The 144179-nt window shown below is 40.5% G+C and overlaps 2 protein-coding genes across 19 annotated transcripts; both read right to left on the bottom strand.

Moving 5' to 3' along the window:
* Nucleotides 1–36133: 36133 nt before the first annotated feature.
* On the bottom strand, nucleotides 36134–54389 carry TCAIM (T cell activation inhibitor, mitochondrial). 12 transcript variants are annotated; one of them, XM_051789029.1, is made up of 14 exons: nucleotides 54297–54369; nucleotides 53392–53509; nucleotides 52314–52357; nucleotides 51952–52027; nucleotides 50157–50225; nucleotides 48622–48757; nucleotides 47930–48083; nucleotides 46775–47021; nucleotides 45048–45170; nucleotides 42351–42448; nucleotides 40651–40742; nucleotides 38548–38780; nucleotides 37891–38022; nucleotides 36134–36666 (listed from the first exon to the last, which is right to left on the bottom strand). In XM_051789029.1, exons 5-14 carry the CDS (start codon nucleotides 50195–50197, stop codon nucleotides 36441–36443), a joined length of 1482 nt encoding a protein of 493 aa, XP_051644989.1. In that variant the 5' UTR covers nucleotides 50198–50225; nucleotides 51952–52027; nucleotides 52314–52357; nucleotides 53392–53509; nucleotides 54297–54369; the 3' UTR covers nucleotides 36134–36440. The 12 variants fall into 12 exon arrangements, with proteins under 12 accessions (XP_051644989.1, XP_051644991.1, XP_051644990.1 ...); XM_051789031.1 differs by having other exon boundaries at nucleotides 53392–53496; nucleotides 54297–54314; XM_051789030.1 differs by lacking the exon at nucleotides 54297–54369 and adding an exon at nucleotides 53646–53935.
* A 1765-nt stretch (nucleotides 54390–56154) lies between these two features.
* On the bottom strand, nucleotides 56155–98932 carry TOPAZ1 (testis and ovary specific TOPAZ 1). 7 transcript variants are annotated; one of them, XM_051788952.1, is made up of 21 exons: nucleotides 96875–98272; nucleotides 92796–95475; nucleotides 89002–89063; nucleotides 86519–86649; nucleotides 84565–84626; nucleotides 82657–82769; nucleotides 80340–80425; nucleotides 79482–79619; nucleotides 75230–75293; nucleotides 73944–74095; nucleotides 73631–73723; nucleotides 73233–73348; nucleotides 71733–71802; nucleotides 70553–70727; nucleotides 69033–69133; nucleotides 64963–65128; nucleotides 63980–64144; nucleotides 62737–62940; nucleotides 61534–61717; nucleotides 60082–60291; nucleotides 56155–57329 (listed from the first exon to the last, which is right to left on the bottom strand). In XM_051788952.1, the coding sequence occupies exons 1-21, from the start codon at nucleotides 98031–98033 to the stop codon at nucleotides 57254–57256; spliced, it is 6207 nt and encodes a 2068-aa protein (XP_051644912.1). In that variant the 5' UTR covers nucleotides 98034–98272; the 3' UTR covers nucleotides 56155–57253. The 7 variants fall into 7 exon arrangements, with proteins under 7 accessions (XP_051644912.1, XP_051644909.1, XP_051644911.1 ...); XM_051788949.1 differs by having other exon boundaries at nucleotides 60096–60291; XM_051788951.1 differs by having other exon boundaries at nucleotides 60096–60291; nucleotides 80340–80410.
* Between the last annotated feature and the right edge of the window lie 45247 nt (nucleotides 98933–144179).

Raw genomic sequence — 144179 nt, 5'->3', positions numbered from 1 at the left:
GCAAGCTCAGAGCTTGGCAGGGCTTCTGAACAGGAGTTGCTGAGGAGCTGGTGCCTGTCCTGAACGTGCACAGGTAATAATAAACATAGAGGTCTGAACTTCTGTTGTCATTGTTGCTGTTTTACACCCAAGGACCCAGAAAACATTTCCAACTCCAGTATTGCTATACTGCAGACATAAAAAGCCAAGACAGTGGTTTATCACTTTTAGTTCTACTCAGTCTTTTCTGGGGATTACCAAGACTAAAACTCTCCCTGAATCCCCTTCCTTCTTTATCTGTTAACAAAGAGACAAGAGACACAGCACTGCAACCTGCTTGGATCTTTACTTCCCATGCTTAAGAATTCAACTAGTAAATCAGTGTATGAAAGGAGCACTTCCAACAGGTCTACTCACAAGGAAAGGCTTCAGCAAGATCTTGATGCTCATGTAGCCTTTGGAGATTTTGTGTTAGTCAAATAGTACCAGATAAATGAAAGAGGAAGGTTTTGCTGATGGTTTTTAGCTTGCTGTTAGGGACTTATTCATTACACTCAGAGGAATATCCATCTTTTTTTTTGGCTTTCACCGCAACTGTACTCCATGGACAACTGTGCCACTTAAGTTCAGCCACTTTAGCCCTGATTTGTGCTGGTTTTTTCTCCTTTCCTCATTTTTACTCTTGCGAGCACAAACTTCTAAATTTGCCTCAGATTCCAAATTTGCCATGCCTGCTCTTGCACACTGACTCTCGCTCAACCATATATCTGTCATTGGATCCATTAGTAAGTACAGTAGTAAGCTCAACTTTCTGCATGTGTTGCTGAGCTTCCTGTATGGTATGCTGGATCTTGAGCAGGGTGGAGGGTTGGGGAGCAAAGAAGCAGTATGGGTTGTCCCCATGGTATAAATCATTGGGAACTGGCTTGCTCAGCATATTAATTCAAGCCTTTGACACCCCCTCCTCCACCCATCCATCTCCCCTACAGCAGGGTCACCTTGAGTTTAAAGATGTGCTTGTTAGAATGTGATGGGATCCAGAGAGGAACAGAGAGAGCCTCCTTTATACACATGTGCAAGTGAAATCTATAGGTTTTGTTGGTGCATCTTTACATCTCTACAGTCTTCAAGGGCTGGCTTTGGTAAGCAAGGATCTTGTACTCAAACAACTGACATTACTTTTAACCCCAGAGACATTATCAAGTTTGGGCATCAATCCTCTATTCCCAGAAAGAAGCAAACCCCTACTGTCTTGCCTTACAGCACTGAGCTCTGCAGGCTGTAATGATGCAAAGATGTAATTTTTTGATGTGCTAAAGGAAGTTGGGGTTTTTTTCCACTTCTACTGATAGAGTCTCCCAGAGCACCTTTATGCTTAAGCCTTACTCAGGCTCTCCTACTGTTTAGTATGCATCTGAGAGGAAACTAAATGACCTTTCTTTTCCTATTTTTTTCTCCCTGTGCATTCTGATTCATTCCTTCTTCTTTTCAGAAATTCTGGCTGAAAATCATCCATTTCTAACCACATAGCGGGATTTAGCATCACAAGGACTTTTAGCAACTTTACCTCCCAATGGCTGCATCTCTAAAACCGGTTTCTTTTTCCAGACTCTCAAATCTCTCTCTATTCACCATCTGTTCAGATTTCTTGTTAGACTAAGTACCTGTGTTGGCTTTAATCTTTGATGATGACAGCTCAACTATTGCCCCCAAGGATGGGCTCAAGGCCAGAAGATGCCAATGTCTGTTCTTCTCATCCTGATTTCACTCTAAACAGCTTTCAAATGCGATGCCTACCATTAAGAATGGTCTAAATCCAGGTCTAAATCACAAGAAGAGACTTTACTGACTGGATGTTGAACTTCTGTGAAAACTGATGCTGGAGTCATATTAAAGGCTCTCAAACTCACCTTCCATGAAATGTCCCATCAGATCACTTTTCTCTGTCAGGAAAAGCTTGGCAGAATCAACATGTCTTGTAAACATGCTCTACAGGTCAAGAAATGCAAGCTCTGAGCAGCTGGAGGTAGAAAGCAGGTGCCAACATTATGGGCTAATAATTGCAAATGTTTTGTTATTAGCCTCCTGTTTCCTGACACTGCTGCTGCTCTGATACCTCATTCTGCATTTATCCTCTCCGCACAGTTAACTCGGCTCAAACTCAAAAGTTCACCTTACCTTCGTTCTTGTTCGCATCCGCAAGATCCTTTTACTCAGCTGGGGGAGTGCTTTTAACAGCAAAAGGGAGAATGGCTTGTCAGCTGCTAATGCTTCCCCACAGCTGTGTAAACTCTGGGCACAGGCAGCTGTTCCCCTCCAGATCTGGCAGCAGGAGCTGGGAAGCCTGGCACCCTCAGCTATTCATTACTAGCCCCCAGTGCAGCCCCCAAACTGGGACATGAGTGTCCCCTAACAGGCTGCAGCACCCCCATGGCTGACCTTATGCTGGGAAGGGTGAAGTGCTTGTGCAGTGTGTTCAGAGAGACACTAGTATCTCCTGTCTCTTAGAATGGTTGCAAAGATCATCTACATCTTCTACATCTTAAGGTTGTCTGCATCCAAGTGCTGCCTGTCTCCTTCTGCCTCCTCCTCCTCATTCCCTGGGAAGCCTGGACTGATCATTTCTCCCACAGGGCCATGCAGTGTAATTCCCTGAGCATTGGCAAAACTGTGACCCTTGGCAAGTGGCACATGTTCCCAGATGATTATGTGTTACATGCAGCACTAAAATCCTGACTCACATTCAGGTGCTGCTCTCTCCCACAGCTGCTCTGACCAAGACAGATCAATTTCAGAGGTATAAACTGACTGCTGAGAGAGAAAAGTGGAGCTATTTTTGCATTATACTTAGCAGGAAATATGCTTGGAGCTAATCTGAACCTGAAATGTTTAGGGTGAAACCAACACTGGTCAGGGACAGTACATACAAAAGTACTGTACTCCTTTATGAGAGCGAATGAACAAGAAAGCAGCCATGCAGGGTGATAATCAAAGTTTCTGGCTCATGTGAGAATTTCTTGTGGTTATAATTTTGTCGCCTGTAGGGAAAGCTGTAAGATGGGCTCAGAGAAAGCTTTTGCTACCTTATAGGATGCCATTCCTCCAGGCTCGGGTTACAGGTAGAGGCTGTTGTGTACTCACAGGATACGCAAGAGGTTGAAGTCTCCTATCTTGACTTCCCTGCAAAATCTCTGGGAACGAGGAGTGACAGACACGTGAAGAAGCCTTTCACCTCCTCGCTGTTTCACCAGGGAGCCAAAAAGGGAGAAGCCCTTTCCTGGGCAGCTCTCCCTGGCAGTAGGAGCAAGCAGCTGCATCCTCTCCTACATGAGACCGCAATGGCATCCCTACAGTTCTTCATAAAAGTGGGCCTACAAGAACAGCCTATGACTCACATCACAGCCCAAAGCCCTTGTTGTGTGCCACTGGAAATACAGGCAGCTAACACCCTTTGGGTTTTCTCACAGAAAATGAACCCCAAGGAGCCACATCTTACTTGAGGCTATTAAATGTCCCTTTGGGACGTGCCTCTTCACTGTGCACAAGAAGGGCCCTGCGCCTGCTGGTGTAAAGCCTTCCCAGTATACCTCTGCCACAGGAGCTATAAATAGGCTGGGGGATAAGACAAAGGGAAACTTTCTGAAAATGGAGGATACCACAGGTCGTCTTGTTTGCAGGAATGAGAACTTTAAAGGTTAGGCAGGTGTTCAGGGAAATTTTGAAGCTGGTGCTGTAGGTCTTGGAGAGGGGAATGCTGTCGTTCTGGGGATCTCTTCCCTTTTTTGCTTCCCTAAAGCAGAGAGAGTGTTGTCTCTCCTTTCAAATAATACCCATGCACGTTTACGATAGTGGATGGCTGCTGGGAAGAGAAATTTGTATATCTTCTGTTTGCTTGCTGCAGAGCAGTGGAGTTGCCTTGAGCCGGGCAGCCCCTTTTGTGAACCACTGCCTAGCAGTACAGATGCTCATTTATTTGAATAAAAGCAGCCAAGGGGCTTGTGTGGTGTCCACATGCAGACTCTACCCTTCCAGGGTGTTTCACAACTACAGGCTTTTGGATGCTACTGCAACCTAGAGAAGTAAAAATAGGAAGGAGGGAGTGAGCCTCAGGAAGCCAAATCAAATGGCAGTAACAGCATCTCAGGAAGTTCACCCAAGGTGGTGGGGTGCAGGGCAGGTGAAGAAGATCAGAAGCATAGGAAACCGGGGAAACAGATGTGGCGATGCCAGGCTTTGGGGAGGGAGCTCTTGAGATGCAGGGCCAGCATTCCCATGCGTTCCCATCTGGCAGTGAAGGAAATTATGTAAAGTGGAGGGGCCACGGGCCCCCTGATTTTTTTTTTCTTCCAATTCTTTTCTCCCTTCACTTCCCATGATGCAATTAAACAGCCATTGCTGACATCATCATGTATGCATGCTGAATGCAGCCATTGTGTCTCAGCTGCAGTGCTGTACTATATATAGATTAGTTGCCAATCTCTGCTATGTATCAGCAGGGAAGACACCCAAGGAATTAAGTGAGCAGTTGCACTGTAGGACTCCTGGCTTTTGTCCCGTGGCCTCAAGACATGATGGAACTAGAAATAGTCAAAGATAAGTGATTTGGAGACCAAGCCAGGAAACTTTTGAAGGATTGATTTGGAGCAGTGGTAAGGGAGCAGTCCTCTAGGTTTTGATGCATGAAGCAGGAAGACAACCTGCCTCACGCATGTTGCTAGCTTCTTTTATGTAAAACTAAGTGGTTAGCCAGTAATTTCCCCTCACCAGTCCCTATGTCAGGTAACATTAGATAGCTGCACATCCCGCTTCTTTGCCTTTGGTAGATGAAGGAAAAGCATCCACCTGTGGTCTCGGCCTTGTGGACAATTGAAGGGACAATTGTGACTGCCCTCCCCTCTGTGGGTGGTAAATGCACCCTGCAATCCCCTGTGCAGAGGCCACATAGAGCAGCCAGTGCCTGTCCTGGCATTGTCAGTGGCATGGGAGGCTGGGCATTTGAGGAGGACCAGTGCTGTATCTGCCACCACAACATACCAGGTTCCATGCTGAGCCTGTTCAAGTGGCCTTGCCAGCACTAGGTTAGGGAAATTTGGTCTTGTGCATTTCCAATGGTAGCATTTTCTTTTGAGGCAAGACAGCTCCATCAGCTACTTCTCCCTCCCACCCAGCCCTTTGGCTGGAGGCGACAGGAGGTAGCTGAGCCAATCAAACAGCTCAACACTTCAGAAAGGGGCAAGTCCTGTTCTCTCCCTCCAGCTCCTGCTCTTTGTTGCTCATCTGTGGACACTCCAGGCAGCTGACAGCAGGGGCTGATGAGTGCTCAAATAGAGGAGGTGGTGGGACCAGGGAGCTGGGTGAGCAGGAGAGGGTCAGGGTCCTTGGAAGGTAAGCAAACCCTCCCTGTTCAGCAGTGACCTGTTAGATTGCCTCAGACAACAGACAATTTGAAGGTGTAAATTGACCCCGAAAGGAAAGCTTTGATGTTAGAGAATTTTTTCTTTCTTATTGACTTCACTCCAGGCCAAATTCCAACTAAACTGTGGCCATAGCAGCTTTCTCAGTCATTTCATGAAGTCCCATACCAAGATGATGAGACCAAGTGTTGCCACAGCCCCAGGCACTCACCTTCCTGCCCTTATGCTGCCCATGAGCCAGTCACAGTGTCTCTGTTCCTTAGAGGTGTTCAAGTCTTCACTCAGTAGATGGTATTTTTTGTTGCTCTGGCTCCTGCTAGGCATTTAAGAATAAGCCAGATAAAACTGTTTATTTCTTGTAGTTCCTATGAGAGTGGCTGTTTCTTTGGTAGCAGGCACAGAAGATGCTACCAGAGTGGTTTTGACAATCTTCAGGAATGTAGGTTCCCCAGATTCTGTGGGCCTCTGTTCCCCTGTCTGACCCACCTGTCACGACAAGGTTTTTCCTTGTGTCCAGGTAGGATTTTCCTTGCTGCAACTCATGACTGTGGGTCTTGTCCTTTCAGTCTTCTCAGACTAAATAAAGCCAGTTCTGTTAGCTCTTCTTCACACATCATGCTCCAGCCCTCTAACCATCCTAGTGCCCTTCTGCTACACTTGCTTCATTATATTCATGTCTTTCTTGCACCAGGAAGCCCAAACTGGACACAGTAGCACAGGTCCCTCAGGTCCTTTTTGGCAGAGATGGTGCCCAGGCAGTAGGTCCCCATTGATGCAGGGAGTTTTTCCAGATGAGGTGCAGGACTTTACATTTGTCCATACTGAAATTCATGAGGTCCCTGTTGCCCCATTTCTCTAGTTTGTCCAGGTCCCTCTGAACAGCAGCCCTGCTCTCTAGGATATTGTACTCCTCCTGCTTTGACATTGTCTCTGAACTTGCTGAGGAAGTGTTTTCTGCCATTGTGCAGGTTGTGGGTGATATTGGTGTAAACCAATTCTGGCCTCAGTATTGACCCCAAAATTCACTACCCATTATGGACTGCCTGATGGACTCTGAATCTGTGACCATGTCTAAGCATTCAGACAGTTTTTCACCTACTTTCCAGTCCATCCATCCAGCCCATACCACCTTAGTTTGGCTACAAAGATGCTATGGGATACCATGGTGAAAGCCTTACTAAAACCAAGGAAAGTGATATCCACTGCCCTCCTCACCCCTGCAGAGCAGGTTACATATTCCACAGGAGTGCAGGCAGGCTGGTCAGGCACACTTTACCCTTGGAGAACCCATGCTGGCTATTCCTAATCACTCTCCTGTTGTTCTTGAGGTAGACATAGAGTCCCTCAGGACTTGTTTCATAATTTTCCCAGGCACTGGGTTGAGTCTGACCATCTGGTCTTTCTCCAGATTCTCCTCTCTGCCTTTTTTTTTTTTTTTTTATTTTTTGAAGGCAGACTTCACATCAGGCATCGATCGACAGATCAAATACAGACCTGGTTGAAGCTGACGGATGTACAAAGCAGCCTTCAAGTACAATAAAAGCAGCAAGTGAAGATCCCTGTGCAGCAGGACAGCTACTGCAGAAGCCACCATGCACGGCATCACAGCGAGTATTGCGCAGCCTGGAAAACACAGCCCAGCAAAGCCTCAAATTCTGCTTATGGGGGACAACACAGGACAGTCATAGCTAATGGCTGCAATGAAAATTGCAGAACTTTTGCAGTTTGACCAGTAAATAATCCATGGTGTTACAGTCTATTTTTGAAACAATTGAGAAAATCACTATATTGGGTTCCTCGGGTTGAAGAACTACAGTTAGTCCCCTGATGTTTTTCCATTTCTGCTGGTACTTGTTAGTCCCTTTAATTGCATGTGTATTGCAGAGCGAATGAGAGGCACAAATTTGGATATGAGAATCTGGTCCAGTTCAAGCTCTTCTGATGTGGCTGTTTCAACAAAGGCAGTATCAGGGCAGATGGAAAATATTGTGGTATTTCTGGAGGTACAAGGGAATTCTTTGTATTTCCTGAAGGCAAACAGTATTTCTACTTGGTAATAGCTGTTCTGGAACTGATTGCCTTTCATTCATTGTCTTTTTATATCCCAGACACAGAAAACCTATATTTTTCAATTGATTTTGCATCTTTTCTTGATACAGCTATATACAGCACCCTAAAAGCTTTCACCTAACTGGGTAATTATATTTTGTTGTCAAGACAGAAATGTTTTAAACTTCCTGTAATGTTAAACGGCTCCCAAAGATACATTGAATATTGACCAAAAGTGTGACCAGGGTATGATGGGCTGCATGACTGTCAAAACAAAACTCCCAGAGCACAGAGCACTCCTAGGAAATTGGGCATCTCAGGATTCCTGACAGCAGGAGCTGAGAGTTGAGGCAGCATCTACCCTGCCTTGATTGCCCTCGGGCACCTTGCCACACTGGCCTTGGCAGATAGTCACTCTGAACTGAATGCATATATTTGTCTTTTAAGATGAAGTTTTGTTAGCCTTTTATTCTCTGTGCAGATCCCAAAGTTACGAAAAAACCTGCTAAAAACTGTGGTTCCTCATCAGCAAGATGAGGAAAAATTCTTACCCTTTTGCAAAGCCTGAGGTGCTGATTCTCTCAGGACATGGTAGACCTGAGGGTGTCTTCAAAAACCTTAAAAAGCTATCTGATCCTGCCAACAGTGATCTGCAAAGCTATGAAGCCCTCTCTGCTTTTCAGGTTTCTGATGCAAGTGCCTTGCGTAATACCGCAGGCTTCCAGGTATGGGGACCATAGCCAGCCCATAAACCTGAGTGCATATCTTATCCACCTTGAGGCCAAAATAACCTGACCTTTAGATGATCTTCAGAGGATGATGAATAATGTATTGCATCTCCCAGAAGGCTGATTTCTGCCCCTACGATAACTGACAGTTTTCCTGGCATCAACCAACCGTGTCAGCTTGTATATTTTGAAAAAATGTTCCGGGGTTATTGAGGGGGAAAACCTGTAAGGCAGAGGACAGACTGTTTCAAAAAGAAGTCAAAGACTATTGCAACCACCAAATGGGAGTGACTTTTGGGACATGGTGGCTGCAATGTTGGAATTCTCCTGAGCACAATAAAATCTATCAAAGAAGAAACATCAGGGCTGGAGAGAGACAGCAGAAACTGAGAGCTAGGAGAGAACTTCCAAGGAGTTAATTGGTGCTGCATTGGTGTTTGTGGGTAAGTAGATCTGTAAGTAAGGACATATATTTGTGAGATCACGTAGAAATTCCCAAAGGAGCTCTCTTTGCTGGCCAAGCCTGTGCAGACACACATACTACCTGCTATGAAAGATAATTATATGTCATTCATTACAGAAAAGGCATTACAGGATAAAATCCAAGTCCTTTGGTTCAAAGAAATCTCCAGTACTGCTTCAGCCTATCTGCCTGTCATCTCCAGCTGTTTCTCACTGGGCTGGGGCTGTCCCCAGGAGCCATGGTGTCCCCAGGATCCACTGGGTCATGGCAAAAGCATCTCCTCATGAAGGAACTCCCTACAGGTTGTGGACCAGAACCGTCCCATGCAAGAAAAGGCTTGTCTCCCTCTGCTCTCCCTTATCCTGGGGTTGCCATTAAAAAGGCCCAGAAACAGCAACCTCATGTCATGAGTCACAGAAGTGACTTTTAATTCTCAGAGGGAATTTTTGAAGTGATGTAATGCTTAGAAGTTTACACCTGTTCAGGGATGGGTAAAACTCCCTGCTTTTGTGCTTTCAAAAATGTGCCATGCCAATTAGCTGCAGATGTGTTTGTAGGGTAAGAAGGATGCTACCAGAGTTTCCCCTGCTTTTCTTGGCTAGACCATTTCCTGGGAGCAGGCCCTGTAAAACGTCTGAGCCCTCACCCTCATGAACGTTTTGGTGGCCAAAATGGGCTACACTTCTTTCTGATGTGGTTTTTGGGCAGTGTGGCCCTTTGATGTTCTGTCTTGCTCCCCTTGCCATCCTTCTCACTACTCATCAGTGCTCCACTGGGCTGGCTGCCTGTTTGCTGTAGCTGGATGCTTGCAGCAAGGTTGGGGTTGTCTTAAATGCTTTTAATAGTTGGGTGGCCACTACTAAATAAAAATATACTTCTTAAACGAAAATATATATTCAGACACAGCAGATGCCTTAGCTTGTGGGGAGCTGCTAAGTTTCAGGGAATCACATTTTCTGCCAGCATAACTTCACTGGAGTCAACACAACACCTTCTCCTAAAAAAGCCTGTGTGCAGGGGATTGCATCCATCAGCAGGATTGGAACTACTTGGAAATAAGAGCACAGACTTCTTTTATAACATAGTAAAAAGTATGCTTCTGTATGACTTATTATATGTTCATTATGTTCAAGTTGACACCACTTGCATTCCTTATGTGCTTTTCTCAATTACAATCTTAAACACTTGTATAATTTTAAGCACCTGGAGAGTTTGGCTGGCTTCGCTGGATGCTGCTTCTGTTTAACCTGATGCCAGGGTTATGCTGCAGTATATCCTACAGTCTCACCAGGTAAAACTACTGGTTTTGATTCAAGCATGTTTTGTCTGTTATTTCTCTTGAGGTTTTATCTTTTGAGGTGATTCTCTGGACTAAACATTGCTCCAAGGTCTTCTCCATGCTTTTGGAAGATAACATCCATCTTGTTGGGACTTGCTGTTTAAACTGTGTGGCAATGAAGGGCCATTTGACTCGCCAGCCTGCCTTAGGCCTGCTGTGATCCTTCAACAGCTTAGTTGACAAAGCAGGAGCTGTGGCTTCCAGGGTCTGTGCTGCTCTGCAGAGACGCTGGATTCTTAACTGGAGGAAAGCAGGGATATGTGAGATGGGAATTCAGTGTCCTGGAACTGAGGGCAGTGGGCTGGAGAACCTCTGGAAATATGGCTCTGAGTATAGCCAGCCATTACAGGAGAAGGTTGCTGAATGTGGCTCCCCCTCTTCCTCTGACCAGTGGGTCGGTGCTCACCCCTCCCTGAGGCCAGGGTAGGCTCCCATTGCTCCCCTGCAGGCTGCATCCACCTGGCTGAGCTCAGTCATGGGTAAAGCTCACTCCTGAGGAGGGGCGAAGTGGACATGAAACCTTGCTCAGCCTTTCTTCAGCCAGCGTCTCCTATCACAAGGAAAGATGACAAATTGTTTGTTAAATTATTTAAGATACTACTGACTGGTTATGAATTATTAAAGTGTTTATTACTTACCATTTGGATGGCAACTCAGAGCAGAAAATCACAAGCCTTTCAAGAAACCTGAGGCCAGACATAGCGTGCCAGACATGCTGGGGACTCGGGGGTGAGCCGAGGTGGTGGGCGCAGCAGCATCTGGTGTGAGAAAAGGCACGGCTGGAGCCTGGAGCGTGCCACAGCCTGCACTGCTGCAGATGGCTTTGCCACTGGTGCTGCAGTCTCACAACCTCCTGCCACTCCTCCCAGTCCTATTTTTATTTCGTATTTGCATGATGGCAGTGCTGTACAATGCACCATATAACTTAAAACAGAGACAGTCCTTGTCCCAGTGGTTTTCTCCCTATTACTGCAATTTTCTTATTAATGAAACTATCTTTAGGTAGGAGAGGACATCGCTAAAGCAAGAATATGCTAGTTCTCATCAGCAAGTGTATGTGTTTGTTTATGGTTTCGCTCTGTGAAAGATATTTGAAATTTTTTATACCGGCCTTTTTTCCCCCTCCTTTTCACCTCCCTCGCGTTTGGGTTTTTTTGCTTTCAATTTTAATTTTCCCTTTTCTTGAAACTGTAACCATGTGCTGATCATAAGGATTTTTGTTCAATGCATACTTACCCTTTGTGGTCACCATTCACGAATCCGGAGGTTACTGATCAAAGAAAGAGTGTACCTTATCTTCCAATGTTATTTTGAGGAAGACAAAGCAAGGAGATAAGCATAGTTTGGACATGCAGCTCTGCTTAACAATACCTCCACATCAGAGTCAGGATTGGGCATGTGGTTAAAATACAACTAGTTGGAGCAAAAATTCTGCTACTGGGTTCTGACCACATAACATGGCTGCTAAAAAATGACATTACCCTTTGGGCTGAGTGAGATGAGTTTGATTTGCAGACATAGATATATCACAGCATCCAGAATCCACAGGGTAGCCAGAGATTGCTGGAATTCTCTGAAATTGTTTGTGAAAACAGTCAGCTGAATATGTTTGTCCTTGAAATGCACTGTTTCTTATTTAGTATCGTGTGTTCATTTTTCCTCCCTTGCAAACATTTCAGTCATTCAGCCCAGGAACTGATTAAACCACCCAGTAAACACAGTACAGATGTCAAAGTGAAAAATTCACAAGCTATTCATAACAAGCCATCTGCTGAAAATAATTTGTCTAAATTATTTGGGGAAAATTTACGAAGTAATGAAAATGCTCAGAGATATTTGGGAAGATTCTAATTACCAAAAATCAAGAGAAGGCCTAATGATATGTTTTGGATACAACTGAAATCTTTACAGCTCATTGCCGGATTTGGGATAATAAATGCTCTCTGGCCTGCCATGCTAAGTACTGTCTGCTCAGATTTGAAGCACATAAACCTGTTTCACATTCATGATTACCCTACAAGAACGTGCAGTTTGGGCATAGTCCGTGGTCTGACTTATATTCCCAGGACAATAAATGGCTGAAACTCTCACTCAGCCTATATTTGGACTATATTGGAAATCCAACCTTCAGAAACTCAAGCCATCCAAACAATAAAAAGAAAAGTCATACCAACCTTTGCAGACCTTGCTCAAGTAAAGGCATACCTAACCTTAAACAATTTTTCATGACTGTTTCTTTGGTTGTTCAAACTGCTTCTGTTGTGCATTATTCTGGTTTTCAGAGCTCCTGCTGAGTCCCAAAGATGGGCTCTTTCATCTGCCATTGGCTCCAGGAGCATCTCTTCTTTGCCTTTTTCCATTCTCTGCATTTGTTCTTTGCCTTAGTTTACACACCAGTGCTTTGACAGGCACCTGAGCTGGCTAAAGTGTTTTTTGTGTGTGAAATTTGGATTTGGGCCCCTGGGAGTTGTATTTGCTGGTAGATCAGAGATCTCACCTTTAAACCACAAGCAATTTCCTGAAGAAGGCTTAAAGTGAAATAAAAAAGAAGGGGAAAAGATTAGTATCTTCAGGGGACATTTTCCAGCACATCACTTAAATCCGCCTCCCCAGCCTACAGGCTGAGTAAAGGTTAATCCTACAGCATCTAAAATCCCATACAATCCACACTCCCTCAATGTACACATTTCCAGGAGGAATTCCTCTGACTGAGCATACTTGGCAGCCACACAGAAAAGTATCTCAGAGCTTAATGGCCACAAGTCAGTGGATATCTAGGTCCATCAATCTTCAGTGGATATAAAAGTCACACAGGGACATAGATGCTGGGCACATGCAGGATGGGGGCTTTCTTTGTGAGGGAACCATGTGCACTAAGAAGAAAGACCTCTTCTAAAGCCCAGACCAAGAAGTAATTGTCAAAGCCTTCGCTCTGGGATTAATGAGACTAGGGTCAAACAGATAGGTAGGTACTTAATGAATTTTTCAGTAGATGTTACATCTGAAGTGTGTGTTTACTGAATTATTCCCATGTCCTGTTTCTTCTTTTCTTTGGAAACTATCAGTATAAATATTCTAAACAGACTGAAAAGTATGTGAGTACAGCCGGTTGCTGAACTTCACCAGTGAACAGGGGGAAATTTGTTTTATGTTTGCAGTCAGAACTCGTTTTACATTTTTAAGTGACTTCCAATATTGAACTCCCAATTAGGTACTTTTAAATAGAGATGAGCTAATGCATTGTCCAGCTGCTCTTGCCACTATCCTGTGTTCGTCGATAGTTGCCCATCTGGTCTTTACCAGCTTAAAAATAAACATCCACTAGTAAAATGAAAACATGTTCCTTTAGAGTATTATCCTGATGCTACACAATTCAGTGTTTTCCATCTAAAAGTTCATTGCATTCTATAAAAAATCATGAAAAAAAATGCAGTAGCTTGTCTTACCAGAGGGACAAACTGAACTCATTGTATGAAAATATGCCATAAAATGTTGCTGCCAAATAAAGAGCTTCAAAACTGGCATTAGCCTTCTCTTTATCTTTTGCCTTTTATTAGTGTAGTCTAACACCCAGATCCACGAAGTTATTTGACTGTCAGACTCTCATTGATTACAACAGGAGTAAAGCACCTAGGTGTATTATAAAAGTTTGGTCTGAGGGTCTCCAGCCTTACACTGCGCGTAACCCGTGAGCTTCGGCACATGGTTTCTCTTAGCCTGGCCAGCTTTGACTAGTGTCGTAGACTGCATTTCCGATGGGAAAACGATGGGGAAACGGGGACCACGGCTGCAGATCTTCGGGCAGAGCCTCCCGTACGTTTCCCCGGCGGTGGGGCTGGGTGACCGCGGACCCCACCACGGAGCAGGTCAGCGACCTCAGAGAGCTCGGGCTTGTTCCGGAGGCAGAAACCAGAGACACGAACCGAAAGCACACCGTGTGGTCCCGGCGATGCTCCCGGGCGGCGTGGCGGTCTCGTCGGGAACATCTCCCTGCAGCGCCAGTGACCCCCGAGCGGAGGGGCCGCTTTTGTCCCCATCGCGGCGGGTTTGCCGGCCGAGGCGGGGGTGGCGGGGCCGGAGGGGGGTCCCGGCAGCGGCTGCCGGCAGCTCATCCCCCGGCTCCGGAGCTCGGCGGGGTTCGCGGGGCAAGAGCGGCACCCAGCGGCATCCAGAGCCCCGCGCCGCAGGCTGCGGGACAGCGCCGGGAGCCCCGCGGGATGGTGTGGGGTCTGTGTGTGACCGGGGGCCTGCGAGAGAGGGGCACAAACTTCTTAGCAGGGCCTGTTGTGATAGGACAAGGGGTAATGGTTTTAAACAGAAAGAGGGCCGATTTAGATTGAATATAAGAAAGAAATAAGTTTTTTGCGGTGCGGGTGGTGAGACGCTGGCACAGGTGGCCCGGAATGGTCGTGGATGCTCCGTCCCAGGAAACATTCAGAGTCAGGTTGGACAGGGCTCTGAACAACCTGATCTAGTTGAAGATGTCCCTGATCATTGCAGGGGGTGTTGGAACTAGATGATCCCAGAAGGTTCTTTCCATCTCAAACAATTCTGTGATAGTAGGTTTTTGTGATTCTATGATTCTGTGACTCCCAGCCCTGGGAAGGCCCTGAAAACTGGCTGGGGGTTTTTTGTGTGTTTTTCTGTGTGTGTTTGTTTGTTTGTTTGTTTGTTTTAATAAAACACACACACACACACACACACACACACACACACACACACACACACACACAGACACACACACATGGACTGGCAGAAGCCTGAGGAAGCCAGAGGGAAGGTCTGGGCTTGCTGCTGCTGTGCTGAGGGCAGGGTGAGAAAGGGACCTACAGGCTTTGGGACCTTTCTCTTGCTGTTACAAATATCAGGGAGCATGGTTTCTCCACGCAATAGTTTTGTCCTGAGGGAATCCTCCCAAGAGGGAGCCAGTGGTGCTTCAGGGCTGGATTGCATGAGGCAAATCACAGCTTTCACTGCCAAGGAGAGAAACGGAAGAGGAGATGAAAATCTGTCAGACTTAACTCCAATCCCAGTCAGTGGCATTTCAGTGGAACTGCTGTGGGTTGGGAGTACTGCACTTAAGAACAGATTTTTTGGGCAAAAATAATTTAATCCACTGCTTTAGAGTAAGAAACATCACACTCATCATGCCTAGCATGGTCTGCATGCTTGTGTGAACCAGCTCCAAAGACCACAGCAAGCACAGGTAGTGTCTGCAGCCATGGGAGCCCGTGGACCACCAAGCACAGCCAGGAGAGAGCAAAGTGAGGAGCTGGAGCCATCCCCTCCCTCACCTTGCTCCTCTGGGTCTCATCCAGAAACAGTACCAGGCTCTGCCAAGCTTTGCTCCAGCTGAATTCCTAATGCAAGTGAATCTTAACTCTCCCCCTGTCTAGGGTGTTGAACATTGCTGTCTTTGTAAGAAGAAACTGTTGATAAGGATGATCCGACTGTGGGTTTGGAAACATGATAAATAAATGGTGCTCAAATGGCTGCACTTCAGTAGAAGTGATGTTTGGTGGAAAACAAAATATTAAGAAAAAAACTGTATTCATTATTGCTTTTAATCTTTTTAGCAGGATTGCAGACTGGGCAGACAATCTACTTTTCTTGTGGTGTAAAAGAATCCTCCTAAATGAATAAAATATGGGATATGTCAGAGCTCAGCTTAAAAACTAGAAAAAAAGAGGAAAGAAAAAACCAGAAAGAACACAGGCAAGTCCCCGTCTCAGCTCTCATTGCCATCTGAGAATCCGTGGTTGGGATCCTATGAAAGAACAACCCCTGGTGGGACAAGAATTAAAATTAGAAGAAGAAGAAAAAAACCTGAAATACAAAGTGACCCATGAAACCTAGCCCAGAAAGAAGAAGGGCCACTAGAGGAAATGAAGTTAAGGATATGTTTGGAGGGAGTTTGTTTTCTCAAAGCCTTCCGTTTCACTGCAGCTGATTTAAAGCAAGGGTTGTGTTTCAGCAGCAGCAGTTGTAGGAGTGCAAGAGGGGATCCTGCTGCCTTGGCCTCTGCTGGCACACCCCACACAGAGTTGTTTCTGAGATTGGGCTCAGAAGCTGTCCATGGGACCAGACCTGGAGGAAAAGCTGCCTTTTCCCTCCAGGGGACCAAGTGATGCTGCAGAGGGGCATAAAAGGTGTCTCTCAACCTGGCTGCAGACAAACATGTGAGTTTGTTGCCCAGCAGTTTTCTCCACTTGCAGAAATGGTCAGCAGTGATGCAGACCTGTGCCCACCAACACAGGGATTTGAGCAGTGCAAGAACTGAACCAGATTTTGTATGCTAAGGAACCAGTGCCATGCCATCAACCCTTTCACATGGTAAATGCCTATTTGCTTATTTTATTTGCTTCTTTACCCCTAACAGGAGCACTTTTCATCTCATTGTGCTTCTCCAAATGGCCCACATAGGTGCTGTTCTCCACCTTTGGGCATGGTCTGGATGCCCATCAGAGACCTGCTCTCCTCGGGGCAATCCCACTCCAGCCAGTGAAACCTTGCTCCTCAACATGCTCCCGCTATTACATTCTCATTAAGCACAAAACATCTCTAATCCGTCCCCACTCTGAGAAATTCTATGGGGACCATGACATAAACAAATGACCCCTGGAGATTTTGTAGCTCTTTGCTGGGTCAGGAAGCGTGGATTGATGGTCCTGCACTGGCAGGTGGATGAAGTTATGATGGTGCCCACTGCTCCAACTTTCCCAGTTGATGGCAGGAGCAGCCACCTTTGTCTCCCACAGGCCCAGTTTCCAGCCCTCCTCAGGGGTGTCATGGGGGTCCATGATGTCCAGTGATGTCAGCTGGACGTTGTTGACACTCTTAGCCAAACACATTTCAAGGGATAGTTTAAATAATAGATAAATTATGGATAAGTTTCTGCTTAGCAAGGATCTTTACACTTGAAATATTTGTACTAACCATGTCTGAAAATAGTGGTGTGGACAGGGAAAAATAAATTAGACTGTCAAAAGCCGAGCTGAGTAAATGCTGCAGCGGGGATGTTTCAAGTTCATTAGCTCTTTACAAAGCCATACTTATACTGATTCGAATGGAAAAATATCTCCAGTGAAGGGGTGCAAATCTGCCATCATGGTCCAGGGACTGAAGAGCCTGGTAGTCCCTTGCCGTGGTGCAGGTGCCTGGGTGCTGAGCTGCACTTCGGAACACAACGTCTAACTGCACGTCATGGCTCAGGACACTTTATTGCTTTCTGTCAACACCACAGCACCGAGCTGGGAAGTAATATGTGCTTCTAGTGATGTGATCCCTCAGACGGCATTTTAAATCAAACTTCTGTCTGTGGGGAGGCATGAAAGATCCCGTGACACCATTTTTATTTCAGGAAGAATAAAGGCATTCATCTCTGCAACATTGGATAGATTCACTGCCTTATCCCAGTAGGGCATCTTCACATAAACAGCTGAATTAAACTACAGTCTGGAATAGTAGTCAGTGGTAGGAAACTCAGGCACTAATTTTGCTTCTTCACTGAAACTATCTGTGTTTTATCGCTCGAAGGAGGGTGGCCAGCAGTTTGTGCTATGACTTCCAAATAATGGTACCATTTTTCGTTGGACTGCAGGGTCATTTTTGTTTGAATGCTGATGGCTGGTATTTACAGTTTCAAGCCCATTCGAGGCCAGGAGTGTGAGAAGAAAATCAAAAGCAAGTTCCAACCCCTATTTTCAAGGAATCTGGCTGAGCTGTGGAGGTTGATTTGTAGTTTAAAATCTTTAAAATGCAGTTTTAGTTCTAAAAGAACAATGATTGCACCAAGACAGCCAAAAGACAAACGGTGATAACATTTTTAATACCAATGGGGACAGCTGATTTGAATTAAGGTTTTTCTCTCAAGGGGGAGACAGCAGCCCTTATAAGGGCTACAGCTCTGCCATGGTGGAGCTTTTCATGGCCATCCATAGTCACAACTTTCCTGAATGCCATGTAAGCTTTGAAAACACTATCCCAGTTTTACAGATTTGGGACTATGGTCCAAGACTTGGCCTGGGACCACTCCCTGCTGAGAGCACTCAGCAATCCTGCAGTTGAGCCAGTACCATAACTCGTGGGAATCACTCCCACGCCATTCTCGCCTTCGTTGCCCTACACCAGTGTCCTCCAGGCTGGATGTCACCCCCTGCCCCTTGAGCTGATGAGAGCCCTTAGATGGATGTTCATGCACTGGTGAACACCAGCCCAGCCTTCATTTGAGTGAGGGCAGAAGAAACAGAAAGCTTCTCCAGTCTTTGGGCTGAATTCATTCTCCAAGCAGCAGAAAATAAGGAGAAAAAAAAATCAGGGTGAGGGGTAGAAAGCAAAGTCAATGCAGGATAGAGATATGTATACTCACCACAGTTTATGGTGTACTTAAATAACATAGCAAGGATTTTAAAAATTCAGTCTTGATTCTTTATTTTAAAACTAAGTATCACTTGTGAATATACAGCTGGATGAGTTAATCATTTGGTGTTATTTTTAGCCTTTTTTGTGCATTTTGAAAGTTGCTTCAGCCTCAGTAGGTCTAACAACCCAAGAGGCCAGGGAAATGCCTTTTCCTTGTATCTTTTCTCCTTTTTACATTTTGCATTGGTCTGATTTTTTGTGGGGTCAGTTTGTATTACTGTTGGTTTGGATCCGGGTGGGTGCATCACTGGATTGTAAAGATGCAAAGCTGCAAAGACACAATTCACAGAACATCACTGCTTTGTAAAGCATACATTTAAGAACCACTTTGAGTCTTTTCATCTCACCTTTTCACAGATTCAACAATTTTCTTTGTCATTGACAGCAACTGGGGATAAAATCACTATGTGAAATGCTTACAAAAGGACCTGCCTGCCCTTTGCAGAGTTTCCAATACAGCATCTGGCTGCCAGCAAGTCGGACTACCTGGGTAAGGGGAGAACTCTGCTCCATGTCACCTCTTCTCCCTCCTCCCAAGCAATGCTACTGGAGAGACACAGAAGTTTAGCATCTCCCACCTAGCACCACGGATATTTATGCGACGTATTCCCTCTCCTTTTTTCCAGAAAGCCACATCCCTCTCTCCCCACGACTAGGAGCAGAAATCCAACCCTGGGGCATCCATCCTGCAGAAACTGCACCTTGCCAGAGACAAGTACTGCAGATGGCTGCAGCTGCTCAAGCCAACTGGGACGGCAGCCGCCGGCCCCCACACAGCAGCCCCGCGGCTCAGGTGTCCTCAGGAAGGAGAGAATTAGTGAGGACTTTAATGCTGGATTAGGCTGCCCCAGGTTTTCTCTTTTTCTCCTACCACCAGCTCAGCCCATGGAAGCGGGTGGTCTCCGGTGTGGGTTACAGCCTGGGACTGCCCCTCGGCGTGGCATGTCCTCTCCCTGACCCACAGCCCTGCTTCGTCCTGGGGTGTCCTGAGGGCACAGAGATGGGAGCTGCCAGAGTTGCAACTTACAACTCACCCTGTCCTCTGCTGTGTAAAGCCTGCAGCTGAAATGGAGCATTTTGCAAAGGGCTTCTCTCCTTTCTGTCTTATTCAAAACCCATACACCAGAACATGGGTAGAGCCCCCTGCATAGACAAAATGGTCTCCCCTGTGTTTTTAGGCATTCTCTTTCTCCACAAAACCTTAGGAATATTCCACCAAGCTGCAGAGAAATCTCTAGCTATCACAGCAGACTTTAATGGCCCTTAAGTCCTGGAGGACTGAGCAACCCAGTGCTGTGGCCTTGCTCACACTGCAGGGAGGAACTCACCATTCCCCCTGTGGTCAGAGCTGCAACCATTAATGTAACTACTGGGAAACTGGAGTTGACATGACTTGTTGAGTGGTAGTTGGTAAGCTTCCTGGCTGAATTTGGACAGCCTGCCGGGCTGCCCTTCCACAGCAGTCATGTGGAAAACCGTGGAGAAATCAGGCCATTGCAATAACACCATTTTTCTGAAAAGCCAGTTCTGTGGCTGAATGAGCTCATGTGGGTTCAGGACAAAAATCCCATAGTCATGCAACACAGAAATAAGAACTAAAAAAGATCTCATATGTGATTTTTCCCTGGGACTTAGAGATTTGCCAAAACCACTGTGTGCTGAAAACCAAGAGGAGATCACTTTGCATTTACCCAGTTTCTCATCTTTCCTTGAACATCTGCTACTCGTTGTTGCTAGAGGGAGGTTTAGGATGAGGATACACACCAGATCTGACCCACTGTCATAATTCTTTTACTTTCTGCTATGTAGTGTTCATTTTTTAACCCCAGTTGACTTTGAACAGCTCAGCCAGGCTCATCTGCCACTCTTCTTGGGAGCTGCTTTTTGCTTTCTGAGAATGCCTAGCTGAGTTGTTCTGATAGTTCATCAGTATTTCCCAAAGGGTAATTAAAAAGCTTTTGTTAAAATATGTCAGGTCTGTTTTGCTGGAGTGAACACATCTTGGAGGCAATAATTTGTTACAAATATTCCATGTCAAAAAGCCAGAGCATGATGACCCTGCTTTGGCTCTCAATTCTAGCAGAGATGCCAGATCCTGAGGAATTGTATCTCGAAAGAGCAGGTTCATCCACTGTTTTTTGGTCACAGGTAACCAGTGCTGTCCTCTCATTGAGGGATTAGCAGCATAACTGACAAACCAGGAGGAATCCAACTGGTGACTGCTCTTTGTAGACACAACCTTGGAACACAAACCTCTGGCCCCAGGGATTTGCTTTTCATTTGCTGCTCTACAAGTGCAAACAGTTCAGTAGGGAAACTGCACTCAGGCTGATGGCTGCTGACCCTCCTCCTGCTCGAAGTGTGAGGCAGCAGGAGCCTGAAAATCATGGTTGTAATTTATCAAGGGACTAAACTCCATCTGCCACAGCAAGAACCATGCTTCATGCTGCACCACTTGGCTGATGGTATATGAAGTTTCTCAAGCAGAGCTGAAGCAAAACTCACACTTTGTGAAGCTGGTGGAACTTAAGAAGTTAATGCAAAAATGCCACAAGTAATCACTCTTTTTCACATGAAATGTTTTGAAGTAAGCCCAATTAATCAACCATTTTACAAAATGCAGGTCAGGATGGTGTGGGTGCATTAAACCTGCGATCTCACCATATTACCTCACCTCCACTGGGTCATGTAGGATGTTTTGGAGATGGTGGCTCACGAACACCCTTTTAGACTGTGAGCAGGGGTACCTGCTGCCTGGAGACACCTTACAGGTTTGAAGATACCAATGGCCATGAATTTCCTTGTGCTCAACCAGGAGTTTCAAGAGCTGATGCAACACCTTATGTCTTCAGGTATTGGCATTTGGCACCACTGGCCAGGCTGACACAGTCTCCTATAAAAACTTTTTTCATCAGTTTGCATGAGATTCCCATCTGGGACAAGGAAACTTTCTACTATAAGAACTGGGTTTTAATCTTTTTTTTTTTTTTTTTTTTTTTTTTTAAGCAGCTCTTTGATTTATTTGCTCATCTAAAGTTTTTTTACGATCCTGAGGCAAATCCCACCTCAGATGACAGATCCTGGTATTGCAGATGAAGCAAATAACCAGTAAAATGACATGCACCACGTTTCCCACACATCATTACAGAGGAAGCCATATTTACAGAATGGATTTACAATGTACAGAAGCAGAAAAATGCAGAAATAATGAACATTTTAAAGAAGAGACTGTACCTGTTTATTTCTTCTGATGTAAAGAAAAAGCAATATTATTCTGAACATGCTCTTTCAGAGTGATTTTCTAGTATTAACATCATGGATTTTAAAAAAGTATCCACTATATTATTGATATATAAAATATTATATTTATATTGATCTATTGATCTATTGTATCAATGTAATAAAAGCATTTAGTTGAAAAGCAGAACAAATCAATCCCATGCCCATCAGCTACAAATTCAGTTCTAACTTGTCAGCTTCTGCACTGTTTTTAATTCTTATTTTCTACTGCCTCTTCTAATATGAGATAATTTTTATGTACTTACTTTCATGATCAACTATGCAGCACTTCCTTCAGTTTTGCACAATGTCAGGAGAGGATGGAAACAGTTGTGTAGGATGCAAAAGTGGAGCCAAGGTCTTGTTGAGGGTGAAATGGGTTTGTGTAAGGGGGCTGAGGCCTGGAGGAGCAAGTGAAAGGGGAAATTTGACAAGGCCCCCATGGATCCATCCAGGACATTAGCTGATGGCAGGACAGCTTGTGCAAAGTGTGTGCACAGAGCTACTTGTGGCTCCTGGAAAACACTAGTTTTTTGTGTGACCACCACCACCTCTCTCTGTGCCACGGTTAAATGGCTGGTGGCTGGGTGGACTGGTATAGAGACGACTGGCTTTGAAATCCTCCACTGTGCTTTATAAGGAAGGATCCCAGGGATGCAGGATGCAGGAGGAGGGCTGAGGTGCAGGCAAGCTAGAAGGAAGCACTGGGAAAAGGACAGTGAGAACTTTATAGGATAAAAGCAGGGGACAAGGACAAAGTGAGGGCACAGCAAAATGCTAAAGTGCTATATTTCAGGCAATTAGAATAATCATTCACATCTCAGAAATGCCACAGTTTTATTTAATATGTCATTTTTTTTGCCCTTTTGCCCCTAGACCTGGAGAGGAGAGAGCAGCTGCAAGGCATCCCCAAAACCCCAGATACCCCCCTCTCCCCTCTGCAGAATAAATGTGTTATTGGAGCTTTGCTTGCAGCATTTGCACTTCACCAGCTCCTGCATCTGCAGGCACTGGCCAGGACATGAAGCAGATTTTGTCTGCCCCTGGGATGCTCTGAGCTGAAAGCACATAAGGATTGGTTTTGCTGCACTATCACATTTTCCTGCTGCAATAAAAATCAAACCATTGAGTAAAATGCTCCCAATAGGAAGCACGAAAATGTGCAAATGGAAAACACAGGAAAGGCTTTTGTTACTGTGATAGTCCCGTACATGCTGGTGAATGATGAAATATAGAGACTTCTGCAACATTCATAAATGCAAACTGCCAAGGCGGGCTGGCAGAGGCAGAGGATGGTCTATGGGACACTTTGGTTGAACACAGAGGGTGGCCTGTGTGCTCCTCAGTGCACCAAAAGGAAAGAGAAGGCAAAGCATGAGTCCTGATTCATACCTGCCCAGAGCACATACACACTAAAATATTCCCTAAAATTTTCGGATGCTATTTGATCAGGGGAAAAGCAAAGGAGGATGGAAGGATTTCTCACCAGCTGGGAAAAATGAGACCATAATTGCAAAGACATGAAGTCATCCTCTGCCTTCCCCGCTCCAGGTTCTGAGTTCCCAGCATGAAATGCGCTGCATCATTCTATTGTGATTTGAACAATCAGACAGAGCAGCACAGCCGTGTGGGTTAGCCACGGAAAATCAACACTTGTGGGCTCATGAAAGGAAAACTCTGGGTGCCTCCCTGCACCCACCTGGTGCTCAAGTAACCCAAAATCAGTGTGGCTCTGGCAGGACCCCCAGTGGAGCAGGTTGGCCTCTTGAGGCAACTGCAGCAAGGAGCCAGGGATGGAGCCCTGGGCGCCCAGCACTGCTTTTCCCCAGGCAAGGAAGGAGCCGAGTGCAGGCGGCAGGAAGGCGGACGGGGATGGATAAAAAGGAAGAACCCCCTGATCAGAGGCCACAGCTGATGGCCATGCCCAGGGCGTGCGCCCTGGCTGCCTCAGGTCCGGAAACGCCGTCGTGAGGCCCAGCGAGGGCGAGCTACGCGAGGAGAAAAGCAGCCCCAGAGCATGTCTAAGGTCATGACACTTGACCTTTTCATTTCTTTTCGTTTTTGAAACCTGATTACGTCTATTTTTAGGCCCGTGCTTGGGGAAGGAGGGGGGCAGGGGTGCCCTGACCCTGCCTGATGGCGCAGCTCCGCTGTATTCCCTACTCTGCGCCTGTGCCTGTTTGTACATGGCAGCAATGGCCCCATGTGTCCAAGCACACTTGGAATCACTGGGTGGGTTTGGTACCAGGGTGCTTTCACCACCCCAAATCCCCTGCAGAATGAGGTCCGCCCCATCTGGACGAGGAGCATGTGCTACAGCTGGTTTGGACAGGAAGCCAAGCTCAGCAGTGAGCAGCTTCCAAGGGCATTCGCTCTGGGTGGCCGGGGAAGACAAGGTTTGGTGCAAAGGAGAGTGGCTGCTTGTCCGTTCTGAATTGGGATAACCCTGTGGATGCTGTTGGTGAGTGATGGGTTGCCAGGAAGGTGCAGGAGTGGACGAGGGACTTGGGCATGTCAGAGGCAGAACAAAGAAATTACCAATTTTGAGAATGAGTGTTGTAATCCAGTGTAGACTCCGGATTTTTCTATTTAAGACAGGTAAAATCACAGTTAAAGAAACAAGGAAAAGGGGGTGAAATAATCATGGGTGATGATAGCAAAGCTGGCTCCCAATACAACAGTCCCTTCACCAAGCATAATATCTATTTTATTTTACCATTTTAGGTTATCTGAGCAATAAGAAAATAACAAAAAAAACCCATAACCTTCTGGCAGACTGTTTTGCCTGACAGATGCTGATTTTCTCCCACTTCCCAAGTTCCAGAAGTGCAGCAGGGGAAAGCCAGGAGCTGAGCAAAACCTATAGTCTAGGAGGTGTCCCCAGGTGGGGCTGGGCTCTCCCTCTCTCCCCAGGACCTGGTGAGTGGGTGCTACTTCACCCAGTGTAAGTTTTGCATCCTGCCTTTCCCACAGCTCTGGCCAAAAGCAAATTCATTCTCTCTCTCTCTCTCTCTCCCTCTCTCTCTTTTGTTTTAAAGCAAAGGTTATTCTGCCCATCCAAGGCCTGACTTCTTTCACATCACCCATGCAGCAGCATCTCACAAACACATTCAACAAAATAAAATATTGGGGGTCTCTATGCCAATATGATATTTACACATTATTTCATACACCAAACACACACACACACACACACACACACACACACAAACACACAAACATACACAGAGAGAGCGCTTTCTGCTTTGTGTTTTTTCTTTAAAAGGCCCAGGGTATGGTCAACCAATTCTCTTGGCTGCTTAGCAACAGGCAATTGAGCCTGCCTATCAATTCTCAGTTTATAATAACCTGAGGCAGACCTAGATTTTTGTTTTCCCTTGAGCTTTTGTCTTCCCTTCCCTCTATAATAAATACCAGAAATGTAGGGGCAGCATGTGTCAGAAATCCCCCAGTGGAATATCTTTCATCGTGCTGGCGGGGCTGCTTCTCTAGCAGGATAGAACTCTAGGTCCCACACGCCCTACTCTCCTTTGTTAAAACATTTGAGAGATTCGTTCTGCATTAGACCACACCTTGCAGTAGACTTATCTTTAAAGTAGATAAGTTAAAAATAGAAATTTTCTATTTTATATTAAAAAGAAGACCCAAAGAGTTCACCTCAACAGACAGACTGAATGCAACGCTGAAGATACCCTGAATATCTCTGTCTTTGAATGTGCTATAAAAGAAGATAGAATATAATTAATTTTACTGGCTAATACATCACTAAACAGCACATCCTGCACTGCAACTCAAGGGGCTGGAGCTGAGGGGCCTGGCCATGCTCTCGGGGGGAAATGGCAGTGACAGTGCATGGAGAGGTTGGGAGCACAGTGCTGTGCCTTAGCGAGCACCAAGGAGCTGCTGCCTCCCGTTGGAGGAGGGCAGCATGTGTTGATGATGAAGAAGTGGGTATTCAGCCCATCCTGAGAGGTGCTCAATGGACAGTGGGCAGGGCACGGTGGGGTCTCTGTGGCCAGCTTTGCTGTAACAGCACGCTTCCTCTGAAACACTCTTGTTCTCCACTGCAGCACCATAGGGATGCTGCTTGCTGACTATTACTGCCCTTACTCTGGAAGGAAAAGCAACCTGTAAGGCCTGGAGATAAGGCAAACCCATGGAGATAAGAACTGAGCAAATGGGAGGAGCCTGCTCACTCACCTCTGGCCCCGAGCAGCCTCATCCATAGAGCTTAGGGCAGCCTCAGGCTGGTATGGTCTTTTTAGATGGGACCCCTCTGTACCAGGTTGACCACAATTCTCATAGTTATCCTGTATCAAATCTAAGCATTTCCATTATAAGAAGCATTTCCAGGAGACTGACATGTTTTTTACAAGCAGGTGAGCAGGAGTAGCCCGGCCACCCCACATGTCCTGGATCACTCTGGCAAGGGATTGGCATCCCTGGTGCTGGTCCACAGCCTCCAGACTCACCACACCTCTCCTGTTCACAGAGCGTGGTGCAAAGCTGCCACCTGCAGCCCTCCTGCCCACAGCTGTGCTGTGCTCCCCACCCTCCACTGTAGGTATGTCACAGGACCAAGTGCTGTTTCACCCCCAAGCTCATGACATGAAGGATGGTCAGAAACCACCAGCAAGGCCTTTGCTTTCTTGTTCTTTCTTTGCGGATCAGCGGGTTCTTCAAATGCTAGTTCATGCTGATTCCAGAGATGGCACAGATGATGGGGATGGAGAATCCAATAGCATGCATGTGTCTCCTCACTTAAGGACCAGACATTGGAACATTCCCCTTACAGCATGACAGGAGGTCATGCCGGGGAAGGAGAACAGGGGGTCCCCATGGTCCCAGCACAGCCTGTCTGCTCACACTCCTTCACTCTGGGTTAGAGCCTGTGGGATTGTTCTGAGCTGCTGTATCACATAATACCATCACTCATCTTTTGTTTGCTGGAAATTTAGCAGAGGATCCAGCTTTTAAAAAGCAGAACATCTGGAAACGGAACATAGGCAGGGTATACATGGGGATGGGCATAGGTGTTCACTTAAGCAGAACTGAATTTAATGGAAGCAGCATGTCACTGGGAATGCGAGTGGCCAGGACCTTTCTCCAAGAGGAATCCTACAGGAAAGCCACATTTCTGCACTGTGAAAATGCAATCAGGTGACTGTCAAGATTCCCAACACCAGTGCCTGCCTTCACAGAGGGAGTTTTCTGGTGTGAAGTTTGTGGTACAGTAATCTCTTCAGACCTTTTTTACAGAGGGAGGGAAAAGTCACATTGCTTTTGTTGAAAGTTCAGTTATAATTGTGCTGAAGAATGGACCAATCTATCTTCTCCCTGCATACCTTCTCCTATGCTCTGCCCTCCTGTTAGGACAGTAAAATTACAGTCCAAAACAAGCTCTACCTTTCAAGAAAAGATGTTAAGGGAAAAAATATTTTTCACAAAATCTGTGCTTTTGATCTGTTCATAGCAGGAACTAAAAAAATCTACAAAGAAATTCAGGACACTTCATGCATTATTGTTCAAACAGTGATTTCTGGATGCAAAGCATCCAACAGGGATTACAGAAATATTGAACTCCATTGCAATCCTTCAGGAAAGGGGAAATATTTTAAAACACATCAGCTGTGGTGTAAATGTGAAATCACTGAAGCTACACAAGGGCTTGTCATCACAAAAGCGACAGCATTATAAGTGTACATTTAGGTTACAGCAACTCTGGTGCAATTCTCCAGGGGAAACTCACTTCTGCAACAGGTAATACGCTTTTAAAAGTTTATTTATGGCTAAGAGTGTATGTTTAAGAAAACAGAACAACAAAAAAGGAAACAAAATACTGGAACAAATATTAAGACAAGAGGTTACACTATTTTAACACCCTGAATTCAACTCCGGCTTTCTGACATTTTCCCAGATACACCCTTCCTATAGACCCTTGCACATTTATGTAGGTGTACATCTGGTGCACAAGGTGGAATGAGACCCTTTCCCACAGTGAGGATGCAGCACTGGCAGAATTTGAGGAAAACAGCTTTGCTTTAACAAAAAACAATCAGCAACAACTACAAAGCCCAAACCAGAATAACACTGAAAATAGAAGAAACTTAACTGAGAGTGCAAACTGCTGAGAAAATGGCTCCAGTGTACAAGAAAATTATCCATACTGACACTGTGTGTGTTAAACTATTTATTATGCTCATACATATGGTGATATACTAAAATTCATGTTGGCAAAATGTCCATTCAAAATTAAATGTTGCTTTAGCCTCAGTACCAAGATTTTTGTGGTACCAAGTCACATTTGTAATAAACTTTATTAAATAAGATAAAATATTACACAGTTCAAACAGAGAAATCCAACAGGGAATTCATGTCCATTTTTGTTAAACTAAGTAGCAGAGCTTTGTTGTTGGCATTAGAACAGCTCTGAGCTTTGCTGGAGATATGTTCTAGAAAATCTCCCCGTAGTTGCTAATGAATAATTGAAGACAATATATAACTGAGATGCTTGTTTGCAAGCTCCAGAGCCAGATCCTAGAGGACCATTATATTAACTTTTAATAACGTATGCTGTGGTTAAAGTTATAGGACACAAAATTTCACCCTAAATATGCTCATCCTATAAAGAATAATCCCAAGATTATACCCCGGTTAGCAGGAGGTGACCAATGACTAATAAAGCAGAAAGGGAAACAATAGCAAAGCTTACAGCTTCTCCAAGTTATTTTTCAGATATCCTCTATTTATGCCTCTTATCTACATATTCCATGACTCTAACAGTGCACCACGATGACAACGCTCAAATTCTCCAGTGCAGTTCTCCCTGTTTTCACGGTCCCCTTTTCCCCCCACAGAAGCTAGGAACTGAGCAAGTCTTTCAAGTGTGTGGGGTCTGGGCAAGATCCTACCCATTTTAATTATTTATCATATGTGATCAGTGAGGATGTAATTTCTGCTCATGCCTCAGGGTGATGCTGAAAATGTTTCACAAATTTTTTATCCAAGAAGAATTCAGCACAATAAGTTGTCTGCAAAATAAATTTGTAGAGAACGAAGTAATCATTAAGAAATCCAGCCCATTTAAGTGATTGCTAACTGCACCTAGGCTTCCATTAATCACCACATAATTGTGTTTCACCTAATATTAACTCTGTCTTCAAGAAAGGTTGGTTTATCTTTGGAATAAATGAACATAATAAAAGAAGGGAACAATGAAGGAATGACAAAATCAGCATAAACTTTAAACTAAAAAAGAACAGAGGAGTTAACAAATATCCCATGCCATGGGTGACTCAGTATTTGTATAGAATCTCTGCAGTCTACCACTGAGATAAGCAGCATGTGAGAACATATTGGAATGCAGGCAGAGTACACTTTGTAATGCTGTGGTGGAGCATGAGGGTTTAAGACACAGTGTGACAGTGTGTACCCAGTGAAGCTTTTATTTTGACAGAAGCAGAAAGCAGTTCTGGAAACCCTGGTTTGTAATTTCTAGGCAAACTGCCACTATTGCAGCCAAAGGTCCATGCTCACTCAAGGTGGAGTAGCCTTTGCCCATTGGCACTAGTACTTGAAATGACAGAGGAGAGGAAGAAGGAAGACAGATGTACTCAACACCCAATCCTTCCACACTCTCTTCTTAGCCACTTTCGAACACAAGACATTTAGAATAAACTTGCCTATGATTTGTACCTACCAAGTCCAACCCGATGAAGAAAAATGCAGGACACACGTACTTAGTCAGAACAGCAGTTCTCTTCTTTGAAAGAAATTTCTAATGCCAACCAGATATACAGATGTACCACACTCACTATACAGGCTTATGCAGCTTTACTTGGGTGAGGGAGTATTTTTTCACAAGAGATTTTGCAAATAAAGACATAATTAAATTTCTCTTCTAAGAAAGACCTGTGAGCTGAGAAGGTCTGCCAGGACTTCTTGAAGACATCTGAAGATACCTATAATTGCAGTAAGGTCTCCATGGTTTCAAAGGGCTGCTACCCAGCTAGGGATATGCTACTAAATTATAACTAGAAATCTCAGCTAGCACCTGCTCTTTAGATCTGCCATTCAGTGCAAGTCATGACAAACTGCATTAGAAAGGAGGTGGACAAAACCCCTAATTGTCAAGCTGGAGCAATCCTAAACCTGATTGTTCCTTTTCCTCATTTTTAAACTGGAGCATAAATTGTAGATGAAATGTGGCTCCTGCCAGAAGATTACAGTTTACGGGTTCTATACCCAGTAAAGATGGAAAGAATCGTACAGTAGCGAAGAAGATAAATATATATATACACGTGTATATATGTAATCATTTTTTTTAAAGTCCTGGCTTCAGCCAGGAGGGGTTTAGACCTTCAGAGTCCTTTGTCCCACCCCCTTTTCACCATCTCAAAATGAAGACAGGGAATCTTGAGCTCCAGCAGAGATTTCTGGCTAAAACCAGAACACACATATACTCCTCAATTTACAGCACAACTTATTTTCCCTCCAAAGTCTGTCATGCCAGGACAACAAAGACCTGAGCAATGAAAAAACATTTGCAACTGTACAGAGTTTTAAATTCTGATTCATTAATTTGATTTTTCTTTTTTGAGGTAATACAGAGTGCAAGAGACCCAGGTATTCCAGGCATCATAAAAATACTGACCAAGACAAGATTTCCTGTTGCTAAAACCTTTGTGAACTGGTTAGTCACATCTAGATTAACACTTTGTGACCTTTACAGAAAGGTCTTGCAAGCTCAAAGATTAAACAGAGAGGAATGTGCATCTGATCATGCAATACACTAACAACCCTATGTTTAAATATCACCTGGCTAGAGGGATTGTCCATTTTGAAGACAGCGGCATCATCCTCCAAGAATCTTATTTGAAGTGTGCAAAACCACAGCAGAAAATTGGCTCAAAAAACCATAAGGCTCAAAAAACTCTGTCAGCACTGCTACAACCCCCCAGGGAGCACTTTTATTTGTTTTGTGGTATGTTGGTTTGGGGTTTTTTCTCCTTTATTTTTTTGTTTGGTTGCTTTTTGTTCATTTGTTTTTGTTTTTAAGTGAGCAGGGCTACTCAGACCACTGCACCGGAGAGGTTGCTGTGATCAGATGTCCTCCCCTGGGGCTGCATAGGCAGTCTTGATGAAGACAACAGTGACTCACCCTCCACAGGTCTGCTTCTCTGAGACAGTATTACCTTCTCACATCCCTGCTAGCAGGGTGAGCCCCAAATCATACAGTCTCTGAACAATGCCCTAGCTGCCAGTTGGTGAGAAAAATCAAAGTTAGATGTAGCGCTCCTTGTTAAGTACATTCTAGCAATTTTAATCAGCTGTAAAATTGAAGGATTTGCATTTATTCAATTTTTTTAGCAATGTGTAGAAGTTACCACTCAGTCTCCATGGACTGTCTGAAATAAATGCGAGCTAAAAACAGGAGTTACCTATGACCTTGGATTATAACATATTCAAAAACTCAGTCTATGGCTGTGACCCAGTGACTCAATGAACTTGAAACATCCCACTAAAAAAAAAAAAATCTCAGAGTAAGTTCCCAGGAGCATGACAAACGGATGGGTAAAATAACGTGTGGGTTGGACAGAGCACTATCAAGGAAATGCCTTGATCTTGAACTGTGGCTGCCAGATCACAGAGCGGTCTTGAGGGAGGACATCAGGTTCTCATCCGAGACCTGCTTTTAGTAAATGGTCCCAGAATATCCCATTACAGAGAGAGGGTACACACAGCAACCACAGGCATTAGCTGACTGCTCAACTATGTCCCTGCAACATATAAAAATCAAATGACAGAGCAGATGATGAAAGAGAAACAATCAAAAAGAAATTAAAGCTGACTGGTGTCTTAAGCTACAGTAAATTGCCTTGTGTTCTCCTGTGCAGCTAGGTAGGGATGTTGGTACTAAATAAAAAGAAAATTAACCCTGCTCTTTTTATCTAACCTCAATGTTAAAACACCGTTTCATGTTGTCATTGCAGCCGTTATATTTGGCACAAACCTTGGCTGCTCCCACTTTTCTGAAATCTTATTCCCTGTTAAAATCCAAGAGAAGTTTAGAAAGAGGTTAAGCAGCTCAATTTCAGGCATGTTGGGAGGGTCTGTTGTTAGCGCAGTCCACAGCAGAGATGGGGTGAATTTAAGACCTGTGGTTTTTTTGGTAAACATGGTAGGGAAAGCAAAAGAGTTAAAAATCATTTAAACTTGCTAAAATACAGAGTCAAAACAACAGCCAAAGGCTATGGAAACAGATCAGAGAAAAGACACTTTTAGAATATAAAAGTTGTCACGAAAATACTAAATTTCAGCTCTACTAAATAAAACATATTCTAAAGGTTTTTTTGTTTTAAAGACCTCGTTGAGATCATAATCAATCAGTCTGGTTACTTAGACACAGCGCCCATCGGAGGATTTCGCAAAAATGAAGAACTAAATTATTCAGCATTTAAGCAATCGTGTAAAGAATATGTAGCTGAAAAGGACAAACTGCAAAACAAGATCATTTTTCCATTCCTTCAGTATATACTGTAGTTTTACCTGGGCCTTCCAGAGAGATATCTAAACATTTTTTCCATGCACAGAATCGAGATCCCAGCTTTTAATCTTGTATTTTTAAGTCAAATTACTCTAGTATTTATATGCAACTGAAAAGGATGATCTTCCTGTCTAACTTCTTAAATTAATGTTTTCACTGTATTTACAGCTATGTTTTTTCCTTCTCAGTTAGGCTTTAAAAACCAATCAAACAAAAAACCCCAAACAAACAACCCTCTCTCCCTCCCTCAAAACAACAACTAAACAATCAATCAAACCAAAACCAAAATCAAACAAAAACCCCCAAACAACCCTGCCCTTCTCTATTACAAATCTCCATAACGTTAAGCTTATAAATATTAGGTAAGTCTCATCTTTGTATACATGTACTACACGCAGACAGTACATGCATATGTCCAAGGAGTCACAGAGATAACCTTCTTCAGAAAAATACTATATATTCTCAGAAAGACAGAAATTAGTAAGTTTAAAAATTTCAGTTTCCTCAGAAAGATTTTTTTAGCTGTAACGTACAAAACTAGATGAGATTTACACTCTCCATGAAGAGTTCTGATGGATTTTAGATATGCTTTAAAAAATTAGCTCTAATCTTCTAGAAGACTTTCCCTTTTTAAGTCTTCCTCAAGATTCATTATCAAGATTTGGAATGTCTTACAAAACGTGAATACAAGCCAATTAGTGCTGGAGACTGTATCACAGCAGTTAATAGCCACAAGAACAACGACAAAATGGACCTTATTGCATGCAATTGCATGCAATTTTCATATACAGCTGTTAAAACCCAGGCAGGAGCCCGTAACACTGAAATTCATACAGAACTGATACTGTAAAATGTTGTGCCAACACGTGACAAGATGGAAAATGCTGTTTGTCAGTGACTGCATCTCAAGGTCACAGTATTAAACAGCATCAAAATAACTTGTTAAGGTGATAAATTTTGTCTCAAGCCCCCACCTCTTTTATTGTAGCATTGAATCTGGCATTGAATTTCCTTCTGGCAGCTGCATGAAAATACTAAACCACTCTCATGGGCTGAATGACACAATCTGGGCATCAGGGTTTACTGACTCATGACAGATGACCAACACACATTTCAAATCTTTGATCACTGGCAGAGTTTCTTACTTATCTTTCAAATCACAGAATGACTTTTTAAATCGCATAACATTCTGAGTTGGAAGGGACCCACAACGATCATCAAGTCCAACTCGTAAGTGAATGGCCCCTACGGGGATTAACCCACAGCCTTGGCATTATTAGCACTGTGCTCTAACCCCTTAGCTAATCTCGGGCATGTTTGCTGCAAATTTTTAAACAGTAGATAACCTCAAATCTAAGCCAAACAATAATGATTAAAACAGCAAGACATCAACTCTACCTAATTATATTAGGATTTGTTTTTAAAGAGGACACTTTTTGAAACTTAATGCCAAGCATGTTTTTAGTTGTTGGTCGCAGAGCAAGCAGGAATATTGTACTGAAAAAAAACTACAGTAGATGTTAGTACTCATTCAAATGCAGTTCTGTAATGAGGCGATAGCAAAGTCTGTTGAACAGAATTCGAGGCATTCTGCGCTGCTTAAAAACACAACAGTTTCAAATCATCATCCATTTCCACCCTGCCATTGTGACAAAAGATTTTCAGAGTTCTATTACCTCTTTTTTCCCACCACCATATTAACATGTCAGAAAGCAAAATGTAACTGACAGATTTAACCCATATATTTACCTAAATGGATAATTGTTACTCTTGTGACAGTCTTCAAAATAAGTCAAACATGCCAAAATAAATACCTACAACATGTGCCTTAAATTTACTTCCCCCCCCATTTTCCTAAGTATGTTAAATAGAGAGGTCTATATGCTTATAAAGGGAACTCAACCATTCTGCAGCAAAATGGACTTACAGAAAGTGCACTATAAAATAACACTGTTAAGTTCTAGACCTTGCATTGCTGAATTACTGACTTATGCTCAACTTTAATTCTTTTACTACTCAACTTCTGAGCAGTTTTAGAGATTTTTATAATGTATCTCCTTCAGAACTCAGGAAAACTGAACCTAACAGAAGAATGAAAACCCACCCCCATGGCACCTGAGCCAACCACCTTCCTGGTGGAAGAGTGGCAGGACTGGAACTCTGGTTTATTGCACAAGAACAGAGACCCCTGCCCGGAGGTAACCATCAGGAGAGCAACCTGCCACACTATCCTTGGAGTGCCGACACATTTTGCTAGACGATATCGGCTACTTCCCCTTAGAAGGAATGGTGACAATCTGCAGGTGTATCCCAGACTAGAAGTGTGTAACAGCAACTACTTTCACTGCTTTTACACTTAAGCTCAGTCCCATTCTCCCTTGCCAACCCTTGCCTACACCAACCCCATTCCAGGACAGGGTCTCCATTGCCCCAGTTACTTACATGGAAACATCTCATGCTTTATTTCATTAAGGCTCTTAGAGCTTATGTCTCCTCCTCCTCCAGCCAGTTCCAGTCATCTTTTCTGCACCGCAAAGAGGTGTAGTCACTGCTTTCTGTGACATTAGCATCATTATCCTTCCAGGATTCCATCGGGTTCTCAGTTGCATCCACCCACCTTCCCTCAGACTTTTTATCATCTCCTCCACAATCAAACTGGACCACTGCTTATTGCCTCAAGATCTGTAAGGGGCCATTCAACTCAAGCAAGAAAAAACTCCACTACATTCACTTTTTATTGCCAATGACACCCTGCTTTCAAAGAGCTATTACAGGGAATATTGCTGGGCTACAACTGATAGGACTGGCTCACTTGCTTAGCACAGGGGACATGGACAGGATCATCAATGATAGATGGAGCGAGGGAGGTAACGTGCAATGGAAGTTAAACTACTTAGAAGAAACTATCAACTGACCTTCAAAACCTACACAAGGAATTGCCAGTAATATCCCTGAATTAAAGGCCTGAAAAAGTCACAGCTTCTGCCTCAATGTTTTAAAACACACATTTGAAATCACAGTGAGAATTTTTGTTTTAAGTTTGACAACATATCAAACAACTTGACACTGAGTCTTTTAACAGGAGAAAACAGAGAACCACAACAATTTCCCTGCTCAATACAAATAAAAAGACAAGGCAAGTAAGCATTTGACAATTCCTCTTTTTTTTTTTTTGCCAGTTATGATGAATTCAAGTGCAGAAATGTTAAGCAGTTGGTGTTTCTCAAAAGATATTTTGTAAAGTAGTAATCCAAATACCAAAATGCATCTTGGCATGTATTACAATGAAAAAGTGTTGACATACATTCACACTTTATTTCATGTTTTTTTTTCAAAGAATAAAGTACCAGTAAAGATCCATTTGCCGTACTGCAAACTCCTTGTTCTTACTGAGAAATACTTACTCTTGCAGACAATCCCACACAAATCAATGCTTCCTTTCCTTAGATGTCACATTAAAGTACTCAGGTTTTAAGTGTTGTGAATGGGATTTGCAATCTGTTATAGTGTAAGTAAAGAGGATTGTCTGTATTTATGGAGCAAATGCTGGAAAACAAAAAGAGAATGACATCTGCTTTAAAGTAACTGCAGACAGTACAACTGGTGTATTTTGGAATCCTAAGGCAACACTGTTGGACCAGCATATGAAACTCTGCTGTAGAGACCCAGTTAATGTATTGTTTTCTTCGTCAGAGTAGAAATATTCTGTTGTTTTTCCCTTGCTTTTTTGTTTTTTCCTAATTCAGTAATAAGCAGCAGTATGAAATGCCAACGTTGCCAGAAGACAAATTATGTACTGAACTTCTGCATTCAACGAATCCCTTAAGATAATGTATAATGTCTGCTTGGAATAGCACACTCTTTAAGGTGATCTATCTGGCAACATTCATGTATATCAAAAATACACATGCACACTTTTGCAGACTCACAATTTAATGTATTTTCAGAATTCACTACAAAAATGCAGTTTCACAACTGTTAACATACATTGAACTTCTACAGTAGTATGGATGATGTACAAATGTCTTTTTCAGAACTACCAATACTGTGCATTGTGCAAATTGTCTAGGACTCCACTCCTTCTTGAGCAGCAGCTGGAAGAAAATTTGTATGTTGAATACTGATATCAAAATACAGATTTAAATAATTTACTCTTAAAAACATTCATATTTATAACCTCTTACAGAAAATAAACAATTCATCTGATTATCAGATATGTCTCTCAGTTTTTCCAGTTCCAAGGTATACACAGGTCTCCATCCTGCAGCACAGAGTAGAAATGTGAAATGCAAAGGTGCATGCCTTGTAGGTATGGCAGTGATTCTTCCAGCAGCCGCTTACAACAATCTATCATCTGGGCACTGGAAACACTCGGCTCCTTATACAGCCGGTCCAAAGAGAATTTTTCAGTGGAAGTATCAATTAGCTCTTTTTCTGTAATCATCATCCTAGCAAACGAAGGCAACACACAGTGACAAAGTTAGAACTTAGCATCTTAAAAAAAACCCCAAAAACCAAACCACCTTGAAGCAAGCACTTCAATATATACTGAATATACATTAAAATCAGAAATAATGAAATAAGTAGGTTATATGCATGTAAACAAAGGTATCAATTCATGTACAGTTGGTACAGCTGAGATTTTTGTGCAGGTTGATACCTGTGTCTACTCAGAGGTCAGACTGAACATTCTCCCATGACTATGGGCAAAAGCATGCCCAGGGAGTCACATTTGAAAGCTTGCACCATGACATCTTTTTGCTCACTAAGTAACAGGGAAAAATATCAAAATAAAATCCTATAAAGCTCCACTTTTAATGTAAGGGATGCAAGTACTTAAATAATGTCGAAAGTGTAAGTTTGAAGTATAAGATCATGTTCATAATTATTCTCATTTTTATAATTACACCAGTACTCTGTATGTCATCAAAAACAACAGTTGATAGGTACAGTCAATTGATGCACATTAAATGTGTTAGTAACTTCCTAAAAGCGGAATTATATGGATCCACTTGGACCTTATGATCTTAAAGGTCAATTCTAAGAATACTGAATTCATAGCTTGCAGATGATTTTTTCCTTTCACCCCAGAGTGATAAGACACCACATGGCAAACTCAAACTACTCAGAAATAAAGTTAATGTGTAGAGTTAATTAAGTCACTGGAGCTGTGACTGATCAACTAATGCAGACAGTTCAGGCTTTCTAAACTAACTGAAAAACAACTAGAAGTAATGATTCTGTAGTTGTCTCAATATTTTTAGTTTAGATTTTTTATTACTGCTGTCACATTGTAATTAACATTAATAGAAGTTGTTGCTTTTCTTATCCAATTAAAGGTATCTTCCTTTAAAAAAAACCCCACCTCCCCTTTGGAGAAGTAATTGTAAAAAAATTATGCAATTTTGTCTTGTAAGCAAAGATCTTTTATATCAGAATGAAGTTTCTACAAGGTGAAGGAGGGTATTTTCTAACAACTGTTTGTGTTCACTGAATGCTGCCATTCTTCACTTAGTAAAGCTGATGGTTAAAGTTCTATTTTATAAACAGAAGATTTTTTCCACCAGAAGAGTATGAATATGTTCTTCAAAGTTCTCCTCCTCCTCCAAATAAAAAACATGACATGCAAAGATTTTAATGAGCTAAATGTATCAAGTCACATGAACACTTACTCCTCCTTTCTTTTCAGATTCTCTCTTGCTTCCTGTGCTTTGGCAAAAATAAACCATTGAAGAGCTGCTGGATCACAGACCGTTGGGATCATAAAGTGTCCAAATTCATGTAAGCTTGGTGCATATCTGTCACTTATGAAACATGATGGAAGTAAAGAACAAGGTATAATTTTTTAAATGCAAGTATTTCCATTAATTACTTTCAGCATGAATTCTGAAGATAAAAGAATATAAATTAATCACTATCAGAATAATTGGTAAAAAACTAATCAAGTTTGGTTCATGAGACTACAGAAACATAATACATAATTATTTTTTAAAACTACATTTCAAAATCAACTGACAACAATACTTAAAAAATATGAACACCAGCACGACAGCACAAAACTTTTGATTTACCCCAGCACAATACTGAAAAATAAAGACAGAACTTTGAGTCCAACTTGAATGAAATTAAGCAGGATTTTCTTCAGTCTGATTCCTTCTTAACCCACAAAATGCACTTAAAACCTTCAGAAACAAAGCGACTTTGACATAATGAAAATCCGAGATTATATTACTTTTCTTCTTAGTGAAAGCAATAATCAGGGTACAAAAAAAAACCCCAAAAAAGAGTAAAAGCTCTGAAAGAAATAAACCTTTCCTGCAAATACCTACCTTTCCAGAATCATTTGCAAACCTCGCAGACTGCGAGGATGAAAAGGCAGTCTGCTGTCACGTAATTTATTATAGAAAGAGTTCAGAGTCTCGTAGTACTCTTCTAGAGTCAGCAAAGGTTGCAGTTCTTCAATATATATTACTTGTATGCCTCCCAGAAGTTCACTTATCCGATCTTCCAAGAACAGCAGCCTTTTTTGAAGCTTATAATAATTTGGCAGTCTCTCAAAAATCTGTGCACACACACAAAACACATCTCCTATGTCACAGAGCATAAAACTAATTTTAATAAATTAAAAAAATAACAAGAAACTATAAAAGAGACACTTAACAATACAAATATGGAACTCAAGGGGAAAAAAATAAAATCAAAGAATACCGAAATTGAGAAATATCAAATATATACATTTTGGGACTAAGATTGTAAGTATTTTTCATATTTATGCTATAAAGGCACCACTATATATACAGAAATTAACAGTTCCAGATTAAAAAAATATACCATCTGAAGCAAAAATAAAACATTTATCACCACACTTATAGTGGTAGAGCTATTCCTCATACAATAGTCACTACTCACCATCTACTCTGTTATTACATTATAATGTAGTTTTACATACAAAAAAAATGCTGCTGTTGGAACAAGTCAAGTGATTTCAGAACAATCTCTTTAGAAACCCAGGAGAGTAGTAGAATCAGAACAGTTTTTGGCACAACAAAATTTATTAGTTCAGGATTTGCATTTGTTATGGAGAAAAATGGCAAAACTCCTCTAAATATTGTACTTCTGATGAAGCATTCTAGAGACTGACTTGGACAGTATCCTACTGCTTTCTTCTTCTAGTAATTAGTAACAAAAAGTAGTAGCACTTAGGACTATTTTCTAAAATGGGGTAGAATTGGACAATTATGTCCTCTAAAAACCAAGTGGCTAATCGACCTGATCAAGATTTTCACTGACTTTTTCTATGTAACATTTCACATGATCTCCAGTGCATTTTAAAATAAAAAGCCTTTGATTTCAGGTTCAAATTTATACCTTTCTTTTGTACCATCACTACAACTAACTACACACATTATCCCATTGGCATGGCATTTTGTGTAGATATATGACCTCCTCTGAAAAGTTAGAAAGACCTCCTTGGCAAAGTTAGAAAGAGCATTTATCTTTTCAAGGAAGATAAGAGTTTATTTTAGTATTCATCAGAACGTCTAAGTCCTTAGTAAATCATTCACACTAACAAACCATGGTTTGTTTTCTCTCTCAGTGAAACATATATAGGTGAAAATTCAACAACCAGAGAAAGAACATTGAGTGTCAAGTTTTCATATTATTCACTGACTGGACTACAGAAATAGAATGTTCTCATATTCTAACAGGGTGAAATTTCCTAGTATGAAATTCCACCAATTGTCTCCTTTAGAAGTATTTTTTGATAGAACTATCAATAATATTTCAGCAACCACGATTAAAGAAAAATTACTTAAGTGACATGTTGATATCACTACAAATTTAATTTTTGGTTCTTTGCATATAATACTTTATCATTTAGAATGCCAGAAAGCTTATCAACTGAACGTTACACAAGCAGCAGCAGAACTGGCATAGTCACTAAAGATAAATTTCTGCAACATCCACATTAGCTGCCTAAAAGAACAAAATGGACTGATGGGGTTGGTTAGTAGTCATTGACTGAAATCATCAGTTCACAACTCCCTCTAAATCTCATATTTATGAAAAATCTGAATAAAATTCATTAGTTCTTCATGGAAATGAGCTCTTTATGGATCACTAAATATTCTGCCAGTGCTTGCTGCACAGACTGGAACGGTGCATAACAAATTAGTTTTCTTTGTATCTAATCAGGAGTAGTACTGACTTGTTAATGAAAGCAGCAGTAAACATCTGACAAAGACTGTTGTTAGTAACAGCACACAGAGGATTAAATTTAGAATGCAGTGTACACAGTGATGCTAAACATAATAGCTAAGTGTTTGCTTTAAATTACTCATCAGTTATCTGCACCTATTAATATTTTTGTTATAGTTTTAAAAAGGATGTCATAACAAAAGGCATTATCATTTACTTGGAAATCCTCTTACTTTGGTCCAGTGATGGTGAACATCCATGGTCCCCAGCATTATGTGACCTGCTGCACTCATACCCGAGCGGTCTGTAAATACCACTGTGCGCCCTAGAGATTGAACAAAGCTCTTTACTAACTTGAGTTACTGCAATAATTCTCACAGTGTATTTCTGCAGCACAAATGCACATGAGTAGATGCTTTTGTTATTCTCAAAGTTTGAGAGAGATTCTTGAAAAGTCTAGTTTAAGAATTTTTTTCCATACAAACCTGACTTAGCATTTGCCTTCTCCCTGTTTGAACTTGATAGTTTTTTAGATACTTGGATTTTTTTCTTATGACTACTTTTAAAATAAGAGAAAATCTCAGCAGACAGCATATTTAAAGAATCTGTACAAATAACACATACAGTAGGAAACATGTTATATGTTTAAAGTATACATAAGTAAGGTAAATGTTGGTCAAAGAACTATTAGCACAGTCATTCAACACCATTTTCACAGAACTCTCTGCAACATGCAAGCTGTAATAATTTTCATTTCACATTAGGTTTTCACTCCTTTTTTAAAGAAAAAATAGAGACAACATAAAAGGATAATTCCGGGTGTATTTTTAGGGTGATAAACCAATTTTGAGTCTGAGTATGGTTTTTTTAAGTGAAGTACAAAGATCCTTAAGAATTCTTTAGGGTAAGAGCACAGGCAACTAATTATTTATCAAAATAAGCTTCCACAAAAGTCTTCAGTGTGATGTATTAACCTACAAGACAAGGCTTAAAGAGAAGCTCTTGGTCTCAGAAATCAGTTTTCCAAAATCCCAAAGAAAGAGCAGCACTGACTTTAAGGTATCTAGTCCATTCTTGTACCCTAAGGCAAGATCAACAGTACCTGTATAATTACTGACAGGTATTTGTGTATTATTACAGATGTTCAAAGATGAAGACTACAACTGGTTCACAAGACAGACTTTTTTAGCACTTTAAATCCTTAGCATGCTTAGGAAGAGAAACTAATTTGAAACCTGATACAATTTAAAACTACTACTTATTGTCCTACCCACTGTCTTTTGACAAAGGATTAGGTGCACCCTCAAATGAAAGCATCTCAAAACTGACTATCTGCAGACAGGCATAAAATGTGGAATTACAATTAGAGGAAACAGCTACTGCCACAGGTCAAACAACTGTATGAGAGGAATGGTAGGTCAGGTTTACAGAATATTTTAGTTTTTCTTGAGAAAATACAGACTTTAATATAGTTATTTTATGGAACACACATGAGAAGAGAAAACAAATACAATTTTAAAGGTATTCTTCTAAGTCCTCCTTATACTGACTCTTTAGAGAGCTCCTCACATTTTTGTCTTGAATCTACCATGGGTAACAGTCTATTGCTACCTCCGCCCTTTCAGAGGTCCAGACTAGATTTTTTACCTTCATTGTTAATATTAAGTCTGGTGCCTTCAACTCACTCTGTTTGCATTTATTAAGAAGTAAACTAGAAGCTGAGTGTAGCGAATATTCTACAAGGTAAGACCACCTTAAAAAATACCCAGTAGCTTAAAAGTTCTCACCAGCTTTTCAGTAAGCCTGGCAAGTTTGTTTTTGCAGTTACGAAAGGTATTTATGAAAAGAACAAAAGCTCTGCTGTCACAGAAGACCCATGCTCATCTCTAGATAGATTCTATATTAGGATATATGAAACCAGCAACAGAAATACCTTTAACATTCTTTAATACTTCAGGTCGCTGTTGGACTAAGCGAGCTAGACTGTGCAGCTGGCTACAGCGGTGAGCAATACCCCAGCTTCTCTGCCACCTAAATAAAAATACAATTGAAAGCATTTAATTCTCAATATCATTAAAAAAAAAAAAAAATCACAGAAGTTGAGATGCAGCCTTATAACACAAATAAAATAGCACTTCAACAGTAATAAAAGCAAGTGCTACTGAAAAGCTGTCCATGTCATATGTTATTTGAACAGTTAAAAAGCCTAAATAAAATTTCACAGTGTTTCTTAAAGTGAGGCCAAAAAACCCAAAGAAAACCAATGACAGATATAAGAAAATCAAATACAAAATCTGGTAGACAGAATAGAACTTGTAAATCTCTCCCCCAATTAGAAGGGGGTTAGCAAGAAAACAGTGACAGACAACTCCGTATTTGGCTCAGTCATGCAGCATGCAGTTTATTTGTACACTGTGTAATGTTTGTCCAGAGGAGCAAATACAGTATCTAAGGTTGTTTTTTTTTTTTTTCCCCGACTTCCTAGCCCAAAACATTACTATAATTCCAGTGGAAAGTTGCTATGTATTATCTGTATTTTAAGTGGAGTAATTTTTGTTAAACGATACAGGAGCCAGGTGTTACCTGGGTGACTTTAATATACGCAGTTTTGACATCTTTTCCATCACAGACAGATCAGATTTCTAACTAAATTGCAAAAACATTTAAATTGTGAAGTTGTCCCAGTGTATTGAAAAAATACACCCTTTTACAGAGTTGATATAAAACTGTCTCAAAGTAGGAAATTACTATTCCCTTATTGTACTGGGTCTGTCTGGAATTGAGTTAATTTTCTTCACAGCGCCCATCTTTCGCATTTTTATTAAAACAGTGATCATAACACACCAATATTTTGTGCAGTGCTGGCACAGTGTCCAGGTCTTCACTTCTTCTTCCCTACCTGCCCCCCAGCATCAGCAAGTAGGCAGGGGTGGGCAAGATGCTGAGAGGGGACAAAATCACAACAGGTGACTCCAACTAACCAAAGGGTTATTCCAGACCGTATGTTGTGTTCAGCAATAAATGCACAGGGAAGAAAGAAGGAAGGGGGGGATCCTCGTGATTACGGTGTTTGTCTCCCCAAGCAAGCATTACACATACTGAGGCCCTGCCTCCCATAATGGGCTAAACACCTGCCTCTGACAGGGGAACAGTTAATTTATTCCTCCTTTTGCTTTGCTTGAACTCACAGCTTTGCTTCACTATTAAAACTTCTACTTTAATCCACACATTTTCTTGGTTTTACTCTTCCTTTTCTCTTTCTCCCATCCCACTCGGGGTGTATCAAGTGGCTGTGTGGGGACTTAGCTGCTGGCTGGGGTCAACCCAGATTATCTCATTTGGGGGAATTTAACTAGCAAAACCTCACTCTTTGGGATGCAGGAAATGGCACTAAGCCACAGCACTTGTGAGGCAATTTAATCTAATCCAAGTAATTCAAACAACTACTTACTGTTACCTAGCAATATCACTTTGCTTTCAGTAGCACCAGACGGGAATGTAAAAAGGTGGCATGTCTTCAGCTGTCCTAAACTTATACATGGCATAAAGCCAATGACCCAGTTATTTTTCAGACCTCTGTGAACACTGGCAATATCACAAGTAACAGTTCCCTATTAAGATACTGGTTTGTCAGATTTCCAACACGCACATTCTTTTCTGAATTATAACGATATAACTCATGGAAGGTGAATAACTCTGCATGGAACACAATAGTTTTAGTGAATTTTAAAAGCACAAACTGTAAGAAAATTAGATATAAGCAATGAATAAAATCAAATGCACATGTTTAATACTGAAGACTGTTTCAGAATCTTAAAAACCCTCACCACAGCACAGTTGCAGAGGATTAGAAATTGTGTTCAAAAAAACTGGCTTCAGCTTAAAAGAAGCCAGGGCCTTTTACAGGGTGAAAGGACAAAAGCATGATTTCAGAGGCTCCAACTCTCTCTTTCCTTTTTTTTAAAAAACAGAACTTAACAGACTGGTCTGTGAAATAATCCCCCAAAGTTAATTTTTCCATTGGTGAATACCTTCACTGCCATTTTCCCATACCGAATATCACACTTCAGAACATTCTCAGCCAAAGGCACAAAATTTAAAAAGGGATCGCAAATTATTTTCTGAAACTATTCTGAAGAATCAAGATCTCCAACTGTACTCTGCCCTTCTAAGGAAACACAGCTCCTACTCTGGAGAGTGGGAAACAAAGCACTAGAAGGAACATTTTTATTAAACATTCACACGATATGTACAATGTGCAAAGTTGCATTTCACTGCCAGTCTAGTTATCTTTGTAGATATTAACTTGAATTCAGGAAGAGCAATTTTAACCAGCAAAACACCACCCAAACTAACACATATGCACAGGTTCTATTTCTAGTTATGTGTTTGCCTCAACCGGAGCCTACATTTTTAGTTACAAATACGAGATCTCTTGGAGCAGATTTTAACAGGAAACTTTTGTCCCAAAAGAATTCTTCTACAAAAATATTCAATGCAGTAACACTTTTTCATATATGAAATATAGCTTTTTTGCTGAAACGAGTCTTTAAAGCTCATGGCGTAGAATTAGGCAACACTTCCTTGCTTTGATTGCCTTAATCCAAATCCAACTGATCTAATTTATTACCTGATATCTGAGAGCTGGAGTTCATTACAAAGTTCAGATTTTAAACGTTCTAGTTCTTTTCTAAGCGGCAAACTCTTTTTCAGCTTTTTTACTGCACTTGCTCCATTATCATCTAGCCAGGATCTGAAAGAGGAGGAAAAATGCTCAACAGTAGAAGCATGCTGCTGTATTACCTTTCATGCAAACAGTACAGGTAACTGAATTCTTACTGCTAACATAAAGGTTTTATTTCAAAATTACCAGGTGAAGGGATTTTTTAAAAATAGAGGACAGAAACTGAAATTGTTGAATGCTTCACCTGAAGATATCTACAAAGTAAAACCTGGTACTTAATGTCTTTGAAGGGGACTAGGGAATCAAACTGAACCAAAAGACACTGACAGTGTAAACTGTAAGACTCAGAGGTATGAAAGGGGTAGAGAAGCAGATTAGTGTGATTTCAGGGGGCAGCTTCAGAACGTTGTGTTTTAATGAAAGAAATCTCCACGTACCTGCCTTTAAAAAAAAAAGCCACGACAAAGCCCAATGGAAAACCCAACCAAAGTGATCATAGTAGATTACCAAATACAAGAGGTGGTACTAGAGGGCTAGGTTAGGTAACTTCTACAGAGCTGACACGAACATAGATTAAATGAGTCAAAGTATAATCACAATAATTACAACCAGACAAACATGACTCATTAAGTACATCTAAAATTTCAATAAATAGATAATTCTATTTATAGGGAAAAGTTACTCTTTAAGAGATTTAGCCTTTGTTCATAGCATAAACTGATTTTTCATACTCTTATTTTTACAAACAAATACTTCCATTCTCATATTGTATTCTGAGCAAAAAATTTCAAACTCAAGTAAAAAGAGAGGCCTAATGCCAAAAGGATAGTTATTCAAAGGAGATTGTTAATATATAACTCTTTGTGGCATTTCTTGTATATGTGTAAAACTAAGTAAAAATATTCTCTAGTATGTTAAACTTCAGTTAAGTGTTTTACAATTGCATATGTTAAAGCAGCTTTATTTGTGAAGTGGTATGCAGGACAAGGGGTATGCTTTGCTCTGAAGAACCTTCCAGCACAGTCCTGCATTCATTTCAAATGACACAAAGTTACAAGAAGTTTTTCAAGGCCACAAAATGTGTATGTGTCCCAAAAAGAGCACCAATTTCTAATACACAACATGCTACATTAAATGCAAGTTCAGTATTTATAACTGCATCAATTTAAATATTAAGGTTGGCATGATGAACAACAAATGAGGAGCACAACACTAAGATACCTGACAAATTAAAACCTTTTAACCTTAGTTTTCATGTATTATCTCTCACTCCCACCAGAACGTGATAATGAAAGAGTAACAATAAAGTTAGGAGCCATATAGTTTTGAGTTACAGAAGTACTGTAAGAGGTAAGGAGCTATTTGGAGCAAGTGGACCCTCTGTCTCCTTCTGAACTGCCACCAATATTCCACAAACCTGAAAAGCTAAATCAACCAAAACTGGATTGACCAAACATGACTGCTGGGCAAAGACACAAGAATGCTAGCTGGCACTAGTTATCCCAGGGGCTCATTAGAACTCTCTTTAATTATAAAAAGCATGACAAAATTACATGTTGAACAATAAAGTTTTGTATTGTTCAGAACGCTTATTGCCTGCCTTTAAAGAACTTGGCACTAGAATAAGACCAATTTAGGCTACAAAATTTCCGTTCAATGAAAGCATTACATACATCAAAGTTGTTTCCACTCTCTGGGCTTGTTCTAGTTCCTCCTCAGGATCCTTGAATCCAGTAAACGAATAGTAAGTCTTATCCCATTTGATAGGTCTGTTCACTGTGCTTTTTGCTTCCTTGTGTGGCTGAGAGTTCACATTCAAACTCTGAATATGCTCTGTAGATAAACTGCAGGAGTTGAGAATATCTAATACTGTGCTCAGGAGATCCCTAGTACGTAACGTAAAACTGACTGCTCGAAACCCTGTAAAATACAAGTATTATTTAATTAAAATTATTTAAAGTGCATTCACATTTCTCTCCTCTTACACGAGAAACCAAACAAGGCACAGATAGTTGGAAATTATTATGATACTGTTATTTCAGTACTCACTGCAAAATTTACGTGCAGTTTAACTATGTCTCATCACAGCTACTGGGCCAAACTGCCCTGTTAGAAAGCAAGTTTTTGACTCAAGAGCAGAAGACAGCTTCCACTTCAAATGTTACATTAAGCAGACTGAACATAACACTATTTTTTTGAAAAACAGTATGATTTTATTTTCTAGGACCTAGCACTAGGGTCCTTCACAATTTGCTCAAGTCTTTTAACTGTCAGGATATAGGACGTAAAACTCATCTGTTAGGTAAGGCATATTGGTACACCAGAGACAAATATGCAGACTAAAATTAATCATAAGCAATATTCCAAATTTGGCAATACTTTTTGTGGTCTCAAAGATAAGAGACAATGTGGTAAATTGAAGCTTCAGATATTATACAGCTTCTGCTTTACAGAATAAGTTCCTATTGATCCTACAAGTACCCTGACACTGTGTACTGAGGATAAGGACCCAACTGTTGTTCCAGTTAAACATGACAATAGTATTAAAAGCAGAAAAATTATCATTTACATCCACCTATGTTTTTTACTTTCTCACACTGTAACTTGACCTCAACTCTGTAATGTCTCATTCTTTCAACGCTTTTTAAAGCTTAGATGTTTAATTACTTGGGATGGTCCCAGCTGTCTGATCTAATACATATTTTCATTTCTAATCCATTTTTCATGGATTTTATTCAGCTGAGAAGTCTTTATGACTGCACAAGGCTAAGTAATGGTCGGAAAGAATTTAAATACAGGAAGATACATTCTGCACGATATAAAAGCACCTGAAGCACTGAAGGATTCTTGAACATTAGAAGAGTTTGGTTCTGTTTCTCTTACATAAAAAGTAAGCTGAGTTGGCTTCAAGGAACGAAATCCTGGTTTCTGTAGGTTCTCCAAGTAGCCATTTAACCTCTTCAGAGAGTTTTCATTTACTTCCTATTTAAAAACAAAACCAAACAAAAAACCATTACAGATGATGAATTTGGTAATTTTTCACTTAAACCTTTTTTAATCTTACAGGTAGAATTAGTTCTTACAAAATGCCAGTTGCTCTTAGCAAGTAGTGATGCAGTTTATATTCTTAGCATTACTAATTATCTTGCATGAATAAATCTGTATGATGTACATACTTGTACATTCCAAAACCTACTTTTAAGGCTTTCAAGCTTAAAGAAATATACTGATTCAAATATAATGCACAGCATTTCAAAATGATAAAGTAGTATGTATTCTAAATTAGTTTGGAAGGATTCAGTATTTTGTTTAGAACAATTAGAAAATATGAGTAATAAATAATGGATGTTTAAGGGCCCTATCCTTGCTAAAAATAAAGGAAGTGCATCTTTTTGTTCCATGGTAACAACCACATTAAATTCTAACACTATGTTTGTCTCTCTGAGAGCAGGAAAACTAGAAAATTTCCATCCCTAATACATGAAATATTTACAGAGAAAGCATACTAAAAGATTTTTACCCTCTCTTTGGGATGCTGGCCAAAGAAATCTGGATGTACAGCAAAATAGAAAGGTCTGAGAGCATTGATGGCATCAGCTCCTGACAAAGTTCTTGCCTGAAGAACACACTGTAGCAATATCTTGTCCAGACATAACCTAATAAAGTAATAAAATATTTATGTATGATGCAACCAATCAAGTGACAAAACAAATTACATTAGAATGTGATAGAATTGAGTAAATGTTCACAACTGCAAGTATAATAATTTAAAACTGATATCAGAAGTCTGAGTTCTAGATTTTTCTTTCCCCTTAGGATTCACAAAGCTGTATTTCAACAGAGCCAATCCAACAGGTTCTAGAGATGGTGGATGCTAATGGCTGATTAAAGACATGTAAATAAGTACAGTAACTTTTCCCTCTACTTTCTCAAAGAAAAATTCCCCAATCAAGAAGTTCAAATTACAGATGGTGGTATTTTTTGTAGGTATTCCTGATGCTTCTCTTAAAAGCCAGTCCTTATATATTTTAGAACCTCCACGTTAAAAGCCAAACCTAGCATTTTTCAAGCAGTGCCAAAAGAATATTAGATTTTACCCAGGAATAATAATCATAATTCAGTCAAAAAAAGTTCTACATTAGTTTCTGAGTTTCCCATACTTGTGTCCATTACAAAAAAAAAATCTACTTTCTTAAACATCCTTTTATAGAAAATATCAAGTTAAAAGACAATATTTATTTGCCTTTTAATTTTCACTGATTTAGAAGAAACAAGGACTAAAAGAAATTTCAATGGTAGGAAACAAAGATTTATTCACCTAAGATTAGAAGGAAAAATTAAGTTGAAGAAGTTCTATGAAGCTCAGAAAGCACAAATTATTGAATACCTCCAATTATGCAGAAATTAAACAACAGTTCTATAACAAGCACACTTGTGTAACAGAGGACCGAAATGGAAAGAAAAATGAGTTCTGCATTAAAGACCACCAAAATTTCCTGCCATAGCTCAAAGGTGATATTCAGATTTAGCAAACTAATTACCAAGAGAGAGTATATATAAAAGCAACAAGAAAATGTGAATCGGTAAATATTCAATAATAGGTTTCTCCTTCAGCTGATTTTACAAGCTAACACATTCAACAGGCCATTTTCTGCGATTAATGTTTATTTTCGTTTGCAACTCAGAAGGGCAGGGACTCTGCTCTGTTAAGCAGCAGAATGCTTAACTCCTCACAGTATCATTCCAACTGCAAACCCTAAATATGTGGCAGACTGGAGGCAAAGCTGCTTCCAATTCACATAAAACTAATAACTTTATTAATAATAGTTAGCAGGACTGTTCCACAGCTCTTTGTTCAGCATCCTAGACCAAATAATTATCCTGGACACAGAAACATGTGAGACTTTCCTGACTGCTGTCATTAATTAAAAAAAAAAAAAAAAATCCCCCAAATCCCCAAATTTGTGCTCGGGCAATAAGCAGAATTTTTCATTTTGGCCACTGGTAAATGACAACAGTTGAGTTGTCAAGCAAATGCAGTGACCTTCACTTTACCTTTTTTCTATCAACTTTTCCAGCTCTTCAATTAGATACATAAAAGCAGTTCAGACTAATGTTTTCTGCCTAAGAGGTGAGGAAATATTTAATTAGTAGGTCTGAAAAGTCAGCTTGCTGAAAACAGAAGTTTTTGTAGAAAAGTGGGACAGAAAATCTATGTTGCAAGAAGACTGATGAAATTTCAAATCCGTTATCACTAACAATTTTCACGTGTGTGAATTAAGTGGAAGAATTAAAAAAAAAAAAGTATTACTGGCAAACACTTCTACCTCCTTCCTGACTACATCTCAGAAGCTCTAAGACTAGTCATCACTATAGCCCATGATCCTACTCAAAACAGCAGGAGATGGTGAAGTATCACATATCGTGTTTTTATGAAGAGTGAAAGCTCTCAATGACAATGCTACAGTTGCTCAGTGATGCAGGAAAAATATTTCTACTAGATCTGGCAAGAAAGGAAGCAAAGCACACTGGTGGTCCTATGTTCTGGGTATGGTAACACCAAAATAATTGTCTTGCCGAGAAAAAAAAAATTGCAGTTTTTTTTTTTTTTATCAAATGGACACAGAACAGTAAAAGGAAAAAAATTTCTTTCAGCAAAGGAAAGAAAGTAAATTAACCAGTTTTCTATCTGAAAGCAGTTTTGAGTAAGAGCTATGCAAAAAAATTTACATCCTCCTAGACCTTGCCAGGAGGAAGAAGAGCTCAGTTCACTGTTCACCTTATTTATACACCATTTGCCACATCCACTCTCAAGCTACACTGCATGATGTTTCCAGTAGTTCAGGTAAAAAGTTCCAACACAGCTGGAAATTATTAATCATACTTCCAAGTTTATTAATCATAAAGTTCCATCTGCTATTCTAAAAGAAAAATGGCCAAGTATGGCTAACTTTAGTTCCCTTGTTTTGTATCTAAACAACACTGTCATGCTAGTAGGAAGGCTCAGGATTCCAGCCAGAAGTCTATTTTGAACTTGCTTAAAAGAGAAATGCTCAAGGGCCAAAATTAGTCTGTGTGACAGAAGGAAGAATTCATTCAGTGAAGGTGAAAGACAGAACTCTGAGGCATCTTTCAACTGAAGTGACAAAATAAGTGAATTAAAATGGATTTAGAGAGATAAAACGCAAGAAAGATGCTTATGGCTTCACTCACAAGGAACAAGGATTGTTCCAAGAGGTTCATTTAGATCTGAAGAGCAGAGAAAGGCTTCGTATTAAAATCAAGGTCATAACCACTTTGAGGACAGTGTCTCCACTTCATGAAAGATATGAAACACAATCTGTACTACAACACTTTATGCAATCACACTATAGGGCTGATTTAATTTATTGATTAAATAATTCCCTCCAGCTTTCTTTTTTTCACATCTCTCTGAAGTTTAACTTTTTGGCTTTTAGTTTTGGCACTGAAAAGCTTGGCTAAATTAAGCTCATAGTTATAGACATATTCACACATTTTGAAACACTGAGCTTTAATAACTCAATAGTGCAGTAACATGTTGGACATCATATTCATATTTGGACTACCTCGTCTCAAAATTCAGCTATTTTAAAACCCTTGTTTTGTTGAGAGCCTTTTTATTGTCTCACTCGAGGACAGGCATATGGCTTTTGGGGATTTTCAGCTGTGGACGCTCTGCTGAAAGCTTCAAGTTGTAAAGATGAGAATGTCAAAGAAATGAGCACTGATCAAAAATACCAAACCAGTTTCACATATATGCAAATCATATACAAAAACATACATACATATACATATACTAAAGGTAAATTAAGTCAGCAACGTGCCATACCTTCTCACGGTTCTCAAGCAGCAAAACATTTCAGCAACTCAATAGTCAAGCCAAATTTCAGCCATCCACTAACTCACTTTAAAAAAAGGAAAAAAAAAATCCTGTTTAGTAACAAACAGGGATATTTTCCCCTGCTACTTACCAGTGCATTCTCTAAATCATAAGTGGTAACTTTCAAAGTCACAACAGTAATACAAAATTGAGCAACCACACATAAAATCTAAAGGTTTGTGTAAGAATGTTTTCAGTTTCCTCTACTAACAGTGAGTCTTGCCAACATTAAGAGTTGTTACCGTATTTTGCTTTGAGGATGAATATTTAAAGGCATTCCAGTTAGGAAAAAAAACCACTCTAAAAATTACCTATGGACAATGTTTCCTGCTCTTCCTGATGTTCAGGTTTTGTTCTGAAAAAAAGCAAAAAAACAGAGGCTTTCTTTAAGCACTAACACATACCAGTTCATGGAATTCCATGTAAATTTTTACTAAGTCCGAAACTCTCAAACAAATGATAATAATTTAAAATGTACACGTCAACTATTTTATGGAAGCATAATGTAAATACAAAGACAAAGACACTGTCTTACAACAGTGCCTTGAAATCTTTTATCAGAAGTTTGCTGGCATTCATAAAAACGAATTAGCAATTTTTACCAGTAACTTCTGCACTATGCAACTGTAGGTTGAGAGTTTTCCAGCAGTAGACAAAACACTGGGCATGTCAGAGTGCAAACATGCACCTAATCATTAGAGATTATGAGGGAAGCTCCCTATTGGCAATGTTTTCTTATATGTTTTCACGCACTCTTTTTTGAAAAACATACTTTTGTTTGCACTTTTCGAAATAACATGCTTGCTAAGTATGATGTTTTCAAGCTGAGATAAGCAGTTATCAGAGAAACACCGTCCATGTTCCAATACAGCGTGATAGTTCCTATGACTTCCTTGCAAAACACTTGAAGTTTTAAAACTTACTAATAAAAATAGACTTAACCAAGAGGTTGTTTTACTAGAAGCAGATAGTGGGAGAAAAAAATATGCTGGGCTAAAATAACCCCAGATTACTCAATATTTTTTGTCTTCTGATTTTCAGCTAGGTGAGCAAGACTGTAATAATGTCATTTTTAGTGTCTGTGACAACAGTCCTAATCATAAACTAAGTTAAATACATTAATAAGCTCTCTGGTAATAAAAGTTTTCTCCTTCTGTAATTTTAGCTTCAGGCATTTGGGCAGAGGATGGAAAAAACCATCTCAAATCCGTGGTGACGCTTTATATAACCAGACAAAAGCATCATTGTTTCTTGCTTCAAAAGCTGCTTGGAAATTGGTACACTGCTTAGTCAAAAAACAAAAGCTCCTGGTCTTGACCAAGTTTCACCTGCACCCCACCTCAAAGTCACTCACACTTGCTAACACAGAACAAAATATTAACTACGTACAGTCACTCAGCAAAACCCTTCGGCAACACGGCGCTGCACATCGCTGCTATCTCACCTCGGGCCGAGGGTGTTTGTTTCGGGTGCTCACCTATACCCCAGGTAGCACTGAGGAAAAAGACTGAAAACAAACAAGATGATAGCGGCTCAGAAAATAAACTCGGGCCAACCTGACTCACTCGCTGCTTGAAAGGAAACAGTGGCCCGGCCACAGAAACAGCTTCAGCTACTGAAAACAGAGCCCTGGTAGAATTCACCTTAAGATTCACTAAAGAAAAGGTGTTCCCAGCAGACGGCAGAACTGACAGCCCCCGGCTCGCGGGCCTTTCGCACCCTCAGCAACAAGGCACCACTGGGTAAGGGTAAGGGACCGCCGATCCCGGGCCGAGCTCGAGCGGGCAGAGCCGAACCGAGCCGGAACGAACCGAGTCCGGCCAAAGCGAGCTCGCGCCGGGGAGAGCCGAACCGAGCCGAGCCGAGCCGAGCCGAGCCCGGTGAAGCCGAGCCCGACCCGAGCGGACCCGAGCCCGGCGGAGCCGATCCGAGCGACGCCGATCCGGCCCGGCCCGACCCCCGGTGCCGCCGGCCGGGCCCGCGCGTGCCCAGGCGCACGTACGGCCCGCGCGTGCCGGCGCACGGGCTCGCTCCGGCCCCGGCCCGCACCCCCCGCCCCGCCGGCGGGGACGGGGCCACGGAGCCCGGCCCGGTTTCAAAGCATACACTCCCCTCCCGCACCCCCCCACCGCCCGGGCTCGGCCTCGCACCATCCTCCGGCCGCCGTCGCCGCTGTCCGAGCGGGCCTCTCGAGCAGGAGGGCGGTGAGGTCGCGATGCCTTCCCCGATCCCCTCCTCTCCTGCCCTCCCCTCGAGGAGAGGCGCGGTGAGACCCCCGGCCCAGCCCCGCTTACCGCCGCGGCCAGACGGCGCCCACCGGGGCTCGGCCCCATCGCCCCCGCCGACGGCCCCGCAGGGGGCGGGGCCGGGGATTCCCGCCGGGGGGCGGGGCCGAGAAGTGGGCAGGACCACCCGGCAGTGGGCGTGGCCACCGGCAGTGGGCGGTGCCGCCCCGGGGCGGGCAGCGCTTCCCCTCCCGGGCCCCGCTCCGCGCAAGCGCACGCGCAGGCCCCGCTCCCCGGGGCTGCCGTGGGAAGCAGCCCTTCCCATTCCAGCGGGTCCTGCCTCGGGCCGTACAGCTGGGCCTGCAGTGGTTCGTCAGGGACGCGGAAGGGAAAACCCTCGCCACAAGAAATGTCTGCCGTTCTGCAGAGGGGATGGGAGCGGTTTATCCAAATGCCTGCGCACGCCTCACGTTGCCTTTCTGCAGAAAGAGAACACCAAGTGGGCCAAGAACCAGCCGTGAGCTCTGCGGTCCCGACGGGAACGCAAGAGCGGTTTTCCTGCAGTTACACAGAGTCAGGTTGGAAAAGACCTCTGAGATCATCGAATCCAACCTATGACCTACCATTTCAACTAGACCATGGCACAAAGTGCCACGTCCAGTCTTTCCTTAAACAACTCCGGGGACAGTGACTCCACCACCTCCCTGGGCAGCCCATCCCAATATCTAATCACCCTTTCTGTTAAGAAATTCTTCCTAATGTCCAACCTAAACCTCCCCTGGTGCAGCTTAAGACTATGTCTATGTTACTAATGCTCGATGTACACATACATTTACACATCTGTTTTTCTTCCGAGATATCAAAATGCAGCTGATACAGGGACATGGAACCTCAGAGCAAAAATGCCTGTTGCTGACAGAGTAAGAAAACAAAGGGATATTAACTGCTAGGGACTGGAGTTATTTGCATGCGATGTATTGCATTTCTAGGCAGGAAGGGTTAAAAAGAGGACTGACAAGGTTTAGGAACTAACTGTAGTTCAGTGAAGCTTTTAATCAAGTTAACACTCTCACAGCCCTTCGGGGATTTTCTTAATTTCCATAACGTGCAGCATGTTTTTTGCTTCACAACAGAAGCCAATCAGTTATGTAAGCAAATTGGTTGCATAATTATGCAGATGAAAAAATAAATTTAATTGATTCAACAGAAAACCGTGCTGTTCATTTCACCTGGGACTTCTTTTAACTTCTTGAGGAATAAAATAAATTGGGAGACGTCATCAGCAAGCAGGCCTGCCAGATAGCAGCTCCATTGCATAGGGTACATATTCCCAAAGAGAGGCCTCCTCCCCCTGCCCTAGCACAGAAATTAATTCCTGCTTTTTAGTTAAGTCTCAGCACTTAATGTGTGATGGGAGTAGTGCTGTGGCTTTATCTGGTTGTGTTATCTGTACCCAGGACACATCCCACTGGCTCAGCAAGCAGCACAGATTTCCAAATTGAAAGTTTGTTTCATACCAGATAAAATTATCGTCTGAAAGTCTGTATTTTGACCACTTGTCCCCTAACAGAACGAGAATTTTAAGCATTCTTTTTGCTTAATTCTAAGTTGCTACAAGTGGCAATGGAGCTGTTTTCTCCTTATTCCTTTGTTTGTTTCGGTCCTGGATCTGCAGGTCAAAAAGTAGCATCAGTTTCTCGGAGAAACAGTTCCATCACAGGCAATGGTACCGAACTCAGACCAATCATGTCAGCATTAATTTTTGATATTACTCATCATTCTAGCAATTTTAGAAAAAGTTATGCAGAAGGAGCTAAGACTGAAAAATGTAGACCTGGGATCTGCAAAAAAAATCCCAAAAAACCCAAGCCCATGATGACGCAAGATGCATCTGGAGAATGTGAAAGGACAAGAGATGTGAAGTGGTCACTGCTTTTCATGTGGCCGTATTTTACTAAGATGAGGAATATGGCATTAAGATTTCAGTAATTAAAGTTCCATTACTATACCAGGGACATTTTATTATTTTTCCTCAAGTCAAACTCTCACTGACATCCACTTGAATTCTTCAGTAAACTGAGCACAGCCTGTAACCCTGGCTGTAGCCTCATCTCAAGTCTACAGTTACAACTGGAAGCTGGCCATCTCCACAGCTGGGAGCTTCAGCCCAATTTATTCATGAGCATTTGCTACACTATGTGCTCTGATGTGGTTAAAAACTGCACAGTCTGACTGATTTCACACTTTCTTAACCTCCCTATGCAGCATATCATACTCCAGATTCTTGTAGTAGCTACAAGATATTAAACTGTCCACATCTACTTTGCTGTTTCCCCATCCTCCCACACATACCTAAGAATGTTAATTACAGGGATCTGAATAGAATTAAATAATTTAATGACAATACAGACACTCAGATATCTTGAATATTTTATATAAAGAATAAAAAAACATTTATGAACATCTTAACAACTTCTCCAAAGGGACCCCCCCAATTGCTCTTTATAAAACACAGTGTCAAGCTCCTATTTCCAGCTTTTCACCTCCGTCCCCCATGTGGGTTCAGAAACTCTCAAAACTATCAATGCTTTGAAATTAAACTGTGGTAAGCCTTTCAAACCCCATTATTCTGTTTTAGTTACAAGAAACTGTCCATACCTAACAAAAGCAATCTTTCCAAGAGCATACCGTGTAATCAGTGAAAACTGAAAAATATTTTCACAGAGGCAATTTCTTATGCATCTAACAACATTCCAAAAGAGCGCAGCGTTGTCCACACCAAGCTACCAAGCACAACATAGGAAAGTTTTTATTTGCACATTTTTCTGTCTCTCTCTGCAAAATGGTACACATACATTTTATTTCCTGTATGAAAAACTTTATCAAATTAGTTGCTTAAAGTCAAACACAGAAGTTCTTTCAGCTTAATTTACATCTGGGAAAAAGCAAAAATATGGATATTGTCAATATATTGAGTGGCTGGCTCTGCAAAACTGCATTGTCTCTATTGTACTTAACTTTACTCTTCAGAACATTTTTCCGTCTTTCCAGGCTTGTTTCCATTCCACACTGGAGTTTTGTCTTGTTTGGCCCATGGAATTTCTGTTACCAAAATACCGAGAATGTTACTCAAGAAACCTTTCTGCCTTTTGATACACATCAAAATGGCCAGAACTGTACTGTATTTCATGTAGACCTAGACAGTACAAAAATGTGAAACACAGGACTTAACAGCAAAGTTTTTTAAATTGCCTACTGGTTTGTCACGTGTGTATATATATACTTCCCATGTATATATATATTTCTCATGTATATATATACACACATATATATATATCTACAGGGAGAAACACTATATTGCCAGAAAGACCAGAAGCCCTAGCTGTAACAAAAGTTCTGAGCAATGATATGGGGAGCTTGCATTGCTTGTTAATATAAAACATGACGGAGACTACATCCTATCACAGCTGAAGATGATACTCAGGAGATGAAGCCAAAACATTGCAAAAATTTTACACAGTTCCAAGTTAAACCTGAAGGTCAATGATTAACCTCTGTCTGAAAAAGAAAGCAACATTTGGGGTTTTTTTCTAGGGATGATCTAAGTGAAAATTCAAGGTTGCTTACAGTGGAAAAAATTCTGCTGTCTCTAGAACATCCCAAGATTTGAAGCCATACAGATTACAAAGAGAATTTTGTCCTTCTGCATCTCTCAAACACAGTATTAGCCACATCTGGTACTGCTTACAGAAATGTGGGATTTAGCTGAGGGTCAGATAGCCTCTTAATTTCCCAGGGAAATTAAGCTACAAAGGATCTTACAAAAAGTAATTATCAAAAATTACTTAGTTTCTCACTACCAGTTTTTAGTTCGTTGAAACCTTCCAAAATTGCTCTTGTCACTAATGCTGGAGTGGCTGCAAGAACATCAGTTTAGATCCCTCACTGGAAACCTGGTCACTTCTTACCCAGTCTTTCAGCTCCTGGGAAGCAAATGCGATTGGATCTGACCAGGTAGATGGCCTTACAAATGGCAGAGCCATCTCGGTGAATACCAAGGGGTGGAACCCAAAGTTTGTTTGAACTAGTGCCAACTGTACTTTAAGAAATTTTGAGGTAAGGGGCTTTTAAAGAAATGCCATCTGATTGTTATTACTGAATCCACCATTTTTTAGAGGGAAGGCAGATGAGATCCTCACAGAAGAATGAAAACACAAGAGCCTCTATCTTTGCATTTTTTTCTGTACAGGTGGCACAGGAGGAAAGTAGTGATCTTGGCTGTCACCGCAGTCAATCCTCTCCTCCAGTAGCAACTCCCAGACAGACTGGATGAGCAGTGGTATTGAAGAAGGTCAGAACCTGGCCCTGAAGAGGGTCAGGAATCTAAGAACTGATAATCAGATTCAACTGACATCAGATTAATGGCATGAACCTTAAGACGAGAGTGGCAACCTCCCCCAGAGAGAAGAACCACCAACACCCCTTCAAAACCCTCCACAGCCATCCAGGAATAAGATCATGGTGGCTTTCATAATTCAGAGGTACTCTGTGGCTCAAACTGCCACAAAAGGACACCTGCAATAATGCTCCTGGAACTGGGAAGAGACTTATGCTGCCCCAAAGGAGGGAAAGATTTTTCAAACATTCAGGTCTTATGCCACCATCTTGATCTCCCTTATGATGGAACAGCCTTAAAAACACGTGAATTTCTCTGCCCAAAAGAGCAGAACTGTTCAGAACAAAAAGCTCTGGAAGGGATGGAGAGCAGGACGAAAAGAGCTGTACTACTGGCATGTTTGTGAAGGTTGGTACTGGAGGTCTAAACTAACACTGCACAAAGTGGGGAGCTCAGGCAACTATCAGCTTTGACAGAGGTCCCACTGATTTGCCACAAGAGCTTTTCTGATATGAAATGTGTGTCTCTTCTTACTCAGCCTGCAGATCAGTAGATGGAAGTGTGACTTGAGCAATTCATGCTCCGAATCTGATTCAGAATTTGCAGGTGGGAAAAAAAAAATCCTGAAGAACCAGGAATGGTGGTACAAGCTTGCTAGAAGCCTCCATCTCATCATGCATTTGGCAGGAACTAAAAAATGGGCAAACCCACCTTCCTCTAAGAGTATAACCAAGGGAGAAAGCAAGTTTTCCTTTTCAGTGGAAGTACCCATATATACAAATGTGAAGCTACACACGAGCTATTATCAAGATACAACTAACCCTTCATCTGTGAGCAACATGTGTCTGTGAAGAAAGGTGTTCTAAGTCAGGCATATCTCAAGTGATTTTGAAGTTATTTTCATCTCAGTGCTTTTTATTGGGATCTTGCAGTAAGGAAATTAACATCTAAGGTGCACACAGATGGGTCAACATCCTCACAAGTTACTGTGAGGAAGACAAAAGAAAACATATTACTTCTACAGACTATGAAGCAATGTGGAAAATACCTCACACAAGAACAGTAGATACACTCAATCAGTGCACTTACCTATACTTATACTACACTTACACTTTCACCTGCTGGGAGAAACAAGTCAGTACTAGATTCTCTGTAAAAAAGGAGAATGTAGGTTCTGAGGCTGCAGCTTCCTCAATATCTAATGATGTCATTACAGAACATGTATATAAGTCAGTGTGACATTTATATACTTAGGGAAAAAAATTACTCTTTTTGTGCTACTATCTGCATTATCATCAATATCAGTATTTAAAAACACAACTTGAGTTTGAAACATTGCTGTCAATCTGTAAGGCACAGTCTGAACACAGTGGGAACTGCCTTTATTACTCTGTATTATTTTGAAGAATGATTGCTTTAACCATTAAAAAACAAAAGTCTTAACTATTTAATGACTACCGAAACAGCCAGACCTCCTCAGCCCATTTCATATTCTCCTGAAGCCATTTTAGAGCAGATGAAAGCTCCAGGCTGTAAACCTCTTCCATATTAACATTCATTGTCATATGCTTAAGAAGAAGTTTTGGATCAGATAAACGAGCTGCTAGAATCAGTCTCTCCACTGCCATTTGATAGACACTGTTATCCTGAACTGTCTGATCTTCACATCTGTAAGAGAATTTTCACAAATACAAAATTAGGTACCATACAGGCCTTGTGTTGCTTGCCTGACACTCTACTGGCAGCAAGATTACAGAAATATTAAAATAAATCCATGTATTCACTTCACTGATAATACATTATGTTAATTTCTAGGCAGATTTTAGATTATTATTCTGAAGAATTAAAAAGTTAGAAAAAGTATATTTTTAATATATTTTACAGTAATGAAATGTAGTAGGCTTTAATGCCAGTGCAAAGTAGCTCTGCAATATTTACAATTCATGAAAAAATATTTGTCTCTGGGCTGGAAAATTCAGTAAAGGAATGCAAACCAAAAAGGTTTAATCATTTTTGGCATGTAATCACTTTTGGAACAAAGCTGTGCCTAAGTTACATGTCTGTATTTTTTTGCAATAGCAGAACTTACTCTTTAAGAAAACAAGCAGAGGTACAATAGCATATATATGAAAACAAGAGATAAAAAACTCCTCATTTATCAAAGGAACAAAATTAAGAGGTGTATTCCTTGGGAAGGATACAGAGGAAGGAAGACAAAATACTAAAGTTTTGGAGATGCACGAGTTCATAGTTATTAACAAATGTAGCTTTTCTATGCAGTTACATTTTGATGCTGAGCCAGTCAGTCTCAGAGAAAAGTGGGTCTTGAAAAATAAAATTACAGGTATAACGTAGTGACAATGGTTGGTGGTTTACAGACAAATGGAAAAAAAAAGCAACAAAACACATTTCTAATCTGGATATATTAAGACTCACAGAAAGTGGGAAAAGAAAACACTAATAATTAAATTTAATATTGAGCTATCCCTCATAAAGAAAATTAAATAAAATGGCTTCATGCACTTTCCAAAAAACAGCCAAGAAATGTTAAGAGTTGGTTTTTGAAAGAATTAACATTTTGACTGTGCCCTTCTACTCCAGTACTTAACCACAACACAACAATCTATACAGCAAGGTATCAAGTCATCCCATTTTTGAATATACAGTACATTCTTAGTGTGGTAGACACATTCAGTTAGGAAACACAAGTCACTATCACTCTGGAACGACTACTGTTCTGCTACACATGCGTAGAAATTATAATGATAAAAAAAAACCCAATTCCAAAACAAAGATTAAAAACAAGTTTAAAACCAAGCATCCTCTTTCCTAGACAGTGGGAAATAGGATCTCTTGTTAATTACCTCACAACATGAACAATCAAAATGGTACATTTATATGACAACAAACCTTTTCAGTATTATTTGAAGAGTCTGACTAGTAGCCATTGGACTTTGAATATAACTGGCATTTGAAACAAGAAATATTTCAATGGCCAACAGCATCTCAACTTCAGACAGGTAAGATGGAATCTTCAAAAGTTTGTGGTATGAATTTCCCTGCAGCTGTGGGTAGCAACCCAATGATAAAGCAGCTGAGAATAAATGCAGAAACATGAGGAATTAGGACCACCAGTACTTAACATAGATCTGTTTTCTTCTGTGTGTGACTAAATGTGGAAAAAACCCAAACCCTTAATAGATTTTACTATTTCACCGATTCACTGTTGTAAAATGTTATTTTTTTCCATGAGTATTATCAGCTATGATTAAAAAGCTCTGACAGAATTCTGGAGACACCAAGTGTGTAATAACACAAGTACAACCTAGGGCAGGTCAGACAGAAGCTGTATTAATCATGATCAAAGTGAGAGAACATTTGAACAGCACCTCCTGCTTTTTTCCCCTAACTTCTGTTAAGTGATCCCAGCAACCCAACCTACATATACAGCATTTTAGGGGGGGAAAAAAAAAGAGAGATGAGGAAAAACTATCATTTTAAGGTTAAAAAAGAACAAGAGGGATGAACTCAAAGTAGACTGCTAACCACCACAATTCTAAGACAGAATCAAACAGTAAATAATGTGACAATGTGGAGCGACAACTCTTGGTGGACCCCAGCAGAGTGGCACACCCAGTACTATCTTAGCTCAGAAATGGGGAGTTGAAAACAATTTCTGACTATTAGCTTTTAGTTGAAAGGCATTTTCTTATAGTTAGGATAAACTTCTTAGCCAGACTTCTCAAATATTACATATTAATAATTTTAGCACCACAGCTCTAAACAGATGTATAAAGAAATATAATTTGCCTAGATGAAAAAGTGAAGATGATGCAGTTTTCAATCATTTCAAGGGTTCACATTTCTGAAAATCTGAAACTGAATATAAAAAATTAATTTAATCAAAATTACATTTACCTCAATGCCAGGTAGTATGCGATGATTCTTATTTTCAACTATTTCCTAATAAATACTTTGGTTACAAATAAATTCCTGAGAGTGACACAGAAAGTACTGTTTTTCTCTTACCCATTTCTCCCCAACATACTGAGATGTTATAAGCATGTTATCCAAAGACTGTAAGGGAAGGACATTGTTTAAGAAGCCACTTACTTTTGTAATATGTCCTAGCTTTAGACCACAAAGAACTTCTTCCCAAAGCTGTGATTAATCTTCTAAGTAAAATAAAATCAATAGCAATTTTTTTTGAAAGCATGAAGTCTACTGCAGAAGATGAGACCCCAAGGCTCTTGTTCTCAAAACAGGCATTTATCAGCTTGTTAAAAAGGCAGCTGTACTGAGAAACATCTACAATATCTGAAATGAAATGAAGAATATTAACTACTGAAGTCAAATGCAAATCTAATTGAAGAATCACTTCCCAATCAGTATCTAAATGAGGACTCTTGCTTCTATCAGCAAAATGGAACATGGGATAACATGAATGCTTTTTTCATCAGAAGTCTTTTCATACACTAGTTCATTTATATTGTGAAAGAGAAGTGTTAAGGTCCAAATAACAATTTGCTGCCCAAACCAAGAGGATCAGATAAAAATACATTCACTTGCTCAAGCTTATAAATACAATCTTTACCTGATCTCTCGAGCTTAAAACTCCCACCAATAAAAATCACCTTAGTGCTTCCAGTTCTGCTTCAACTCTGAACTGTCCCTTTCCTGGTAGGACTGAGCAGCCTTGTTTGTATCCACCTCATGCCTCAAAGAACTAGATCCTTTCAGTACTCTCTAAGTAGATGGTCTTCCAACCAACCTCTCCTAACATTCCTAAAAGCACACACTGGCAACAGACTGAGACCTACACAGAGGAATCAGCTGAGGTTTCCTCAGTGGAGCTTAAGTAACTATGCATCTCATTTTGAAGTATGTGTCCAGAATTTGCAAGATAAATTGAGCCCAAAAGAGCACTTAGTTCTTAGCATGGTATGTAAAAGATGTCTAGGTTAGCTGGCTCAGTTATAGGAAAAAAAAACCCTAAGGCATTCATCTGAAATTAAGATAAAATTAATCATGCCAATTATATCCCTATTTGATTTCATTGTATAGACTCTGTATGATCCTTAAAAATTTAATGGGTCTTTCCTGTTGCCCTGTGTAATTGAGTCAATTGGAAAAAGAGGACAGGTGTATAAACACTGTGTGTGTGAGAGTGTGCGTGTGTGGCAAGAGCTGCAGAGTAAAATACGAATTTAAACTAACACAACACTCTGGAAAAAACCCAGGCTTGACTAAAACCATCTTACTTCTTCAACAAATTTTAGCTGGAAAACAGAAAGAAGAGCACAGAATCATCTGTTAAATTTTTAAGTCTTAACACAGTACCTTTTTCTTTACTTACCAGAATGTTTTTGCAAACCTGGGAAGTTCTGCAGAACTTCAAAAGCCTGCCTGTACAAACTCTTACTCAAGTATTTGTGCACTAGGGTATGTAACAGATTGAGTCGATTGAGGATGTCCATTTTATCACAAGGCCACAATGGTGCATTTGTGGTCCACTCTGACTCTGTGGCAAACAACAGTGCAGTGTTATTTCTGTGAACTGAAACTGCTGGGCGCTGAGATTTTTGGCCATTAAGAATACACTGTAAACTGTAACATAACATAAATTTCAGATCTGCACAGAAAATGCAGTTCTAGTTATTAATAATTCATTCCTTATGACAAATGCTCTTCTGATGTATTCTCTGAACCTTTATATTGTAAAATATTGTTAAACATCACAAAAGTAAAATGGACTGTCAGTGGCACATATAAATTTGTAAATATCTATATACATCTGTAAAACTGAGTAGCAAATTTTAGATCCTAATATTAATTTATAGAACACATTCTATTCTTTATACTTCTGAGTTTCTTCTCCTTTCAGCAGATCAGAATTCCAAAAAGCCGGAAATAATATGTTATTTAACTGCCGAAATATGGTACTATTCTAAAGTAATTATATTAAATGGGGATGCTGATAGGCATAAAGAAACACTGTATTGACCCAAGCCTGAAATTTTTTGACATTGAATGTCCCCTGGCTCAAAGGAAATCTACATGGAGCAGGGTCATTTTCCAAGCTGCACTCCTCCCTCATTACAGCAGACTTTTGTGTAGAACGGTGTTGATACCAGACTACTGCAAAAATTTTTCTGAAAAATATTATGTATTATATTATTTCTTATACATATTAAGACTACTACTAACCAGTAAGATGGATCACATTTGCTTTTGTTGTCCCAGTATTATTAACTTTATTTAGTAACATAGAGCAGCTTGTATCTTTTATCTGAAATTTGTCATAGAAGGGAATGGTTCAAATTTAAGTCAAAAGCTTACCTCTCAATACCCTTGTTGCTCCATCCAAACTTCCACAATTAAGGAAGATTTCTGCAGCTTTATTAACAATCTGACATCTTGATGCTGACCTCCCTGAACCTATAAGTCCTTTCATGAGCGTAAAAGGTATCTGTAGCTCGTGCAGTTTATCCAAAACCTTCCTTCCCTAGTGTAAGAGGGAGAAGGGAAACGGGGAAGGTCAGAGAAAGCAGTGGTATCACTGAACAAGGAGTGTATTTACACAAAATACAGCAGATTTAATTTAGTGGTATAGATTTATGGGCATCAGTTCATCTCCCCTGACTCATCTCCAAACTGAGTCAGGGGAGAAAACTTCTAAAGCAAAACTTCTAAAGAAGGGTTAAGTTTTTTTTTTTACTATGTAGGCAAAAACCCTTGACCAACCCCTCACTGAAGAGTTCCCAGCACACTATTCCCCACTATTTCTATTACATAATGTCCCTATACAGTATTTTTAATATACTTTGTAATTAATTTCTATCTGCTTAGTTAATTTTTTTATTTTTGATTCCATTCAGCACTACATAATCTGCAAAATTCTAAAAAGATCATACAGGGATTTTTCTTTTTGCAGTAGAGCTATAATTGTTAAATTGAAATCATTACTCCAACATAAGCAAAAGCAAACACTGATAGTTGTATGCAGCAGGACAATAAACTGGAAAAAGTTGGGCCTATCTGGCCAACAGTGTAACAACCAACAACTTGGTTGACTGCCAAGATTCCAGGCTGATATTCAGACTGGTTTCCTAGAGAAGCTTCGTCTTAACTTTTTCCTTGTCCTTTTCAGTCAAAACCGTAAGAAAGGTAGCAGTCTCAAAGATAATTAAGATCTGACCAATCTAAAATAGGTGATGATCAAGTCAAGGTGGGATATCACAATAATGTTCCCAGCAAGCCAAGGCCAGGCAGAATTCAGTACTTGCCCTGTCTGGCCGCATCTTGCTAGTCAAGCAACAAGGACCAAGCTCCAAACTAGATGTGTTTCAGCTCTTGTTTAGTGGGTGCATCAATGAGGAAGCAGCTTATTAAAAATTGTGGTTTTGTGTCAGCATGCATTGTGGTGGCAGAATAAGGGTCATGAAGGTAGAGGGAAAGGGAAGTTTAGGAGAACAGAGAAGCTGACAGAAAATGAAACTCACTTATAAGAAGCTCATGATTTGAAAATGCTTTATGCGTATGTACATACATACTGCAGACTGGAATGTGCTCAAAACTGGAGACTTTCAAAGCCCTACAGGTATCTGCAATTGTTTATCTCAGCAAAACCCATAAAAATACTAGAAGTATCACTGCAGTTAGCATTTAAAGCATGAAGAACCCATTCAACTGTAGATCTATGCAGCTGAAGGGGAAACTTACATACCAGAAAGACTCAGATGAGAGCAAAACAGAAACTTGAAAATATAAGTGCAAACCAGAGACAAAATATAAAATTTAGGAGGAACTGCATCTATTCCATCCTTCTGGCAAAAGGAGGGGCCACTGAGAAGTCTTCTTTATAGGAAGATGGAAAGCATGCAGCTATAAGCAGAGAAATGATCTATAAAGGAAGGGCACTTTAAATCCAGTTGTGGAATGAGATCCTTAATTGGACTAGAACCTCTGACCAATTCTCTGAAATAATAAAAAGCTGGAAAAAAATAAACCATAGCAAAGTCCTGCAAGATAGGAAATAGATGGAATAGGAAGTGGGTGAAATAACTGTCAAAGGAGCATTAATGTTACAGGATTCTCTACAAGTACATATCCAGAAAGCAGTCTAATGTTGCTTGAAGAGCCACTTCCATGGAAGACGTATTCACGTTTCAAATCTGCATGTTTTTTCAAAGTACATCTGTTTTATGAACCTTCCTTACCTCCTACAAAGAACGTTCTCTTCAGGACCAAGGAGCATACATATTTCCCCCCTGAGAGCCACCAATCATCAAAGCTACACAATAAAGGGGTTTGATGTTCATGAAAGAAAAGCGATCTGAAAAGCATATCTAGAGTTTCATATAGTCCAGCATATTCATAAAATGGCACAGGGCATGTCCTAAAGCACAGTATCAAGTAGATATTAGCCTCTAACCACAGGATTAGGGATTTATCTGATACATAGAATGGAGTGAAACTGGTTGGAGAATGGTAGAAATGATAGATCCCTGAAGCAGAGATCAATTTGGGACCTGCTAGTTCTGATAAAAATCATTCAGAGCAGAGCCTCATTCACATTCCCATATGGTCAGCACAGGTTGTCTATAAGGCTATTTGAAGATCTTGGTCAGCAGTCCGTTGAAAAGTGGGTTTGATACCTAATGCAACATTTTCAAAGAAATCATGATCTTTTGCTCTAGACATGAAAAAAATCATACTATTGAAAGAAGCATCTACTTTTAGTAACTCATGTTGTACAAGAAAAACACTACACATGCTTTTGACAACTTGCACCTCTGAAATTAGGACATGAAGATGAATCTCCTTGGAATATTAGGGATTATGCAATCCAAATACCAGGATCACCCTTAAGAAGTATCTGTAAAACAGCTAAAATGTATGAATGCGTATGAACACTATATGCTGAAGAAGACAGCCAAATCCCAAGCCAAACTAAACTCTTCAATGGGCATGTGAGCACTACCACTCCTCAATGCCAAAAATTTATATCACCTCTTCTATGGTTAGGACTATTTTAACTGTTCTAACTGCTAAGTTTTGTGGAACAAAAATGCCTAAAAACGTTCTAGCGCAGTATTACGTAAGTGCTAATGCAAAGAGCCTCTCTCCTTCCCTTTACTCTTAAACAGTACCACACTGTGCGGTAGCTTGACAGGGACCTGCTAAATTCAACTCAACAAGCTGATGCTGAAAAATTAATGATTCATCAGAACAGGTGTACTGCTTCTAGACTAATCACCTCTATCAAGTATCTCCTGGGACCTGGCTTAACCATTAGCACAAAAGACAATTTAATGCTTTGAGGCAAACCAAAATGGGTTCCTTGATGATAATTCACAAAAAAAAACCAACCCAAAACTTCAAGAGACAAAGGGAAGAAGACAACGAGAGCATTTCCTTTTGTTCATAACAATTCATGCTGGAAATCATCTTGTATGGGGTGAGGAACATCCCAGTACAGCATAATTATTAGCTGAAAGGATCAGGCCCAAGTTCAGAATTTGATCACTGAACAAAAATGCACTCCAAAATCGCTGGTGGTTTATATTATTTCTTATGCTGTCACTTGTCATGTTGCATTGTATAGGAGATTCTGTCTGGAATACACTGCTTCCTTCCAGGAAGAAAAAGATGAATTTAACACTGAAGTAGATATTGCTACAGTGAAATTATGACCAATACTGCATGAGGTCTAAGGAGCGTAAAACATCCAGTCAAAAGTCCAGTCTCTTAGTCCTGGCCCTTTATAATATTTGACAGCAAAGAAAGCATTGTAAAGGGTATTTCTTTGGGATGTCCAAGTTTTGCAAGATTCGCAGAATTTAGAAATTTATATTTTACCAAAGAAAAGCACTTCCAGCGGAGTTCTGAGGAACAAGCAGTTCACCAAGAGCAGGAGCAGCCTTGCTATGCTGCTTTTCTGTCTTTCTGGCCTTATCTATGCTATTTGAGGCCAGATGCAGAAGCACCAGTGCAGGAAACTGCTGAAACTTCTCTAAATATCACTTGAGTTGTGAGGTCTCAAAACGCAGCATTATTGCCAGACAGAAGAAACACACATTTCTGGGAAACAATCCCATCAGCACCTCACCCCAGAATATCAGGAAGACCGGTCTCCTAATTCAGATTCAACCTCAGCTCAGAAGAATCACAAGCCGAACCTGAACAATCAAATTCCTAGGTCACAAGACAAAGTTATGATGGGCTCCACAGAAGCCCACTGCTCAGAAAGGCACAGTGAGATGCTTTGATCCAGCTGGACAATTAAGAAGTATTAAGATGGCAAGGAGGCAGGTGGAGCCATTCAACTAGAGAAACACAATTTAACATCTAGAAGAGAAATTACTACTTCTTTTTCTTCCCGTCAGGTTCCCACAGTCCAAGTATACCTTCATCCACTGCAGTACTTCATGATAAGAATACATCACGCTTATTCCAGTCCTCCCAATGAAAAGTCTGTCTGCTTCATTAGGTTGTGAATTTTTCATTACTGGAAAGAAAACGAAAAGCATTTAAAAAAAATTTTACATGTAAATGCAGTTTAAAAGAAATTAAATGCTTGAAAAACACGGTTGTGAAAATATCAAATCCGTTTTCTGAAATATTTACCATTAAAAGTAGTAACTCCTTAAGTCCTAACACTGGAAGTAGGGTAAGTAACTATAGTTTATTCAGACAGTATTTCATAGTAGTCTAAGTCATCTATAAAATAATTGGACATATAATGGCATAATTTAGCAACATCATTATTTGTAAAATAAGCTTTAAATTTTCTGGCAACATGAAGAAATTTTGGTAATTGCAGAACTGAGTAATTACAAGTTTTTCCAAACGTATCGTACCACCTCTTTGGTCTCAACCCATTCAGGTGTGGGAATATTTTTTGTACCATTAGAAAATAAAAATAAATATTTTAAAATGTAGTGTTTATTTATCTTGTATTTGCAATTTCTATTTTTGTATATGCTTTCTAATGCATTTAATATATTAGCGCAGTAGTACATAAAAAATTGGGGGTGAGTGTTCAAAAATCTTTTACTGATGGAGGTGCCTATCAGTTTGGAGACCACTGCTCTAGGGAAGGCAGACTAAGTTCCAAGCTCTGCCAAAATATTCTCTCTGTGTCACAACTGGAAGCTGTGACAGCCATTTAGTAATACAGAAGTCTGTGGTCAGAAAGGTCATGTCACATATCTGGAATAAGTATTCATCACGTTTTAGTAGTTAATACAGGATGAAAAGTATCTGAGTCGTCCCTTATAAAACACTTACATATCCCACTGACACTTCACTGAGCCTCAGTAATTTGTGAGCTTATCAGGAAGAATGATAGAGATATGCAAATGAAGGGCCATACGGAGGAAAGGGGCAACTAGAAGGTGTTTTGTGGACACAGCACTTGGAGAAACTCTTGGTTCTTTAGAGAATACTTCTAAAAATCCAAATTACTAAGGAAAAACTATAAATTATGTATATGATGTAACCCTGTTCAAAGTGTTTTAAAATACATGACTATATGTATATATTGACAACTCTACAGTTTATTTATGGTATTAATAGTGTGACACTTCACATGACAATACTTAAATACATTGGCCTTTGTCCTGAGTATAGGCCATTCTTATTAAAAGACCACAAATTTTGGGTTCTCTTCTTGATTTCACAAAGATCAAGTGTTCCTCCTTCAGAATTTTGACTTTAAGTGTAAGCTCTGTGGATTTTACTTCTAGTAGAAAATGGCTTCTACTGAACATTACAGCTGATTGTATCTGCAACTCAAGAAATTCTGAACACTGTAACATAAAATTAACTAATAATCATAAAACGATACAAAATAATTTTTTATCTCTTTTAAAACTCTACAAAGAAAAGGGATGAACAAAAAGCATTTATTGTATCTTAATTTTACCTGCATCAGCAAAATCACAGAAAGGAACTTCTGGTCTGTCTGACTCAGAATCTTTGGTTAGTATTTCAGCAATAGATAAAAATAATTTCTGAAAATCCTCAAAACATTCACATCCAGTTCTTGCATTAAGATACAAAGTTCCCAGCTTGGTCCAATCCCTTTTTTCCTTACAATGCTGTGAAGAGGGCAAGGGATAAAGATAAGCAAACCTGCTTCCAAAACACCAAACAGAAAATATATTGAAATTTGAGAGATACACCTGGGATAGACTAAAGCAGAAAAAAGATAGAGATGCAATGGTACTGCCAAGAACCTTCATGTTCATATGGTACAGTTTCATGTTGCCTAACTTGCATGGACTACTAATTACTTCTGTCCCTCAAGAAATAAAATTTCTTTTTTCATGTCATGACCCCAACTGAGGAAGCTCATAACTTATGCATCTTATTTAAGAACTGGCATTCATCCAGTATTTACTATCCTTTTTTTTTGACATGATGCACACCGGATTTATGGTTATTTTCTATATGAGTCAGTCGTTTGCTTGTCAGATCACTTGGTAACTTTGGTGCTGAAGGAGTAAAAGAAGGTTCTTCCCTTCTTATATTTCAGTGTCTGGATTTGAGCACTATGTGTGATAATATGTAAACCATAATTGAGCATAATAAGTAATCTGACCTTGAATATAAAACACACAAGTGTCCAAATAAAGAATGTTTTACAGTATTTTCTTATTCTTTAAAATTCCTGCTTAGTGTTGTCAAATGCAGCCTTTTACAATTGTGTGTTTTTATACTAGATGTGAATTCTATCTGCTAAATAATATAAATAAATTTTTGGTGAGGAATGATGCACCACTACCAACTACAAGCATAACAAACGTAAGGCATAGGAAATAATTGCTTAAAGTTATAAAATCTTTAAATTAGATGCAAAACCAAGATACAAACTACAAGTATGTAAATTAAAATACTGACATCACAGAAAAGCCAAAGACAGTATTCCCTTGCATGTGAAGCCTTCCCAAACATGGCTTTACATAAAAGCATTTGATCATAAGCTCAATATAATCAATAATAAAGCCCACTAATTTAGAAAGGTGTAGAAATTGCTATTTCTTGTACGTTTCAAAGGCATAGTTTAAGTATTCCAACAAGTCTGAAGAATGCACATACTGTACCTGAATTTCATCTGCTGCTAAGTTGAAATCAAAAAGCCAGTTCTTTTCAAAATGGTGTCTTTCTCTAAATCTTCCATATGAAAAAAATATTAATACGTAATTATAACACACCCTATTGAACTAAATTATGCACTAGCAGAAGAGAAACAACAAAAGACCATATATGAACAATAAACTGATCTGATTTTTGATTCTGTTTACTTCACATTATGCAAACTGCACACTGAAAACACTCATTTACAATCTTGCCAAGGGAAGACAGTAAATGTATTAAACAAATAATTGAGCAGAGCTAGTTTTACAGAATATATTCCCTTGTCTCAGTTGAAGTGTAACTGAAAAGGTACAAATAAGACTTGCAAATCCAGTAAGTAAGCACAGAACTGTATTGCATGTATTTCTGACATAAAATGACAACTGCAAGTCACCTTCAAATACCTAGGAGCACACCACTTTATTCTGATGCCACCACTGAAACGATGGATACATCTACTCAGTGCGATGCTACGACGTAGAGAGGCATAACCTACACAGGGCATGTGCTAACCCATGTAACTGAAGTAGCACAGGTGCTCAGTCTTCATAGATACAGACCATTTCTCACCTTCAGCTGAACTCACATACATACTGAGGCAACCTGGAAGAAGTCATTACTTTGTGAATCAGATTCCCGATACAAAAAGTGATTAAAATGACCTCCAGCATTTGTGGTAAATTGCACAGGTAAAAAACAGAGATCCATGGCTGAAAGTACTCTATGGGAAAAGTATGCAAAAGCAGAAAATAATTTCTACAGTTCTTTCAGTTGGAACAGTGGTGGCTTGTTTTCAGATAGTAGATGCTGCATATTTTGTCTCCTCTAAGAATCAAAGGTATGTTTATGAATCACAAATTTAGTTTCTCAGTTTGCATGTGTGTATACGATGCAGATGATACAAAAAAGAAGAAGGATCACAATCTCGTTCCAAGCGAAGTGGAGGTAGCAACAGTTTTGGAACAGATTTGACATTTTGCCCAGCATAATCCAGCAGTACTTAAAAATGATCCTCCTCCCTAGCAGTGTTGGCACATAACTCCCTAGCAGTTATGGCACACTATAAAGGAAGCTAGAAAACTACTTCAGATTGTAACTAATCCTCGTATTGTCTAGAAGGGTTATTTTTTGCAGAAGTACTGTTTGCTTATGTGGGCATAAATGTTATATTAAACCATGATGTTTTGAATTTGACTAGTTATATAAGCCTGTAGCACAGCAGGGAGCAGATTGTACAATGACGGTTGATATGGAAAAAAACCAATAATCAGAATCTAAGTTTTGACTTAACGTTCCTTGATCTTTGAAGCACAGTAGATTGACACCACTTTAAATACAATTAGGCATGACACGACAGTATTTTAACTCAAAACATCTTTTAAAGATTTTACATAAATTTATAAAAATAGAATCTAAAGCAGGAACTAGACAGATATAATTAGAAAAACAGTTCCTTAAAGACATACCTGGATTTTATGTTCAAAACAATGCTTATTTCCCAACTAGAAACTTGCAATTGGTGAAGTAACTTAACAATATAGTCAAAATGGTCTAACTCAAGGAACATACCAGCATCAACGAGCTGTAATATCAAAAAAAGTAAGAAAAGTAAACATACAAAAAATTGTGATCACTTAACACATTTTCAGAGGTAAGTGGCAAACAACATTGGGAAAAACATGTCACAGTGAATCTTACTCAAAAAAGAATGGATTAAATAAAAACCCGTACAACCAATTCAGCTACTCACAATAACACTTCTAATATTACTTCAGTACAATTTTTTTAAAGTAATATGTTTGAGTTTTAAAACAGGGGAAGTATTTCAGAAATTCCAACAAGCAGCAGTAGTACAAACTCATACCTTACGAAAGGTACGGATTAATGTAGGCACAGCATCTCTTAAATTCAAAGAAGCCACTTGCTCAAAAACTTTCAGAAGAACATCTGTAGTTGGCTAATTTAAACAACAAAAAAAAAAGCACAATCAGTTTTGCAATTCTGTTCAGTAATGAAGCTTAGAGATTTTATAATGGGAACTTTTGAACTGCTCCCCTCACCCAAGATTTGAGTACCAGAGTAAACCCAAACTTATTAATACAAATGGCATAATACTCAAACTTGGAGTGTGGAGAAACTACGGAACAAAGATTTAAAAATATTCCAAAGTCACCTACCAGTGTCTTGATTTCCACGGTTACATTCAATATCCAAAATACCTCCTGCAACAAACAGTTCTTGAGCAGAGCAACAAGAAGATCATTCAACACTTGAGAAGCAAAATCCACACCAGGAATAACTCCTCTGTAATACCGCACAAATATTTGGACTGAAAAAGCAATTAAATTAATTTCACTTTGGGGTAACTGATGCTAACTATTTAAGCAAGTTATTTCCTTACATTTTAAATGCAGTGTAACAACCCTTAATTATCCAAGATATTATGGGACGGGGATATGGAGAAAAATGTGTGAAGGGATCCAGCTTGAATACAGTGTTAACCTTACTAGACCCAGACTGACTATTCTGAAATACCTCATGTAATTGAACTGAACACTGCAAGCCCTGTAGATTTCAAGAAAGTTTAGCTGATTTGGTGCAGCGCAAGAAGAATGCACAAAATCAGGTCAGATTTAGTATGTGTATCAAGGCAGTAAGGCCTTTCCAGACATGAAGCTCTAGAAAGTGAAGTGCAGTGTTATGGTGGATGGTTTTACAACCTGTTGCACAGCTAGCTTTCCTTGACAGACACGTACCATAGCTTGCTGGTACACAGTGTTTGCCACATTCAAACACCCAATATTTTAACATGGGAACAATACAGCACTGGGTGCAACTGAGTCCTCCGTTCACATTCTGCTACACCCCGAGAAGCTCTCAAAAACTTAAGACTGCTCAAGACAGGTACAAAAGGAATCACTGTCCAGAGTGAAAAAAACCCAAACCAAAACAAAGTCCTTTCTGACTGAACTCAAAAGCTCAGATGGATCTGCACCAATTGCAGTTCTTAAAATGGGTTAATCATAATTGCCTGCATATATGGTATTATGTAAGGACTAAACTAAAGCCATTTGGGTGCAGTAGCAATACTTCCAAGAGCTTCATTCTAAAGGTTTTGGGTTTGTGATGTTTGGCCAGGGTGTTCAAAAGCACCTTAACAAAATTTGAGTTCTGTTAAACATCCCCCCTGCCCCAGTCATGCATTTCTACTCTCAAATCTAGTTACAGTCAGGCTAAGTTCATTTTCTGTGGAAGTAAGTTTCTAACAACCTCCTGAGATAACTGTGTATAGCCTGACTGGGAAATTTAAACATGACAATGCAGGGATTGAACATATTCATTTGAAATAGGAACTTCTTATTCACTGTTGAAGAGGTAACCATTTCTCTCTCGACAACCTATTTTATTTGCTTTAAATAAGCTAAGTATCAAAGATACATCAACAGCTACTACTATACCATACCTGCACGTTTTAGGAGGCCTGGTTCTTTGATTTTAATGTATGTCCTAAGAATTGCCATGCAAATCTAGGAACAAAAAAAAAAAAAAAAAAGGCAAAAAACCCTATAATGAAATGTTACCTCAGTTTATGCCAAACAAAAGAACTACTCACAAACATGACTTCTATTATGAAATGAGCTTTACACTGAAAATGCAGTTACTTCAAGATTACTATTAATGTGGCAGACTGTAAACAAACAGAAAAAGGGAAGCAGAAAGGTTAAAGTGAAACGTGGTAAGAAAAATTACATGGAACATAGCAACTAAGAAGTCAAAAAATCATCCAGATATGAAGACTGTAACACTGATTATCACAAAGAATCACTTATAAGGACACAGAACAAAAAACTCACTAACTTCATTTAATGAACCGTTTCACCCCACACCCACTTAATTAAGAAAAAAAAAAAGTCCACATGAGTTATTTGGTACTGGAACATTCTGTCAGCTTTGTGATACTTACACATTTTGCTCTACCTCTGCAGATGTAGAAAAAAAGACTAATATGTTTAAATCTTAGAATTCCAAGTTAGGGAAAAAACCCACCCACCCTTTCAGATATCCTCTGTCACTTCTGGAACATTACAGTCTTTCTGCACAACAATGTAAATAGGTCATATTTAATACTATTTTGTGAAATAATGAAAAATCAAGAGACAGGGAATGTCCTAAATTAGTAGTCATGTTATTAGAAAATTGAGTCAGGTTTATTTTTACACGCAACTTAAAAATTACAGAGGATCCCCTCATGGAGTTTGTTACACAGCAAATGATCTATCATCAAAGCTAAAGACACTGGCTTGTGGCCAAGACATCTTTCTTTTTTTAAAACCATTAACCTGTTCAGATCATCAAGCCCAAGAACACAAAAACTGTACGTCTAAGTATGTTAAATATAAATCTTATTGTTTTTACTTTGAAACAGTATCATAATGTTATTGAACTACAGTCCAAGATACACCTTTCAGAAAATCATGTCATCATTAATATACGTGAAGTGTGACTTGACAGTGGGTTAACTCATTTAATCCAAATCTATAATCCCAGGTGGCTCAGGGCATTTCCAAAACAAACTTTCATAAATGCTTATAGTACGGAAATTAGTTTGCTTTCTTTTGGAAGCTGTTTTTCTCCTTCCTTGGACTGACTCCCAAAAAAAGCCAAGACTGCATCTGGAGCTCTGACTGTTCCAAGTATTAGTGAAATTGCCTGGAAAACCCACTTGTAGTAGTATTTAATCATGGGACATGTTATATTACATTAGTAAAAGAAACTAAATGTGTTATTCCTTTACAGCTTCTAGAAGGCTTCAGTTGATTTAGCTGTTTCAATTTTAAAACATATAACTGCACATACAGACCATGCAAAAATCTGAGAATCTCTAAATTTTGAGTTAACTGTAATAGATTTTGAATGAAGGTACATGAAAGAGATGATTCATATTTTCAAAAGGTAGTATAAATCCCACTCTTCTGTCACCTATCAGTTGATTCCATGACTTGTTCAACATGACAATTTAATAAAAACTATAATAAAAGACTGTGTATCTTATACAAGCAACCAGCTGTCCAGTAAAACACAGTCCTACCACAGTAACACAGAGGTGCTTATTCAGAAGAACAAACACAGGAATGTATGAAATCCTTCAGCATCTTCCAGCCAGTGTACACTCTGATGTTTAATAAGGGAGAAAACCTCATGCTGCAGCCTTTTGCTCAGTGAGATCAAAACCATGATCCTTTTTACAGGCGATTCTGTTTATGAAGCCTGTGTAATCTTTAGGATGCACAGTCCCTACTAAATGTGGCTGAAACCAATCAACAAGTTCAAAAGTCATTTAATGGCTGTTAGAGACAGTAACAGAAGGACAGTGTAAAGTCTAATTTCTTTAAAAATCCAGATTAAAAAACCTAAACCAAACCCCCACCACAACAGAAGTATATACTCAAGGCCCCAAAGCTGCAAGACAACACTAATGAAGACAGAAATCTTGCTATTTTATATGCTGTTTGCTTCCAGTTAGAGGTTCATATGATCAAAGAAAAAGCAAGTATGAAGCCACAAAAAGTAATAATTTCTTTAGTGGATACAAGTCAAAATAAATGAGTAAGGTGCACAAAGCTAAAATAAAATGAGAGAGAAAAATACAGTTTGCATAAAGACATGTTTTCAAACCACTTATTTAACCATGCGATTATTATCTGTGCTACACTCTGAAGTGTCTTTTGAGCAAAACAATTTACTGTATTATGCCCACTGTCTCTTGCCCTTTCACTGTGCACCGCTGAGAAGAGTCCAGCTTCATCTTCTTTATCCTCTCTCCATCAGACACTGATACATATTGTTAAGATCTGCCCTCCCTTCAAATACTTCAGGGAGTATTTAAAACACAGTCTTAATAGTTTTGTTTACTTTGCCTAGTACAGAAGAGATTTCACTGTTTGAAATTAAAGGCATCTTAAAAAAAAAAACAAACAAACCCAAAACCAGTAACTTGTACAACTTGCTGAGCAAAAGAGTACGCTGATTTTCAAACCATATGATGTTTTTATAAATTAAATCACTGCTGTGTTGTGTGATCAATCGCAGCTATAAAGTGTTAAATACTAGGAAGTTACACCTTAAAGCATCAACTATTTACCTAATGAAAAGGAAAGAATATCCATTATGGGGAAAGGTACTTCTCTTCAAAAACTCCAGTAACAATCATCACTGGAAACAAAGCATTAAGCAAGTGGACTACCAGTCTGCACAGCAGTCCCTGGAGAGATGTATTTCTCCTCTATATGACTGGATGACTTTTTTACTTTACCTGTTTTCCACTGATGTACTTTGGTGCCACCAAGAGGTGCTTGGCCTATTATCGTTTTGAAATGGACAGGTCTATAAATATAAAGAAATATAAACCAAACAAAACTCAAAGTATACTTTCAGACTACCAGTAAAGTTTGGCTAGGTTTGGTGGGCAGAACAGCAAAATTGTGCTGGACTGCTGCACCACCAGTAAAATTAAATGGAATGGATTTTTACTAGTTTGGGGCAAATAATTCTTTAAGGTGGCTGTATATAATGAAGCATTACAAACCACATTAATTCATATAAACTAGCTGAAAATTACTAATATTCACTACAGCCTGCCGAAGATACTTCACAATTGAGGAAAAGGGAAAATGTCCCATACAAAACTACTCTCAAATTATCTTACTATCTTTAAGATGTAATATAAATTTTCAAAGGGTTTACAAAGCATTAGCAGAAAGTAAAGCAGCTTTTCCAGACATAGAAAGGAATAGAGAAAACATCAAGAAAAATAAAACTGAATTACACTGATGTATTTTAAAAATTCTGATGCAGAAGATGGATAAACTTCTTTAGATGTTACTTTTTTTTAGTAATTATGTCTAACAGGTTCAATACAAGTTATTTTTTACATTTTGATTCTGAAATGTCTTACTGACACTAATGATGAAACTGCATTCATACCAAGAAGATGGCAGATAAGAAATATATCTTGTAAGGTTTGATGAGGACAAGTTTAGGCATTTTTCTTTGTTTATCTGTTTTGACATTTTTGTTTGCTTCCAAGTGACTTACAAAACCACCTGAGTCTTGGTTTCATACAGCCAATTCCAAAATCTTATTACATGACTGCATGATTAGCTTGCCTTGCACAGTTCTTGGAAGTATTACAGACTCATAATGTCTCTGTTAAAAGGTTTGAAAACATATCTACTTTGCCCATCACTGGAAAACTATTTTTGCTTGCAAATATTATGTGAATTGTTGCTCCATTTAAAGAGATCACAGCACCTTTAAACAAACATGCCCATACTGCAAAAAACATGTAGGAAGTCATATACCATGGATAGCTTTTGACAATACATACAAAGTCTCTGCAAAGGTTTGCTGAAAGTCTCTGATGCTCAGGATAGAAATGTCTCAGAATCTGTGCATTCTACTACTCTATATCTGCACAGCCTAGTTCTTGCTCTTTTGCTGATGACTGTTCTCTTTAAAAGTCTGCTAGCTCAAAATTGTACCATGCTTTAAAAAAATAACTTAAGAGACCTTGAGAGAAAGGTTTTCTGGACATTTTTTTCATCCATCAATCTCTGAAGTTTATTCCCTTTCCATATATAAATAAACAAAGGAGATTATGTTTTGCATTTAAAGTGTTCACACAACCTGTTCCTAACTTCAACAAAACCTGTTACCTTTTCATCCCCTTGTTCGGGGACATGGCAGAACCGACATCTTGCTCTTGTGCACCCACGTGAAGTCATGAAATAGTATCTGCAGTATTTACGGGGCAAGTCAAGTGCATCGAGGATCTGTTGGACTGAATGAGAAGCCTGAAATAAAATAAAGTTGCAACAAGCTGAAGAGAACAAACAAGTAGTACTTTTTGAAAGCAAACATGCTCTTTTTTTTCTGAGAATTTCAAAATAACTACAAATTATAAAGAAAAGCAAAAAATGTGGGATCTATAATTAAACCTCTGAAACAATCCTCATGTCTATATTGTCCTTGCAGCATTTCAAAGGGGACAAAGATCAATCTTGTCATGTCGTGTTAATGTTTAACACAAAAAAAGCCTGTCCTGAAGACCACAGACAGGGACAATGCAAAAACTGCTAAATGAGATGGCCAAAAAGTAGAGAGGAGGAAGAAAGAGAAAGGTGACAAGCTCCTGCATGGCTCTGAGTAGCAGCCTGAGAATTCCAGGGCATCAATTCCCTTTACCCTTTTTCAGTGCCCAGCATGATGGATAATGCAGGCTGTCTTAAACATGTGAAACCTTGTCTGCTTTTCAGTTCTATAAAAAATGATAAAGTAATAAGCATTTTTAAATTTTGCTTAAGCTGAAAGTAAAATCAAGAAATTGAAGAGTTCTCCCATCATCACCGATTTTGTTCTCAGAAACTGTATTTGCTCAGTGACAATATCTTTAAGGTGCAGAAACATAAACTCACATAGATTCATAATTTCTGACTCGATATATGGAGAACTGTCTGAATATTCATAAGAAATTTAGTGCCAAAGGATCAGAAATCAAAGATTTAATAACTCACAGTTGCATTTTTCTCCATCCTCCATGGCTCAAGATCTCCAAAATTCTTCAATGTCTGTAAAGGACTTTTTCCTGACGGTTTGTAAACTAAAAGTTAGGATGAGGGCAATAAATGGATCACATAATAAAAACGAATCATACTGAAACCATTCCAATTTATCATATTTTCCTTTATATTTACATTTCCTTCAAGTCACAGCAATGATTAATGGAAATTTGATTAATACAGTCTAAAGCCAGTAATTTAAGTTACAGTTTTCTTAATTATCCCAGAAGTGAGACTTTACACAAACTTCAAGAGTAAGCACATTTAGTTTAAAAACTTCACTGTTTTATCCAAGGTTCCTAGTCTCTAACTTATAGAGATAAGAAATGGAATAAAAATATCCAGAAGTTTAAATTTCAAAAGGAAAAATAACCCACCCACTTTATCAGTAATCTTTGTGCTCCAACATCACTAGCCATAAATTTAAATTTTTTCAGAATTGAAAGAAAACCTTTCATATTCTTATGTTTTAAGCAGAGCAGCAGCAATCTTAAGCCCAATGAAAATTACTGGTTTCTTTACCATGAAACTTGGTTTTATAACTTTAATTATTATTGAATAACAGATTTTTTTCTTTGAAAAATGAATAATGTTAATGGAAGATAAAAGTTCAAATTTTCAACTCCATATCTAAAGAGAAATAAGAGCTTTTGAAAGCCTTGCTTTCTAGGGTTTCCATCTAGCCCCTCCAAAGGAATGGCTGTTCAAAAGACAGGGTGCTTAGCCCTTTCTGAAAACTATAGTTACTAAAGAGTATGAAATAATCAATGTTCTACTAGAGACTTGCACTAGGTACATGGTTCTTATTCTGCATGTCTTTCTAAACAGATAGGGTTATCCCAGGATAGGAAGGAGAAACCTAAGGTTGAATAATTAAATATTTAATGTTACACACTGTCACAGTTGCAAAACTTTGTGCAGTGATGGAGGGCAATTTGATAAATTCAGGACTGGATACGGTTAGTGATAAGAAAGACCAAGAAAACAGCCAACCACTAGCTGCAGAAAAACAGCACTAGGAACTTGATCTCAGAAGTCTTTCCTACAGATTCTTACCATCCCCAAAGCATAGAGTTTCTGATCAGGTCCCTTCTAGAGTTTGTACTCTCCTTGCTGACTGTAGGTCACACTTGTAGGGAAGATGGTACTAAAGTGAAATAGTCAATCCTGCCTGCACAGTTCTGGGAATAAATGGCTGTTTTGCCCTGTCCTAGCACAGGAACTCTTGCTTTGGCAACTGTTTTGAATGATTTTAAGACAGAAGATTTAGAAGAACTCTTCTGAAGATGTATACATTTTAAGGCCAAAGACACGAGCAGTTTCAAACAACTGGAGTCTGAAGAAGTATTTCACAGTTGCTTTTTATAGCATGTTTCTTTGCACTTCCTGAAAATATTGTTAAATGACATGACGATAAAATCGTTCTACAAGCTCAGACTAGCATCAGAATTTGAAACTAAGCAAGAATCTCTGTCACTGATCTTAATTCAGGAAATCCATGTTTATAAATATCTATATTAATCAATAATTCTAAAAACATTAATTCCCAAAGCAGCTGTTGCAAAGGAACAGAATACAGTACCTATCCATAAGTAATCAATTCCTGGTTTTCTCTATCTTGTACGCCAAATAAACCATGCATTTCTGTAAAGCTAAATGTCAGATTTGATATGTGCAGTGACTACAGTTCCATTACATTATGATTTCCCTGGTGGCAGAGATGCTGAAGAGGTATCTGTCCCAGGTGTGAAATATACTGAACATGAAGTGCTATTTATTAAATCTACGTAATTTCCTTGATCCAGCCTAGCACATGCCTCACAAACATTTGAATTGGCATAAACAACAAAATTCTGACCTTCAGCAAAGTGGGTAAATCACTTTAGCAAGTTTAGTTAACAACAACCAACCAAGACGACCTGCAGTCATGTTCTCTGACCAGAGAAAAACAAGTTACCTGCTGATGACATGGCTCAAACATAACACATCAAACTACTAAGAACGCAGGCGTTGCTGTACTATTAAAGTATCGGACAACCATAAATACCAAGACAGAATGACTGCTATTTGACCCTACCGAATAGAATTCTGCTAAAAACCAAACCAAAACCCCTCACTAACCTATCATATGAGAGCTTGCAGTTTTGCTTTTATATATGCAATCTAAAATTCCAGCCAACACCTTCAGGAAATGAAGACTATCCGTATTATAAGTAAATAAAGCACATGAAAAAATAAATTCTGGAGGGTTCAACAATACAGCATACAATACCATTTGTCCAGGATTTCATCACTGTAGCTTCACTGAAGATATTTACTTTCGGGTCATTCAGTGGTGATCCTGATAGCAATTCACAGTTCACAAGATCTTTGTATTTACAGTCACTGTTGAGTATTAAAAAAAATTTTAAAAATTCTTTAAGTAAACAGGTGCTTCTCTCATATACTGTATGCCTAAAAAGACAGATTAAGTATATAAAACATAAGAATTTCTTCCACAATTTATACAACACTTCAAAACTTGCTGTAAATTTAAAAAGCTAGCAGTCCCAGCAACTTGACTTTCATTACTCACATTGCCTGGTCCCATATGATCATCACCTTAGCTCATATTGTTCTGTCCTGAAGCATAACCATATGAAATTCAATAAATAAGTAGAAAAGGTACCATGTACCACTTTTGTGTTTTTTTTTTTTTTGTTTTTTTTTTTCCCCACTATGCTGACAGGAAGACTGAGATGATTTCTGTCATCTCTGAAGAAGCTGTTTACCATAGTCTGTTATGTAATATCTGCCAAAGAAGTAAACCACAAAGCTTTTAAAATTACATTTGAAGAGCCGACTGTTTTCTTTTCTAAAACCTGATTTTACTGGGCAGAAGATTTAGGTGATTTCAAAGGGAACTCCAATTCAGGACTGTTCTGCCTTTAACTATCCCAAATCCCAGTTCATTCCAGATAATTAAACTGCTAAAATGTGACACTTTCAAAAATAATCAAAAAATACTGTTAGCCAAATACTTGGTATTCTCTTTCTTATTTGGAAACAAAGCCACGGGAAAAAAATCATCCCCTTTCATGAGTTCTTCCTCCCCTCCCCCTTTTAATTAAGAATCCTGGTCCAGTACAAAGGACATTTCACTCTGCTTGCCTCTCTATAGAGACAGAAGCAGAGTTGCTATCCCCTATGAGGGGCACATTCTAGCTATTTACACAGCCAAGATAATTTGAATTGTTCCTAAAGTGCAGGTTGTTTTTAATAAATTTGAAATGAAAATGCTGTGGCAGAGAAGACGAAATTCCATCTAATAAACCCAAATTCTTCAGGATCAGTCTTTATTTTTAAATGCATTGGGTTGGTTTCCAGAGGGAAAAAAAAATCTGCAGATTTAGTTACTCAGAAATTTCAAGTTACCATGTAAATTTTTTTTTTATACTTCCTTGTGATGCCAGCCTCAGGTCTGACAGCAGGATTTTCATAGTAACTTACCTTCAGGACAACAATCTCAGGTCTCTTTTTAATCTAGACATGAAACTACACACAATTTTGCCATGGATTGTAAACTATATAGCTCTGCAATCAATTTATTTTTTTAAGTAACAGCATCACTAGAAGTGAAGTTTGCTAAGTAAGAACAGCAACTCTGTTTTCTTCTACATGAAACTCTGCAATGGTAACATTTTTGAGTAAAACTGGAGAAAATAGTTTGAGTCCAAATGAAGGCCTCTTCTTTAACCACACAGAGTGCTGCATTTCAACTAAAGTAGTGAAGTAATGCAGAATCACTTGCACAAACAAATTTTAATCAGCATAATCTTCTTATTCTATAGCATAAAGAAGGTAAATTCAAACAATATTTTACCAGGAGGAGGAGTTTGGAGCTCTCTAGTGGATTAATGAAAACATGCAGTATTCTCCACTAACAGACTTCTTTCTGGCACACCTCACACTTCTCACAGATTGTGACTGGTGTTGGAAAAAAACCAATACTCTCTCTGTCACCTAAGGTTTCTCAATTATTTTGAAAATTACTCTGTGTCCTGGTTCTGGTCAGGACAGGGTTAACTTTTGCAGTAGAAAAACTGTATGAAATACTGACGGTGTTTTGGTAAAAACATCATGTTTTGTTTGTACAGTAACTAGGGAACACCACAGGTTACATGAAGGACATTATATATACCTTTTTTCAGCTTCACTCTTTTTTTCTTGTTTAACATCAGGCACTCCATCTGCAAACTTGAACTGTGAAGATATCTAGAAGTTATTTTCAGGTACAGCCAAGCACTACTAAGCTTGTTATGCTTTACTCTACAGACTTAAAACTGTTAGTGATTATTGAAAGGTGTGATAATATAGCCTTGACTGTAGAAACTGTAATTTGGATTGTAGGGTTACTCTTACAACATGTTTTAAAATGGATATATTGCCATTATGCTCTTGATCTTTAAAATGGTGAAAATTGGAAAAAAAGCGATGTGACCATCTTGACTTCTCTGCTCCCACCGATAATCCCAGAAATCTTTAGGCCTACTGCCCAATTTTAACTGCGCCTGACAGATGCGCAGAAACCCACAAAAGACTTCATCAAGAAACCCACTTCATCAAGTTTGATGAAATTTAAAGCTGTACCAGGGAGGAATTTAAGGCTTTTGCTCAGCTATATACCATGTTGTATAGTTAAAAAATCCCCAATGATATGGAGGAAATAGACAGTGCCAAATATATTTGGGGGTAAGAATTTGAAAGGACTAATACAGAACAAAGTCATGGAATCCTGGCTTTGTTTTGTTCATTACTCATGGAAGTAACTGGAACTTCACAATCTATCACAAATTTATGACAGTCAAAGAATTAGACATAGATGCACTCTCATCAGATTTCCAAACTTCATTTTAGCAGTTCCCCAAATGTTTATAGCACTTTCTCCACGGTTAGTCTTTGTCCTTCTCACAGGATTATCAATTGGAAAAGCCATCAAAAAAGCAAAATACAAAAATCACCCCAAATGGTAGAGTACTTGCAACAAGTGTTCTGCCATTGCATTCCCTGCCCAAGTCGGCACAGCTAGTTTTCTGTCCACATACAGAACAGCAGGACACTGGTTTTATAAAGACAACACTATGAAGCAGCCCAGCTGGGACTGACCTGGCAATACTGCAACAAGTACTACACCTTTGGCAAACTGTACTATCTGACAGACCCTTTCAGATTCTCTAAGAGATCAAGGAACAAAGTGGTGCTGTTAACTTTGTGAATCAGATGTTAGCAGCCCAAATTCCATTCACTGAAGGAAATGTCTCTATTCTTCTAAATAATGATTTTGAAAAGGAGATAGATTCTCTTCTGTTTGATTAACTGATTACTTATCAATTTTTAACCATGTGAATTTTAACTTACCCAGTATAAACCATTATCCACTCTTGAAGCAGTGGAAAACAGTAAATGCTATCAGCAGCTATGTCTGAGTGGTAGAGAGATGTAAATTCCAATCCCTTATTAAAGAAGTAAACACTATAAAACTTCAGCAAGTATTAAAAGACTTAGACTTATTATTTAGAAGGAGGAGGACAGAGACAGTAGAAAGGTCAGATAAAGTCAGTAAGCATGAAAATGTCTTAACATTCCCTTCTGAACTGCCAGGAAGTCAGTATGTTAATACAATGGCCCCTTTGCCCATGTAATGAGGCACAGAAGGATCGACCTTGGAAGCATGATGGCTGTGCAGCTCCCCAGCTTTCCAACACCATGCCATCCTTCACAGATTATGTGGTGAGAAGCATTTAACAGCAACTTTTAAAACTAGATATGTCATGTAAAATGTCACATGCACAGTAGTACTCTTAGGTGTTCACTGGAACAGTAATTTTCATACTGTTGCTGGTACAGCATTAACAACTGATATAACAATATCCTGTTTCATTTCAAATGTGAACATGAATTATTAGTAACAACAAAAAAATCAAGCACAAATTACATTGTCAATGGCACAGAAATCTATGAAATGCTAATATTCTTTTTATTACAGGAAATTAAGAATTTTGTTGATAAAACAACATTAGTAATTGAAATTACCCAATTATGTGGACTGTAATTTCTTAAACTATTTAAGGAGAGAAAGTATAATTTCTCAGTACCTTTTCATTCACATCAAAACTCTTCAAAAGTTCATCCAGTTCACTTGGTTGCCCATCTTTCAGAAAGTCCTCAGTAACATCTCCCAAAGGACTGCTTCCTCTGGAGGAGTTGTGCGTTTTAATATCTTCAGCTAAAAATGTATAAACACATTGCTTTATGTGTTTCCCATGCTAAATACTACAAAGTCTGACATTTAAGAACTCCTAGGACTTCCTAAATGTGAAATTTATAAGGAAAAATAGTTCACGTTTAAGACAGGAACCATTTCAAATAAATATTAAGCTGAATCTGCAATTAAAATTCTATCCAGGCTGTATGTACTATAATGGTCCCTGTAGAACAGTACAACAGGTTTATTTATAGAATATTGAATTCAGTATTTTAGAAATAAATTCAGTTAAGCTTTTTTATTAAAACCCAGCCAAAGATATGTGTGGTAATTTGCTATGCAAAAAGACTTAGCGTTTCCTAGAGAAAGGGCATAAGTTAATCGTAATGATACGATGCTCTGAGAAACTCCAAATTCCTGTAATATAGTAAACTCAGTAAGAATTCAGTGTCAGGAAATTTCAGCACCTTTTGCAGATGCCACAGGAAATTAATAGAACACCTGACTGCAACTTCCTGAAGCAGCTGTTTATGTACAACAGCAGAGTTCTGTATAGAAAAGAAATTCACATGAATTAAATTTCAACTGCACTGCATTGTCCAGATGCAGGAAGAAAGAATCAGATTAACACTGGAAAGGCTTCTGTCTTATAGTGACTGATCTCTGTATGATCACCAGTACAAGACACATCTGGCAAAAGACAACGTACATAAGATTTCCACTTACAAGGTAAAGAGGATTGATGTCATCCTGAGTACTTTAATGGTAGCATTTTTTCCCTGCTTAGATGGTGAAGCCACTGAAGCATGCAGCCATGACCTCACTAAGTAACACGACACCAGAACAGTAACTTGTTTTATTTACAAAGCAGTAAATAATTTTATTTACTAAATAAAATAATGCTAAATAATGCATAAATAGTCAGTAATTACCAAACCTAAGCAATTTTTTTTGTTCCGTGTGGATCTTTTTTAAAAGTCATATATTAAACATTAAGTTACCATGTGCATATTCATCTAAGAGTGTGATGTGATCCTAAGTTTCTCAGATCTGGGAAGGACTTACTGAAACCTTTTTCTTTATTTTAAGCACCACAAAAAGAATTAAAGACTCTAAGCCTCTAACTTCACTAGTACATGAAGTTAAACAACAAAGAAAATGCAGAAGTTACTAAACGTACAGGACTTGCTCCCAGGTTTGGTTTCAGTCATCTCAGTATTGCAGATGCATGGCTTTTTACATCACCACAGGCCTAACTGTGCACTTCCTCCTCAGGGAATTTCTGTCTGTTTTTTAGTATCTGAGCTCTTAAAACCTCATTACCTTTTATTTTGCCTTCTAATCCCTGAAGCCTGAAACCTTCCCTCCCCCAGATAGTCACTAGCCCCTCCTTTCTCTCCAGGAGACTAGATCTGCCCAAACCACTCCTTCTAGATGAACATAAATCATTAACGTGGAAAACTAGCACAAGAGGTACTGTCACAGACATCTTGCAAGCCTGCAGCGAAATCAACACATAATGTCAGAATGTCACATTAACAGTAAGTTGACAAACTGATACCAGAAAGGGAAATACCGTGAACTTTCAAAACCAGTCTCAGCACTCTGTGTGTTCTCCACTAGGCCAATAACGTGCTTCTGTTCAAAGTCAAACTCCTGTTCCTCCAGCCTATCTAATATATAGATATAATATATCAGATATAATTGAAAAGTAGGTCTGCTATGTAAGCTGTAGAAAACAAAACAAATCACATTCATATGCTGCCTAGCTGGACTGTTATGCTTTAAATAGGAAGAAAAAAAACCCCATTAAGTCAGAATTAACCTTCTCTTATTAAAAAAAAAAAGCATCCTTTAACAACACAACAGCGTCTCGGAAGAATGAGCAAAGCATCCACGAAAAGACCAAAAGGACAACCTGGAAAAAAAAATGATTACAAAATTTTGTGTGCTGATGAACACAAGAGAACAGCCAACTCTAAAGGTGAGCCAGACTCCAAAGCACTATCACAGTACTCAGTGTCCTACTATAATTTCAACTACCAGAATTCCTAAAGTACCAGAGAGATGTCAAAAAAAGCTCATTAACAAAAAAACCCAACCAAACAAAAAATCCCAACCCCCAGTACTACCAACAGACAGGTATTACAGAGAAGTAGATCCCTGTATTACTCAGGTTTGTACCATTTCGAAAGACGTCAATTTTAGAAACATTAGGACACAAACTGCCATTACAATGAAAAGATATTACAGGAACTGACAAGTTCCTCTTTTTTTTTGCAGGGAGCAGAAAGTCTAGGTTTTGCCACAAAACATCTTTGTGGTTACTTTCACATTCTGATTACGTATGAAAAAAATTCCTATGACTCTCACCTTTTAGCACCAAATCACAGGAATTTTCAATATCATTTGATATTCCAAATTCTTGCACGCATCTGTTTTGAACAAAAAGAGTATTTAAGATTTCCATCTTGAACAAAAACAAAATTAATGTACCACTTACATTAAGGTTCTCAGTGACAGTTTTAGCTATGGACAGAATCCTTACATACAACACACAAAGCACACAAAATACAAAGTAAGACTGTTCTTAACTTTTGGCTTTCTTATGTCCACCCCTACAGGTATACGCCTTAACATGTTAAGTAAAAACAAGACATTTCAAATCCCCAAATTTTCAGTAAAAGCTCATTATCTCATTTAATTAATAAAATTAGGAAATTATGGAAATACTGTGCTAATGAGCCAATTAATGAGTTTCTAAAAAATGAGATTTATAGCATTTTTATATTTGAGACCAGAGTAAATTTATATTCAAGATCATCTGCATAACAATATATCTTAAAGAGAGTTGCAAAAACATTTGTTCATAGATACTTCAACTATTTCAAGGATAAGTTAGGAAACAGTAACTATATCTCCTTAGAAAAGCTCAGAAGTAAAAGTACATGTTGAAGTATTATATACAGAATATACAGATTCCCCACATGAGAGGAAAGAAATACCTCAGGCAATTGATTCAAAACTCTGCACTATTGGGAGTCACCTAGGGGTAAGCAATAGAAAATAGTAAACAGAAGTATGTGTGAAAACTGAGTTTCACTGCCCTGCTCAGGCCACAGGCCAGAATCTTTTCCTGATGACTGGTAACTAATACCTGGAAGTGACCAGCACTCGCTCTTCTCTTCAAAAAATGCAAGCACCGGAGGAATGACCAGTCCTACTCATCCTAAAGGTCAGAACATGCTAACTGAACCAAACCATTCAGGACATACACACACAGAGCCTTTGCTGAACCTTCCTGAATAAAGACAGGACCTGTTTGTTCTACTTAAACCTACTTTTTCACAGATACCAGTCTGGGTATCTGCACAAGTACAATTACAGTAGTTCAGAAATCTTAAGTCAGAGATGCGCAGCAACAGCCAAATCAAACCAGAACAAGACTTACCTGAATTCTGGACCTCAGTCACTGTTCTGACCAGCTTTTGAAGGACAAGTGCTCTCGTAACTGGTGTTTTGACAAGCTGTTAAATCTCAGATTTTTGTTGTTGGAAGAACACTACGAACTAAGACACCAGTTGTTTCCTTTACATTGCTGTTAAACTCACAAGTAACACTCAACACAGTTTTAAAAAGCTTTTTAACAACCCAGTTATACTTTTCAGCATAAGTTGCTTCTAGCAGAAACACAGTTCTTGCTGGTCTGTACCAATGCCAGGCTAAAATATCAGTACATAAAAAGTAACATACTAAAGTCCATTCCCATGCATACATGTACTAAATAGCTTTAGCAAAGATCTAGATTCTTTCTGTGATCATGCTCTTATTAAACTGAAGGTAAATCGTAACAGAAGCCATGTACTGATAACAGCTAAAGGAAATACTCAGCTTGCATTAATCTTCTATCTAAAATCACCTAGATGACATTCATCTAGAAGCAAACAGCTAACATTACCCAAATGTTAAACAAAACCTGTATATAAACTAATATTTACACAAGTTAGAGATGCTTTAGAATAGCAGAGTTCTGACTCGACGTTCTCCCTGAACAGACTGGTGTTAGAAACTAATACTGCAACAAAGCAAAACTGAGGATGCATAAAATAAGAAGCCAAACAAGAAAACACAGACAGTAGTCTAGACCATATCTAAAGAAAAAAAAAGAACACGAACAGAGTCAGTATTTTAAAATATGTAGTATGATGTGAGTGTAATTCTAACAGTATAATCGCTTTTTTTTTAGTTGGCCAAACAAAGTTGAAGTGCCAATTGTATTTGGTGAAAGTCAACAAAATAAACTCCCAGTATGAACTGGCCATGATCTGGTATTATCTGGGGATACCATAGTTTTATCAGGTAGCTTATGATAAGGTCTATTGCCTTATTTTAATGTTCTTAATTCATTAATATGTTCCTGACTGTTACCAACCATGACTAGTCATCATCTAATGATCTTTGCATCAAATTATGGAAGGTAAAAAGAAAAATAAGAGAATTTTGCCTGCCTGTTTCTTTAGCAAATTAAGGGAAAATTCTAAGAAACAAGAACCATGTATTCTTATTTTCCTTGGCTAATGGTGAACAAATTCACAAGGATATCAGAAGAAAGCTGAAATTATGACTTCAAATTCATCTATCTAATGATCTCTAATGTTGCTCTAAGTCAATGTAATTACTAATTAAAGGAAGTATTTGCCCTTCCCCACAAAGTACTTACAAGATCCAATAAAATTTTCAGTTACTATTTAGGTAAATTGCAAACCATATTACCATAAACAACACATGAGCGTGAAGGGCTCAGAAGTTCTGGTCCTCCATTCTGTGCATCAACTGTCTGAACAGTCAGTTGGAACCCACCTCTGGACAGACATTATTACCCTGGGTAATAATGCAAAATGTACAAATACAGCAAATACTAATTCTGATATACAAAGACATCATAGACACTGTACCCAAAATGAATACTCATTCTAGTAAATTTACTATGACACAGACTAGCTGCTTCTCAAGAAGTTGGACGTTGCTACTACAGACTTGCCCTGTTCTCCAGAGGCTTGTTTTGGCAGAAATTTTATTCTTTTAACATCTGAAAGTTTTATATTCTTATGTCCAAAACACTGTTCATCACCACAAAAAAGATTCCTTTCTGCTTTTGCACATGGGAGCAGGAAAGCAGAGAGTAAAAAAAAAAAAAGAACAGAATGCATTTATAAGGTGGTTGGTACAACACCGAAAATAATTAAAACATTACACAAAATACGGATAACAGAAAGCCACCCAGAAAGAGCACACATAGAAAATTAGAACACCCATCCCAATAAGAAAACTAATTTTCAGAGGAAAAGCTTGTATTATTTTCTATCCAGACTTTGCGTTTTCCTTTGTAAGACGAAAAATTCAATCTTAAAACTCTTCCAGTGAACACAAGTATCAAACCTTAGAGAGAAAACAGACTAGACAGTCAATGAGTTCATCTACTCCACAAAGAACTACTACCTTGTTTACAAAAGTTTGTTTTTACTTTAAACTTCTCTTCCTCTTTCAGTGACTTTTACTATCATCTCAAAACCCAGAAAAACATTAATACCTAATGATTTACACCGGGAACTTGTTGAATAAAGACGCAGGATCATAAACATCTGTAACACTTTAGCCAAGTTATGCATTTGAAAACTATTCACATGTCTGGGGATAGGAGAAAAATATGGAAGGAGAATGGCAGAATGGAATACTACTGCAGGGACAACCATTTACTCTCACAGATCCAGCAAAAAAATAAGCTATCTAGAAAGTAATAACATTTCTAAGTATTATACCACTTTACAAGTAAGAAAAATGCCCCCAAAAAATCTGCTATCTCAAATCAGGTCATATTAAGAATATTACTTCCAATTATCTTTGTTTATATTTTCATATTTCACTTCACTTGGTCTAAATCAGTCCTTTAGGACTATGTTTTACTTCAATCCAGTTTATCCAAGCTCTTACGAAGAACAACTTAATTTATCTGCATTCAGAATACTGACATAGCTTAATCAAATTTGACACTTAGAAGCAACCCAGAAATTATTCTTTAAAGAAGCCTGACCACTACAACCAAAGTATATTCATATGAGAAAAAAGTACTTAGGAGTATTGTAAGAAAAAAAGAATTATATGCATACCCAGAACTATTCTCAACCAAATGTCTCTTTTCTGAGGTAATGGGAGACTCAGGCTTTGTGTCTTTAATGCAGATATTAGTACAGGACGCTTTCACTGGACAATTCTCACATGCAAGGGCTAGCTCCTCTTCATTACTGGTTCCAAAAAGATCAGGGTCATCCTGAATCACATCAATGACAAGAATATCTTGCTTGTAAGCTTCAAGAATATCTGGTGAATTCTGACTATCATCATTTATTTGCAATCCAACAGGGTGGTCAACCGATTTCCAAGAATGATCAGGAAAACTAGGTTTCAGCACACATTCAGAACCGGAGAAATCAGGCACAGATGACTCTGGTTGTCCATCAAGAAGAGGATGTCGATATGCAGAAAAACTTTCGGGGAGCACAAATATCCCATTTGAGAAGTTTTCAGAGCCATTGTGCTGAAAGTCCTTACTGTCAATCTCATATGCTGTTTTCTTTACAGAAGCTGTAGATGTAGCATCACTCATGACAGGAAAAGGGTGCTGCTCAGAATTTACCAGCACAGTCTCTTCACCTGTCTTCTGTCTTCTTGAATCACCACTGCTTTCAAGCTCAAGTGGACTACAGGTTTTTCTTTCAAATGAATGGACAGATTTCAATTTCCTGGATTCAGGTTTGTTTCTACATAAAGGAATTCTGAATTTCGTCAGGTTTTCAGGGTTTAACCCTTTAATTAGCTTTAAATCAGAAAATGTCTGGTTCACTACTGATACTTTAGAGCTAAAGTTTATTCTATTTGTGTCACCTGTAGATGTACCTTTCTGGACTGTCACAGACAGGTTTCTTTTTGTTACATCTCCTTCATTTCTATCTTTTTGTTTTGTTGTACCCTTCTGGACTGTCACAGACAGGTTTTCAGTTGTTACATCTCCTTCACTTTTATTTTTTTGTTTTGTTGTACCCTTCTGGACTGTCATAGACAGGTTTTCAGCTGTTACATCTCCTTCACTTTTATTTTTTTGTTTTGTTGTACCCTTCTGGACTGTCATAGACAGGTTTTCAGTTGTTACATCTCCTTCACTTTTATTTTTTTGTTTTGTTATACCCTTCTTGACTGTCACAGACAAGTTTCTATTTGTTACATCTCTGTCATTTTTATCTTTTTGTTTGGTTGTAAAATTGCAGGTTCCTTTAACTTCCTGCACATCATCATGGTTAAAAGCCAAACTGCTTCTATCTGCATTAACTGATGATTCCCCATTTTCATTACTCATTCTCGAAGTCTTGTAAATACCTACAGAAGAGGATTCCGGCGCTTCAAGTGAAGTCTGACATTCAGTATTTGGATCAACTCTTTTATGTGCAGATTCTTTTGTAATTTCTGCTGATGACACAGGCAAATGCAAGTGTCTCAAACTCCCAGTCACAGCACTACCTCCTACAGCTTTAACACTGCTTTTATCAGAGAAATCCTCAAAGGCAGCTTTTAAAAGTCTTTTTCCTTCTGAGATGGACCCATGATTTTTATAAACCCATTCAGAAGTCCTGGCGCAAGATTCAACAGGCCAAACTTTTTTACCAGTCATGGGTACTGCTCTTTGACAGGTAAACTGCTGAAATTCCTTATTCACATTGTTCAATTTTCCCCCTGTCTTGCTTTTGTGACAGTCACAAGTATCATGGCCCTGAGCTAGCGCTCTCAGGGTACCTGAGGCAGCTGACTGATGTGCCACAGTGCTTGAATTTTCTCCTTTTGCTATTACAGAGAGCTCAGATCTCTTCTTAATGGCATTTTCAAATGCAGGTACTTTGGTACTCTTCGTTCTCCAGGCTGATATATTTTGTGCTTCATGAGTATTTTTTCCCTTATGAAGATTTAATTCATGATCACGTGAATCTGACAGAGTATGATTTAGTCCTGAAACTGCAAAGGAGCTTGATATTGCAACTGCTGCTTCTGCTTGTAACTCACACTTACTGCACTCATTAGCCATGCCTGTGAAAGTATTCTGCACTTCTGATTTCTCTGTGATTTTCATCTTTTTTCTAGGCTTCCTACCACTATTCCACTTTTTTTCCCTTAAACACTTATTGCTTTCACTCAGACAACACGAAAGGCGTCCTTCTCCATTTTCATTTTTTTCTTCATTAGACGATAAACCACCTTTTACAGGTGATATCTCATTTAGCATTCTACTATTGCTGCAAATTGTATCACTCACTTCTACAGTACCATGGGCTACATGGAAGAATCCATTTAATTTATAACTGCTGGTAGTTCCACTAGTTGAAAGCTTCACTAATGTATTGATGTAACTACAGTCTTCTAATCTCACATATGGATTCTTTTCTGTTGCACAGAGCAAGCCACTACAATGTTTAAGGGCATTTCTGCAATGTTCAGCATCACATTTTACAGATGTGTTCACTTTTTCAGCTGCAGTCAAACTTTGCAAGTGCTTGATTTGACCATTTCTGGGTTTTCTTTTCTTAGGCCGACTTACTTTATACTGCACACCAGACTTTTTTGTTACAGCACGGCATAGAAAGCTCTTGCTTTGAGTCCCACCTAAAACAGCAACCATAGGAGATTTAGAGTAGAGAGATTCTGTTTCCTTAGAATCTTCTGGTCTGTTTTTCTCTGTCTTTACATTCTTCACAGCCCGTGAAGTACCGGAATCTTGCTCAATTGCTTTCAACTGCTCCCCTGCTGATTAAAAAAGCACAGAAAACACTAAAAGACTACCTTATTGCAATATTTTATGAAGAGAACAACAAGAAAACCAAACCCCAACATTCAAGGCTACTAAGAACATGACACTGGATAAGGTTAAGATATTTCTGTAAAGTTTTACCATTTTTTTAAAATGAACACTACCAGCAAACTTATTTTAAGTCTTATTTTAAGAAACAAATGCAAAGATTAACAAAACCTTAAGGCATCATAAGGACATTGCAAGTTGTAAATTTGTTATACATTCCACAGAGGTGGAAACCAAATTAGAGCAAGTCTGGCATGAAAATGCAGATGCTGTTTGCACACTCAGCCTTAAAATCTTTTGTTTACACAGTAGATTCTCTGTAAAAGGAAAGCTTATTCAGAAGAATATATTTCAGATACAGAGTCCAACCAAATGCATTAGACTGAACAAGATCCAGCAAAACTACAGGACTTCCATTTTTATAGACTACTACTTTTTGTTTCAAATACAGATTATGCAAAAACAGTACATCTGAGAATTTAGACTAGAAAATGTACTCAAGAATACGCTAGTAGGTTTTTTTAGATCTTAGGTTTCAAAGATACAATTTTGATCTCAGTTTTTCAGAATATGGTTTCTAGATAAAACATTTATTAATAATCTACAGTAAATACTTGTCATTTGAATGTATCCACATTGAAAGCAAGAAGAATGTCTTTTAGACAATCATTGTGAAAAATAAAGAAACTTTTAAAAATCCCCCTTCAAAATTGTTCCAGTTTGATACAACAGTCACTTAAAACATGAAAATACAATAATTGTTTCTACATCTTTTAGGATTTTAGAGAATAGCAATTAAAAAGCAAAAAGTTTTGGAAAAAAACTCCAGCATCCTGTAAAGGCAGGTTGAAACAAGACAGCATGATACATATTCAAAAATAAATGGACAATATACAGATGAATGAAGAAATGACTTATTTTGGCTTTGCTGAAACTACTGCCTCCTTTCCTGCTTGTGCCTGACCTTCTCTGAAGGAATGGGCAGACTGTTTTTAAGAGAAGCTAATTCCAGTACTCCTTACCCAGGGCCTGTTGCTGCCAATATTCCTTCTCTCTCCCCCTCACCCTTCCTCCCTCCTGATACCCCCCCAAAAGGTAACTGGTCTCTTCTCCTTTATGTTAAAGGCTGCTTCTCCTTCAAGAAAAGCCTTTCCTCTTTCTAAAAATCTGTTTTCTTCCAAGACTTCTATTCACAGTACTTTAAAGCACACTCCAGCTCTTACCTCTACACTTCTTGAACTAAGTAAACAGCCAGTTTTTAAAGGTCATCCTGAAGCACTAGTATCTTGTTCTGGGAGCCCAAATTCTGCACCTGTACTTCTACAGTGGGGTTCTCCAAGTGCTTACCATTTTCCCCTGGGCTGTCTGCTCCTTTCTGAGGGACTGAGCTCTGCCATTCTTCTTTCGTGCAGCGCTTGTATGTCTTTCGTCTGGTTGGTGGTTGTTCTTGTCCATCTATGCCCTGTACCAGTGCATTTCTATCCCTCTTCCTCATATTCACAGGTTCTTTCCCAGACTCCGGACACTGTGCATGCAGTTCTAGCAAAACAGAACTACCTTCCTTTCTGGGACCGTATAGTTTTGGTTTCATCAATGATATCCCGCCTTTCTTGCTCAAGTATTTCTTTTCTTTCTCCTGCGTCCCTAGTTGTCTTGATCCAACTAAAGGACACCCATTCAACTTCTCTGGTATATCAATCTCTTCCTGATGTTTTGGTTCAGTCATGGCTTCCTGACCCCCCAAATTCTCCCTAAAATCAGGGATTTGCCTATTCTGCATCATCATTGAGTCAGTGCATTTCATTTCAGTACTCCATGTGACCTCTCTGGGTCGCAACCCTTCTGGTTCCGGAAGACAGGAAATGCCACGTCTCTCTGCGCTCTCAATTTCTTCCTCTGAAGATGGAATTTGTAATTTTATATCCATACAGCCGTATTTGCCGTCTTTTTCTGAACTCCTTGAATCCTCTTGGAAAACTGAGAGGTCCAAGTGGTCTGAGCAAGGTTCTTTCCTCTCAATCCCTTCTGAGAACTTATTCTGCAAAGTAGTTCCCGAGAAAAACAGCTGCTGACTTTGCCCTGTCCCTCTCCTTACAGTCTCTTCACAGCCTACTGCTGCACCCGTACCTGCTGCCTGTCGATCTTCACTCTCGGCTGTGTCTGAAATTGGCGGAGCCACACCGCTGCCGCTTCTGGCAGCCCTCCTGTGCTGTATCCCCCTGTTTTTTCTACCTGGGAATTCCCGGCCGTTCTCACCTTGCTCCTCCTGCACGGGCAAAAGAGGAGCAAACTGCCCAAAGGAAGCGCTGGCGAGCCTGGCAGCTTGCACGCAGGTAGGTAAGGGCTGCTCTGGTTTTCTCTTCCGCGCCAGGCGAGGACTCCGCTTCGCTACGAGCTTTCTCCCTGGCTCACACCCTGCACCCTGGCAGCCGGGGCCGGCGCCTTCCGAGCCAAACGGCCCCACCTCGCTGGCCGATACCATTTTCCCCGACCTCAACCGCGGCATCTCGGTGGCGCAAAGACAGCAGCATAACCCAAAAAAACCCACTCGCAGGTGCACCCCAGTGAAAGCCCGGCCCCCGCGGCGGGCACAGGCCCACCTCGTAGGGGAGCACAACCCCCCTCAGGCCTCACGGGTCACCCGAGGGGGCCCTGGCTGACAGAAAAGCCAGGCCGCTCAGGAAAAGCCCACGGCCACAGGCGAGCCCCTCCCGACAGCCCCCCCACCCCCAGCCCGCAACAACCCCTCACAGAGCAGGGCTGTGGAGGAAGCAGCCCCGCGCCTCCCCAGACTCAAGGCAGCCGCAGACCGCAGCCACCCGCGACACCCTCTCACCCTCTACCCTCGTCCACCGATCCGTTTCTCGACGCCTCCTCCAAGCGCCGCCTGCCCGCCCGCAGGGCCGAGATGCCGCCGCGGCGGGTAATGGCAGTAGCGGCGTAAGGGCGAGGCGGCGGGGCGAGGCGCGGACCCCTTCAGAACCTGACAGAAGCCCCGTCCCGCAACACTCGCCCTCCCGCCGAGTCAGCAGTGCCGCCCTCACGCCTGACCCCCACCGCCGGGGCGGGGCTCAGCATGGGGGTGGCAAGAGCGGCTCCTCCGCACCGCGGGGCTTTGGTGTCGGCAACGCTGGGCCGGGTGGTGGTGCCGTGGTTTGGGTACACCGCCGTAGTGCTGCTCCCGTGTTGCCCGTGCGAAGCTGCCGGGCCGGGCCGCAGCCGTGGCTCACGGGGCGCCCAAGGTAACGGGGAGCTGCCGTGTGGAGCTGCCACACCGTGCAGTTCCAAACGCCCGGCTCGCCCCGAGGTGAGAGCCGCGTAGGAAAATACCCAGGCTTGCCCGTTCCTTCAGGTGTTCCGTCCACCTCAGTGAAGCAGCATTACCTGCCTCATGTACAACGCTTCAGGAGCCCTCCAACTCTCCAACACTGAGGGGTCATGCACTTGTTCCACGGAATCACAGAATGGGTCAGGTTGGAAGGGTCATCTGGTCCAACCTGCCTGCTCAAGCAGCATTGTGTTCCTTAATACCTCCATTGGGATTGCTCTCTGGGCCATCTCTTTCAGTGCACCCGCACAGTAAAGAAATTCTTCTTCATATTCAGGTGGAACTTCTGTGCATCAGTTTCTGCGAGTTGCTTCTTGTCCTATTGCTTGGCACCACTAAGAGCTTGGCTCCATCTTTTTGGCACCTCTTCTTCAGATACTTACAAACACTGATGAAGTGCCCTCTCTGAAGGCTGAAGAGGCGCAGCTCCCTCAGCCTTTCCCCCTAAGACGCGTGCTCCGGTCTCTTGATCATCTTTGTAGCCCTCTGCTGGACCTGCTTCAGAAACTCCGCGTGTCTCTTGTACTGAGGACACCAACTTTGTATTTAAAATAACACAGAATCTCAGGGCTAGTGCTACAGAAAACATCACTCAAACAGATTATATAGTCAGAAAACAATAAAAGTCAATGTTTGGGCTTTGAGTGGGGTGATAGTTTCAACACAGGTGGAGAACACTAAAATTTCAGGACCATCCACCATGCGATAACATAAACATATAGAAGTTAATTTACAATGTTGTACAAAGATTCAATCTAAGCAGCAGGTGCTATGAAAATCACAAGTTATTAAACTTAATAAGGTGATACTCTAACGCCAACAATGCAACTGGCAAAATTGCACATGGTTGGTAAATGACCGTGTCCTGCAAGCAGTCCCTTTCTGTTCACAGGTGGTCTCTGAGGGATCAAGTGCCTTATTCAAATTCATTTCGCTCTGGCTTAGTGCTTTCTGGTGTTCACATCTAATGCATCCTCATTTGAGACCTGTGCATGGAAATAAGGTGCTCTGTGTCACAGCTTTCTGGAAGTGCAGTACAATGGATGTAAAACAGTAGTCGAAAGGGCATATTTTACTAATTGGCATTGGCTCACTCTGTGACTTCAGCCCATGTAACTTTATCTCTGCTTCTCCATCTAGAGGTAGAGATAATATATCTCAGTACAAATAAAGACAGAGAACACTGGATTTTTGGTAAAAGCTCTTCATAGGTGAAGAAAGAACAGACAGGCTGGGAAATTGTTAACTTTCGTTTGCTTACCATCTTCTTAGGTTGCAGGTACATACTTAAGTACAACAAAGAAGTCAATGAGTGGTTAACTAAAGCTAATCAAAGCAGAAAATACAGATGTCTTAGTTTCTCCATTGGTTCTGGTGCTTCAGCTCCTTGGGGCAGAAAGGACCCAATAAAAGGGGCTTAACAGCATTTATCATTGTCAGTGTTCTGCAAGGCCAATATTACAAATGACATTCAGCTCTGACAAAACTTAACCATTTAACCTTCTCCAGTGTGTAACAGAATCTTTTAAGCTTGATAGCAAGATGAGGAAGAAAAAGATATGCTGAAAAGCAGTAGTAAAAAAAATCTGGAAGAATGGCATATAAATTCTTACTGCTCTCCAGTATAATTTTTAAGAGTTTAATATTTATTCAGTTTTTTACAATGATGAGAACTCTACTCAGACCAGATTTTCATAAAATGAATAAAAATTTACTTGAAATGAATACTAATTAAAGACATTCTTCATTAAAATCCTTTGGAAAAAGGGCTAGAGCTTCAGAAAGGACACTTTGAAGCAGCTGTGGATTATGTTAACAAACAGATTGTATTCAGTTTACAATATGGCTAAAAAGAGGTAGTATAAACATTGTCTTGCAAAGTGGATCAATTTAACCATCTTTTAAAAATACTTAAAAGAAGAGAGATTTTTAATATGTAGACATTTAAAGAAATTCTGTGTCAAGTGTTTATTAAAACTCTAGGTTATGAAAGTGGAAATAACTTTAAAAAATAAACAGCTTAAGGAGGAAAAATGAGTTATTTTCACATTCCAACAACATTTGAATTAATAATACTACAAGGAAATGTTTAAACTTTATTTTTAAATTATATATTGTTTAGAAATAAAGATAAAAGCTTGTTTCTCTTGAGTTTTGTAGTCCTGTATGTCAACATCTAAATGCCATATCTAGGTTTTAGAACTGATTCAACTTTTGCTGATCTATTGCTTAGTTTCAGTGATTTCTTGTTCATCATAGACACTTAAAGACAGTAATAGAAAGATGAGGTACTGAGTGTCTGAAAGTAAAAAGGGAATCCTAGTCCCTAAAACATTTTTTGCCCAGAATAACCAGTACACTCAGAGGTGCCTGGCAATTTCCAAGCAGGCAAAAGGAACTTGTGTGACTACATTTATATAAAGTCCATAAAATTATTATTTTTTTCTCAGAGGAGTGTGTGCACTTAACTCCTGAACCAATATAATTTACATTGCTACTGTGGAGAAACTGAGGCTGCAGATCCAGCAATGATACATTTGAGTAATCCTCTAGAAGTTTTCAAAAGATTGAAATTTATAAACATATAATCCAGCTACATAGGTGAGCAAATTATATAATTTTTTTGTTGGGCTCTATTTTAGACTTTGCTAATATACTCACCTAGCAATAGGAATTAAGTTGTCTTTTTTAGCTAGGGAACTGGAAAGAATTAACTTGAAAATGAACTGGGCTTTTTTTGTGAGGCAATGTGAAAAATGTCCCCCTGGACCACTTATTTTTATACTGCTTGCATCTTCATGCCTGACTGAGGGATAGATTTGTTATCTCTAGCAAACCTTAGTGAAAAGAGTTTGGCTGTGCTGTAATAACTGAGGCTGAGCTCTGAAGAATATTCCTGATCTGTTACATTCTTAAAACACACCAAATTAAGCTCTTAAGTGATACAACTAAATTGAAAAAGGATAAAGTTTTAGTCTAGCGTATTTAAGAACCTATCTTTTTTTAACCTCAAGGATTTATTTATTAACAGTTCTGAGCTATTGGGTTTGCAAAGGTAGAATCCAAAGACAGTAAACATTGATATGATTTTTAAATAACTTCTTTATCCTCTGCTTTCCGTTCAAATACGCGAGTGTTTTGGAAATAGGTGTATTGATAATCTGTTAAAGTAAGAAGTGGGTTTTTTTCTCAAGCCATTCATGTATATCCTTCTAAAACTGCCTTGGGTTTTCACTCTGAGGACTTAAGGCAGGAGCCACCTTTGACGCGGCATGTAATGAGAATCGTGCAAACTACCCATGTTGGGCTTGAGGTACAATGTGCATGTTTGATTCATGTTCTGGGTAGCTCACCTGTGTAGGTGTTGATCCAGTTTATACTGACAGCTGCCTGCTTGTCTGCCCTGACATTATGAGCTCTGCTGGACAAGGGCCAGCACGGTGCTGAGAGCAGAGGTACCTCGGTGCAAATACGTGATCTGTTTTGTGAAACAGCTGAGTGATTATGCTGCACGGCATCATGATGGTAGACTGGATTCACCTGAATCCAGTGAGTAGCTGGATATCTCAACCTTTGTTTTGGTGTCTGTTTTTATTATAGAGCTGTACAGGGCAGATTAAAGTAACTTCTTTTCCACCAGTTTAAAATGAGTCAGTGGAGGAAAAAGGACAGCTGCTGTATTTCGTAATGAACCATCTGGCATTTCTTGATAGATCCTCTGATTCCTAATTTACTACTGAATTGTGGCAGCAAGAAAATCAAAATTATTGATTGTGTGGAATCAATTTCCACTGGCAATTGTTGTGCTCCTTCGGTTTCTGTCAAAGGATAGTCATAGGAGGGATAAGGACCTCTCACACTGAGCTTTACAAGGCTTGAAAGTCATCTATACCACTTGCCTTTTTTTTGGTAATCATGCTGCTTGACATTTATTCTGGAGGACTGACTTTCCACATAATCACATCTGATCTGAACCTTACAGAAAGTGGCACTAATCAGTTTTAAGGTTCCACAAGGCAGCTCCTGTGTAAGGTTTGTATTCTGTTTTGTTCCTTTTCATTCATGGCTTTTTTTAAAACTTCCACTGCTAGAAGTTTAAGAAATAAACTAACTAGCTAGCTGGAATTAGAGATTCAAAAAATACAAATGCAGGAGAGAGATGCAGTAGAGGATTAACTAGTCAAATAGAGGACTACGTTTTCAGTCTGAATTTATTTTAAAATTATCTAAGTAAAACATATGTTTGCTTTAACTAGATAATACATAACCATGTACCTACCACTAAATCTGCCTTTAAAATCAACTTCTTTTGGTGGCTGGATGAAAAAGATGTGGGACTTAGAGGAAAGCATCTGCACACCAGCAAGTACGTGACACCCCCATCCTCCTGCCAAAAAGGGTTATGAAGTGTGATTTCTAGATCAGAAAGTTAAAAAAGAAAGGGAAAAAGGAAATGAAAGTTGAGTTAATCTAGAAAAGGCATAGAATTAGTAATGGTAGGGGTGCAGTAAGGTGTAGATAGAATGCGATAAACCAGTAGATAATCAGTGAAAACATTGCTAGAAAACAGAACAATAAAATGGCTTCAGAAAATCACTCTTAAAAAAAGAAAGGAGTGGTGAAGACTAAACAGTAATAGGAAACTTTTCTGTGATTCAGACTGACTGAAGAAACAGTGGGGGATCATCTTCAGCAGTGCTCCTAGGTAAAGAGAGCCTGAACTTTGAATGGTGACAGTGATCAATCGCAAACTGGAACCCAAATCTGAGTCCTAATTAATCTTGCTGTTGGGCATTGAACAGTGACTGGCTCCTAGGTTCAATTTCTTGTGCTGTGGTCATCCATTAAGGCCTTCCATCTCTCTCTGCTTAGTAGTGCCAGGGTGGCTGACAAGTATAGAGCCTCAGAATAACTTGCTGTGTCTTTTCTTCCTTGAATGATTCATCCATAAGCATCAGATCACATCCCTTAATATGTTATATACTTTGTATATGTAGTTTTGAACCTGAGGAGTGTATTTACAGTTCCTCTGTGTTTTTTAGAGCTCCAGATCTCTAGGAAATATCTGTTGCTTACTTTTTTTTTTGAGACTGTGTTACTCTTTAGCAGTGAAAGTACCTTTTACAGTTGATGAAACGTAATTGTTTCAGCCATGCTGACTGTATCGCACAGTGCACTGACTATAAAGCTTCCCCTAACCAAAGCAGCACACAACCCTTTTAAAATGTTTGCTTTCTTTAACACTGAACATTTTCCCACCAGCATATCCAGGATAATCTGTGGGAATAGTTGCATGAAAGCTGACATTATTGGTTCATGTGTGCAACATCTTGCTGTGTAAGAAAGAGGAGACGAGAACAGAGATTTACTTACTTTTGCATTCATCTTCTTACTTTTTCATTTGTAGTTAGTTTTGCTATTTGAAAACAGCAAAAAATTATCTGCAGATAAACCAGGGACATACTAGGTGCTTTAGTGAGGGTTGGAGGTAAAATTCATTGATGCTAAGTCAAAGCAAGGCACCCATTTAGCAGGGAGTCGCATTCAGCATACATTATTGGGTTAATATTGACATCACTTGCGTATCTTCATACTTTGATGAACTGAGTGTCTGGGTCATAACCTCCAAGTGGTATCTTAGCTATTTGCATTCTGTGTATGACAAGACAGGTTTATTTGAAATCTAAATACTCCCTGTCTGTATGCCTTGCTGCTTAGCCAGCATTTGGGGACAGATAATTTCTTTTTCATCTCTTCACCTAGATAAATATTTTTCTAATCAGCATGAGGATTGTTGATGTGTTTGTGTTGCCCCAGGTTCCATACTGTGTTAACTGCAAGAGTGTCCACTCTTCAACTTGTCATTTGGTGGGTCAGACTGAGCATGTAAGTAATTATGGAAAGTGTTATTTCTGGAGTAATTTTCCCACAAACAACAACTCCGTGACTGAGGAGAGCTGATCAGAATGCAGAATGCCTCAGTACCTGTTGGTGTAGACAAATATGTAATTACTGAAGAAATTAGATGTTTCACTGTTAAAGGAGGAATCATTTGCTGGACTGCCCTTCAGCCTTGTCACTTTCTAGAACAATTCCTTTGACACCAAATAGGGAAAACATCCTTTAATAATGTAACACCACAGCTCTGAAACCTCATTATAAGTCATGATTCTACTGTAGTTTTTTTGCATAATATCAAATAATAATAATATTATTAGTATTACATTGGTAGAATTCTAAAGTGAGTAGTTATATTCCTGATCCCCAGGTCAGTCAGCTGACAACAACTGAATGAGCCATCTCAAGAAGATGAGATGACATGGCGAAGACATGAAGACATGAAGACATGAACACTTTCTGAGCAGAGACTGTACATAGATGGTTTAAAGACTTTTATTCATTATGATAATTGAAACTGTACTTTCACTTCTTATTTGGCATGTTGCTCAACATGAGAATTGGTGTGCTCTGCATTAATCATATTGTGATGATCAGGTGAGAAGTGAGGTTATGTATTCACACAGCACAGGGTACAGAAATAAAGAGTAGGTCTTCTCTGATGTTACAGTATCTATGCAGAAGTACATTCCTTGCAGCTCAGGAGTCTCTCCTTCAAATGCTTACTCACTTGTAATAAGGCTGGCCATAAGTGATAATTCTCAGTTAATAACAATGTTGTTGTCACTGTTCCACAGACAAGTCAGAACAGCAAGGCAGTCTGTTTCCTTTTTGGCTGCAGTGATTATGTTGCATTCGCTTTTTGTGTGTCTGCATATATATGTCATTCGTTCCTTCCTGGCCTCTGAGTAGGTGTTGGGCAATTTTGTCTAAATTTGACTGTGGTGGGACAGAGACCACAGAGCTATTAAGTTCCTGCATATTTCATGAAGATGGACATCCATATAGATGGGAAATCATCCATGGAAAGAAAGGTTCACCCTTTATTAAACATGAGAGAATCCACAGAAAAGAGACATGTCATATATCTGGTCGTGTCCTACTGCTTACACAGCTTCTGATTATAAGATCTTGAACAGAGTTCCAGGCAGGATTGGGTGTCAGAGAATATTTTGCTTCGGAGAAAACCTGCTGGAGAGGAGAGAGCTTACACTTGCTGACAGAGCTTTATGACCAGAAGTGCCTAAATATTCCTGAGGGTTTCCTGAAGTCGAGGTACACAGGCTAGTAGTTGTAAAGCAGTATTAATCCCTAGGTGGAATAATATGTTTCTATACGTGGTGCATCTGAATGATTTTTCAGGAGTGTTCCAACAAATGAACCTCTTCCTTGGTCCATGTGAATTTACAGAAAAATCGTTTATATATATAGTTAGTGCTGTGTAATGAAATTATAAATAAATGTAAACAATATATTTATTTACATTAAAAGTATATAAGTTGCTCTTGTATATATGCAAATAGTTATTTATCTTTGCACCTTGTGTTTGAGTTTCCTATTCTGTTTTGAACCTTGAAAACAGACAGGTAATGATTTGTATTCGTTTTGTATGCTCAACAGTCTGAAAAGAGACAAGTGAAATCAGTCAGTTGCCTTATGTGGGCTAAGAATGATGCCTTCAGGGATTCAAGGTGATTGGGGCTAGGCACATGCTGAACTGAAACCTTTTCCTCTGCCGCAGGATACACTTGATACCTTGTCTTTTCTCCACCATCCCATAACATTTACACATTTATGTTTGTCATATAAATCTGCATTGGGGTCTTCCTGAGGGCTGTTAGCTTTTTGTTCCTGGCCACTGAGGAAATTAAAAGTTATAACCAAAGACAAATAATTATTTCTAATCAGGAATCTGTTTGGATATTTTTAACTAACATCTTTCCTTTGGTGTGGTTACAGGCTTCTGTGAATAAAATATGTTCCCTTACTCTATAGGTGGTATCTGTTAAAACAGAAAGATAAACAAACACATTACTACCTCATTAAAAAAGTCAAGAACTATGTGAAGCATTTAATTTTGTTGCTGCTTTTTCAGAGACCTGTTTTCCGATACCCTCATCCTCCTATTCTCTTTCCCCAGATAAATATTTTGTGCGGAGTGGGATGGGAAGGAGGTTATTATGAGGGGTTCAGAGGCTGCATTGAGTCCTTACATTCACTTTGGAATTTGTTGGTGCACTGGATGTACTGCACTGCCGGGAGGCCACACATGGAGTTGAGTAGAGCTCTGCAATGGATTTTCTGGGTATAGCTTAACTCCAGAGAACGAGCAATGAGTCCTGTACAAGTCACTGCCTGATCTCTTAGTAAAAAACCCTTGCACCCCAGTGGTACCCCTTTTGTCCCCAGCAGTCTTGAGCAGGGAATGCTAGGCAGAGACTGTCAGTTTTGGTTGGATTCAACTGGATGTTATTAGTAGGACAAAAACCAACACAAGTGTTGCTAAAATATAAAAATTATGCAGGACCCTCTGGCACCTGTTTCTGGCAGGCACAGCCATCCAGTACTGGGCTGGGGGCTTGCTAGGAAGCTCTGCTCTCACTTCTGCAGAGCACTGGCCTCGGGCTTTGAAGCCTTAGGTGATGTTTTATCCAACCCTTTGTTTTGAATGGGTGATGTAAGGATTGAAAGATGGCCTGAAAGCTATTGGAAATGTAACCATTTCCCTGACATCTATGTCTTATGTGTGAGTGGATGCTAAGTGAATGAGAACAACAAATTCCTCCATGCCAGAACCAGTATGCTGGAACACTCACCTCGGATTTTGTATCTGTTGTTCTCTTTCAGGGTGACAGCAAACTTTGCTGACCAGCATGTGTTGGCTCCATGAGCTGGAGTTTGTGCTCTGCCATCACAGTCAGACTTCACACATGTACAAGCCCCTGCATTTTGGGAGAAGGAAAAGAAACAGGAGAAGCAGAAGACTGTGGAAAGAGAAATCCTGGCATGCTCTGTGAGGAGACTGCCGTTTCTGTTCCTTCTGCTCGCTGTTCCACTGTGCATGAAAGCTTCAAGCTATATAATATGAATTAGTACATAGCCTATAAAAAGGCTATAGTATATAGTCTATTTTTGCTATAAAAACCAAACTAAACCAGCACGCCTCATTAGTCAAGTGGAGATTGAGAGGTACTGTTCTGAAGAGGAATTATATATGCTGCAATAGTATTCACTAGGATGCACAACCTAAACATTTTTATCATCCCCTCCCAGATAACTTCTCATATCATCCTTTAAGGAAGACTCACCATTTAAATTGCAGGCTTTTGGGTCAGGGACCATTATTTTCAGTGTCTTTGGTTCCCAGAGTGAGACATCAGCTGATGGAGCCTGGAAGTTGCCACTGTGCCCTGTACACGTGAGATAACAGCAGTAACATTTGCAGGGGCAACTAAACAAAGAATTTTATCATACATGGCCTTTAAATATTGACTAATTGATTTAGCGCTTGAAAAATATTTGGGGCTTGTGGATTTGTCTACTTAAACTGTAAATAGCTGCTGCTAGCAGTCTCCAGCTGGATTCAGGAACACTGCTGGTCTCAGTGACCTTCCCTCCTGTTCATTTTTTGTTGCTAAAAGTAGTTGGAAAAAAGAATTAATCAGGACTGTCATTCAGAATATTCAAATTATAGTAATCCCTGTGTTCAAATGTATCTTTTGTGAAATAAAACCATTTTTATGAGAAGGAAACTAAATTGTGTTGAATTAAAATGCCAGAGGTTGTTACAGCTGGGTATTTATATAAATTCATATGCTCAATTTTCCTTGCTATTTTATGAAATTCTCATGATAGGACTTGTTTTTCCAGAATCATAAAATGTTTTAGGAGAAATATAGGTTGTGGATTTTTCAGGAATGAATGGCTGCCTTGCTTGCAAATTCCATCGTGGAGCAAATGACATGTCAGTGTAGTGAATTTGCAAAGTTGTAGCCAGATAGTGATGAAAACCTAGTAATACTTTGATACACTGATAAACAGGAAGCATTTCTCTGAAAAACATAATGGATGGCCCTTTCTTGATTGTTAATCTATGGTGATATTCTTAGGGAATAGAAAGTTAGTTCTTGCTGAAAGTCTGAACACACAAGCAGACTTGTCTGTACAATAGGAGTGAAAGAGTTTCTTTAAGAAACTAGATGAATTGACTCTCCAATTGGCTCTCCTAAGTGCATCTGGTCTCTAACTGTGATATATTCTGTCATCTTTAATCACTTTACAGCATGTATAACTGGTTGGCTGATACCAAATAATGCCTACCACTCCACTGGGAATTCCTGGGCGTTTTTGCTGTATCTTTTACTCAGTGTAAAGTTTATACCTTAAGATAATATAATGTAGTTCAACTCACTCTAAGATATATCATACTAAGAGATCCTTAGTTTTCAAAGGTTGTGTTTTCCTTTTGAAGGAGATCCAAGAATTTAGGTTTTGCCAAAAATGCCTCACCCCAAACCCATGAAACCTTCACTGAATAGAGTATTTCTTTCTGTAAGCAACAAGTTTGGACATTTTTCAGTAATGTCTTTCTGGTTCTGCCTGTGCCACATAATGGAATGGGGTGAGAAGATCCCAGAGGAAGGACAAATTGAGGTATTTCCTGCAGCAGCAGCAGTATAGTTGTCTCAGTGTGTTGCCCTAACCAGCAGGGCCTAACCAGCCCTTCTGAGGTTGCAGAAATTGTGTCCTGGAGTACCCTTTCAGGGTAGAATCTTTCTGATTTCCACCAAAGGTTCAGACCCCTCCAATGGATGTTTTTCTGAGCAGAAAAAAAATCTGAGAGAAAAATAAAAAAAAAAGCCTGCCAAAATTTTCCAGCTGGCTCTTGTTGTTAATGTGGGGAGGGTGCATGGTGTTTTTAATAGCTAATAAAGATGTTGATGTGTTACTTTATAATGAAGCTTAGTTTTGACTGTGGAAATGTGACTAATTCTTCCACAGATTTAACACTGACACAACAACACAGCTAGTGCTATTCTCACTAGCTTAGATCTCTCACCTAGCAGCACCTTCTGCTAAATTAATCCTTGCCTTTTCTGTCTTACTTTTGGATGTCTGAAACTAGTCTCCTAGGAAGGGTTGAACACCAAAAAACATTGCTCAGTCCAAGGGGCCCTGCCTCAGGTTCCTGGCTTCATTTTAGCATCATTGACCTGCACCAATCTCTTGAAAATGTCTGCCCATGAAGTTAACCCGTGGACATGAGACACCACTGTGTTGAAATGACTTCTTGAATAGGACCTTAAAATGCAAACTTTCTGTGTGCTGTATTGTGCTTTATGCCAAGTCCTCCAAGCTGCTAATTGCTCAATTAGCAGTCTGATTAGCTTGTGGTGGTTAATCATGTCATCTTTGCTGAAAAAAGGGGCATAAAAGCAGAGGGCTGGAAATTTTCTGGGTGTCATGTGTTTAGGAGGACAGGTGGTGACAAACGCGGGTGCTGGAAAGATTTATCCAAAGTGTGTGTGTTCCCAGCAGATGGTGCTGCGCTGGTGGCCATGAGCGAGGGATGTGTCCAGGACTGACAGCTCCTCATCCAGGTACCAGCCCTTTCCAGCACTCTGTGAGATGCAACTTGAGATGCATCATTTATTGAGGGAAGGGGATCCCGAGGACACTGGAAATTGCCATCATGCAATGTGGAAGGAGCCTGTTTACACATGTGCATAGGTGCTGCACAGTCTGAATTTCCCCTTATGGTGTTTTGTTGTATTTGTGTTAATCTTTTAGTTAATTTGCACTATGAGCTTTGTATTGTATTCCCTCAAGGTTTGCCTAATTTGTATAAATATACAGCGTACTTCTGGGGCTAGAAAGGATTCACACTCTCATTTCATTAGTCCTCTTGATTAAAGAATTATAAAGCCTTTTGGTAAAGAAAGAAAAAAAAATCTTCAGCTCACTTCCTACTCTGCCATTTTTGGAGTGATTTGTGGATGTGAAAAGCACTTAGCAGTAAAGTAAGCAAAACTGCAATTTTCATATTTGTTTTATAAAAATCACATATGAGCACTGTACTCAGAAATCGACACTAAAAAATGTGAGTTTTCATTAAGCTCTGGCTTGTGTTTCTCGAACAGGAAGACAACGGCAACAGCCAGAAATTATTTTGATGTCCTCCTACAATATGACCAGTTGCCTGTGACACATGTAGTGCCTAATAGGGCACTACAAGGTTCCTGTGCAGTGGGGAAGGGACCCCATGGCTGGTAAGACCAGCCCTAGAAATAGTAACTTTTTAATATTAAATTCTTCTCACAGAATTTGTCTAATAGTCTGAGCAGACAAACTTTTTAGGGCAGCTTTCATATCACTGGCGTCTTTTATGCCTCGACTTGATGATCCTTCCGACTCAGAATATTCTGTGAAATCTAAACATGTTTCATAGTGTTTAAATGCTGTGTTGTAAGTATGGGGGAGGAACAAAAAGTTTACGCAAAATGCTGTGGATTACCCTGTGCTTTGAAATACCACCTGATTTTTAAAGACCTTATTACAAATATCATAGTAACAATATAGTAAAACCCCTAGTGTTATTTAGTAATAATTTTTTAACCCTGGAGTCAAAAGACCTGGTTATCAATGTGGAATGTAATCAAGTAGAATGAGCATATAAAAAATCTTCATAAGCAACAAAACAAAGCAGCTCAGTGTTGTTTCCCTTGCAAGGCCATGGCCTTTTCATCATGTTGACTGCACAGATATAGCAAAGCTTGCAGTATTTTCTTCCTTGCCTTTTGTGATTATCACTAAGCAACTGGCCCCTCACTGTTTCTGTGCTCAGAACCGGTTTAGAGAGATTTGCATAATTTCAAACTTTTTCTCTTTTAAAAACTGTATCACAAATTAATGGACTAAAAGGAAAGTGCCTTGAATGAGTGACATTTCTTTGTTGAAGAATTAGAAATTACATTATCTTCTCTAGCCCTCTGTGGAGGGAACATGAAAAGTGTCTCTGCCGCCTCCACAGCATCCTACTGCTGTTGATATTTTGCAGGTTTGGAGAAGGTGAATTTTAAGGGTGCCTACAAGCAATGTACAGTATGTATAGGCTTGCATATGTGTCCCACTTCAGTAGCTGAGTAAATCGTATGTTGTCAGTGCAATTCAAATGGTTTGCTACATTGCAGCACAAGATATTTCTATGCAGAGATCCAATTTATATAAATGAAATTTACTGCAAAAAATGTGTCTGTACTACTTCTTGTAAGTCTCTTCCTGGGAGTAGGGAGTTCTCTTTAATCACAGAGGTTGAACTGGACTGGAACATAGAATCATAGAATTTAGAGTGTTAAGGTGTTGGAATGGGCCTTAAAGGTCATCTAGTCCCAGCCCTTCCTGCCATAATCAATAAACCTTTCTGTCCCACTCCAACATCTGTGTTGGAGACATGTTAGCTATGGAAGAAATGATTTTTAGAGGTATGTCTAGATTTTCTTTCTAAACACTGGGCATAAAAATGAGTGCAACAAGAAGTGTGTGTCCTACACTAGCTCTATTCCATGCTCACAGAATCTGCTTAAAAAGAATGGTAGCTTTTTACAGGGATTCTAAGCTCTTAAAAACTGCATCACAGATTGTTCAGGATATCATCTGAGTAAAGCCTTTTGTTAGCCTCAATTTAGTATCAACAAAGAGAGATAAGAGAAAAGGATGTCCTGGAGATTTTCCTAGTGTGGACTTCATCCCTTTTTGTTCCATCATGAAATGAAGAGACATCCCTGAAGGTACCACACATTTCTGATATAGGAAGCACTGAAATGCTTTGTATAAAGCTGCAAGATGCAAAAAATGATGTGCAACCCTGTCATCGTGAAACGGCATACATGTCATGTTCATAGAGTGGCTGTTGCTGACATGAGTTCCCTGGTTAGTTCCTGGGTGAAGCTGACCACCTGCAGTGTCAAATATCTTCAGGTAATAAAGGAAAATCAAGTGACTCTCAGCTCCTCCTTTTTTTGTGCTTTAATCCATTTCTGAATGTTATGGAAATATGGGCTGCTGTGTAGCAAAAGTCTGTATTTTTAATTCAAGTTTTAATTCCATAAATGATCACGATCTTCAGTTCATCCTTATAGCAGACTTTCATTAACAAGTAGTAGGAAATTATCTGAGAAACTTCATTGCTTGATACAGATGATTATGGCAAGCTAATTGCCAGTTCAAAATTTCCCTCCTATGATTAAAGTTTTAGAGACCCTGATGACACAGTTATGGGACACTGCTTTTCTTTGAGATTAGTTGTCTTTCATTAAAGACTAGTTTTACAGCTTCTGGTATTGGATGTTTCATTTGAAGAAACCTCATTTTTTCAAAGCAGATAAGAGCCATTCTGCTCTCTCAATTGAAATTGTGTGGAAGGGGACCATACTGTCTTGTGAAGATGGTATGAAAAATCCCATTTCCAGACTACTGGTATAATAGGAAATGCCATTCCCACACTCCACAGAAACAGCAGGGAAAGCGTGGTCCTGACCCAGACAATCAAAACTTTAATTGTAAGGCTAATTCTGATTTATTGCAGACTTCAGTGTAATTTGTTTTTCACTGGCACACACTCAGAAGAGCCAGGTCTCTCCCCTTTCCCTCATGCCATTCCCTGTACATGGCATGAGCCATGAACTAAGGTAGCTGCGCTCATGCCTGGAGTCTCAAAACTTCCCCTTACAGCAGCACAGCAAGCTACCATTTATTTTTAATTGCTCCCCACCGTGTAGGCCAATTAAGGATGAAGCCAGCAGGGCAAGGATCACTGGCAAAGCCTTTGAAGGGAGCAGACCCAGCATTTGCTTCGCCGGAAGGCTGCCATTCACACATTTGTGCAAGAATGCAAACAATTGGGCTCACTCAGTGGGATCGAGTGCTATCTAGTTCAGTCTGAACCACTTTCTAGTGCAGATGGCAGTGAGAATGGCAGCACCACTGAATATTATCCCCGGGGTTAGAAACTTTCCAAATGAGATTTCCATTCCTGACCCTCCCCATTTCAGCAGGAAACACCTGCTAAAGCAGCTTTAGGAAATGCCTCTCATTAGCAGCTTCTGTTTGAGCTCAGGTTTTCCTAGCCATTGGAATTTAGCAGGTTTAAGAACTTGATCTTTTGATAATAGGAAATAGAAAATATTAGAGGATAGTGGGTACAGCCTCCATTTTTGGTTCATGTATCCTGGTACCTTGATTATTCCTTTAAAATCCTCTTTTGGCACATTTATTTTTCCTAGCTTTTGAACCTCCCAGAAAAGAGAGTTGCCAGGTATCCTAAATAGCTTCGTAATTTCCAGGCAATCCTGGATGGAGGATTTGCTGGGTAGATTGGAATTAGCAACCCAGTATTTTAGATGCTTTGGGAAAGGTATGAGTCTGCAAATTTGGTCATGAGTGTTGTGAGCAGTCTGTGCTTTCCTGCTTCTGTGGAAGAGACCTAGCATTCATGTCCAGTTTCACACAGAACTGTGAAATATCAGTGTGCACAAACCCAAAAAGCATTGAGGAAAAGTAGGAAACCAAAATGGGGGAAACTCAGTTTTATCCTGGGAAAAGTTTCCGGGAGGGCTTGCTGTTCCTTGTGGTGGGCTTTTACAGGCTGTCGGCTGTGGCTGGCACATTGGCAAAGTTGTGTCTGCTCTGTGTTAGGGACACACAGAGGCTGGGCTCGAGAGGGGTTTGGTGTCTCTTCATGTCTGAACGTACATTGTGCAGGTAAATTTTTGTCAAAATAAGCCCAAGTTCTGGCTTTGTTCTTCTGTTCATTGCACCTACTGGTGTCTCCATGAGCCTTAGGAAAGCCTCCCAGTTATCCACTGGTTGGGATGGTGGAAGCAGTGGGTGCAGCCAGTCTGTCTGGCTGATGGCACTGACCTCCCCTGCTGTTTGTCAGCACATCTCAGGGATGCCAATTCCACAGTTCCCAACCTTTAAAAAAATATTTAATTTATAAATCCCTCTGGGTTTTGTACTGGAGAGGAAGACCCTATATGAGACCTCTTAGATTATTAACAACTAGCCTTTTAAGAATCACTTAAAATTCTGGCCACAGTCCATATGTATGCACAGGGGGCTTTTCTAGACAAAGATAGCCTTCAAAGTACTCATTAAACCTCCTACCTGGGCAATTGCTTAGTCTATCTGGGGAAGCCCTGTATGACTAAAAGGGCTGATGTCAGGTTTTAAAAGCTATTCTTCATACAGCAGCAATGGAAAATGATGCAGCTATAACTGAGACTGCAATTCCATCACGACTAGGCAGGTTTCATTTTACATGTATGCCATGTAGCCTGATTTTGCACATTATAGAAAACAGCCATTCCCTGGCTTGTCTGTAGGTTGGATTTTCCCCACAGAAACTTCTGCAAACACTGTAAGGCAGAAGGCCAGTGTGGCTTGGGTTATTCCCAGGTGCTTCCCACCTCCCCAGGTCCTTGCAGCACATCTCCCTCCTCTGCTCTCTGAGCTTCTCCCACTGCGAGTGCAGCCACTGCAGCCCAGCCAGCGGAAAAGAGGAGGAATTTCCTGATACATGCCGAGCCCCAGGAGCATCAGCTCCCTGAGCTGCCGGGCTCTCACTGACCAGGCTTTGCACAGAAACGTTGATACTGCAGATGAGAGGACTGGCATGCCTCTAGGACTAAAAAAGAAATGGAACTACTGGGCTTACTTTTGTTCTGGTCCTGGTTTATCTCTCCCTGTGTGACTGCTTTTAAGATTTCCCTGCATGTAGACTTCTGGGGATGCTGTAGCTTTCTGTGCCACATGAAGTCATTGTGAGGATCAGTTACTGATGGCTGTTAGAGCAAGTCATTAACATATTAACATTGCTAAGGGCATTTTTGTTGTATTTACAGTAAATGTATTTCAGCAGTAATGCAAAATTTAAATTAAATTTCATCTTTCTTAACAACAAGAAAAGCACTTATTTTACAAATTGTTCACCTCTCTGACAGATGTAACTTTGTCCTAATTTTTAAAAAGCTAATAATTATATACAAAATGTGTATAAAACAAATTGTTTCATTTGTAAGGTTTTTTTTCCTTTAGATACCTGTAACATTGCTGTATTATAAACATGGAAATTCTCAAACAGTCTTTTCCAGAAAGAAATTCAGCTTCTTAAAACTGTATAAATAATAACTGAAAGAAGACGTATTTGTGCTCTCCTGATAATGGAGTAATATGGTGCCTGTGTACATATTAATCTGGCATTCAGTGATTGTAGAGCATGGTGATCTAACAGTCTTCAGACTTCAGAGCCTGCATTCAGCAGTACATGCAGAATTGTTTTCAACATGGTAGAGAATTGTAGTGAAGGAAGAGACAAAGCTGTTCAGTGTTAGACAAAGGGTTTATCATTCTGATTGTCAGTAGTGTATGTTTTGTAAGTTAGGATATGACTGAGTGTCTATTTATATGGCTGTTATAGAAATATATGTGTGTGTATGTTTGGAATGGGATTTTTCAAAAGCACTCCTCTATGTAGTTAGTCATTTCACTATGGTGCTTATATCATGCAAGCTCAACAATTGTGTTACAAAACCCCCAATATTATGATTGTTTGTCTTGTTTTCCCTGTGATTGATAAGTTCTTGGTTCCATCAATACATCAAGACCACATTTATATACTAGAACAGGAGCCTGTCATTTCTGAAGAAAACAAAACCATTAGATAAAAGTAAACTGCTAACTTATATTCATGAGCACCTATCAGCATTTAATAAGATGGCATCCAGTTCAGACCAAAAGCCATATCCTGCCTTGTATTGACTATGTTATCTCAGTCTGGGGATTTGACTTGTATTTGCTTCCCATGTTTTTGGAGTCAGAAAGTCTTTGAAAGAAAACTTTCATTCTGATTTCTTACTGAGATGATAATCACATTTCAATCAGCAGGGAGTAGCTGGGTCTGCAGTTGCTGCAGTTGTTCTGGGTATTTTTGTGCCTGTGGTCTGGAAAGTGCTCCATTGCTTCTCCAGAGCCTGAATATGTGTTAAAGCAGCTGAAATGGAAAGACAGAGAGTCAGCCTACCATGACTGTCCATGCTGCTAAAACAGCATGTAGAGAACATAGCAGGTGTTGGAGGCATTAGGTATTGCACCCAAAATGTCTGAGTCAGCGCTTGCTGGGGAGGGAGGATGGTCATGGGAGTACAGGCAGGGATCGGCAGGCAGAGAGGACGACCACGCCACAGGAAAGCAAGTACAGATGGAAAGAACAATCAAATTTTGGAAACAAGTGATGGGAAGAAAAGGAGGCTTTGGCTGAAGTCGTGAGCTGAGACCCCAGGACCTGGGGTTGGTATTTGCTTTAGCCTGGACTACCTGTGTCATAGTGGGTAAAACAACTGCAGGGTTTCTGTCTTTCAGTCGCCCACGTGCACCTGAGAAGCAGCAGAGTATCTGCATGCAATGCCAAATGGATGAGAAGCTACATGTAGGCTGCAAATACAAGATGAGTTGCCCCTCCAGACTTAAGGTGATCATAATGTGAGAGGGCTTCTGGTCAACAAGCTCCAAACACCTTAACAGAATTCTTTGTTTAGATACTTCCCTGGGAATTTCCTCATCAGGGTTCTGGCCAGTTCAAGCCTCTACCCCTTGTTTCAGGAGGTGTTGTTTTCAAAACAGAGGTTTGTCCTGTCTGGGCACAAATATTTACCTTTCAGCTTTCATCTGATTTCAATATATGGGCAACATCTACCATTCAAGAAATGTATGTTTTCTTTTGCTAGAGGGATTGATTTTCTTTTCCCTGAAGATACCAATCACAGGACCAAACGTGTTCCTGAATCCATGCTTGGGTTAGGAAGCTGCAAAACCACCACTGCAAGGGAGTAGGAACCTAAACCTGTGTTGGCTCAAAAAAACAGAAACAGTCTCCCACCTCTCTTTTAAATCCATAGTGAGGGAAGGGAGCATAAAACTGGAATTAATGCATCTCAGCAAGTATCTGGAATAGCACAAATGTGGATGTATGTTTCAGATAGGAACTGGGCATCTAAATCTCCAGTTTGTTTGAGATTTTTCATGGTCATACTGAGCAGCAGTCATACAGGGGATGGCCAGTGGTATGCCATAAGAACAGTCCTGTAAGACTTTTTTTTATCTGTGTATTTCAAATCCCCACTTCTATCACATAAACTAAAATTAGAAATGTCCTTTCAAAAATCATTATACTCAAAATGTTAGCAAAAATTACTTTTGCTAACATTGGTGCATTTTATTCTCCTAGTGCAGCCCAGCATCTATCTTATTAGCCCAAATTTGCATTTGATGTAACTGCATGCCATGGATTTTGTCACCAATTATCATTCTTTTCCAGGGAGGATGTTTGTGATTTGGGCTGAAATATGCTAATTACTGAAAACCATCGACACGTGAAGAACTCAGTATTTCAGCGTATTCCCCACACCAGCGAGAGCGGTGAATGTGAAATACCACCTGTCAAGCACTTGCAGCAGATAGGGTGTACTTTCTGCAGTGTCCTGTGGAGTACAAGAGGTACGGGAAATGAAACTGCTGGAGGATGCGATGCTGTTGCTTGTCTTTGCGATCTGTACCAGGAGCAGCCTGGCAACGTGGTGTGGCAGGAATTCCTCAACTGAGTAGGAAAGGCAGCACCACGGCAAGCTGCTGAGCTTGGTAATGCTTCCCGTACCAAAAGGGGAAAAAGTTTGCAGGGGGATTTTTTTGTTTCTTTAAAAATCCATACTTGCAAAACAGCAACTTCCACACAAGAATAACACTGAGGATTATTTTGAAAGTGCTTTAAAAAGATTGCAAGAGAAGGGGATTGCTGATTTTTCAGAGCAATGCAAAGTTGTTGCTGCCTATTCATTTCATTCATCCTAAATACCCAGTCGCAGTTTAATTCCTAGATGTAGTGTATGCCCTTTCGTGTATAATCAGCCTAATTTGTCTTCAGCTGCAAGCAAGTGAACCAAGATTCATTTAGTTAAGCAAGCTAAGCAAAAACATTCTTTGCTCACAGATGGGTAAGCCAGCCGATATCTTAAGATAAATGAAAGGAATTTTGTTTTCTTTTCTTAGCTACTGTAAGGACTCCTATGGGTGGAAGAATGACAAAACAAATTTTGTCCTCCGTGTTTTTAATTAGTTAAACAGGGAAAGACTAATAGATCTCATCCTGGAATCTGGAATCCTAATTTGCAATATTGGATGTTGTTTTGACTTCAACTGGCACTTTTAACAAATAGACTTTTCACTAGAGGTTTTCAGAAAGACCGCATGTAATATTAGATGAGAGGTACTTAATTAATGTAGGAAAGTGCCAACAAACTATCAGCCAGCACCAACTTGTCTTGGATTTGAAATAAAAGGTATTTGGTCTGTGCTGCCTGCCTAGCAATTACCATTAAATGTGTGTGGATTTAGGCCAATTCTTAATGAAAAAGGGCCAGCTCACAATAAATGTCACCCATGTTGTCTTGAGTTACGGTGATAGCATGGTGAATGAATAACACAAAATGCAAACATCAATTTAGCTGACCCCAGGGCAACCAGTGGGAGGCAGAGATCGACTATGACACCCCTTATCCCTGTGCCCTGTCTAAGGGCACAAGCCAATAGCCAAATCTGCCCATCACACCTCTCTCCCAGAGAGCAAAAAGATTTGCAAAATAATTGCAGCAGGACATCACATTGTCAAAAGAGAGTGTACACAGAGGAAAGTGCTGAGAATCGAAACCCTTTTAATCCCAACAATCAATTTGAATATAAGCAGGACTTGCTACTAAGAGAACTGTACAACCATTTTTTAGCTGTATCCTTCCTTCTGACTGAATGCAGATGAAGGCAGATGGGGAGGGGAGAAAAGTGGACCTTTCCAGGCTCTGTAGAAAAAAGGTCCTCACTCTACACCATTTGTGGCTAATGAATTCAAGTGGGACAGACTTTTGTCCAGGAAGAATGCTCTTGTAACTTTATTACTCCATACCTATATACAGACTGTCTACTGACCCTGGGTCTGAGCTCTCCAGCCAGCAAGATGTTTACTTATCTCCCCATATACCACACGCACCCATGTGACTGCTTCCAGCCACAGAGAACAACCATGCTTCAAGCAGCTTTGACCTTGTGATTCTTTTCACAAACACACTAATCTTAGTTCTGGCTATTTTAGGACCACAATATTTTTGCTTTAGTATTTTCTTCTTCTTCTTTTATCATCCAAGTGGCTGGTAGGCTCTGGCATTTTCTTGGTAGAGGAACAAAGTTCAGGACAAGTTGGAGGTGTCTCAGCCCTGCATCTCAATGTCGCGTCCTCACAGGGTCAGAGAATAAGTGAACATGAACAACTCTTGCTGCTCGTCTCTATCTTTCCAGGAGGAATTCCAGAAGGTGCAGGAGCAAGGGAGGACAAGTCCTGTTCTGCCCCCTGGCACAGAGGGGGCAGTGAGCCCCTTTAACTAGGAGTGCAGGGGAAGGAGGCACAGTTTGCTCTACACCTGATGGAGAAGTAAACTGCAGTGAAGAGGTTAGTTTAGGAAGGAGGAGAAAACTGTGAAAACTGTGAAACTGCAGAAATCCTGCCCTTGGTGAAAGGATTGTCTTTGTTAGAGAGCAGGCTGATTGCCTTGGGACTGGTAAGAAGCTAGGGAGCTGGATCCCTCTTTTCTGTCTTCCACTCCCTGTGGTCATGAACTGACACCATGGGGGTCCACTCCCTAATTTCTCACCCATATGCACCCAGTGGGCAGCAGGGAGCAGGCTGGCAGCTCTCATGAGCTTCAACATACAGCAGAGTTAAAAACCTGCTAATTCCCCAGCCCAAGGTCTTATGTCATCATCATTACCTTCCTTTTCTTTTTGAACACTTTGGAGACGATAGCTTAAGGTAAGGATTTTCTCTGCCACTGTTCTACTATCTTTCCCCTGTCCTCACCTGCTCTTGGCCAGTCTCTACAATAGACACTACAAGAGACGTTTCTTGCACGTTCATATGTATTTTCCTAATTCCAGCACTGTGCAAAATGGATTTAAGCCCTGCTTGGGACCAGGTCTCTGCATGTCCTGCTGGCGGATAGAGCCTCTTCTCCATTTCAAGCTCCTTAAGGTCTTTCAGCTCCTCTTGGACCACCTGAAAGCCAAAGTGTGCCCTGTGTATTGCTCCCTCTGGCAAACAACGACTCATCCTGAAGCAGGTCAAGGTAATTACTTGGAAAATAAATTCTTTTTAGAGAACTTGTTATTTCTTAAGGTTAGACAGGTATAGCAGTCAAATGGGAATTATCCTCATAATCTTCAGATCAGAAGTGTGGAATATGCACACTTATCTGAGAAGGTATGATTATGTTTTGCACTGGCTACTCATCAGCGTAATCACAGCTTTAGTCTCACAGCCTCAGCTTTTCTGTGGTAGTTGTGCTCAGCAAGCCTTTCTCTTCCAAACCAGCTTCAGATGCACCGAGGGAGCAACCTTTGGTACCCACCTGCAGCCCTGGTTGCCTCCCATTTAATCCCTTCTGGCCCCCTGCCATTTGGATGAGCAAACTACTGTTCTTCCTGTTATTATCTCCCCCCCCCCCCGCAAAAAGCAATCAAACTTGTAATAAATCGAATTACTTTTTCGGCTACCTGGTTGTTTGTGTAATTGAAGGAAGTGGTTAATTTTTGAGCACAGTGGGTTATTCACAGCATTAAAATTAGTTTTGCTTTTGTTAGACCAGAGATCCATTTGTCGCTAACACAGTTGAGGCACAAACGAGTATTTAGAGGAGAGATGAAAAATTCATTGATTGACCAAAACCTTCTGTGCCACTGAACACCGTGCAGTGATCTAACTAGCGGTGAAACAAATAACTTATCACAGCATTGGAATTACGTGCACGTAATGGGAAATTCTCTTTTTTTTTTTTTTTTGTTCACAAAAGGACTTGATCACATGCCATTATTCAGAGAGTAGCTGAAATCTCTGCAGGCCTTTGCTCTGTAATCCAAAAAGCTCTTTGCTTTTTACTGTCGTAGGCTTTGGCAGCTACAAGAAAATGCAAAATGATGGCTGTGCTTGTATCGATTATCATCCTAATTCTGCTCTCAGTGAAGTCCATCACAAACCTGCCACAGCCTCCCATGGGAGTGAGTGCAGGCTGTGTATAATTGCAGTTACTTTAATACAAATTTACTTACTTGACACTTGAAATTCTGCATTCTTGCTGCAGTTATGCTGTGAGCAGCATTAAATTAACTGTCTCCCAGAAACAGGCTGAGGCTGCTCATGCTCACCTATCCTCCTGTTTTCTGAGGGAGGAGTGACAGCCCCTTTCCCTATAGCAGGTCCTCTACCAGAGCAGGGCTTTTTCTGCTTCCCTTGGTCACCTGTGGGATTCCTCCGATGTACTATGTCTTTGTGATGGATGTGCTGCCCACTGGCAATTGCTCATTTTGATGCTCTGCATGATGTCTCTGCTTCACGTCTCGCTCCTTATCTGCTTATTTATTTTATGACCTCTCTACCCATTCTGATCTTCAGTCACTCCAAATTCTCTTTGCTGCCTACTTCTCCTGCTTGGTTTGCTCAGTTAGCGGCCCTGCATCTGGTTTTTGGGTCACAGGGAATAAACAGGGTCTGGTTGAATGCCTCCTTCTTCAGATGGAGAACAAGGTGACATCTTTGAACAGTTTTAAAGCTGTTCAGTCCCTTTTATCAGTTCTTTGCATTGTCCAAATGTAGTATAGCCATTTAGCTTTGCCAGTAGAGCATCCTCAGTGATATCTTTAATTCAGTCTGCACAAGAGGGGGTCACGAGGCTGTGGCTTTTTCCAGAGTCTATTTAAGGTCTGTAGGTTGGGCAGAGAAACAGAAATTCAGCAGTTTCTACCATCTCTTTAAGAGGTATGGTGTAAACCTGCGCAGCCCTGATGCCGTGTTGCACTGGGGAAGATTCACCTGCTCCCAGCTGCTCTGTAAGTGTGTGCCTGGAGCAAGGCCCCTTGATAATAACCTTTGAATTACCTGCTTCTGCTGCAAGCCTGGCAAGGTCAGGACTTTGATTTAACCTCATATTAGACCCTAGGTGCCTCCATGCGCCTGCTTTTTGCATACAAGAATCAGCAACCTATGCAACTTAAAAACTGGCCGTTCCTTCTGCCTGCAGTTCACCAGCAGCCTGTCAGTGTGACATCCAGGTTCTGCAGAGAACTGCTGAAGGGGGAAGCAGAGCAATGTTTCACAGCTGACTTAGTTTGCCTTTCAGAGAAATCTCTCTATCCTGAAAAGAACTGTAATACCTCAAAACATCATTTGCAAATGTTAATATGGAGAATACCCAGTGGGTACAGGCTTCCAGGTAAGCTTTTAGAAAATATCTGTCCCAAAAGTGGAGAAGTCTCAGATTTGTGTTTTAATACCGGTCTTCCCTATTCCACTTATGACCTGTTGCAAATAAATAAATACCTTAAAGATCTCCAGCTTGTCCTGGTGTCATCAGGGATACAGTTCATTTTCTTCTTAGTTCTTGATACAGTGCTGTGTTTGGAATTCAGTATGAAAATAATGTTAATAATACACTGCTGTTTTGTCTGTTGCTGAGTAGTGCTTTTTCTAAGTCAATGACTTTTCAGTTTTCTATGCTCTGCCAGTGAGGAGGTACACAAGAAACTGGGAGGGAGCATAGCTGGGACAGCTGATCCAAACTGGCCAAAGGGATATTCCATACCATAGAATGTCATGTTCAGTATATGAACAGAGGGGAGTTGGCCAGAATGTGCCAATCTGGGCTTGGGGAGAGACTGGGCATCCGTCAGTCAGTGGGTGGTGAGCAATTATAGTGTGCATCACTTGATTTTCCTGGGGTTTCTTTTTCTTGTGTTTTTTTTTTTCTCCTTTCATTACAATAATAACAACAACAACAATATATCATCATCATCATAATCATCATCATTATGATAATATTTTACTTTTTTCTATTATTTCAATTATTACTATCTCAACCCATGAGTTTTTACTTTTTTCCAATTCACCTCCCCATCCCGCTGGGATGGGGGACATGAGTGAGCAGCTGTGTGGTGCTTGGTTGCCATCTCGGGTTAAACTACAACACAGCTAAATATCAGAAAGTTATGCCTAGCCCTGCAAAATCTTAGGGACTCCATGACTGCTTAGGGGGAGGACTGTGCAAGCCCAGCTGGTAAGAGTGTTCAAAACTGTGACCTTGTGATGGGCCTCTGGTTCCCTGGGTCAAGTTCATACTCCACAGGCTTGGTAGATGTAATCAAAGATGAAGACAGTTCATATGGCTGATATTTTTATGGTCCAGATGAAATAGTGTGGGAAGGGCCTGGCCACTGGCTGCCTGCACTAAGGAATGAGGTGAGTGTCTGGGGCCCCATGGGCTTATATGAGCCCTGCTATTCAGTTCCTGTTCAGCTAAGATGTCTACAAGCTTGCAATTGAGCACTGTAGATGCTTCTGTGTTGGTTCAAGAAGCAGCATGTTTTATTCCTTTTTTTAAGTGGCCTACAAAACTCATTTTACCTGACAACTGCACATAGACAAGAAATTTATTTTAGGCAACAAACTCTCAGCTGCGTGTTTTTCCCCCTCCCAAAGCAGTGTACTTGAGGACCAGTGTCCCAGCCCTCTCCTTCCCAAGCTGTGGGCACCAATTTGCCCACAGAGGCTGAGGCTGGAGACACAGCTGATCATCTGTTGAGGATGGAGAGACTTTTTCTGGTTGAGACTTTTGAGTTTTGTTCAGCTGACAAACAGGAATTATTGGAAACTCATCTGCATTGCAAGTGTGCATTAAAATGCATGAGGCGTGTAAGGCTGGAGCTGGTGGAAGAAAAATGTGTGCAATTTGTGGAAACTGTGGATTGTTATGACTCCTGAATTGGCATATTTATATGCTTCATTGTTCTTAGATTTGGGATTTTCTGTTTGTCAAATCTAGTGTGTGTGACATACATACCATGACAGACTTTTTGTTGCTTTTCTTTCTCAGAAGACCTTTCAGTGAAATCAAGGCCACAGCATAACCTTCACTAATGGGCAGTGGGCTAGACGACCCAAGAGAAATCCCATCCAGCCTGAATCATTCTTTTTCAGGAATACAGTTGCCAAGCTAAGATATTTCTTGACAATTCATCACACTACAAATAACAGTTGGGGAATGAATACAAATCCTGTATGATATATCCAACGGAGACAGTATTTTTAATCCTCCTTTCTCAGTTGTCTAAAGGCAGTAAAATGGAAGGCAAGATTAAGACCTGTTATGCACAGGATCAAAAGATGTTTTTTGAGGCATAACAATGAGGTGTTTTTTGATTTGGGCATCCCAAATGTTTTCCAGCAGAGGTGCCTTGGAAATGTAATATAAGCAGACATGTACTGAGTAACAGACAACCTTGTTTATCTCAGTTCTCTTTCGCAGGACAGTTGGAGGAGCTTTATAGATCCTGAAAAAGCTTCAGACTCTTGCAGGTAGAAAAATCATTGATGTTGAGAGAACAGATTTTAAACTCTTAACCACTTTTTGTATGCTGCTGTATGGGATCAAGAAGTCATAATATGCCATATCATGTAAAATGTTATATCACTGATTATATAAATTGTATTTCTTCTGGTCTTGCAAATATACCAGTGAAAGTTATGAGACTGTACCACAAGTTGGATATTGCCACATAAAGATGATAGATATTGCTTTTCCATTAGATGTATTCCTCTCAGGGCACAGATTTCCTGGATAAGGTCCTTTTCATCCTCAGAATGATGCAGGGCAGCCTTACCATTACCTCCATGGGCTCACCACTGTTCAAATGTACCTGTTGCAAGTCACCTGGGTCACTGTCATGACTCAAACCATGTGGTTGTAAGGTGGGTTACAGTGCACATCTCTAGTGCCAGGCAGAGAATGAGCTTATTGGCAGCATGAACAAAGTGTCAATGGAAAAGAAAAAAGAAATTTAGAATCTCGTGGTTCTTACTGTACAGGCAGCAGGACCAGCTGCCAAAGAAAAGATTGATTGACCACTGCTGGTGTTGTCTAATGCTGGCCTTGGACTTCAGTATCCAGGAATATGGCAGGTGTGTGGGAGTTGTGGATGGATGGGGAGAAGAAGGAACCAGGGAAGTTCCTTTTGTTCAGAGCTGCTCTGAGTGAGAGGCCATAAAACTGGCATCCTGTGGCATGACAGAGGGGGTGACAGAAACACCCTAATTCTTGTGAGGGATAGTACAAAGGGAAGTTGTACTGCTTCAGGTGAGATCAAGCTATCCCTGAAAAACACAGGGAAAAATTCAGTGTATTTTTAATGTTTGTGTGGCACTTCTAAGCTAGAAATTGTTATGAGTGCTAAATATTATGTTCCCTAATGTGTAAAACGGTGACTAATACTATTACATTCTGTCATACAAGAGCCCTTGGGATGCAAATTCAAAGAGGCACAGTAAATAACCGTAAAAGAAAAAAAAAGGAAAGAAGGAGAACAGAACCCCATTTCCCATTTCAGCGGGAATGTGCTGATTGACAGCAGACTTACGGAGACAATTCTCCTCTCTGCTTCGGCTGCAGAGCCCAGACCCCATTCAGGGAGAAGGAGGTAGCAAGAAAAAGGGTCTGGCTGGCTGCTGCCTCACAGAGGAGCTGTGGATGGGCACTGCCTGACATCAGGTATCCTCTGTCTATGCAGGACCCATGGTTACAGACCTGACTCTTTTCCCTTCATCTGTTTCAAACCAGTGAACATAAGCAGCCCTGCTGCCTGAGCCATGCTCTTCCGAGCTGTTAAAGCAAAGCTCTCAGTGGGTTTTTGAGAGCCCATCAGCAGCTTTTTCTACAATAGCTCTGCTTCAAAACTTTTTGCTGCCACCCACTCTCCTGACTCCTGCTGGACACCGTCAGTTCTCTGCAGTCAGGGATACAGCCTTCCTTCCTCCTACACTGTACCTGCATTCATTTTTTTCCCTGAGATTTTATATTGTTTGTGTGTGCTGTTGTCAAATGAAATCTCTACAGGCTGAGGGAAGAGTGGCTGGAAAGCTGCCCAGTGGAAAAGGACCTGGGGGTGCTGATTGACAGCCAGCTGAACGTGAGCCAGCAGTGTGCCCAGGTGCCCAAGAAGGCCAATGGCATCTTGGCTTGTATCAGGAATAGTGTGACCAGCAGGACTAGGGCAGTGATTGTCTCTCTGTACTCGGCACTGGTGAGGCCACACCTTGAGTGCTGTGTTCAGTTCTGGGTCCCTCTCTACAGGAAAGACATTGAGGTGCTGGAGCATGCCAGAAGGGCAACAGAGCTGGTGAAGGGTCTGGAGCACAAGTCCTATGAGGAGTGGCTGAGGGAGCTGGGGTTGTTTAGCCTGGAGAAGAGGAGGCTCAGGGGAGACTTTATTGCTCTCTATGACTACCTGAAAGGAGGTTGTAGCAAGGTGCCTCTTATTCCCAGGCAACTATCAACAGGGCAAGGAGAAATGGCCTCAAAGTGCTCCAGGCGAGAATCAAGTTGGATATCAGCAAAAATTTCTTCACTGAAAGAGTGACTAAGCAATGGAATGGGCTGCCCAGGAAGTGGTGGAGTCACCATCCCTAGTGGTGTTCAAGAAACAGCTGGATGTGCACTTTGTGCTATGGTTTAGTTTACATGCCAGTGTTTGGTCAAAGGTTGGACTCGATGATCTTGGAGGTCTTTTCCAACCTTAATGATTCCATAAATCTATGACTCATTTGTAATCAGTAATGGGAGGTTTCAGGATCTGTGCCTGGCCAGATTGCTCACTGCATAGAGATGACTGCCTTGGTGGCCAGGGAGGGGGGAATGGTGGTGGATGCCATTTGTCCCTGCTTTAGCAGGGATTTTTCCATAATAGCCCACAGTATCCTTGTAGCCAAACCGGTGAGATGTGGTTAGGGGGTTGTTTCTGGGGCTAGTACAGCTTAATCTTTCTACCAATGAGCTGGTTAAGGGGACAGAGCACACCCATCACAAGTTCCTGATGGCACTCTGGCAGGTGTCAAACCTTACAAACTCTGCTGCAGGCATGGTCTTGACTCAGTCTCCTTTAATGCCCTGGGCCATTGGTGATGCCTGGCCAAAGCCCAGACAGGTCACACCCATGCACATCCCTGCAGGTCCTGCTGGTTGCTGCTGCTGGCTCTGCAGAGGGGCAGGATGCTGGAAGGCAATGTGAAGTGGGAAAACCCAACCCAGAAAGAGAATAAAAAAGCCATGAGATTGTTTCCCTAAACCCAGATATAATAATCGGAGCTTGATGAAATGTGCTGGGTGAGTGCATTTTGCATGCGACTGTTTCTAGGGGAGTCAGTTTTTCGTTTTGCTTTTAATTAGCCAGGCTTAAATTAGCAGCATCTACTGTTGATATTCCTCCTTGAACAGATAGAACACTTTCAATCAGGAGGCTTATTAATATGCAAAAATGTGATTTGTTTTGATTTCAGTCTGGAAGGGTTTCCCCCCCCTCAAGTTTCCATTTCAGTATCTTCTGTTCTAAATGAAGGTGAAATTGCTGTGTCGTGGCCATGTAAGAGAGCTTGGGTTATCTGGGGAAAAGAGGAAAGACTTTCAGAAGATGGGAGTTTCAGAAACTCCCATCTGGGTTGGTATTTGTTCTGCTGTACGTTACTACGCTGAAACAACACCCTGCCATGGGGATAACAGAAGACTCACCCAGGCTGCTGTGCTCCCTCACAGGGAGTTAATTAAAATTAACACCATACAATTTTTTTGCTTCCCCAAGGCACTGGGACTGTTCTCAGCTATCTCCTCCCCTCTCAACCTACAGTTCTGGATGTGAGGAAGGTGTAAGTTTTTTTACTCCATAATTCCTGAATCTCTTCACCAGTATGTTTGCATCACTATATTCATGCTGCAGATGACTGATGCCGACCTGCTCATAGAAAGATGATCCCAGCAAACCTCACACATGGTGGAGGGTCTCATTGGCTAGCTAAGAATGTCAGGTCCAAGGTCCATTTCCTTGCTATGGAATTTTTGGGCTGATGTGGCAGCAAACTTAATTTGTTTACTTCTCTGATCTGGAAGTCTTCAGAGAGGTGCGGACATCAAGACTGAAACCAGGCCAAAATGGTGAAGCAGGTGGCTCAGAGACAGTTTTGGACTGTGGAGCATCAGAGGTCTCCTCCCCACCTTGCAATGGGGCGATGGAGCTTTGTCAGCCTCTCTGTAGGCACTGTCCCTGTCTGTGGCACACTATTTAAAGACCAAGGGGTCTTTAAATCCATTTCTGTGAGACACCAAGATGGGGATGGTCAGGGCTTTTTGTTATTACTTGTGCGAGTGTTTGTAAGACCCTGCTGTGGGTCATAACCCTGCTGTGTTGTGTGCGATGTATATACAGAGAAAGCTGAGTAAATGCTGAAAGCAAATCTGAAAGGGGACAAATTTCTTGGCCTTTTAAGCCCCCTTGGCACAGCAGGAGTGATAGGAGAAGAGAGACATGCCTGCCCACTTTGCTCCCTTCTGAAAGAGACTCGGGGCACCCAGATCCTTGCCCTGGCACTGCAGGGGAAGGCCAGTGTGGGCAAAAGTTTTTGCTCTACCCCACTTAATGCTTATTTTTGTCAGAAAAATGTCATTTAGAAATTGTTTGGATTTTTATTTCCCTCTGAGAAAATCCCAGTTTGTCACTGTTAATCTGGATTATATTCAGTAACAGTGTCTGACTTTTTGTATTAAATTATTTCCAAATATGGATTTTTTCTTCAATGAACATATGGGGAAATTTTTTTTTTGTTGATCAAATGTAACTATGAGAGTTGGTGGACTCCAGTCATGTGCTTAAATTCAGAGAGACTTGATTCTTCAGATGTAGGTTAAACTGATTTGTCTTGATATTGAACCAGGCAGATTGTGAAAAGCAGTGATGTACACAGTGCAAATCATCTGGTCTGGCACTATTTGCCTTAGGCTGGTTGTGTAATTACAAGTGTTGAGTGAGAAAATGTTACCTGATGTTCGTACCACCTCCCCAAGCAGGTACACCTCCCAGGTGGAGATGTGGGGATACAAACTCCAGAGGAGAAAAGAGGTTACTCCATAATAGAGTCAAAACAGGACCTTAACGTGGGGTAAAGTCCCCGTGCTCCCCAAGCAAGAGGTAATGCCTTCATATGGGGACCTGCCTGCAAGGCCATGAGCAGGGCAGAGAAACAGCCACTGAAATGGGGTTTTGAGTAACCTGGAGATAGGACTGATGGGGCGGACTGATGGACAGAGGCTGCAGGTCCAGTGAGTAGAAAGCATCATGGGGGAGAAGTGTCTGCTGTCAAGGAAAAGTAAACCAGAAATCCCTCCTGCTTCTGCAGTGGTGAGCGTGCAGGCATGGAATTCCGCCTGACTCAAGGGAATTGAAGCCCTGTGTGTTCCTGGAAATTAAAACAAAAACTGGCTTCGCTGATATTTCCTGAAATGCATTTTCATGTCATTGAATCTATCTTAACAGCAGCCCCAAAGCATCCAAGATTTCATTTTCATCTAGTAGTGATCAAAAGCAACATCAGCAAGGAATAAATAGACAACGCCATGCTGCAGGGATATTAATTCACATGACAAGGCAGTGGAGTTTGCTTTATTAAAAAAGAAAGCTCATGTGAGGGTTTTCTTGGTCACTGAGTATTTCAGTCACTATAAACATCTGTGTTTTGCAATGTGGTATTTTTTCTGGGTCTTGTCTTTGAGGGCATAAGTCTTCAGCTCCTGTGAATGAAGCTGCAGCCCTGGTGAAGGTGTCTGAATTTGTGATATTCCTGGGACACAGGCAGCCAAGGACAGGGGCTTGCTCATCCTGGCAGGGATGGGGAGACTTTGGTGAATGTCTCCTGTTTCCCCAGCACAAACATAACTGTTTTGTTTATAAAGGAAGAACCCCCACCCCAATCAGGTGGGCTTTCACAGGGGTTAAAACAAGCCAACTCCACCCAAAGCTACCCAGGACTGAGCCACCTGTGCAGTCCAGAGTGTGTAAATCTCACGGTGGCTGCCCTGGCCCTGGGGCATGCATGACCTCCCACTGCAGGCAGCTGCCTGCACGCTCACCACTGCAGAGGGGGGATGGATTTCTGGGTTACTTTTCCCTGTCAGCAGACACTTCTCCCCCATGACAGGATGAGTGATGCTGTGCTCTCCGCATGTGCTGTGGGAGCAGTCACTAGCTCTGTTTCCCTTACCTTGTCATTAAGCAGCAAAGACATTGCCATTTTGAATTCGAGGCTTGAAGACAGTATGATTTTAATTCTAGTGATAAAGCTAGAAGGGCTTTTGCAGCAACCCAGCTGCCAGAATGTAATTTGATACTTTTGGGTTTAGACTAGGGAAAAGTGGGAAGAGATTAAAAACCATTCCTGGAGGAAAAGAGCTGCTGTTTCTCACCAGAGACTTGTCACTCGTCGCAGTTGACATGGGAGATGCTGCCATTGTGTGATGGGTCTCTCTGGAGGTCCCCACAGTCGAACAACAACAGAAGTTTATTTGAAACAATAAAATAGTAAATGAGATATTTTGAAATCTGGTGAAGGGAGAGGTTATGGAGTGCAGGAATACTTTCCCTGACAACACCCTGTGGATGTGCAGCAGTTTCCAGGGCATGTGGGGATTTTTACTCTCTAAGTCTTCTGCAAAGTATCTCCAGAGTTGGGGTATGTGCTGGCCCATGTGGCTGTTCCTATGGAAACCATTATTTTAAAAAAAATAAAAATAGTCACATAAACCCCCTAAAAAAGGCGAAAGCCTTTTGCCATTTGGCAAGGAATAGGGCTGTAGGGTGTATGGGGAGAGCAGCTTCTTTTCCCGAAGACTGTCCTGCTCTTTATCAGCTGAGGAAAGTGGGCACCTACTTGTGTTTCAGCCATCAGGGAATCTTTGGGGAGGGGAGCAATGTGGTGGGTGCTCATCACTACCCCCTCCTGCAGACATGCCTCAGCAGGGCAAGGTAAAACCAGCACAAAGTGCTGCCTCTTCAGACCTCCACCATATCTGATGTCTGCAGCAGTGAAATTCAGCTGGAGCTTTGGAAATGAAATGCAATTTGCAGAGTTAGCAGCTGCTTCAGTCCACGGCAGTTATTCACATAGAGAAGCTGCTGGCTTTCCCAGAGGGCCCAGGGACATGTGCTACCACAGCTACCCATCCCAAATGGCAGGGAGACCAGGGAGAAAGAGTTCAGGGCATGACACCCCTATGCAATGGAAGGAATTAAGGTTTGTTCATCTTAATAACCACTTCACTAAAGGCATGTGGGGGGCAATGTATTTGGGTGTTGAATTTTTGACATATGTCAGAATTCTCTAAAACTGGGCTTTTCTTCCCAAACTGCCAAAATTTTTAGCTGAATTGTGGAGATGCCATGCACTCAAAATATTATTATAGACTTCAGGTCTCTTCCCAGTTTTCCTTTTTTTGTGCTGTCCCAGACCAGGAATGAACCAGCCTATCCCAAGCCCCTGCCCCAGACTCTGCAGACTGAGCAGTAGCAGGGACAAAACTGCAGTGGCACAGGTGTGGGCACCTGGTCCCAGCCTCCCACCCGGCACCTAGACCATGTCCCTAGGAGTAGAGGAGATTTCCTGGCATGAAGGGGGTATCAGAGTGCAGCTGGCTGGGTTGCTTTGCACATCTTTTTCAAAATGGTCTCTGTGGCAGCAAGAGCTGTGTGCATTAAGCTTGCATGCGTGGGCAGTGCTTTCCTGATAATGCATGGCTGGAGAGCTAGGTCTAATCAAATGCAATGTAGAAACTCATTTATTGAGGCAGTGGTAGTTAGTCTTCTTAAAGAAGAGAGGCAACTGTTTATCAAAGAAGTATCATAATTTTTGGAATTTCCCATATACATAAAAACAAGGAGTATGACACAGCAGTCTGTTGCTTTGGCTTTTAAGCAAGAAGAATCTCCCTAGAGGATAGGTTATAAAACTTCTCTGAGTAGTTTATGTGATCTTCAGAGACTGCTTGCTCACTTCTGTTGTTTACGTTAACCTTTGAGTCAGAATTATTTAGGCCTACTTTGTGATTTTTATGCTCTTTGTGGTGTCACTTTGCTGCACAACAGGGCTGTTTCAGCCCCTTTTACGTGCACATTTGAGGCCTGACTATATACTGGGAGGACTCTTCATTTTTCTAAAAATATCTAATATACCTCTCTAATGTACTGTATTTAAAATAGTATCTGAGAACAAGCCTCTTTTCTTCCTCCTTAGTGTCACCTCTTGCTCACTGTGTTAAGAAGCCGGAAGACTGTTTCTTTATTTGCTCCCTCCTGTTGGGAAGCTTTTATAGCACTGAAAAAACCTGACTCAGGTTTGTGGGTACCAAAATTCAGCCCCACCTACTGTTCGCTTTGCAACGCTGCCTGAAATATCATTTTAATTTCACATTAGTTGTTTGCCAAAGAGAAAGCCCAAATAAAGAGACAAAGAGGATATCTGTTAATGGCACTTTTCACGAGGAACGCCACAGTAACAAAGCAGCTTGCATGTGAACACTTAGAGGGTGAGAGATGCTGAGCCCTACCGTGCCTGTCAGCTTGGTTTTTGCATGCAGGGGAAAAAGAGAACAAAATTTACAAGGATGCTATTCTCTGAAGTTGTACATGAGCTGCTGGCGAGCCTGGGAAAGAAACAAAAAACCCATTCAAAACAATTGAAGAACAGCATGGATGCGCTGAGAAAATAAAACCATCAGGTTTATATTTTAAAAGGTTCAAGGATGAAATTAAATATTATTTGCTTAAATATAAAATACGGGGGAATAACAACCCCATAAAACAAAATATCACAAGAGACTACAGCCCAGCATTTCAGCTTTGATAGACTTTGCTTTTTTTTCCCCCCACTGCTGTGCACAGTGTTTTCTTAAGGTTATAAAAACCCTATAAACAATTCTAATGGAGTATTTTTCTGGGGTAAACTTCCTTTTTTTTACAATACTAAGCAAGTAGGAGAAAGGATCTGGAAAGCACCAGAAAACTCTCCAGGTGTACCCACAGACTGAAAGGGCCTGTTGTTTTGGGGGCTATCCAGAAACCTGGTGAGCACCTATTTTTTCATCTCAGCAGCCAGAACTAGAGTTGACATGAAGACCAACTGTAGGTGCTTATTTAAGAATAACACTCACACAAATCTAAAGCTCATATTGAACTATTTATTTTGTGCATTCACCTTTTGCTGCAGTGTCAGCAGTGCCAGCTGCTGAAGGGAGCAAACAGAAATTCTTTCCATCACCTGAAGCTGACAGTTGGCTATTCAACCTGCAATCCACCTCGTGAGATGACACGATCAGGCTTCTTAATGACAAGAAGGAGTGCTTGATTTTCAGTAGCGGTGCTACATTATAGCATGCATTAATTTGCTAGGAAATCACTTTAGAAAGCATAAAGTGTGATGCATTTAAGTTATAGTACAATAAATGCCCCAAAGATACCTCTGAAGTGTGATGTTCCCATGAAATTCTTTCACAAAGGGAGCTAAAAATGGCCTGTCTCCACCCACATATCATACTTGAAGAATTATGGAGATAGTCTATCAGGTCACCTGGCAGCAGATATTAAACTATTTCAAATGTTATGTGTATTTACCAACAGAAACTGAATAGGTCAAAGAGGTTTCTGGCTCACAATAAAAGATGAAATGATTTAGTTCCATATATGAATAGCTGCTCATGTATATCAGTGTGTGTGTGCAAGGGTTATCGGGACTATTTCCTTGATGCCTCCTGTTTTGAAAGAATTATGTGTATTACCCCATGAAACAAACTCTGAAGTAAAAAGTTTCAAGATTTAAAACAAGGTTATAACAATGAGATTACCATACAGACCACATGGTTTGTGTTAGCAGTGAACAAGTTTAATAAAACAGACATCTTGCATGTCGGATTCACAAATTCATATTTCTCCTTGCCATAGTGCCTGAAGTAGAAACATGGTCTTGCTTTTCCTCTCATCAATGACAAAAAGCCAGTGCTAGCCTGCATCAACAGTTTGCCCTCCCCTCATGTACGAGTGAGCCTCCCATACACCTCTTACATTGTTCATGGTATTGCTTGTCGACTTTTTGCTAAGAGACGAAGGGTTACTTCTGTAGGAAGTCCATCTGGAACTGCAGGATGAGTCCAATATAACGTTGTCTCCTTTCATTTGCATTTCCAGGCCCATACTACTTCTGGTCTTGTGCATATCCTGACTCTTGTCTATCTCCCTGCCAGCAATCATACATCCAGGAAGAGATTTAAATTATTTTTACTGCCATCTTCAATCAGATGAGGTCTACGTTACCTGAATCGTTTGCTCTCTGCATTTCTCCACTCTTTGCTTTAGACATATCTAGTGGTTTATATCATACAAGAGAACAGCCAGCCACACCTGAGAGCATATAGTCATTTTGAGGGGTGGGAGGAAGGGAAAACTCACCAAAGAAAACCCCATCCTGAGCCCAAGAGCAGATGACTGCTTTCTGAGATCAAAACTGAACAGCATTTCAGTTTGACTTAAGGGATTGTATACAGCCATCAGCTTTGCCAACCTCCATGTACATGACCCAGTTTTGGATGGAAAGCAGTCTTCTGTAATTCACTCCCCTCAAACTAACATCGCACTGGTGTTGTGGTACAAAGGAGGAGGCAGAGGAGAGCCTGATTTCAGATCTGAAATGCATGGTGCATGTTACAGGGCCACTCGGTTTGAGCGTGCTTCACTGTCCCTCTACACCCAGTAATTTAGGAGGCACTGATTAAGCAATATCTTCTCTATTTTGAGGACAGCAATTGTTCGTACCACTTCTGGATGACCCCACCATTTATTTTTTCATTCATCACAACACATCTAGGGCTGTTTTAGTATCAACACCAAGGAGCCCGACTTCTTTCCTGGTATGTAGACATCTTTTACAGAGAATATGCAATCAGGTGTCGAGATAGGGAAGGGATCAGAACAAGTCACAGGCACGGACCACAGATGCAACTGTTAGGGAGAACCACACACAGAGCATGCAGAGGCTTCTTTTTTTACTGTTTGCCACAGCTTAATAAAAGTTACCTGTTCCTTAACATTCATACGGCATGCGAAGGGGCAGGGACCATGTTGCTGACAGTGCTGCCCTGTGCCTGCTGAAGCACTGCTCTGCACTGCCCAGCGAGGCAGGGTCTCGGGGCCAGACCCACAGAGATATTTAGGGGCCTAACTTCTATTTCAGACTTCAGTGGGAGGCTGGTGCCTAAATAGGAGTTGAGCACCTGATTACCTTTGCAGGTCTGGGCTTGGGTGGAGGCAGCCAGGAGGTGCTCCACATCCCCTGCCTGCCCACAGGAACTGAGGCTCCTCTCCAGCTGGCGGTCGAACTGCGGTGCGGTGCAACCCTGGTGTTGTGAAGTAGCCGTTCTCCGACTGGTGACGGCCTGATTCACAACACCAGCTGCTGCACAGCACCTGCGGGGACCCCTGGCCGGGCTCCACACTGCTGGGCTCCTCTTTGCTCTGTCCTTTTCCTCTGTGGTCTGTCTCCCACACCGCTGTGTGCTGGAAAGCAAAGTGACAGGGTTAGGTCCATTGATCCCACAAGTTACATACCTATGCCTGTTTAAAATACAAATGTGTGAAGTGTTTATGTCTCCATGGAAGAAAAACTGGCAAACTTGCTCAGCACTCAAGATCTAAGGCTTCACAGAGGTGTCTGCTGCAGTGTGATGTCGGAAATGTGTACAGCTTCACTTCTGCAACTCATTCCCTGCGCTCATCTCATGAGGGCTGGAGGCTGGCAGGCGGGGGAAGCAACCTAGAAACTCAGCCAAGCCCTCAGAGACATGGGAGAAACAGGCTGCTTTTGCACAGATCCCAGGACGTTGTCAAAAGGAGAGCAGTGCCCCAGGGACTGCTTGGCTTCCTGAGCACACCGTGGCTATGAACTCTCATGCCTGCACCTTGTTTGTTCTGCTGAGGTGGGTGAGACACCAGCACACATGCGGTCCACTCCCAGAAGCTGCCCAGCATGCTGGCACTTGGGAATGTGCCACTCCACAAAGCCCTGCTGCAAACCACAAATGAACCAGTCTGCCAGCCCTTTATTCCCCTCCAAGGCACCCATCCCTCAGGAGCTCTCAGAAGCTGAGGGACCCAATCTGCTGCTGACCAGGAAAACTGATCTTCTTTTAAAATCACAAGGGGAGTTATAGATTCTGGCACTCAAGGGAAAAAGAAATCTCCCTTGCCAGTGCAGGACTGACACTGGTGAGCATGACAACCATCACAGCCTGCACACAGCTTGTCTCTGAGGGAGCCCTCTCTCGAGAGCTCAGGGTTACAATGCTGCAGTACTACAGGAATGGCCTTGGGGAGGGCATGGGTCCAGGTGGTCTTGCAGCTTTTCAAGCAGACAAAGAAAGGTGGACACAGACATGTGCTTCTTCCTGATTCTCCTCAAAATGCTGCACCAGTGGTGCAATGAATTTGTCATGGATCATTCTTAAGGGGTTACCAACAACTCCTTAAAGGTCTAATTCATTTAGGCACATGTTAAAAATAAGCAAGTAATAAATTTGATCTTGTGTGTTACCTTCCTCAGCAACCAAAACCCAAAAGGCGGCAGAGTTTCTGTGAATCGGTTCAGGACCATCCCTGGAAACAGGACTCATTGCAGAAGTCCTTAAGCAAACTAGATAGAAAGAAAGCAATATGCAGCCTAGCACACCTCCCAGGAGAAAGTGCTGGTTTTTAATAGTTTTCCTGAATTAGACTGGATTTGAAGGCAAAATTTCTGACCCTGCTGACAAAGGAAGCGTCTCCCCCCATCCTTGCCCACTGCCCAATTTAATCCAAGGGAAGCTTCATGCCTTGTCTTTCCCCTGCAGAGAAGGGAAACATGGTCATGTCCAGGGCAGAAAAGCAAATAGCATATGCACTAACACAAAATATTCCAGAGACAGGTTATGCAATTTAGTTGCTGTAGAAAACGGAACTAAATTTCTGGACAACTTTGCACATGTGCACACTTGTAAGGTCTCAGTCATGCTGTACTAACAGAGCTTTTATTTAAAGAGCAGTTTCTGGAATTTTAACATATTGAAGAAAAAAAAAATTATATTTTATGTGTAAGTATTATTCAGCCTTCAATCCTGAAAGGAAGAACGTGAAAGCTGAACTTGTGTTGTGGCTGGTGCTGATCAACGGTGACACGCTAATGTCAGATGAAGGTGAATCGTCTCCCCTGAGCAGATCTTTCACCGTGTGCGGTGGCACTGAGCACACTTGATGAAGCACATTGTGTCACACACAGAGTAGTGCCAAATACTTTTTGTACATTCTCTGTTCCCTGGGAACACTGAAGTCTGCCACTAGTACTGTGGGTGGGAACAGAAAAACAAATGATATGAGCCTTTTTCAAGGTTGTTGAAATCCTTCTGAATTCTTTCATGCAATCTGCGCTGAAATATATCAGACTACTTAAAAAGACCAGGCTACTGTATATGCATTGCTTGTTGCCTGGAAGAAGCAAATTGAAAATTCTTTTCAAGTAAAAACCAGTATTATATGTTATATAAGTGAGAAATGAACACTTAATCCACTCTCTCTCCCCTTAACACACCAGACATGGAGGCTGGTTTTCTGCTTCTTTACCCCCTATGTCAAATACTCCAATATAGTCTTAGTGTATGTGTGAACTTTTTAAATTTTAATATTCTCCCATTTTTACTTAATATGATTTTATTTAGTCATCTACTGGCAATAGCTTTCATGTTCTTTGATGCTACATGGTTTGAAAGCTTTTTTATGATTTCAGCTAGGTTGCACATGGGTAACTGTAGAATCTCCCAAACAGCTAAGTAACAAGCAGTAAGGTAATGGCATGGTCTAGAAGCCCTGAGGAAAACCACCAAACCCAAATATTTACTTTAGGATAACACTAGTGCATTATAAAAAGAAAGTCATCTCTTATAAATAGGAAAATAAATATCTCAGTTTTGGGGGAAAAAATTCCACCAACACACGCACCCAGTAACACAGATAATCCTTCCTAGGATTAGCATTTTTGTGTGTGTATATATATATATATATATATATATATATTTATGTATATTTAGAAACAGGGAAGAGTAATGAGAAGCCATGCCAACAAGCTGGGGTTTGTAAGCTAAGTTCCAGGCAGTGAGTAGGACTTGGGTGCGGGGTGAGCACTAGACCTAGGACGTCAACTGCAACCCCACCCCGCAAGGTTATTACTGCCCTTAATATCCCATGCAAATAGATTTTCTTGCTTTGGTCACAGCAGTCTATTAATTCAGTCCTCTTGTCTAGTACATCTTTATCCTCTGCAGGTTAATCCTGCCAAATTCCCCTGCTGTAGTACATGTCACACAGCATATAATATCCAACAATGCAATTTTGCTAATCCTGTTTTATCAGCTTTGTTGCCCTGTCTGGTCAATCCAATAGCGAAAAACCGCACATAAGGTTTTTTGCCAAGATCTCTCTCTCTTCTGCCCCTCTCCTCCCACTTTTGTATGGTTTCAATTAAATAGTTAGAGAGCAGAACATAGCATTTGGATATCCGCCAATGTCCTTCAGAACCAGAATGTCAAGGCACTTAATTATATAGGTCTCCCAATTCTTTCAGGCGCCCCACCTACCCAGTCGGCTGAATTTACTAAATGCAAGTGTAAAAAATCAGCTCAAATCCCTTTTTAAAACACTCCCCATGCATTAAGGACTTGAAGATGGCTGAATAGCGACATATTTATCGCCCATTATCTTACTAAAAGATTAAACAAATGAGTAAAGACTGTCTCATTAACAGTTCTTTGTTGTCTTGTTTACTGTTTAGTGGACTCATTAACATTAATTATTAGAAGAGGAACACCAATTATTGCAATAACCTTTGTCAAGCCAAGTAAACTGACTGCTAAACAGCAAACGAATCCACCGTTTACCAGGCAGGATTTGCATGGACAGAAAGAAGAAAAAGAAAAGACCCCATAAAATCCTCAACATCACTCTGAAGCAGAAGAGATCCAGTGTCGCTTGTTAAGTCTGGCATCAGCAGCACGTTCTGCTCAAGACCTCTAGACAGAGAATAAAAGGGTGAGTAAATTCTGAGCTTAACTCCACAAGACTTGCTTACCCAGCTCTAAGTGGCGAGATGTGAACAAAGGGATTCCTACTTCCTCTGGTGCTCGCCAGGCTGTATTTATTACACTAATTATTTTAACGCAGGGAACAGCCCTTTCTCTCCCCCGTCATCAGTGCAGTGCATATGCTTGTATAAATATAACGCGGACTGCAGCATCGATTTCAGGATTCTCCATCAGCACACTGCTAGAGCTGACTGCTTCGCTGCCTCAGGTGAAGGGCATTCTTAGAGTTACAAGATATTATGGCTCGGGCTTTCCTCTCCTCTTCCTCCCTTTCCTCTCCCTCTGATTTCTTTTTCCTTTTTAGAAAACCAATCCCAGGTAGAGATCTCCTCTGCCTGAGCAGAGATTCAATGTTGTAGCAGTATTTTAAACGCACCATACATTTCAGCAGCTCTGGCAGGAGTTAAATACCAGCAGTAGCACATCCATTATTTAAAATACTGTGAGGAAGAAAGCTGAGTCACTAAGCTGAATCTGTCACCTCTGACACTGTTTCTCAGCCTAAACAGAAGTGCTAGTCTGTGCCCAAGAACGAAATGAACCTTTTCAGAAGGACCAAATCCAGCGATTTTAAGATTATATTTATATACAAATAGAAACAAGGGCAGCTAAGCGCTGCGGTTTTTGCAGATGCTTCTGCAGTTACACGCAGTGAATGAATATGCAGACAGCTCCTTACACCAGCTAGGTTTTAAAGAACAAACCCTTGCAATTTCTGAACAGCTGCCCTGTTGCGGCCTCCCTGTGCTTGGCCTCACCAAGATCCTTCCTCCTCACCCCCTGGCCCACCCATGTGGTTCACCCACACCTTCCCCTTGCTGCCCCTTGTAGTATGTGGACGGTGTCTGGATCTCCCCACTGATTAAAATGTGAAACAATTAAGCTGTGTGCTAAATGAGCGACTCTGGCCTTACAGCCTCCTAGCCAGAGAAAGAGGTCCACAGAGATGGTGTGGCCTGTTACCTCGGCATGAATTTGTGCTGACAGGACAGTCCATCCGTCTTCACATCTTTGGACAGCTGTGCTTACCTAGCAGAATGTAAACATCTCTGAACTTTGCTTAGTGGATAAAAGGAAGCATTAGTTTCCTATTGCATTTCCTCCTACAAGATCAATCATACACACAGGCCAGACACAGCATCCCTATGTTTGTAATTAATCTCGTAAAGGAAGAACATCTCCCCTCAATCGATTGCTATATTTGTATGCAGCCTTCCTGCAAGGGAGGGAGTAGAAGAAAATAAAAGCCAGTAGCAGAATAATAATCAGCTGATTTCTTAATAAATGCTGGTATGTGCTGTATATGCACAGCAAGACACTTTTTCAGGTCAGATGATTCTCTGTTGGAAAAATCACCTTGTAATCAATGTTGATCATTAACATTGGGGATTGCAGCATTGCGTTTAGATGTCCTGATAGCGGGACTGTTTTATCACGACAAAGTGGTGTTTTCACCAAAACAATACATGTGTGCTTCAAAATAATCTTCCAGATGCTTTACTGTCTCTTGTTTTCGATTGCAGACAACCAAACTGAACACCACATGGTCTGTACACTTGCAAGTTTGCCCATAGGAGACTCCTTCCCACCAACACATCTGGTCACAAAGGACATTTCCTTCACGCTTGCCTTACTGTGTGTATGGGAATATTTAAAATCCAGACTAAGAAAATATTTATTAAAAAAACCACTAAACAACAAAACCCCCACACCACAATCCACTAGATCATCTACTAGTTCATCTACAATTAATGAAGATTAATTTCTTGTCCTCTCAGAGAAAGAAGTGTGTGCTCTTCTGAGGCCGACTAACACTCCAACTAGTGGGCAGAGGGAATCAACACAGACTGCTTAAAAAAACAAAAAAGGGAAAGCAAGCGCTGTTCAGCAGTTGCAAGGACTCAGACTTGCCTCTTGCTACTGTTTTAGATCTGTCTGTTTCATTGCACAAAGTGCACTGAGCTCACTGACATTTACATTGGGCCAGCATATTCTTTGTAATGAGAAAATAAATAGTCTCGGAGACATGTTCACAGGAAATGTACACTTCTGATAGGCACCATACTAGTCTAGGGTGTCACTGCCCATTTTGATTTAAAGGAATAATATGAAGATTTGCTTGCTGAATGCAATATTGAGACAAGTCAGAGCCTTCCCCCCATTAAGCAAACATCAGCAGGACAGGGCTACTATAATTCATGACAGAGCTCACTCCACAGTAGTTCACACAACCTGCTTTACAGGCTTAGAGATTACAGTCTAATGCTTATATGAGCAAATATTCGGAAATATTGAACTGGATATGTCTGAGAGGAGAAAAAAAATCTGTATATTTTAGGAAACTGATCTCCAACAATAGAGAAAAGCGCCAGTGTAATATAAAATGTAGGTGTGGTATTATCTACCTGATTACCAACACTACAGACTCATCTGCATGGCCTGTGCAGACCTGGAAGCATCTTTCTGCCCACCAGCATCCCATCATTGCATCAAGTAACAATGTGGTCTTTGCTCTGCTGTGGTACAGCCTCTTTTGGGACAGAGGCTTATCATTTTTATTTTGTACTGCTCCTTTTTAATTTAAAATTCTTTTATCTCTAGAAAAATGAAAGCTTTGCCACAAACGAAAAAGGATCTCAAATATCCACAAAATACTTAAGTGTACAATTTTCTTTCAGTGGACTCAAATAATGCAGTCTTCGCTTAGAGATATATACGTGATTTCCACGAAGAATTGGATGCCAACACATCCATTTTAGAAACTCTTTATCAGAAAATACATCTACATGATAACAAGCCTGGCTTTCATCTGGGAAATCTATGGCCCATTACCAGATTGCCTGTTAACTGTTTATAGGAATTACCAGCAAAACCAAGTTACAAATCATTGGCTTGAATCCTTCCACGTCTTTCACCTCCTTCCTGCATGACAGAGGCACAGCCCCTTGACCAGTGGTGCTGGCACCTAATCCTAAATGATGGACACTTCAGGAAGGTATTTGGGTGACCAGTGCCTTGACTCTTCCTCCCTCCTGGCTGCAGAAAAGGGCATCTTGCCGCACCACCAGTCTGGAGATTTCCACAGGTATGAGGTGTGCAGAGGCTCAGACACTTGTGTCACTCTTACAGTGCCTCCTCTCTGCCCCCCCTTTATCATGAAACTCCTGAATGAAAAGTCTAAAGATGCGGTTTGCAAACACTGATCTAAAACTAAGGCACTGTTTAAATATTTAGTGTTTGATAAGGTACAAAGAAGATACAGTCTGGTCACAACCCACTGGCAATACAAAATACAAACATGGTACATATTTGACTAAAGGACAAATGGTAAGCCCAGGGCTGGGTACTGAGTGTTAACCTATGCTTTCTCTTTGTGTCTGTTTAACAGGGAACTTCAGACACTTGCCTGACTTGCAAGTTTTGATGCCTCGCCAGTTGCCTTGAGGCTGCAAATCTTAGAGGATGAGATTTTCCTGTGGCGTTTGACTTTTCTGCCTGAAGCCCAGAGAGCTCAGAAGCAGACAGAACACAGGTGACAGTAACACATTACAAATCATAATTCACTGCATGTTCTATGTAGAGTGCAAAAGGAAGGAAATTTTCCTTATTCCTGTTTCCTCTGTATCCATGTGACCATCACTGTCCTTTGTCCCTACATGTACTGCTCTTAAGCCTGGAAGACCAGTAAATGCAAATTACTTTCTTAGTAATTACTTTCTTAGTCTTGATGGCTGAGGTGAGGATCCTTCTCATGTCTCTTCCTTACTGAAATTGAAGACTACTATGAATGCTAGTTCCTTCCTTCTGCCAACAGCCAAATGTCACAGGTACCTTCAGCTCTTGTCCACTGTACCTGTGATGGCCAAGTCATAGTCTGGGGATAGGGAGAGCTCATATAACATGACAGCCAGGTTAGCAGAAGGTCTAATAAAGCTGTTGGAATTTGAGATTTTCATCAGTGTTGTGGCATGGTGCCTTTCCTAAGGGAACACTGCTACAGTCTTCAGTGAATGGGAAGGATATTCAGCATTTGGGACAGGACCTTAGAGATCAGCAAGCATCTTGTCAGTCAGGATGGAGATGCACAGTTGATTTCAGTGGGCAATGTCTGTACAATGTATCATTTCTCCAACATATATGCACCAAAAGACATAAATGAGAAATTCAGGTCTATGAACCTATACAAATACAGTCTTTTCAGCAAAGGGGGTTAGACATGGTCGAGCCTTACATAGATGAAAGCACTGACGTGTGTACAGCATGC

This window comes from Manacus candei, unplaced genomic scaffold (assembly GCF_025592945.1).
Source record: "Manacus candei isolate 608988 ecotype Guabito, Panama unplaced genomic scaffold, ASM2559294v1 h1tg000026l, whole genome shotgun sequence".
Taxonomy (NCBI): domain Eukaryota; kingdom Metazoa; phylum Chordata; class Aves; order Passeriformes; family Pipridae; genus Manacus; species Manacus candei.
The sequence above is the reverse complement of the archived record's forward strand: the minus strand, read 5'-3'. Positions and strand labels throughout refer to the sequence as shown.

What these genes read in the sequence shown, in the direction of transcription:
- TOPAZ1 (XM_051788949.1), bottom strand. Translation starts at nt 98,033, where the DNA reads ATGCCGCGGTTGAGGTCGGGGAAAATGGTATCGGCCAGCGAGGTGGGG. An exon ending in AGGCCTCCTAAAACGTGCAG is followed by an intron (nt 74,096 to 75,229) that starts GTATGGTATAGT and finishes TTGCTTTTTCAG; the next exon opens with TCCAAATATTTGTGCGGTAT. An exon ending in AAGTACTGCAGTGGATGAAG is followed by an intron (nt 65,129 to 69,032) that starts GTATACTTGGAC and finishes CTCTTACACTAG; the next exon opens with GGAAGGAAGGTTTTGGATAA.
- TCAIM (XM_051789029.1), bottom strand. Translation starts at nt 50,197, where the DNA reads ATGTATCTAATTGAAGAGCTGGAAAAGTTGATAGAAAAAAG. An exon ending in TTCACCATCACTGGACCAAA is followed by an intron (nt 38,781 to 40,650) that starts GTAAGAGGATTT and finishes GTGTGTGCACAG; the next exon opens with ATTTTTGAGAGACTGCCAAA. An exon ending in AATCTGAAAAGAAAGGAGGA is followed by an intron (nt 36,667 to 37,890) that starts GTAAGTGTTCAT and finishes TTCGTTTGCTAG; the next exon opens with GATGATGATTACAGAAAAAG.